The 134,901-nt window shown below is 38.7% G+C and overlaps 2 protein-coding genes, 1 long non-coding RNA gene and 2 other non-coding genes across 9 annotated transcripts; 3 read left to right on the forward strand and 2 right to left on the reverse strand.

Annotated features, from left to right (window-relative positions):
• Window positions 1–8,551: 8,551 nt before the first annotated feature.
• LOC130471771 (uncharacterized) lies at window positions 8,552–9,055 on the reverse strand. The gene has a single exon (XM_056842065.1). The coding sequence runs from the start codon at window positions 9,053–9,055 to the stop codon at window positions 8,552–8,554; it is 504 nt and encodes a 167-aa protein (XP_056698043.1).
• Window positions 9,056–10,540: 1,485 nt separating this feature from the next.
• Window positions 10,541–10,643, forward strand: LOC130460447 (small nucleolar RNA R71). Its single transcript, XR_008920315.1, has one exon. It is a non-coding gene; the product is annotated as a small nucleolar RNA R71 (small nucleolar RNA).
• Window positions 10,644–43,377: 32,734 nt separating this feature from the next.
• Window positions 43,378–43,484, reverse strand: LOC130460389 (small nucleolar RNA R71). Its single transcript, XR_008920266.1, has one exon. It is a non-coding gene; the product is annotated as a small nucleolar RNA R71 (small nucleolar RNA).
• A 16,744-nt stretch (window positions 43,485–60,228) lies between these two features.
• On the forward strand, window positions 60,229–88,840 carry LOC110787809 (3beta-hydroxysteroid-dehydrogenase/decarboxylase). Of its 4 annotated transcripts, none has more exons than XM_021992451.2 (13): window positions 60,229–60,477; window positions 60,875–61,117; window positions 61,246–61,335; window positions 61,447–61,580; window positions 63,275–63,445; window positions 69,933–70,058; window positions 70,804–70,883; window positions 72,766–72,964; window positions 73,184–73,289; window positions 77,495–77,669; window positions 79,895–80,051; window positions 87,948–88,014; window positions 88,138–88,840. In XM_021992451.2, exons 2-13 carry the CDS (start codon window positions 60,886–60,888, stop codon window positions 88,263–88,265), a joined length of 1,665 nt encoding a protein of 554 aa, XP_021848143.1. In that variant the 5' UTR covers window positions 60,229–60,477; window positions 60,875–60,885; the 3' UTR covers window positions 88,266–88,840. The 4 variants fall into 4 exon arrangements, with proteins under 4 accessions (XP_021848143.1, XP_021848144.1, XP_021848145.1 ...); XM_021992452.2 differs by having other exon boundaries at window positions 87,974–88,014; XM_021992453.2 differs by lacking the exons at window positions 87,948–88,014; window positions 88,138–88,840 and having other exon boundaries at window positions 60,231–60,477; window positions 77,495–77,678; window positions 79,895–80,024.
• A 19,924-nt stretch (window positions 88,841–108,764) lies between these two features.
• On the forward strand, window positions 108,765–113,332 carry LOC110787810 (uncharacterized). 2 transcript variants are annotated; one of them, XR_002533175.2, is made up of 5 exons: window positions 108,765–109,055; window positions 110,509–111,008; window positions 111,588–111,664; window positions 111,798–111,881; window positions 112,843–113,332. It is a non-coding gene; the product is annotated as an uncharacterized lncRNA (long non-coding RNA). The 2 variants fall into 2 exon arrangements; XR_008919978.1 differs by having other exon boundaries at window positions 108,765–109,049.
• Window positions 113,333–134,901: the final 21,569 nt, after the last annotated feature.

The following is a 134,901-nucleotide window of genomic DNA, read 5'->3' on the forward strand; positions in this document are numbered from 1 at the left end:
TATTTTTTTGTTAGTGATGATTAATTTCAAACTTTCTTAAAATTTGCTTGAAATTCGCAACCTATAATTCTGAATTTAGTGATTTGTAGCCAATTTCGTCGAGTTTTTTTGTGTTCTAATTTCTAGAGAATTTGGTAAGTTTGGGAACGAATTTATGTAATACGAGTGAATTTTGTTGCCTGATTTAGTTACGCTTGATTTTGGATGTGTTTTTTTAGTGATTTTAGATGAATTTTAGAGCTTGAAAGTGCGATATTTAAGTGTTGCAAGTGAATTTCAAGTTCAGTTTTAGGCCTAATTGATAGGGCGGTTTTCCGTCGTTGAAAGATCAACGCCACAATCAAACATAATTTATAGAACCGCTAGACTAACCAACTATATGAACTATAGTGGCAAGAATAGGGATCGTCCCAAAGAAACGATGGTTCTCGAGTTTAAATGTCAAGCTAGTTCGAACAAGAAGTTTGATTTGAATTATCACTATGAAGCTAAACTAACAATTATACTAGCTTAGATTGAATCAAGGAAGGGAAACGTTAGGGAGTTGGGGATAGTCTAGGGAAATCGGGGGAAATGAACTACCATCTAGTAATCATGAATGATGCAATGACATAGCACATAGGGGAATGAAACTAAATGACGTGCTCGCCACCTCTCGGATGGAGCACGCGAAGCAACCTAGCCTATAGAAGAGCTTTCGCCTAGTCCTAAGCTAGATAAGCTTGCATATAATAGGAACAATCATTCACTTGCATGAATTAAGCTCACAATGTCTTGCCAAACCTAAATCATACATTCCAATCTAATTCAATCAACTAGAATTTGCAGCTAGTACTCAATTGATCATGGAAAATCCTAGCACTAAATCAATTTTATCACATCAATCATTCATCAATCAAATCATCAAGTTCCCCTAATTAAGCCCCTAGATCTCCCCTTTCCCTAACCTAATTCTACTCACTAATCATACTAGAAATCAAGAAATCCATTAGTTCTAGACTAGCAAGCATGAAATTAAAAGATTAGAAAGAGAGAATCAAAGACTAGAACAATCAATTGAACAATCAACAAGAGAATTAAGGATCAAAGTAACTAAAGTAAAATCAAGAAGAATTCAAGAGTTGAAGGAATTAAAGAACAATCATCAATCACAACAAAAGCAAGAATTAAGAAATTGAATTGAATTGCACAAAATTAGAAGAAGAGTTTAAAGAATTACAAATTGATGCTTTAATGGAGGAGAGTTTCTCTCTCTAGAAATGCTGAAAAACTAACTTTGAGAATCTAAAAATGTCAACTAAAATTCTACACTTAACAAAATAAACGAAAAATCTATTTATAAGTTTCCCCAAGTAGAAGCCGAAATTCGAAAAAGAGCAGCCCGCGCAACCATTCGGTCGCACAGACCCTCTGTGCAACCGAACGTAAAAGAACCATTCGAGCAAACACTGAGACCTGTGCGAGCGAAGGCAGCGAAGAACACTTCCTTCGTCATGTGCGACCGAACGAGGAAGCCTGTTCTGTCGAATGGGGTTTGTTTGGCTCATATCTCCTTTGCAGTATGATTCGCTCGAACAGAAGGGCTTGTGTGGGCGCACAACTCTTGTGCGGTCGAGTAGAAACCTGTGCGGTCGCATCCCAAATTTGAGACATTCTGCCTCCAAAAATCCATTCTGTGCGACCGAACAACAGAGCACGTTCGATCGCACAATCCCTGTGTTGTCGAACATAAAGACCGTGCGGTCGCTTTCCAAATTTGAGACATTCTTCCTCCAAAAATCCATTCTGTACGACCGAACAACAGAGCACGTTCGATGGCACAGAACTGGATATTCCTTATGCCCATTTGCATTCCTCTGTTCGGGCGCACAAATCATCACTCGATCGCACAAGCCCTGTTTTGGCTTGATTCTACTTGTTTTTCATCTCTTTTCATCATAATCACCTATAAAGCACAAGATGGAGCGAAACTTATAAAATTCACACAAAAAGTTATAAAAACTATAAAAAAGCATAAAAACTAACATAAAATCCTAAGCTAAGAGCGACATAAATGTCGCTCATCACTAATTGATAAGAACACTAATGGTAAACCTAAATCTCTAGAAAATCAGATGACTTAATAGTTTTGTTGTTGCTTCTAAAGCCTGATGTTGGTAACGCTGTTGTTGGTTACAAAATGAAAATCAAATGTCCTGCTTGCACTCTTAATTGAGGGTGATGTTGTTGGTTACGAAATCAAAGTAACCAAATTGACTAGAAGTAAACTTAATATCTCTAATAGTAAACTCAATCCCTCTCAAAGTAAACAAAACAAATCTCTCATGAAGTATTCTTTTCTCTTATTTTAAAAAGCAGATTGAAACTTGTGAAGGAAATAATGCCCTTGGTCCAAGTATGCATTTAATTCTAAGTATAATAAATGCGGTTCAGTATGAATTATATAAGTTAATAAATCAATGAGATCAAGTGAACTGTATGCCTAGCTAGAGGCCGCTTCAGTTCAAGTGGAATTAATAATATTAATCCACAGCTTACTCTTGACTGAACGCGTAGGGTCACACAAATAGTTTGTGAACGGATCAAGTATTTAAAGGAATTAAATATTCCATTTATGAATATTCGGAATCGACGGATCTCGGTTCCAGTGGGAGCTGAAATCGTGAAAAGGCAAATTATGAATACTCCGGAAACGATGATATTGCCGGAAATGGAAATATGGATCGTATCGGAAATATAAACATTATCCAAGTCGTAGATGTTGCTGGAAACGGAAACATGGTACGTATCGGAAAATATTATCGGAAATGGAAATATTGCCGGAATCGGAAATATTGCCGGAAACGGTAATATTGTCAGAATCGGAAATATTATCGGAATCGGAAAATAATTCCGGAATTGGAAATATTAAATATTTGTTCGAAACGGAAATTAATTCCGGAATCGGAAATGTTAAATATTGTTCGAACCGGAAATGAATTTCGGAATCGGAAAATTAATCGGAAGCGCGTCGTATGAAATAAACATCGGACGAGCTTGCTAGACGCAAGGCCCAGCACGAAGCCAGGCCCACGCCTAGCAAGCCCAAGCGCGCAAAACCCAGCAGCAGCCAAAGGCACGCAAGGCCCAGCGCAAGGTCAGTCCCAGCGCCCATGGGCTGCGAGCAAGACACGGGCTGCGAGCACTCGTGGGCTGCGAGCCATTCGTGGTACTCTCCGCGCGCGCGGGCATGGCCTACACTCTTGTGGGTCGTGCGCGTGTGTGTGTTGAAGTTCGTGCATGCATCGAATCCTTAAGCAATTAGGATTAGATTAAAAATATTAATTTCCTAAAGTTACTAGTTTTAAGTAAAGTCTAATTCTAATAGATTTAGATTACTTGAAACCTAGTAGACTTCTAATTCCATTATTCCTACCCTATAAATATGTGATGGCTTTCACAATTTATGAACACATAATTTCAAGTATTCACCTAGTTTTAAGGATTAAAACTAACGTTAATATTGCCTCAAATAAGGAGTACACACTAACTAATGTCCTAAATCAAGTGAAAGAAAGCGAACTAAGGGTGAACACTAATCAATTCCCCTTCAACCGAGCATACCACGTCAAATCTCTAGATCTTTTCCACCCTTGAGAGTAGCGTCTCGAGACACCGCGATGGCGCCAGAGAAAATAAGATAGGCTCCCCGACATCTTAGCACGACAATCCCATTCCATAAACTTGACCAAATCCTCCCTCCACCGACAATGACTCAACTCTAAAGGGTCAAGAGGACTTTTTAGGGTGTAACGTAGGCTAGGAGTAAGGTGCGGAACAAATTTGGTAATTTGGTGCTCATACCTAAAGTGAAGCGCAATGATAGGACTGAACTCAAGCATATTGAACCAAAAACAAACTCATACCACTTATTTGGGGTACCCCCAAGCTTATTCAACAACAATTCTAAACTACAACTCTTTTTGCACTTTTCTTGATTTGATTTTCTTTTTTTTTTTGTGTTTCAATTGAAACTTTTCTCATGCCTTGTTTTTCTCTATTTTGTTTGGCTTTTTCAAAATTTCCATTTCTCAATTTTTTTTTTTTTTTTTGCTTTTGCATCACTTATTCACTATATACAACACATTTCCCAAACTTTGCCATTCATACCAATAAACATCATTCCTCAAATATGCATAGTCATTCAAAACTATAAAGCATCATAACACAAAGCTTCAATATCACTTCTAAGGGTGAAAATAAAACAAAGGCTATTAGGCTTGTAATGTGCTCATAAGAAATGAAGGGGAAAGGCTCAAATGGCTAGCAAGGGGGCAAATGCAAACAAAAACATATGAGAAAAAATAGAAAATAAAGTCCTAAACTAAAAAGAAAAATAGTCACCGAAAGAAATGCCTCTATCGTCCCCTAAAGTAGTTCGGTCGCGGTCTCGGGAAGGAAATAGTCAAATTCGGGAGATAAGAAAGTCAATGCTAAGGATCCATGCCACTCGATATATGTATATGTGTTTGGGCTAATTTGAACATGAACCTCACATGGTAGCAAATACCACTCTCTTCGGTTTCAAGTCACTAGAGAGATCGATACCATCTTACCACAAGCCAAGGGTTCAAGACGCATGCTACCCAAAGTTCTAACCAACTTCCTTAACACCAAATCCTAAATTCGACCCAAGACATTAAAAACCGTGTAAACATCTACCAATTGGGAATAAAAGCATTCTAGTCTACAAGTTCCAATTTTATTTGCCCAAATCAAGAATATTGCCTAAGAAAACCTAGAAAAACTTGCCTTGACAAAAGGAAAGGAAAAAGAAGAAAAAGAAGGAAAAAAGGAAGAAAATAAGAAAATAAGAAAACACACCAAAAAGGAAACCAAAAAGAAACAAACAAAACAAAGGAAAAGAAAAGAAACTAAAATCAAACTAAAATCAAACTAAAAACAAAGAAACTAATATATACAAGTGCACATAATGGTATGGTTTCCAAGACATGAGCATCACAAATAGGCAACTACACAACAAAACTCCCCCCAAGCTAGTATTCGGCCATGTCCTCAAGGCCTAAAACTAAACAAGGAGGGGCACAACTACCCATCCAACCAAATACCCCATATGCAAGATGCCCGTCCCAAAGAATGCATGTGAGATAGAAGGATATTACTGGAAATGTCGTGGGAGCAAGTCCCGCAAAGAACCGGTAAAACCGAACAAACTCACCAAAATATCGACGAACAAGGCAAAGGGTGCAAGCATGAACCCACATCAACAAAACAATACGAAAAGCATGCAAAGAAGCCGCGGGGTGCCTCCCGGAAGCGCTCGTTTAACGTCGTTAGCTTGACAAATCCCCCCAAATTCATGGGGGGTCCTTGAGGTCCAAGGTAGCAAAAGATCCAATAGAGTCTCCCAAGTAATAGTGTTTGAGCCGATGCCCATTCACTTTGAAGGACCCGGAATCATCATTCCGAATCTCGATAGCACCATGGGGAAAGACCCGAACAACATCGAACGGACCGCTCCACCGGGATTTGAGTTTTCTCGGGAATAACTTCAAGCGAGGGTTATAAAGGAGGACCTTCTCCCCCTCCTTGAACTCTCTCTTCTCAATCTTGGCGTCATGATATTGTTTAGAACGCGCCTTGTAAATGCTCTCCGAGTCATAGGCATTCATGCGGAGCTCTTCTAACTCATGGAGATCGAGCAAGCGCCGCTCACCCGCACTAGTGAGCTCGAAATTCAAAGTTTTGATGGCCCACATGGCCTTGTGCTCAAGCTCCGCCGGCAAGTGGCAATTCTTGCCATAAACAAGTTTGTAGGGAGTCATCCAAATTGGCGTCTTGAAAGCCGTTCTATACGCCCATAAGGCGTCATCAAGTTTGATTGACCAATCCTTGCGGTTCTTGGCAACCGACTTCTCCAAAATAGACTTGATCTCCCTATTGGTGACTTCCACTTGGCCGCTAGTTTGAGGATGATAGCCCACACCAACTTTGTGATGAACACCATACTTCCGCAAGAGAGCCTTGAACTTACCATGGGCAAAATGGGACCCCCCATCACTAATTAATCAAAGCCCTAGGAACCCCAAAACGCGGAAAGATGATCTTCTTGAAGAGGTTGACTACAACTTTGTGATCGTTAGTGGGAGATGCAATGGCTTCCGCCCACTTGGAAACATAGTCAACCGCTACAAGAATGTAGAGGTTTCCATAAGAAGAAGGGAAGGGACCCATGAAGTCGATTCCCCACACATCGAACACCTCCAACTCTATGATAGGATTTTGCGGCATTTCATGTCTCTTGGAAATATTACCCGTTCTTTGACAACGATCACAAGACTTGACAAATGCCCAAGCATCCCGAAAAAGGGTAGGCCACCACAACATGCTTTGAAGAATCTTGGAAGCGGTTCTATCACCTCCCATATGCCCACCACAAGGGGAGGAGTGGCACATACGAAGAACACTAGGGAACTCCTCATCCGGGACACACCGCCTTAAAAGGCTATCCGGGCACCGTCTCAACAATGTGTGCTCATCCCAAATATAGAGCCTAGAATCATACTTCAACTTGCGACGTTCTTGAGTTGTGAGATCTTCGGGGATCGCCCCACAAGCCAAGTAATTTACTATGTCAACAAACCAAGGTAGTTGGGAACTCCCAACCATGTACAAGGTATCATCTCTCAAAGAATCCTCAATTGGAACATCATCCGGAGCCTCACTCCCAAGTTCTAGCCTAGATAGGTGGTCGGCCACCACATTCTCGGCTCCTTTCTTATCTCTAATCTCGATGTCGAATTCTTGAAGGAGTAGCACCCAACGAATGAGTCTCGGTTTGGCCTCTTTTTTCGCCATAAGATAGCGAATAGCCGCATGATCCGTGTACACAATTGTCTTTGACCCTACCAAATAGGTCCTAAACTTTTCAAATGCGTGCACAATGGCGAGAAATTCTTTCTTGGTCGTGGTGTAGTTGGCTTGAGCTTGATTAAGAGTCTTTGACATATAATAGATCACATGGAGCTTTTTGTCCTTTCGTTGACCAAGAACTCCCCCAACCGAGAAATCACTTGCGTCTCACATCAACTCGAAAGGTAGGGACCAATCCGGAGCTTGAACTATAGGAGTAGAAATAATGGAACTCTTGATTGTGTTGAAGGCCTTGAGACATGCGCAATCAAAGTGAAAGTCACACTCCTTTTGGAGGAGGTTAGTGAGAGGTCGAGAAATCAAGGAAAAGTCCTTAATGAATCGCCTATAGAATCCGGCATGCCCAAGAAAGGACCGGATCCCCTTAACATTTACCGGGGGAGGCAACTTCTCTATGACTTTGATTTTTGCTCTATCTACCTAAATCCTATGGTGAGAGACCTTGTGCCCTAGAACAATTCCTTCCTCCACCATGAAGTGGCATTTTTCCCAATTGAGCACCAAGTTGACTTTCTCACACCTCGCAAGGCACTTCCCAAGATTGATGAGGCATTCATCATAGGTGGATCCTCCCACCGAAAAGTCATCCATGAACACCTCCATTTCTTCTTCGAGCATATCACCAAAAATACTCATCATACACCTTTGGAACGTCCCGGGGGCATTGCAAAGCCCGAACGACATCCTCCTATAGGCAAAAGTCCCATAAGGGAAAGTAAATGTAGTTTTCTCTTGGTCTTCCGTGTTTATGGGGATTTGAAAGAACCCGGAATAACCATCAAGAAAGCTAAAATACTTGTGTTTGGTTAGACGTTCAAGCATTTGATCAATAAATGGTAGAGGAAAGTGGTATTTCTTAGTGGAAAGATTGAGTTGGCGATAGTCAATACACATGCGCCACCCGGTTACCGTCCGGGTGGAAATGAGCTCTCCATGTGAATTCTTGACTACCGTCATCCCACCCTTTTTTGGAACCACATGGACCGGGGATACCCATCGACTATTAGAAATAGGATAGATAATCCCGGCCGCCAAAAGCTTCATTATTTCCTTCTTAACCACCTCTCCCATAGGTGGATTAAGTTTTCTTTGCCTTTCACGATGTGGGACGGCATTGTCCTCAAGCTCTATATGATGCATGCAAAGGGTTGGGCTAACACCTTTCAAATCACCAATGGTGTAGCCCAAAGACCTTTGATGACGTTTCAAGACATGAGTGAGCTTGAGCACTTGCTCGTCATCTAAAGAGGAATTGATAATCACAGGGTAAGAAGAGTTTGGACCGAGAAATACGTACCTCAAGCTCGAAGGTAGAGGTTTTAGCTCTACCTTGGAAGCTTCCTTACCGATTCGAGCTTCATCCAAAGCTTCTTTCCCATCAAACACAAGCATGCATTGCTTGGGTGGAGCGCAAGGTGAGTAGGCATCCAAGAGCTCCTCGTAGTTAGCCACTTCAATCCCTAAATTACCTAAGCTATGTCTATTCAAAAGAACAAGCTCAAGTGGATCATTAGTGGTGAGCAAGTGCTCATGCATGTCATTCACTTTGGGATCAAAAGAGTCCACCAAGAAACATTTCTCATTAGTGGAACTAGGATAATGCATGGCCTTATTCAAGTCAAAACAAACTATCCTTCCCAACTTTCAAAGTAATTTTCCGTTGCTTGACATTAATAATGGCCCCCGCCGTAGCCAAGAATGGGCGGCCTAGAATAATAGGGACATGCACGTCCTCATCTATGTCTAGGACTACAAAATCGACGGGGATCACTAATCCACCAACTCTCAAGGGTACATCCTCAACCTTGCCAATAGGGTACTTGACCGAACGGTCGGCAAGTTGCAAGGTTATGTTAGTTGGGACAAGATCACCAACTTTAAGCTTGGCGAACACCGAATAAGGCATTAGACTAACGCTAGCACCCAAATCACACAAGGCATTGCTTATTTCAAGCTCCTTAATAGCACAAGAGATAGAAAAACTACCCGGGACTTTGAGTTTGGGTGGCATTTGGTTAAGAATGATGGCACTACAATTCTTGGTGAGGTTCACCGTCTCCTTTACGTCGCAATCCCGCTTCCCACTCAAGATTTCCTTGAGAAACCTTGAGTAGGTAGGCATTTGTTTCAACGCGTCCGTAAAGGGGAGAGTGATGTGCAATTTTCGAAGAATATCAAGGAATTTTGAGAATTGCACATCTAACTTGTGCCTTATGAATCTTTGGGGATAGGGAAGTTTAGGAGTGGGGAGAGGTAGGAGAGTTGCCTTCTTTGGGGAGTTTCACCTTCATCATTGATGGGAGGCTCCTCTTCTACCACATCATTGTCACTAGACTCAATGACTCCCTCTTGATCCTTCCCATTGGGCTTAGAAACCTTATTAGCTCTAGGAACATCATCTAAAATCCTCCCACTCCTTGTCACTATGGCATTGATTTGCTTTGGAGTATGACTTTGGGTTGGGAGACTAGCATGCGCATGATGTTCCCTAATGGTATTAGCAAGTTGAGCTAATTGGTTTTCAATCATCTTCAATTGAGTGGTGGATTGTTTGAATCCATCCTCAAACTCAACATTCTTCTTGGCTTGCGCCCCCACAAACGACTCCATGAGAGCCTCAAGATTAGACTTGAGAGGCGGGAGTGGTGGAGGTGCATTGCCATAACCACTAAGGTTTGGCTGATATTGGTTGCCAAAGGTCCTAGGTCCATTGAATCCGGGAGGTGTAAATTGAGACACACCATATGGACCTCCCGAGTTCAAAGGATAACCCCCACTATAGGCACCCCTAAATTGTCCATAAGAGTAGTTGTAACCCCCTCCACCTTGATGGTTGGGATTATAACTACCTTGGTTGTATTGGCCTTGATTGCCAAAACCTTGAGGTTGACCATAGGGTGCTTGGCCTTGATAGCCTTGTGCTCTATAGCCACCTCGGTTTTGGCTATCATACCCACTTCCTTGGCCATAGCCTTGGTGGGAACCATACATAGGGGGCCCTCTAGGTTGCCTAGCAAAATTTTGATTGTTAGGGTTATCATTCCTAGACCTCTCATTTAAGGCATGAGCATATTCCACATCAAAATCACCTTCATACGAAGGGCCATAATCCACAAAAGACACATTATGAACCAAGGGGCATGCATTGGGGAAGTGACCATAGTCTTGGAAATTATCGCAAAAAGAAGTGCCCGGAGGCATTGTGTCATAGGAACTAACTTTTCTCTTCCCCTTAGTGAGAAGAGTGGCCGAAGGAGGTGGAATTGTAGATGGTGATGGTGGTTGGCTTGTTGCTCTTCCCGCAAATGGAGATGGTGGTTGGCTTAGCGAGCTTTCAAGTTTATCCAACCTCGAGCTAAGCTTCTCAATGATCTTAGCTTGCTCCATAGCATAGACCGATGCTTTACCATCATCATTCCTTCCCTTGCCGTCATAGTCCCTTGCACCAACGTGCCAAGCTTGATAATTTTGGACCACGTCCTCAATTATCTCTTCAATTTGATCTTGTGTCTTGTTCATGATGGGACCTCCCGCTCCCGCATCTAGACTTGTCTTTGAACTTGGACTCAACCCCAAGTAGAAGGTTTGAAGCAACAACCATTTAGGGATCCCATGGTGAGGGCATTCCCTTTGGTACTCCTTAAAAAGATCCCAAGCTTCAAAAAGTGACTCGTCTCGCCTTTGCTCAAAGGATTGGATCTTGTGGCGATATTCCTCCGTCTTTCCATGCGAGTAAAAATTGCTCAAGAAATCACTAGTCACCTCGTTCCAAGTGCGAAGTGAGTTGGGCTTGACCTCCTTGTCAAGCCAATCACTTGCTCGCCCAAGTAGTGAGAAACGAAATAATGTCAACCTCACGTAATCCGATGTGACACCATTGTGCTTGATTGTGTCACAATAGTGCTTGAATTGTTTGAGATGTTCGTGAGGTGACTCATTGCTCTTCCCACAAAAAGGGTGGCTTTGGACCAAATTGATCAAGGCGGGCTTGATCTCAAAGTTGTTAGCACTTATTGTGGGGGCTTGAATACCGCATGTAGCTTCGAATGCCCCCGGTATTCCCAAGTTCTTAACCGGGAGCGCCATATTCTCACAAAACTTGCTCACTCTCTTGTTGTTCCTCACCAACACTCAACGATTCGAATCTGTTATGGTTTGATGAGGTAGACCGGACACGTCTTAGCCTCCTTAGTGTCCTCTCCAATTCGAGATCAAGAGGATGGAGGATCCTTTGACGAGCACGCCCCCTAACAAGCATACAAACTCAAGAAAACCGTGAGCAATGCCAAAGAAAAGAAAGCTAAGCAAAATTGCAATTTTTTTGTATTTTCTAATGATGAACTAGTCTCAACTTAAACTCAAAAAAACAACCGTTCCCCGGCAACGACGCCATTTTGATAGGGCGTTTTTCCGTCGTTGAAAGATCAACGCCACAATCAAACAAAATTTATAGAACCGCTAGACTAACCAACTATATGAACTATAGTGGCAAGTATAGGAATCGTCCCAAAGAAACGATGGTTCTCGAGTTTAAATGTCAAGCTAGTTCGAACAAGAAATTTGATTTGAATTATCACTATGAAGCTAAACTAACAATTAAACTAGCTTAGATTGAATCAAGGAAGGGAAACGTTAGGGAGTTGGGGATAGTCTAGGGAAATCGGGGGAAATGAACTACCATCTAGTAATCATGAATGTTGCAATGACATAGAACATAGGTGAAACCAAATGACGTGCTCGCCACCTCTCGGATGGAGCACGCGAAGCAACCTAGCCTATAGAAGAGCTTTCGCCTAGTCCTAAGCTAGATAAGCTTGCATGTAATAGGAACAATCATTCACTTGCATGAATTAAGCTCACAATGTCTTGCCAAACCTAAATCATACATTCCAATCTAATTCAATCAACTAGCATTTGCAACTACTACTCAATTGATCATGGAAAATCCTAGCACTAAATCAATTTAATCACATCAATCATTCATCAATCAAATCATCAAGTTCCCCTAATTAAGACCCTAGATTCTCCCCTTTCCCTAACCTAATTGTACTCACTAATCATACTAGAAATCAAGAAATCCATTAATTCTAGACTAGCAAGCATGAAATTGAAAGATTAGAAAGAGAGAATCAAAGACTAGAACAATCAACAAGAGAGTTAAGGATCAAAGTAACTAAAGTAAAATCAAGAAGAATTCAAGAATTGAAGGAATTAAAGAACAATCATCAATCACAACAAAAGGAAGAATTAAGAAATTGAATTGAATTGCACAAAATTAGAAGAACAGTTTAGAGAATTACAAATTGATGCTTCAATGGAGGAGAGTTTCTCTCTCTAGAAATGATGAAAAACTAACTTTGAGAATCTAAAAATGTCAACTAAAATTCTACACTTAACAAAATAAACGAAAAATCTATTTATATATTTCCCCAAATAGAAGCCGAAATTCGAAAAATAGTAGCCCGCGCAGCCATTCGGTCGTACAGACCCTCTGTGCGACCGAACGTAAAAGAACCATTCAAACAAACACTGAGACCTGTGCGAGCGAAGGAAGCGAAGAACACTTCCTTCGTCACGTGCGACCGAACGAGGAACCCTGTTCGGTCAAATGGGGTTTCTTTGGCTCATATCTCCTCTGCAGTATGATTCGCTCGAACAGAAGGGCTTGTGTGGGCGCACAACTCTTGTGCGGTCGAGTAGAAAACCTGTGCGGTCGCATCCCAAATTTGAGACATTCTGCCTCCAAAAATCCATTCTGTGCGACCGAACAACAGAGCACGTTCGATCGCACAACCCCTATGTTGTCGAACATAAAGACCGTGCGATCGCTTTCCAAATTTGAGACATTCTGCCTCCAAAAATCCATTATGTGCGACCGAAAAATAGAGCACGTTTGATGGCACAGAACTGGATATTCCTTTATGCCCATTTGCATTCCTCTGTTCGGGCGCACAAATCATCACTCGATCGCACAAGCCCTGTTTTGGCTTGATTCTACTTGTTTTCCATCTCTTTTCATCATAATCACCTATAAAGCACAAGATGGAACGAAACTTATAAAATTCACACAAAAAGTTATAAAAACTATAAAAAAGCATAAAAACTAACATAAAATCCTAAGCTAAGAGCGACATAAATGTCGCTCATCACTAATTAATAAGAACACTAATGGTAAACCTAAATCTCTAGAAAATCAGATGACTTAATAGTTTTGTTGTTGCTTCTAAAGCCTGTTGTTGGTATTGCTGTTGTTGGTTACAAAATGAAAATCAGATGTCCTTCTTGCACTCTTAATTGAGGGTGATGTTGTTGGTTACAAAATGAAAGTAACCAAATTGACTAGAAGTAAACTTAATATCTCTAATAGTAAACTCAATCCCTCTCAATGTAAACAAAACACATCTCTCATGAAGTATTCTTTTCTCTTATTTTAAAAAGTAGATTGAAACTTGTGAAGGAAATAATGCCCTTGGTCTAAGTATGCATTTAATTCTAAGTCTAATAAATGCGGTTCAGTATTAATTACACAAGTTAATAAATCAGTGAACTGTATGCCTAGCTAGAGGCCGCTTCAGTTCAAGTGGAATTAATAATATTAATCCACAGCTTACTCTTGACTGAAACCGTAGGATCACACAAATAGTACGTGAACGGATAAAGTATTTAAAGGAATTAAATATTCCATTTATCAATATTCGGAATCGACGGATCTCGGTTCCAGTGGGAGCTGAAATCGTCAAAAGGCAAATTATGAATACTCCGGAAACGATGATATTGCCGGAAACGGAAATATGGATCGTATCGGAAATATAAATATTATCCAAGTCGTAGATGTTGCCGGAAACGGAAACATGGTACGTATCGGAAAATATTATCGGAAATGGAAATATTGCCGGAATCGGAAATATTGCCGGAAACGGTAATATTGTCAGAATCGGAAATATTATCGGAATCGGAAAAAAATTCCGGAATCGGAAATATTAAATATTTGTTCGAAACGGAAATTAATTCCGGAATCGGAAATGTTAAATATTGTTCGAATCGGAAATAAATTCCGGAATCGGAAAATTAACCGGAAGCGCGTCGTACGAACTAAACACCGGACGAGCTTGCTAGACGCAAGGCCCACCACGAAGCCAGGCCCACGCCTAGCAAGCCCAAGCGCGCAAAACGCAGCAGCAGCCAAAGGCACGCAAGGCCCAGCGCAAGGTCAGGCCCAGCGCCCATGGGCTGCGAGCACTCGTGGGCTGCGAGCCATTCGTGGGATTCTCAGCGCGCGCGGGCATGGCCTGCACTCTTGTGGGTCATGCGCGTGTGTTGAAGTTCGTGCATGCATCGAATCCTTAAGCAATTAGGATTAGATTAAAAAGATTAATTTCCTAAAGTTACTAGTTTTAAGTAAGGTCTAATTCTAATAGATTTAGATTACTTGAAACCTAGTAGACTTCTAATTCCATTATTCCTACCCTATACATATGTGATGGCTTTCACAATTTATGAACACATAATTTCAAGTATTCACCTAGTTTTAAGGATTAAAACTAACGTTAATATTGCCTCAAATATTCGAATAATTCATAATACCTTAGGTGCAATTCTAGTTAATTAAATCTAAGGCGGATCCGAACGTGCTGTGGACTATCTACGGAGGGACCACATTTGGAGTCCTAAACTTGTTCTTGTTCGATTCGGGAGCAACTAGGGAGGGCACGCTACAAAGAGTATGTATCCTAAATTATGCTAATTGTTACTCCCTCCGTCCCTTAATACTCGATCTGTTTTGACCGGACACGTTTGCCAATGCACAACTTTGACCACCAATTTCTTTAACTACATATTATAAAAACTTATAAAAATATTAATATTTTAACATATATAGTAAGATGATTGTTAACATTTGCTAACATTTGTTTTCATATAATAGAAATAAAATAGGGTCAAAGTGAATTATGTGAATAGTGCAAAAAGTCAAAACGGGTCGAGTATTAAGGGACGGAGGGAGTATGTGGCAATTAATTTGGATTCCTGGCTTTATGGTTTTTCCGCATGAAATATACATGCTTTATATGTATCATAACCTGACAGTGGTAACACGAGCCTCTAATTAATTCCATAATAATTAGTTAACATGGTTAAATTTTATAAATTTGCAATGAATTAAAAGGGGTGATTTAATTTCGAAATTTTCAATTTTTTGTAGTTAATTGCAAATTCGTGCGATTATTTAATTATATGTTCGCAGAATTTTCGGCAGTTTAGTCAATAATGGTCGGAATCGTATAATTTTATAGTGAATTTCGCATGTAAATGGCGTTTTAAAATTTTGATTAAAATCAAAGATTTGATGCCGAACCCAGAATTCCCAAATTCGAAGTCTAACTATGACTTTTCGGAGGTTTTAGTTTTTCGAACGCAAAATTTGTAATTTTTAAGATGTTAAATTAAATATTTGCGATTCTTGTTTGTAAATCTTAAATTTTTGATTGACCTACTGTATATGTTTAACAAATTTAAATGCCTAAGCTTGTTAATTATACAACCTGATTTGTAATTGTAATTAATTTGTTGAAATTCGAATAATTTAGAATTTGATTTGTTTTTCATAATTAATTGACAATTTAATTAGGTATCCATGATTAAAAACCACCATAAAAATTGTTAAATTTGGTAAATTTTAAATTTTTATGACCTAGATTTGAATCCATGATAATCGGAAATTAATTTGAGTAATAAATTTTCGATTTTTCGCCCTAAATTTATGAAATTAATATGATTTATTAATTTGTCTATAAATTTGAATTAAAAAGTTTTGATTTTTATATAATCCGCTCATGAATCTTGCACGCACAAAGCAATGGACGCTACGTGTTACCCTTAAGGGGTGTTGTATAGTGCGGGCATGCGATGACGAGCAAGGGAGCTCGTCGCCCATGCGCTACGAATGCAGCGAGCAGTGGGTCTGCCTAGGCACTGTGTGCTACGAGCATGGGCGGATGGGGCGATGAGGTAAGGCACAAGCGAGACGAGGCATGCGAGCAGGGAGCAAACGCTGCTCGCCCAGCGCGCACTGCCTCGCCCAGCGAGCACGCCAGAACACAACGAGCAAGCAAGTTGCGCGCATGCGTGGCTTGCTGGGCTAGTTGCGTATGCGTGTGGCCTGCTCGTGCCTTGCTGTGCGATCAGTCGAGGGGCGCTGCTGGCGTGTGAACTCGACGGGGCATGGGCGCAAGCCCATGGCCTCGTCTTGATCCGATTGATACGCTTTGAATTTAATTTTAATTTTCAGTCGGAAAACGATTTTAATTAATTTTAAAATTCGTAATTTAATTTTTTCTCGGAATTTAATTTTGAATAATCTAATTATTATAAATTTTATTTATACTAATTATTTTACTAAAATTAAAACCTTGATTAAATTTAAATTAATTAATTTAATAAACTGAAAATAAATTAAAGGATTTAAATTACGGATTTTTCATGAAATACCCCTGAGTTTTTACGAAATTCACCAAATGCCCCTCGACTTTCAGAAATTCACCAAATGCCCCTCACTTTTAACTTAATACCCAAACTACCCTTACACTTAACGGACGTTAAGTCGCCGTTAGCTGCCTTTTACTATTTTACCCTTATTTTTCATGTAGGCGCTATAACCCTTCCCTATCACCTCCTTCCTTTCTACAGTTATAAAAAAAACACTACTCCAACAGTCCAACTACCCCTCTCTCTCTCTCCCCTGTTCTTCCTCATTCATCCACCATAACTGCATCCTTCAATCACCCAAAAGCTTCAGAATTTCGTGTTCTTAGGTTCACGCATCGTGTAAGGTATGTAATGATAATTGCACTGATTTTTTTTTCGATTTTTCAAACATCTGTTGCGCAAATTTTGAGGTTTAGGGTTTCTGGAAATTTGATGTTGGAGATGACTTGTTTGTTTGCATTTTCATGAAATTAAGTATTGCATTTTCATGAAATAAAGTATGAATTAGTTGTTCCTCACGTTGAATTGGATCATCAATTTCCCCATTTCCCCCCAAATGTTTTGTCCTGCCTTCTTCGATTTAATCGCCTTTTTTCCCCTAATTCATCTTTTTCCGCATTGTTAGATTGATCCTCATGTTTTTCTGATCAATTTCTAGTTATAATCGAGGGTTTTGATTATGAGAAAATTGCTTGAATTTTTCAGCATTTGGCAATTTTTTTATTCCATTAAGTTCAAAGATGATGAGTATTGAATTGAACTGAGGAATTAATTGGACTGATAAATTAGGAGTGAGAAATGAGCTCATAGGCAATTGGTGATTGCTCGTGAGTTATTGATTTTCATTTTATTGTTTTTCATTTTCTTAAATTTATTTGAGTTATTGTCCCTTTGAATTCAAGCTCAATCTACCACGGAGAACCATCCTTACAAACTATGCAAGACCTGAAATTGACGCACCTTCAGTGCTTCTTACAACAAGGTAACTGATAGAATATTTATTAATGCCGCATATACCTTGGAACATTACATTAACAAGATACACGTATGGGAAGAGAAAATTTGCGAATGTTACTCAGAAAAAATAAGTATTCCTAGCAATGAATTCATTGAAATGATATTGGTTGATGCTGCATTTATCATTTACCTATTTATGCTGTAGAGTTCTCAATTTTTGTTAATTTTTGTTAGAAGATGATCATATAGGAAACAAGGTAGTAGGACTGTTGTTCTATTTAGAAAGAGTCTTGTAATTACAAGAGAACCAACTCCCTTTCTTTTTTCTGCAAACTCTATACAACGAAGCATTTGGTACATCTTACCCCAATATCACATTCATTGAGGTCGCTAGTATTGTTATAAACAATGGTTTGTTTCCTGGAAGAGAGCCTTCAACTACAACTGTTCTTGATAAAATAACAAGCTCTCCAAAATTAACCATTTCGTCGATATGTTGAGGATCTGTTGTTTACCTTCCAACCTCCGAAGACAAGTTCTGCTTGATTTGTGCAGACTGGTTGCTCTGTAAGAGGTGGTTGTAGGTTGTTTTTGTGCTGTGTGATGCTATTTTGTTCTCTTGCTGGAGTCTGTTGTTGTGGTGTTGTTGTTGGTTGTTTATTGCAGCTTATGTTTATGTTGGTTTGTGTAGTGTGTGGTTGTTACAGCCGTTGTGTATCTCTGCAGGTTGTTTCAAGTACACTGTCTGCTGCCGTGTTTCTTTCTGGCTGTTGGTTCTGTTGTGACATGTGCTGCTGTTTTTATGCTTCCGGCTGCTCCCCCTTGTAGTTGCTAGTTGTGTTTTTTTGGTTTGGGTTGCGGCCTGTGCACCCTTTTCTGTAGGTTGTTGTTTCTTTGTTTGGTTTCAACTGAAAGTAAAACTTCTAAATCTTGCAACATCTGCTTTTTAAAAAATTCTCCCCTAGCTGATGATGCAATTTAACTTTAAGCTATACAGAAATAGAGGCAGCTAGCCATGCAGCAGGCTCCTATTAATACTAAAACATGAATCATTAATCATGAATTAATATCGCTAAACAAGTGTATTAATTTAGCAACTTCCTTAAATAATCTCTAGTTTTTTTCCCCTTCAAGTGCTGCTTACAATCCCTTCATCACTTCCGTTAACCAAGAAAAGCTTGATGGGGTTATGAGTTTTCTTAAATGGGTAAGATGGATGCATCACTATCCCACATTTTCCAGTGAGCTTATGGACGTTATGGCAAAGCCTAATGTATCCCACATTCCCATTTGTATGACAATTTTGAATGAAAGCTCACGACAAAAATGACATGAAACTATAACAAAACAATTTCTAAGCTACAATAAACACTTTGATCATGGTTATTTATAACCCTATAATAAGCAACAACTACTTTTCAAACCCAAAAACTAGCCGTTGGGCTTTTAAATGCTAATTTTCAGTTTTGGGCATTTGGTGAATTATGTTTACATTTAGGGGTATTTGGTGAATTAATTTAAATTTTAGGGGCATTTGGTGAATTTGAAAGTAGGCTAACGGAGGACTAACGGCGCGTCATTAGTAGGGGTAGTTTGGGTATTAAGTTAAAAGTGAGGGGCATTTGGTGAATGTCTGAAAGTCGAGGGGCATTTGTTGAATTTCGTAAAAACTCAGGGGTATTTCATGAAAAATCCGTTTAAATTATAATTTATATGAGCTTTAAATTTTAATTAAATTTGTATGTTTCCGGTTAGACTAGGAAATACAATTTTATGTTTAAAATTAGTAAAGCATATAAATTTCTTGGTTTAAGTGGGAGCGTTTTAGTCATAAACTCTTGATTAGGTCTACATTCCTTTAAGGTTAAAACAACTTGATTAGAATTAATAAGAATTGAATAATTGGTAGGTTATTGGAAGCCTTGATTAATTGCTGCAAATATTTATGTGATGCATAATATGTTCTACTAACCAGCTATGTGGGTCATTCATTGATAAATGAATGGGTGAATGGTATATTGTAAATGTACACTGTTTTGCAGGTTATGGAAAGTGACTAGTGTGGCCCAAATAGGATAGAAAATATGGTCTGTGTACCATTAAGTTGAATGTAAAATTGGTCAAATGCACCAAATTAAGTTTTTAATTTAAATATGGTCTGCGTACCATCAAATAGTTGTAATTAGTTTAAATTATAGCTTATCCTATTTGAAGAAAATGGCGCCTCCCATGGTGAAATTCAAGACGGAGTTTCCAATCCATTTTCAAGACAGAGTTTGAAGTTGAAGCTTCAAGATGAAGTCGGGCCATACTAGATCACATTTATATCTTATGCATGTTTTAAGTTATTTATTGCTTTAAATATGTCTTAATTATGCATGAGATTGTGGCTTGATTATGTTGCATGATTAAGGATTTTAGTTCACTTAAAATCTAACCAACATAGTAAGAGCCTTAAGTTCCAACTTTAAAAATTGAGTTAAAAGGTGCCATGCCAAAATAACACTTACTTGGATAACCTTTACATCAATCTTAGTAATAGTTTTCCGCCTAAGAGAGGTTTTACTTATTGATCCTAAAGGGGTAAGGTACACAAATAATTGTGAGTACATGTTAGTTTTGGTGAAACTCAACGATATAAGTAAATAGTCCTTTTATGTCGTGGCAAATAAGATAGGTTTACCTAATAAGTTCTTAGACGTACCTATCAACCAAGAATAGTTCGTAGACTATTAGCAAAGGCTTTGCTTACCTAAAATATTTTTGAATTGAGTCTAAATACATAATGTGCTTAATTCTTCAATGATTTAAGGATCTTTGAATCATTTTATTCACACCTGCCGGAACACATAACTTGAATAAAATGCTTAATAAATGATAAATTATGCATGTATGCTAGAATTTAAGTTTATTAAGAGAAACTGTGAATGGTTATTTATTTGTTTATTCTTTTTCAATTGTAGTTTTTACTATGGCAAACAACAATTCATTCAACATCCGATCAATTCTCGAAAAGGAGAAGTTGAACGGGAAAAACTTCCTAGACTGGCAAATGAACTTACAAATAGTTCTTATGCAGGAAGAAAAGGAGTATGTCCTGGAAGGGGCGACGCCCGAAGCCGCATGCGACGGGGTCACTCACGCAGCCCTCAATCGTTGGATTGATGCCAACAAGGATGCGAAATGTCTAATGCTTGCAACCATGAGTGCAGATCTACAGAAAACGTTCATCAACTCAGATGCTTTCACAATCATCAGTGAGCTAAAGAACATGTTCCAAGATCTGGCTCGAGTCGAAAGATTCGAGACTCATAGGGAAATTCTTGAGACTAAGCTTAAGAAAGGCAAGCCCGTAAGTCCACATGTTCTCAAAATGATTGGACTCATTGAGAATATGAGTCGGCTGGATCAGAAATTCTCTCAGGAAATGGCTATAGACATCATCCTCCATTCTCTTCATAGCGGGTATGATCAGTTCAAGCCGAAGTACAACATGAATAGTCTGGACAAAACGCTCACTGAGCTTCACGGTATGCTGAAGACCGCTGAAAAGACGTTCAAAAGTGATAAGCAAGATGTGCTTATGGTGCGTGGGGGCAAGTTCAAGAAATCTGGCAAGAAGAGGAATGCTAAGAAAGGTGGCAAGAAGGCCAGCCCGACTAAGCAATATGGCGGCACCAAGTCTGAAAAGAAGAAGGTGAGCCAACCCACTTCTGAATCTGAATGCTTCTAATGCAAGAAGAAGGGGCATTGGAAGAGAGATTGCTTGAAGCTTAAGGAAGATCAGAAGAACGGAACAGTCGTTCCATCTTCAGGTATTTTCATTATAGACTGTATACTTGCTAATTCAACTTCTTGGGTATTAGATACAGGTTGTGGCTCATACTGATGTTCCAATTCGCAGGGACTAAGAAGAAGTAGAAGGTTAAGCAAGGGTGAAGTCAACCTACGAGTGGGAAATGGAGCACGGATTGCTGCATTAGCTGTAGGAACTTATTATTTGTTGTTGCCCTCTGGGCTAGTTTTGGAACTGGAAGAATGTTTCCATGTTCCAAGTCTTACTAAAAACATCATTTCTGTTTCTTGCTTAGATGCTAAGGGATTTTCCTTTTTAATAAATGACAATAGTTGCTCGTTTTATTTTAAAGAGATGTTTTATGGATCTGCTAGATTGGTCAATGGACTTTATTTATTAGATCACGACAAACAAGTTTATAACATAAATACCAAAAAGGCCAAAAAGAATGATTCAGATCTCACCTATCTGTGGCATTGTCGATTAGGCCATATAAACATAAAGCGCATAGAAAGACTTCAAAAGGAAGGAATTCTATAACCATTTGACTTAGAGGATTATGGTAAGTGCGAATCATATTTACTTGGCAAAATGACAGAGCAACCTTTCTCTAAAGTTGGAGAAAGAGCAACTGAACTATTGGGTTTAATCCATACAGATGTGTGTGGACCAATGAGTACAAATGCTAGAGGTGGTTTCAGCTACTTTATCACTTTCACTAATGACTTCAGTAGATATGGTTATGTGTACCTGATGAAGCATAAGTATGAATCCTTTGACAAATTCAAGGAATTTCAGAGTGAAGTAGAGAATCAATTAGGCAAGAAGATTAAGGCACTGCGGTCTGATGGAGGCGGTGATTATCTGAGCTATGAATTTGATGACCATCTGAAAGAATGTGGAATTCTATCAGAATTGACTCCTCCCGGAACACCACAATGGAACAGTGTGTCGGAACGGAGGAATAGAACCTTGCTAGACATGGTTAGATCAATGATGGGTCAGGATGAACTTGCAATAGAATTTTGGGGACATGCACTAAATACAGTTGCACTCACTATAAATAGAGCTCCGTATAAAGCTGTTGAAAAGACTCCATATGAGTTATAGTTTGGAAAGCCTCCAAAAGTGTATTTTCTTAAGATTTGGGCTTGTGAAATATACGTCAAACGATTAATTTCAGACAAACTTCAACCAAAATCTGACAAATGTATCCTTGTAGGCTATCCAAAGGAAACAAAGGGGTATTACTTCTACAATACATCTGATAACAAGGTGTTTGTTGCTCGAGATGGTATCTTTTTGGAAAGAGATCACATTTCCAAAATGACAAGTGGGAGAAAAGTAGACCTCGAAGAAATTCGAGTCGAACAACAAACTCTAGAGAATGCTCAATATGACATTCAGGATGAAACTCAGAGATCTTTAGAAGTATCTGGTGAGAATCAAGGACCATCTAGAAATTTAACCCCGCGTAGATCGCTGAGATATAGTTCTCAACCGGAAAGGTACTTAGGCATTTTGACGAGAGCTATGAAGTTCTATTACTTGAAAGTGATGAACCTGCGACTTACAAACAAGCTATAACGAGCCCTAGCTCTAAGCAATGGCAAGAAGCCATGCAATCTGAATTAGACTCCATGTCTGAAAACCAAGTTTGGGATTTGGTCGATTTTCCAGATGGCTACCAAGCCATAGGAAGAAAATGGGTTTTCAAACTGAAAAAGGACAAGGATGGGAAACTAGAAGTTTTCAAAGCTAGATTGGTTGCAAAAGGTTACAGGCAAATCCACGGTGTGGATTACGATGAAACCTTTTCACCAGTTGCAATGCTAAAGTGTATTCGGATAATGTTAGCAATCGCTGCATATTACGATTACGAAATATGGCAGATGGATGTCAAAACCGCTTTCTTAAACGACGTTTTAATAGAAAATGTGTTTATGACACAGCCTGAGGGTTTTGAGGATCCAAAGAATTCTAAAAAGGTATGCAAGCTTAAGAAATCAATCTACAGATTGAAGCAAGCATCAAGGAGCTGGAATATACGTTTTGATGAAGCAGTCAGTTACTTTGGCTTCGTCAAGAACGCAGACAAATCTTGTGTATACAAGAAGGTCAGTGGGAGCAAAACTTATTTTCTAGTATTATATGTTGACGACATATTACTTATCGGAAATGGCATTCCTATGTTGAACTCTCTCAAGATTTGGCTTGGAAAATGTTTTTCAATGAAGGATCCAGGAGAAGCACAGTACATACTGGGCATCAAGATTTACAGAGATAGATCTAAGAAGATGATTGGACTCAGTTAAAGAACTTATAACAATAAGGTGCTTGAAAGGTTCAATATGGCAGACTCCAAGCGAGGATACCTACCCATGTCTCATGGATGACTCTAAGCAAGACTCGGTGCCCAAAAACACTAGATGAGCGTAGACGAATGAGTGGGATTCCATATGCAGCATTGATTGGTTCAATAATGTATGATATGATATGTACACGCCCGGATATTGCGTACGCACTTAGTGCTACGAGCAGATACCAGTCAGACCCAGGAGAGGCACATTGGACTGCTGCCAAAAATATTCTGAAGTACCTGAAAAGGCACAAAGATGATTTCCTGGTCTATGGTGGAGATGATGAATTAATTGTTAAAGGCTATACGGACGCAAGTTTTCAAACCAACAAAGATGATTACAGGTCATAGTCTGGGTTTGTCTTCTGCCTCACCGGAGGTGCAGTAAGCTGGAAAAGTGCTAAGCAAAGCACCATTGCGGATTCTACAATTGAAGCGGAGTACATTGCTGCACATAAAGCAGCAAAGGAAGCTATTTGGCTAAGGATGTTCAGAGGTGAACTTGGTGTAGTCCCCTCCATTAATGGACCAATAGCTCTGTATTGTGATAATAATGGAGCTATTGCACAGGCAAATGAGCCTAGACACCATCAGAGAGTCAAGCATGTACTTCGTAGATTTCACCTTCTACGAGAGTTCGTTGAAAGAAAAGAAGTCGAGATAAGCAAGATTGGAACTGATGACAACATCTCGGATCCATTAACTAAACCTCTGCCGCAGGCGAAGCACAACTCGCACACTGCAGCTATGGGAATCAAGCATGTTGGAGAATGGCTTTGATGTCCTTATTTAATGTTTTAAAGTTTTAGAGTTTAATACTTTGTAAACGTTATTGGTTAACCATTCGCATTGAATAGAATTCATTTTTCCATTTAATTTGTGGTTTATTAAATGATGAGTTCCTTCAATTTGACGATATATTCAAGATAGATTGTCAGGACCAGTCCTGTGACTAAGAAATGTCTATCAAGTGAACTTGAATGTCAAAAGTTGAAAATGGTCCTTGGTCGGAGTTTTCTATAAAGATGGACGCATAGAAAACGTTAGACGACTAGAATGCAAGATGACTAGTAGTTCTGTTTCTTGAACTATGTGGACATGGCAATGTCATAATCATTTGCATAGATACTTACTTTGGGAACACTAGTATCGAACAGACCTATGAAACTTTACTGTAAGAGATGAAAATATGTCACAAGTAAATTTCATTAAAATTATTAGACACTAAATCCTCAAATACCTGAGTGATTTGAGATTACTTGTTTGAGAACTGCTTACTTTGACGTTGACCAACCGTCGCACCGTAAAAGGAGGCTATAAAGGCAACGCTCAGGTAATCTCCTATCAAACGAAGTCTAATCTCAAGATCGCAAGATTGGGATTGTCCTCCCATAAATTGGGATGAGATGCTGAAAAGTTGTACAAGGCCACTCGGAGAGCTAGAAACTGTAAAATGCATGGCCGTGCTCAGATGAATCATAGGCTATGATTATCTGTTTATTTGATTAGTTGAACTCTGAAATCGAGAAACACCTCTGGACGTAATAAGGATGACTACTCTTACCTTATGTTCAAAAGCAAGCATCGAGCAACAAAGGAATTAGGAAATGCACACTTGTCCCTAAGGACAAGTGGGAGACTGGAGGAAATAATGTCCTTGGTCCAAGTATGCATTTAATGTTAAGTCTAATAAATGCGGTTCAGTATTAATTAACAAGTTAATAATTCAGTGAGATCAAGTGAGCTGAATGCCTAGCTGGAGGCTGCTTCAGTTCAAGTCGAATTAATTATATTAATCCACAGCTTACTCTTGACTAAACCCGTAGGGTCACACAAATAGTACGTGAACGGATCAAGTATTTAATGGAATTAAATACTCAATCTATGGATATTCGGAATCGACGGATCTTGGTTTCAGTGGGAGCTGAAATCGTCAAAGGCAAGAAATGAATACTCCGGAAACGATGATATTGCCGGAAACGGAAATATGGATCGTATCGGAAATATAAATATTATTCAAGTCGTAGATGTTGCCGGAAACGGAAACATGGTACGTGTCGGAAAATATTATCGGAAATGGAAATATTGCCGGAGTTGGAAATATTGCCGGAAACGGAAATATTGTCAGAATCGGAAATATTATCGGAATCGGAAAATAATTCCGGAATCGGAAATATTAAATATTTGTTCGAAAGGGAAATTCTTTCCGGAATCAAAAATATTAAATATTGTTCGAATCGGAAATGAATTCCGGAATCGGAAAATTAATCGGAAGTGCGTCGTACGAAATAAACATCGGACGAGCCTGCTAGACGCAAGGCCCAGCACGAGGTCAGGCCCACGCCTAGCAAGCCCAAGCGCGCAAAACGCAGCAGTAGCTAAAGGCCCGCAAGGCCCAGCGCAAGGCCAGGCCCAACGCGCCCATGGGCTGCGAGCAAGACGCGGGCTGCGACCACTCTTGGGCTGCGAGCCATTCGTGGGCTTCTCTGCGCGCGCGGGCATGGCCTGCACTCTTGTGGGTCGTGCGCGTGTGTGTGTTGAATTTCGTGCATGCATCGAATCCTTAAGCAATTAGGATTAGATTAAAAATATTAATTTCCTAAAGTTACTAGTTTTAAGTAAAGTCTAATTCTAATAGATTTAGATTACTTGAAACCTAGTAGACTTCTAATTCCATTATTCCTACCCTATAAATATGTGATGGCTTTCACAATTTATGAACACATAATTTCAAGTATTCACCTAGTTTTAAGGATTAAAACTAACGTTAATATTGCCTCAAATATTCGAATAATTCATAATACCTTAGGTGCAATTCTAGTTAATTAAATCTAAGTCGGATCCTAACGTGTTGTGGACTATCTACGGAGGGACGATATTTGGAGTCCTAAACTTGTTCTTGTTCGGTTCGGGAGCAGCTAGGGATGGCACGCTACAAAGAGTATGCATCCTAAATTATGCTAATTGTTATATGGAAATTAATTTGGATTCCTGGCTTTATGGTTTTTCCGCATGAAAAAATATGCTTTATATGTATCATAACCTAACAACTATGTATAGTAAATCAATTATGCTCACAAGTAAACTCATGAGGCTGGTTTCCTGGTTTTGAATTCTTATGACGAATAATTATAGAAATGCAATGGTTGATTAATAGAGGAAGTTCTGTTTTGTTATGTGATGTTGTGCTGCTGCAAATCTGCTTCTGTCCGGCCTTTGTTTATGCCGGTCTTTTTTGTGTATATTGCATGGGCTACAGAGCTAAAAAACGTGCAATGTTTAGAGATGTTTATAAGATTTATCTAAGATAGATGTAAGTGCTCGTGGCTAGGAGTTACTTTTTTTTTTTGATGGCTTGTGTTTGGAGTGTAAATTTTGTGAGCTTTGTTTAGCAACAGGCCAACATCAGTGTGACTGAATTTTTTTTAAGTGTTGGTGGATTAGAATCAATCTCAGGACTAGGTTCAGAGTTGTCGGAAGCATCTAGTTGTTGCAGTCGAAGTGGCTTTCTTACAACATTACCCAACACATTTAACCTACCCTTGTAAGACATTCCAATGACAATATTCTCAACCCCAAGATCTGTTGATCTATCAAACATCTCCTTCATACCAGGAATGAGAGTTTCACAACCTTCAAGGCCAAACCTTTTAGCTGTAGTCCACTTAGTTGCTAAGAAACTCTCAAACTGAGTACTCCATATAAGCCTGTCCAGCATCACTAGACGCCTCTCGCTGTTATATTCCATTGGCGTAGAGGTCTCAATTCTTTCTCTCAACACAAAGAAAGAAATTTTCCATTGCTATTGGTTTATCAAGATGTCATCTAGATAATTAGATTATAGAAAAGGCAGGTACTGGTCAGGCTGAAGCTGATTTTTTTGCTGTCTTAGTAGACCAAAGTTGACTCGTTGAATTTGGTGCAAGATTAACCCCTATATCTATCAGGTATAAGCTCTTGATCCTTAATGAATATTGACATGCTAGGCTTTGGAGCATGTTTTAATGTCAATCAATGTGAAGATGTTTTAATATTGTTGCCTTTGGAGCATTAGCTTCTGTTGATGGCCATAGATCTTTCCGATTTGAATATTAAAGTTTCCATGTGTGGCGTGATTTTATTTGGAGTTGAGTGCTTTTTTAGTTGATGTGATTAAACCTATTAGCTCAAATGGTGGAGCACTATGCATATGCATAGGAGATCTAGGTTCGATTCCTACATAGGTTGTCTCGAAAAGTAAAGTAAAAAATAAAAAGTAAATAAAAGAAACTCAAAAGTAAATCATAATAAAGCAAAAGTAAATCAAAATATTCTGAAGTACATGTAAAATTAGTATACGTTAAACTAAAAAGAAAATAATTATAAAGCTTTTTTCAAATGGAAAGCTTAAACTACAAAAGTAAACAAAACAAACATATAAGTAAACAAAATTGTTCCAAAATTAAATTGAAACTATTTTCCATGGCGTATAGGTTCATAGAGATAAGTTGTGTGAAATGGAGTCACTCATTAAGTATTTTGTGAAGGATATGTGTCCTTCACCCAAGGTGCATTAGTCTAATAACCAAGGTTCAGATTAATTACGAACAATTAATTCAGTGAGATCAAGTGATCGGAACAGCTAGCTGGAGCAATGCTTCCGATCAGTGAGTTCTAATCCATATTAGGCTCACATCTTACTCTTGACTGAACCTATAAGGTCACACCAATGGCATATAACAGATCACCGGATTAAATGAATCGGAAATTCATTTAATAGCTTTTCGGGAATTAGTTCGGAAAAACATAATATACGATATGACGTTGGATCGGAATCGTATATCGTATCGCGAATATTCGTAAGCTGGGAGAAACGAATAATCGTATCGTACGACAGTGATTCGTCGTGTACAATACGATAAATAATATTCGTAAGGAGTTCGTCGCGAATACGAGCCGCGACGGAGCTGTCGGCCCATCGAGCCAAGCGCGCATGCGCGCAAGGCACAATGAGCTAGCAACTCGCGTGCAGCAAGCAGCCATCCCGCAGGCACAGCACATGCGCGCACAATGGGCAGCAGCGGAGCGAGCAAAGCAGCGAGGCCCGCGGCCCACTGCTGCGATGCTCGGCTGCCGAGTGCGGGCTTCGGTGAGTGTGGCCTTGTGTGGCCGGTTAGGGCCTTGTGCCTTGGCCGGTTACATAATATAACCTAGGGGTTATATTCCACACTCCCAACTTGTTTTCCAATCTGAAAACCTAATTCTAAATTACGTACGTTCAGTTTTGCTCTCTGCACAAAACTGTTCTTCCAAAAAAGCAAACACTCTTGAGCATTGTCTAAGCTACGAATCTCAAGACGGATCTGAACGTGTCGGTGAACCAAATAGAGGAACGACGATTGGAGTTCTTTGTTCGTGCTCGTGAATCATAAACTCGGGAAAACACGCTTCGAATGTAACTTTGCTTAATCAGTGCTTTATACATGTTTCATGGCTTTGGGGATTGTTCCGCACATGTTATATGTATTTAACTGTATTCCCCTACATTTTTCTTCTCCTATTTGAAAGGTAGATCAAAATTAGATAAAAGTAAATCAATTTTTCTTCGGTAGTAAATTCGTAAAGCTGGTTATGAATTTGTTGTTAGGTTATGATACATATGACAATTCATAAATCATGCGGAAAAACCATAAACCCAGGAAAACATATTATTTACACATAATCATTTAGCATAGATTAGATGCATACTCTTTGTTGCGTGCCTTCCCTAGCTGCGCCCGAACCGAACAAGAACAAGTCTTTAGGACTCCAAGTGTCGTCCCTCCGTAGATAGTCCACAGCACGTCCGGATTCGCCTTAAGATTGACCAACTAGAATCGCCCTTAAGGTACTATTATTTTCGGCACTTTATAGGCAAATGTGTGACTGAATTTTTCTCTCAAAAACTCACTTTGAATACTTTTAAACTTGTGTTATAAATTGTGAGCCCTAGCCTCATATTTATAGCGGTATGGAAAGGGAATCGAAATCCTATTCAGATACAAATTAATTAAACCTAGAATCCTATAAGAACTCTAATTTAATTAATTTATCAAATAGAATTAGGAATTTAATCATTAACCGAACTCTGCATGTTTTAGGAAACGTGCATGAACACAAACACTTGCACACACACGCACGGCAGCCACGATGGGCCCCATGCGTGCGCGCGAGCAGCAGCCCACTCAGCGCCCGCGCGTGCTGTGCGCGCTGTGCGCGCTGTGCGCTGCGCGCGCTGTGCGCGCTGCGCGCTGCGCGCAGCCTGCTGGGCCTGGCCTTGCGCTGGGCCTGGCGTGGCTGTTTGTGCGGCGCGCTTGGCTTGCTGGGCGATGGCCTGGCTTCGTGCTGGGCCTCGTCCGGCAGGCCTCGTCCGATGCTTATTCGTACGATGCGCTTCCGATTAAATTTTCCGATTCCGGAATTCATTTCCGATACGAACAATATTCAATATTTCCGATTCCGGAATTAATTTCCGTTTCGAACAAATATTTAATATTTCCGTTTCCGGAATTATTTTCCGATTCCGGTAATATTTCCGATTCTGACAATATTTCCGTTTCCGGCAATATTTCCGATTCTGGCAATATTTCCATTTCCGATAATATTTTCCGACACGTACCATGTTTCCGTTTCCGGCAACATCTACGACTTGGATAATATTTATATTTCCGATACGATCCATATTTCCGTTTCCGGCAATATCATCGTTTCCGGAGTATTCATTCCTTGCCTGTGACGATCTTAGCTCCCACTGAAACCAAGATCCGTCGGTTCCGAATATTCATAGATGGAGTATTTAATGCTATTAAATACTTGATCCGTTTACGTACTATTTGTGTGACCCTACGGGTTCAGTCAAGAGTAAGCTGTGGATTAATATTATTAATTCCACTTGAACTAAAGCGGCCTCTAGCTAGGCATTCAGCTCACTTGATCTCACTGAATCATTAACTTGTTAATTAATACTGAACCGCATTTATTAGACTTAACATAGAATGCATACTTGGACCAAGGGCATTATTTCCTTCAGTCTCCCACTTGTCCTTAGGGACAAGTGTGCATTTCCTAATTCCTTTGTCACTCGATGCTTGCTCTTGAACATAAGGTAAGAGTTGTCATCCTTATTATGTCCAGAGGTGTTCCTCGGTTTCAGAGTTCAACTGATCAAATAAACAGATAATCATAGCCTATGATTCATCCGAGCACGGCCATGCATTTCACAGTTTCTAGCTCTCCGAGTGGCCTTGTACAACTTTTAAGCATCTCATCCCGATTTATGGGAGGACAATCCCAATCTTGCGATCTTGAGATTAGACTTCGTTTGATAGGTGATTACCTGAGCGTTGCCTTTATAGCCTCCTTTTACGGTGCGACGGTTGGTCAACGTCAAAGCAACCAGTTCTCAAACAAGTAATCTCAAATCACTCAGGTATTGAGGATTTAGTGTCTAATAATTTAATGAAATTTACTTATGACAGACTTTCATCTCTTACAGTAAAGTTTCATAGGTCTCGTCCGATACTAGTCTTCCCAAAGTAAGTATCTATGCAAATGATTATGACATTGCCATGTCCACATAGTTCAAGAAACAGAACTACTAGTCATCTTGCATTCTAATCGTCTAACGTTTTCTATGCGTCCAATTTTATAGAAAACTCCGATTAGGGACCATTTTCAACCTTTGACATTCAAGTTCACTTGATAGACATTTCTTAGTCACAGGACTGGTCCTGACAGTCTATCTTGAATATATCGTCAAATTGAAGGGACTCATCATTTAATAAACCACAAATTAAATGGAAAAATGAATTCTTTTCATTTATTGTGAATGATTAACCAATAATGTTTTACAAAGATTTAAACTCTAAAACTTTAAAACATTAAACAGAGACATCAAAGCCATTCTCCAATATGCTTGATTCCCATAGCTGCAGTGTGCGAGTTGTGCTTCGCCTGCGGCAGAGGTTTAGTTAATGGATCTGATATGTTGTCATCAGTTCCAATTTTGCTTATCTCGACTTCTTTTCTTTCAACGAACTCTCGTAGAAGGTGAAATCTACGAAGTACATGCTTGACTCTCTGGTGGTGTCTAGGCTCTTTTGCCTGTGCAATAGCTCCGTTATTATCACAATACAGGGCTATTGGTCCTTTAATGGAGGGGACTACACCAAGTTCTCCTATGAACTTCCTTAGCCATATAGCTTCCTTTGCTGCTTCATGTGCAGCAATGTACTCCGCTTCAGTTGTAGAATCCGCAATGGTGCTTTGCTTAGCACTTTTCCAGCTTACTGCTCCTCCGTTGAGGCAGAAGACAAACCCAGACTGTGATCTGAAATCATCTTTGTCGGTTTGGAAACTTGCGTCCGTATAGCCTTTAACAATTAATTCATCATCTCCACCATAGACCAGGAAGTCATCTTTGTGCCTTTTCAGGTACTTCAGAATGTTCTTGGCAGCAGTCCAATGCGCCTCTCCTGGGTCTGACTGGTATCTGCTCGTAGCACTGAGTGCGTACGCAACATCCGGGCGTGTACATATCATAGCATACATTATTGAACCAATCAATGATGCATATGGAATCCCATTCATTCGTCTATGCTCATCAAGTGTTTTTGGGCACTGAGTCTTGCTTAGAGTCATTCCATGAGACATGGGCAGGTAGCCTCGCTTGGAGTCCGCCATCTTGAACCTATCAAGCACCTTATTGATATAAGTGCTTTGACTAAGTCCAATCATCTTTTTAGATCTATCTCTGTAAATCTTGATGCCCAATATGTACTGTGCTTCTCCTAGATCCTTCATCGAAAAACATTTCCCAAGCCAAATCTTGACAGAGTTCAACATAGGAATGTCATTTCCGACAAGCAATATGTCGTCGACATATAATACTAGGAAAGCAATTTTGCTCCCACTGACCTTCTTGTATACACAAGATTCGTCCGCGTTCTTGATGAAACCAAAGTCACTGACTGCTTCATCAAAACTTATATTCCAGCTCCTGGATGCCTGCTTCAATCCGTAGATTGACTTCTTTAGCTTGCATACCTTTTTAGCATTCTTTGGATCCTCAAAACCTTCAGGCTGTGTCATAAACACAGTTTCTGTTAAAACGCCGTTTAAGAAAGCAGTTTTGACATCCATCTGCCATATTTCGTAATCGTAATATGCAGCGATTGCTAACATTATTCGAATAGACTTTAGCATTGCAACTGGTGAAAAGGTTTCATCGTAATCCACACCGTGGACTTGCCTGTAACCTTTTGCAACCAATCTAGCTTTGAAAACTTCAAGTTTCCCATCCTTGTCCTTTTTCAGTTTGAAAACCCATTTGCTTCCAATGGCTTGGTAGCCATCTGGCAAATCGACCAAATCCCATACTTGGTTTTCAGACATGGAGTCTAATTCAGATTGCATGGCTTCTTGCCATTGCTTGGAGCTAGGGCTCGTCATAGCTTGCTTGTAAGTCGCAGGTTCATCACTTTCAAGTAATAGAACGTCATAGCTCTCGTTCGTCAAAATACCTAAGTACCTTTCCGGTTGAGATCTATATCTTTGCGATCTACGCGGGGTAACATTTCTAGATTGACCATGATTCTCACCAGATTCTTCTAAAGATCTCTGAGTTTCATCCTGAATGTCATCTTGAGCATTCTCTAGAGTTTGTTGTTCGACTCGAATTTCTTCGAGGTCTACTTTTCTCCCACTTGTCATTTTGGAAATGTGATCTTTCTCCAAAAAGACACCATCTCGAGAAACAAACACTTTGTTCTCAGATGTATTGTAGAAGTAATACCCCTTTGTTTCCTTTGGATAGCCCACAAGGATACATTTGTCAGATTTTGGATGAAGTTTGTCTGAAATTAATCGTTTGACGTATACTTCACATCCCCAAATCTTAAAAAAAGACACATTTGGAGGCTTTCCAAACCATAATTCGTATGGAGTCTTTTCGACAGCTTTAGACGGAGCTCTATTTATAGTGAGTGCAGCTGTATTTAGTGCATGTCCCCAAAATTCTAATGGAAGTTCGGCCTGACCCATCATTGACCTGACCATGTCTAGCAAGGTTCTGTTCCTCCGTTCTGACACACCGTTCCATTGTGGTGTTCCAGGAGGAGTCAATTCTGATAGAATTCCACATTCTTTCAGATGGTCATCAAATTCATAGCTCAGATATTCACCGCCTCTATCAGACCGCAGTGCCTTAATCTTCTTGCCTAATTGATTCTCTACTTCACTCTGAAATTCCTTGAATTTGTCAAAGGATTCAGACTTATGCTTCATTAGGTAGACATAACCATACCTACTGAAGTCATCAGTGAAAGTGATAAAGTAGCTGAAACCACCTCTAGCATTTGTACTCATTGGTCCACATACATCTGTATGGATTAAACCCAATAGTTCATTTGCTCTTTCTCCAACTTTAGAGAAAGGTTGCTTCGTCATTTTGCCAAGTAAACATGATTCGCATTTACCATAATCCTCTAAGTCAAATGGTTCTAGAATTCCTTCTCTTTGAAGTCTTTCTAAGCGTTTCAAGTTTATATGGCCTAATCGACAATGCCACAGATAGGTGAGATCTGAATCATCCTTTTTGGCCTTTTTGGTATTTATGTTATATACTTGTTTGTCGTGATCTAATAAATAAAGTCCATTGACTAATCTAGCAGATCCATAAAACATCTCTTTAAAATAAAACGAACAACTATTGTCTTTTATTATAAAGGAAAATCCCTTAGCATCTAAGCAAGAAACTGAAATGATGTTTTTAGTAAGACTTGGAACATGGAAACATTCTTCCAGTTCCAAAACTAGCCCGGAGGGCAACGACAAATAGTAAGTTCCTACAGCTAATGCAGCAATCCGTGCTCCATTTCCCACTCGTAGGTCGACTTCACCCTTGCTTAACTTTCTACTTCTTCTTAGTCCCTGTGGATTGGAACATAAGTGTGAGCCACAACCTGTATCTAATACCCAAGAAGTTGAATTAGCAAGTATACAGTCTATAACGAAAATACCTGAAGATGGAACGACTGTTCCGCTCTTCTGATCTTCCTTTAGCTTTGGACATTCTCTTTTGTAATGGCCTATTCCATCACAATAAAGACAGCTTGATGTGGACTTGTCCTGCTTTGATTTAGCATTGCCCTTGGACTTTCCACCTTTCTTGAATGGTCTCTTTCTAGCCTTGAGTAAATCTTTGGCTTCACAGTCCAGTACTATTTCAGCCTTTCTGACAAGGTGAATAAATTCTGCAACTGTTTCTTCTCTTGGTTCACTTAGGTATAGTTGCTTGAAGCGACCAAACCCACTGTGTAGTGAATTGAGCAAGACAGAGACTGCCATCCTTTCGCTTATTGGTGTTCCTAGTAGACTTAGGCGATCAAAATATGAACACATAAGATCCACATGGAACCTCAGTGGGACGCCTACCCTTTGTTTAGTGCGAAGGAGCTGAACATGTGTTTCTTGGACCTCCATCCTATAACACCTGTTGGGAGAACTAACCTTTAGACCAGACATTGATTCAATCAACTCATGGACGTTCAGGTCCCTGTCCTCCGTACTTCCACGACAGATATCCCTCAGATTCTTGATGAGCGTAAAAGGTTCATAGGCTACAAACCTTCTAGCCCAATCATCAGGGATATTGTTCAGCATGAGACTCATAACCTTTTTGAGATCCGCATCCCAGGCGTAAAATCTCTCAGGGGTCATGTCTCTGGCATAGTAGCTTGGCATGGGATGTGACAGTACATACTCAAGTCCATTGAGTTTGACTATTTCAACTAGCTTAGCTTCCCATTCAAGAAAATTTGTCAGGTTCAGCTTGACCATAAGCTCAGAACCCATGATGATGTTTTGATTGTTGTTTGCCATATTAAAACTACAATTGAAAAGAATAAACAAATAAATAACCATTCACAGTTTCTCTTAATAAACTTAAATTCTAGCATACATGCATAATTCAATGTTTATTAAGCATTTTATTCAAATTATGTGTTCCGGCAGGTGTGAATAAAATGATTCCAAGATCCTAAAATCATTGAAGAACTAAGCACAGTTTGTCGACTTAATCCTAGAATATCTTAGGTAAGCAAAAGCCTTTTGCTAATAGTCTAGAAACTATTCTTGGTTGATAGGTACGTCTAAGAACTTATTAGGTAAACCTATCGAATTTGCCACGACATAAAAGGACTCCTTACTTATATCGTTGAGTTTCACCAAAACTAACATGTACTCACAATTATTTGTGTACCTTGCCCCTTTAGGACCAATAAGTAACACCTCGCTGAGCGAAAACTATTACTAGATTGATGTAAAGGATATCCAAGCAAGTGTATATTTTGGCATGGCACCTTTTAACTCAATTTTTAAGTTTGGAACTTAAGGCTCTTACTATGTTGGTTAGATTTTAAGTGAACTAAAATCCTTAATCATGCAACATAATCAAGCTTTTGATCTCATGCATTTTAAGACATATTTAAAACAATAAATAACTTAAAACATGCATAAGATATTTGTGATCTAGTATGGCCCGACTTCATCTTGAAGCTTTGACTTCAAAGTCCGTCTTGAAAATCTCCGTGGGAGGCACCATTTTCTTCAAATAGGATAAGCTATAACTAATTACAACTATTTGATGGTTCGCAGACCATATTTGAATTGAAAAATAACTTTGGTACTTTAGACCAATTACATTCAAATTAATGGTACGCAGACCATATTTTCTATCCTATTTGGGCCACACTAGTCACTTCATAACCTGCAAAACAGTACATATACAATATATACCATTCACCCATTCATTATCATGAATGGCCCACATAGCTGGTTAGTAAAACACATTATGCATCACGTAAACATTTGCAGCAATTAATCAAGGGCACCAATAATCTACCAATTATTCAGTCCTTATTAATTCTAATCAAGTTGTTTTAACCTTAAGGATTTGTAGACCTAATCAAGAGTTTATAACTAAAAAGCGCTCCCACTTAAACCAATAAATTCATATGCTTTACCAATTTTAAACGTAAAAATGTATTTCTAGTCTAACCGGAAACATACAAATTTAATTAAAATTTAAAGCTCATATAAATTTATAATTGAATCCAAAAAATTTAATTTAATTTCAGTCGCATTTAAATTAATTCATGATTTTAATTTTAGTAAAATAATTAGAATAAATAACATTTATTATAATTATAATATTCAAAATTAAAATCCAAGAAAATAATTTAAATTATTAATTTTAAAATTAATTAAAATTACGTGAACTGAAATTTTCAAATTAAACATTCAGAACGATCTAATCGTAACGCAAACACCCTACGCGTTGCACGCCCATGGGCCGCACGCACACAGCCATTGCTGGCCATGTGCGCGCAGCCCATGCGCTCGTCGCATAGCTGCTGCATCCCTATCGCAAGCCTCCGCACGCATTGGTGCTCGCTGCGCGCGGCAGCGCTCATCGCACGCGGGCTATTGCTCGCAGTGCGCGCGCGACATCGCTCGCTGGGCGCGCGACATCGCTCGCTGGGCGCGCGAGCCATCGCTCGCTGGGCGCGCGACATCGCTCGCTGGGCGGGCGACATCGCTCGCTGTGCGCGCGAGCAATGCTAGGCGCAGCGCTCGTGGCACGCGAGCTTGCGCTCGCTGCGCGCGAGGCTGCGCGCTCTTGTGCGAGGCAGCGCGCGTTGTGGCGCAGCTCGCTTGCTGCCCACACGCGACTGCCTTGGCTCGCCCTACGCCCATGCCCATTCGTCCATTGGTCGTGGCACACGACACAAGGCAGGGCTGCTGCCTTGTGCTCGTGCACTACGCCCTTGCTCATTGCATTCGTGCCGCACGGGCGACGAGCTCCCTTGCTCGTCGTCGCATGCCCGCATTATACAACACCCCTTAAGGGTAACACGAAGCGTCCATTTCTTCGTGCGTGCAAGTTATATGAACGAATCGCATAAAAATTTAAAATTTATATTTAAAATTAATGACAAATTAATAAATAATATTAATTTCATAATTTTAGGGCGAAAAAATCGAAAATTTATTATCCAATTGATTTCCGATTGTTATGGATTCAAGTCTAGGTCATAAAAATTTAAAATTTATCGTAAATTTACAATTTTTATGGTGGTTTTTAATCATAGGTTTCTAATTAAATTACAATTAATTATGAAAATCAAATTAATTCTAAATTATTCTAATTTTCAACAAATTAATCATAATTACAAATTAGATTGCATAATTAACAAGACTAGGCATTCAAACTTGTTAAACATATGCAGTAGGTCAATCAAAAATTCAAGATTTATCCACAAGAATCGCAAATATTTAATTTAACATCTTAAATTTACGAAATTTTGCATTCGAAAAACTAAAACCTTCGAAAAGTCATAGTTAGGCTTCGAATTTGAGAATTCTGGGTTCGGCAGAAAATTACTATTTTTGTCAAAATTTTAGAATGCCTTTTACATGCGGAATTGACACAAAAATCACTCAATTCGGATGAGTAACGAAGAAACTGCCGAAAAACTGCGTACGTATAATTAAATAAACGCAATTTGCAATTAATTAACAATTACGAAAATTAATCACCCCTTTTAATTCTTGCAAATTTGTAATATTTAACCATGTTCATGCAATTTAGATTATGAAAATAATAAGGGGCTCGTGATACCACTGTTAGGTTATGATACATATGACAATTCATAAATCATGCGGAAAAACCATAAACCCAGGAAAACATATTATTTACACATAATCATTTAGCATAGATTAGATGCATACTCTTTGTTGCGTGCCTTCCCTAGCTGCGCCCGAACCGAACAAGAACAAGTCTTTAGGACTCCAAGTGTCGTCCCTCCGTAGATAGTCCACAGCACGTCCGGATCCGCCTTAAGATTGACCAACTAGAATCGCCCTTAAGGTACTATTATTTTCGGCACTTTATAGGCAAATGTGTGACTGAATTTTTCTCTCAAAAACTCACTTTGAATACTATTAAACTTGTGTTATAAATTGTGAGCCCTAGCCTCATATTTATAGCGGTATGGAAAGGGAATCGAAATCCTATTCAGATACAAATTAATTAAACCTAGAATCCTATAAGAACTCTAATTTAATTAATTTATCAAATAGAATTAGGAATTTAATCATTAACCGAACTCTGCATGTTTTAGGAAACGTGCATGAACACAAACACTTGCACACACACGCACGGCAGCCACGATGGGCCCCATGCGTGCGCGCGAGCAGCAGCCCACTCAGCGCCCGCGCGCGCTGCGCGCCGCGCGTGCTGTGCACGCTGTGCGCGCTGTGCGCTGCGCGTGCTGTGCGTGCTGTGCGCGCTGTGCGCGCTGCGCGCTGCGCGCAGCCTGCTGGGCCTGGCCTTGCGCTGGGCCTGGCGTGGCTGTTTGTGCGGCGCGCTTGGCTTGCTGGGCGATGGCCTGGCTTCGTGCTGGGCCTCGTCCGGCAGGCCTCGTCCGATGCTTATTCGTACGATGCGCTTCCGATTAAATTTTCCGATTCCGGAATTCATTTCCGATACGAACAATATTCAATATTTCCGATTCCGGAATTAATTTCCGTTTCGAACAAATATTTAATATTTCCGTTTCCGGAATTATTTTCCGATTCCGGTAATATTTCCGATTCTGACAATATTTCCGTTTCCGGCAATATTTCCGATTCTGGCAATATTTCCATTTTCGATAATATTTTCCGACACGTACCATGTTTCCGTTTCCGGCAACATCTACGACTTGGATAATATTTATATTTCCGATACGATCCATATTTCCGTTTCCGGCAATATCATCGTTTCCGGAGTATTCATTCCTTGCCTGTGACGATCTTAGCTCCCACTGAAACCAAGATCCGTCGGTTCCGAATATTCATAGATGGAGTATTTAATGCTATTAAATACTTGATCCGTTTACGTACTATTTGTGTGACCCTACGGGTTCAGTCAAGAGTAAGCTGTGGATTAATATTATTAATTCCACTTGAACTAAAGCGGCCTCTAGCTAGGCATTCAGCTCACTTGATCTCACTGAATTATTAACTTGTTAATTAATACTGAACCGCATTTATTAGACTTAACATAGAATGCATACTTGGACCAAGGGCATTATTTCCTTCATTTGTATACGTCTTTGCCATAAATGACGTATTGGCTTCTTAATTGTGATCTAAAACTTCACTTGATATTCCCTTTGTGAGGATATATTTAATCTTTTCGTCTAAAATAGATTACATAAATTTTCTTTTATTCCATCAAAAAGTAGATAGAAACCACGTGAAATTAAAGAGAAGTAATTCAAAAGAAAATAAAAGAGGTAAGTGATATGTGTATTTATATAGAGTTTTTACCCCCGTCCCTTAGTACTTTTCTGCGTCTAATGAGCTCTTAGGAGCCAATTTTAGTACTAATGTGTGTTTTAAGTGTGCCTTGAGTTTCAGTATCGTTTGATGAGAAATTAGCCTTTTTAAGCTCGTTTCGCGATGATATAGGCCACTACACGGTTCCCGAGTAGGTTCGGGATGATTATGGTCGACCCTTGGGAGCCTAGGATGTCTAAGTTCAAGCTCCGAGAGTTAGACTTGGTGCTTTGAGTGAAGGGCAATGCATTTTGTTAATCGCTCTGTGATTGGAGGGCGAAATGAGAAAATCGGCGAAGAAAAAGATAATTTCCAGTTTCAACGCGCGCCCGATCAGGCGGGCTTTGAAGGAAATAATGCCCTTGGTCCAAGTATGCATTTAATGTTAAGTCTAATAAATGCGGTTCAGTATTAATTAACAAGTTAATAATTCAGTGAGATCAAGTGAGCTGAATGTCTAGCTAGAGGCCGCTTCAGTTCAAGTGGAATTAATTATATTAATCCACAGCTTACTCTTGACTGAACCCGTAGGGTCACACAAATAGTACATAAACGGATCAAGTATTTAATGGAATTAAATACTCCACCTATGGATATTCGGAATCGACGGATCTTGGTTTCAGTGGGAGCTGAGATCGTCAAAGGCAAGAAATGAATACTCCGGAAACGATGATATTGCCGGAAACGGAAATATGGATCGTATCGGAAATATAAATATCATCCAAGTCGTAGATGTTGCCGGAAACGGAAACATGGTACGTATCGGAAAATATTATTGGAAATGGAAATATTGCCGGAATCGGAAATATTACCGGAAACGGAAATATTGTCAGAATTGGAAATATTATCGAAATCGAAAATAATTCCGGAAACGGAAATATTAAATATTTGTTCGAAACGGAAATTTATTCCGGAATCGGAAATATTAAATATTGTTCGTATCGGAAATAAATTCCGAAATCGGGAATTTAATCGGAAGCGTATCGTACGAATTAGCATCGGACGAGGCCTGCCAGACGAAGGCCCAGCACGAAGTCGGGCCATCGCCCAGCAAGCCACACGCACCACACGCAACAGCCGAGCCACGCCAGGCCCAGCGCAAAGGCCAGGTCCAGCAGCGGCCTCAGCACGCGGGGCTGCGGCATGGGCTTCGTCGAGAAGGGTTGGTGCTGTGCGTGGGCCGCAAGGCCTGCGTACGGTGCTAGCGTATCACTCGAAGTGTGTTACTCGAATCCTAAGGCTACCGGGATTCGTCATATGATTAAATCCTAATCCTAATAAAGATAGAATTTATTTAATAGAGTTTTAATAAGATTCTAATTAAATAAATTAGTATCCTAATAGGATTCCAAGTCCTTTTCCATAACTCTATAAATAGGTGCCTAGGGTCACATATTTATATAGAGGATTTCAAGTATTCAAACAATAAAAAGCTAAGATTTTTAAGTAGAAAAATCAGCCATATTGTTGCCCTATTAGCCGAAAATATATAGTACCTTAAGGGCGATTCTAGTTGGTCAATCTTAAGGCGGATCCGGACGTGCTGTGGACTATCTACGGAGGGATGACACTTGGAGTCCTAAAGACTTGTTCTTGTTCGCTTCGGGCGCAGCTAGGGAGGGCACGCTACAAAGTGTATGCATCTGAATTATGCTAGATGATTATGTGTAAATAATATGTTTCCTAGCTTTATGGTTTTTCCGCATGAATTATGTTTATTCATATGTATCATAACCTAACAGGCTTTGCCCGATCCGGATCGGGCGGCCATCCTGAAGGCTATATGGATCATTTCTCATCTGCCCGATCGGGCGAAAAGTTTCCCGATCGACCTGTTTGTCGAGCAGAATGCTCGATCGGGCGGCCGTTTGCCCGATCGGACGACGCCAACCTCCATCGCTTTTTCGCGAATTTAATTTCCGATTTTGAGTTGTATTTTGGGCAAACTATAAATACTATAGTAGACATCTTAGTTTTATTCTTAACTTAGTTTTATGCTCTCAAATTGTTAAACACTTAGTTTTATTTTTAATCAAAGCTTCAATTTTTCATTCATTCTTCTGTTCTTCATTAAGGTATTAATTCTTATCTTGCTTTATTATTTTGTTGCAATCATGTTTTCAATAGAATTAATTGTCTTGTTTATTATTAATATGAGTGAGTAGTTTAATTTCTAGGGTTTAGGGGATCCATCAATGTATGATTGGTATTATTGGATTGGATTAAATTATTGATTTTTTATTATAATTTCTATAGCTTGTTTCCATTGTTCGTCAATTATGTTCGGTCGGGCTATTTTGATTTAATTTGATGAATCTTATATAATTCCCGAGAGGTATAAATCTGATGTTCTTGACCGGCCTGTGGCTATTAGATAGGAATTGTTTCTAGTACATAGAGAGAGCCTGCTAGTTGTAATTTCCTAAGGAATTCATAAGATTCGAGAGATGCATGTTTTGCTAATTATGGTTATTGGTTGATTAATGTTGTGGTCTGTTGTCTAATCCTGGTCTGCATTTGTGGTGAACCATTGCCCTAGATTCTCTTAATATTGTTATATTCCGATTTAATTATTGCTTTAGTATTAATTTATAACCCAAACCATTTTCCTTGTTACCAATAGTCTAGAGTAGTTGATTAGTAGTAGAAAGAACACTGTTTCTCTGTGGATACGATCCCTACTTCCCTTGCTATATTTTTTGTTGGTGAACGTTAGGTTTATCTTTTATAGGAGTGCGATTTAGCCTGTCAAATTTTGGCGCCGTTGCCGGGGACACGGTTTTATTTTCTGTTATTAATTATTTGCTCTAGATTATTATTTGTTACTTCTCAAGGAACTCCCGTTCCTTGAGCCCGGATCTCACACTCGTTTGTAGTTTCTTTGTCTATGCCCAGGACTGTAGGTACTAGTAATCTTACTCTGTTTGATCCTGAACCTGAAAGGACCTTCCGTAGACGAAGAAACTTTGTCCTAGAGTGTGGGGATTACTCTAACTCTGGTTTTGATCATATTCTTTGCGATCTTTTTCCTTCAGATACAGATACAGTTTCAGAGATAGAGATGGATGACGAAGTAGTTGAGCCGAAGCTTACAGACTATTATAAGCCCAGTCTGTCTGTGCTACCTAAGGCAATCATGCCTTCTATTGCAGCTGAGACTTTCAAGATTGAGCCTGCATTGATAAACATGATTGAGAGACGCCAGCTCGGTGGGGAGAAAGGTGACGACCCAAATCTTCACATTCAATATTTCATCCAATATTGCTCTACCATTAAGCAGAAGAATGTGACTCCGGAACAAACTATGGAGATGCTTTTCCCTTTCTTTCTTAGTGGAAAGGCAAAGTTGTGGATCAATGGGTTGAATCGGGAAGCAATGAAAATTACTAACTGGGAGTCTTTTGCCCTTGCATTCTATATGAAATATTTCCCACCTGAGAAGACGGCTCGTCTGAGGAGCCAGATCATTGCTATTACTCAACAAGCATATGAGAGTTTGTTCGAGGTCTGGGAAAGGTTCAAGGATTTACAGAGAGAGTGCCCACACCGTGGTTTGAGTGACTGGTTCTTGATTCAACAATTCTATAATGGTCTGGGTAATGAGTCTAGACTTATTCTGGATTAAGCTGCTAGTGGGAGATTCATGCAACTTGTTGTGACTAGAGTTATGGAGGTGATTGAGGAGATGGCCATTCATAATGCCTAGTATGGGAATCCTAGAGGTCTATCTAACAAGGGTGGTAAGCATGACTTGAATTCCATAGAACAACTAATTGCCCAATTGATTGCTCTACATTACATGTTTGATAATATGCAAGCAACAACTGCTCAATCTGCTCAACCTGTTAGTGTAGCTGCAATGAATTCTCAAGCCGTCAATGTCTGTGATAGTTGTGGGATGTCTGGTCACTATGCACAAGAATGTAGGAGCTCCATTGAACAATGTAATGCATTCCAGGCCTACAAACATAATAACCCGTACTCCAATTCTTACAATGAGGGGTATAAGAACAATCCCCTACTATCATACAGGAGTACTAATATTCAGATTAATTTCGTTTTTTTTAATTAATTGCAAATTCGTGCGATTATTTAATTATATGTTCGCAGAATTTTTGGCAGTTTAGTCAATAATGGTCGGAATCATATAATTTTATAGTGAATTTCGCATGTAAACGGCGTTTTAAAATTTTGACTAAAATCCAAGATTTATTGCCGAACCCAGAATTCCCAAATTCGGAGCCTAACTATGACTTTTCGGAGGTTTTAGTTTTTCGAACGCAAAATTTGTAATTTTAAGATGTTAAATTAAAATTTGCGATTCTTGTTTGTAAATCTTGAATGTATGATTGACCTACTGTATATGTTTAACAATTTTAATGCCTAAGCTTGTTAATTATACAACCTAATTTGTAATTGTAATTAATTTGTTGAAATTCGAATAATTTAGAATTAGATTTGTTTTTCATAATTAATTGACAATTTAATTAGGTATCCATGATTAAAAACCACCATAAAATTTGTTAAATTTGGTAAATTTTTAAATTTTATAACCTAGATTTGAATCCATGAAAATAAACTTGATCGGAAATTAATTTGAATGATAAATTTTCGAATTTTCGCCCTAAATTTATGAAATTAATATGATTTATTAATTCGTTTGTAAATTTAAATTAAAAAAGTTTTGATTTTTATGTAATCCGCTCATGAATCTTGCACACACAAAGCAATGGACGCTAAGTGTTACCCTTAAGGGGTGTTGTATAGTGCGGGCATGCGACGACGAGCAAGGGAGCTCGTCGGCCATGCGGTACGAATGCAGCGAGCAAGCATGTGGCACACGAGCACAAGGCAGCAGCCCTGCGTTGCGTCGAGTGCTGCGATGAGGCATGGGCGGATGGGTGAGAGGCAAGGCACAAGCGAGCAAGGTAGGCTGCGCGCGGGCAGCGAGGGATCTCCCGCAGCAGCGAGCGCTGCCTCGCCCAGCGAGGGATGCCTCGCCCACAGCGAGCGCTGCCTTGCCAAGCCAGCTGCTGTTCTACGACACAGCAAGCAAGCTGTTGCGCGCAAGCGTGGCTTGCTTGGCTTGCTGCGTTTGCGCGTGGCTGCTGCTCGTGCCTTGCTGTGCGATCACTCGAGAGGGGCGATGCTGCCTCGTGGACTCGACGGGGCATGGGCGCAAGCCTATGGCCTCGTCTTGACCTGATTGATACACTTTAATTTAATTTTGATTTTCAGTTGGAAAACCGATTTTAATTAATTTTAAAATTCGTAATTTAATTTTTTTTTTCTCGTAATTCAATTTTGAATAATTTAATTATTATAAATTTTATTTATAATAATTATTTTACTAAAATTAAAACCTTGATTAAATTTAAATTAATTAATTTAATAAACTGAAAATAAATTAAAGGATTCAAATAATATTTATATGAGCTTTAAATTTTAATTAAATTTGTATGTTTCCGGTTAGACTAGGAAATACAATTTTATGTTTAAAATTAGTAAAGCATGTAAATTTCTTGGTTTAAGTGGGAGCGTTTTAGTCATAAACTCTTGATTAGGTCTACATTCCTTTAAGGTTAAAACAACTTGATTAGAATTAATAAGGAGCGAATAATTGGTAGATTATTGGAACCCTTGATTAATTGATGCAAATATTTATGTGATGCATAATATGTTCTACTAACTAGCTATGTGGGCCATTCATTGATAAATAAATGGGTGAATGGTATATTGTAAATGTATTGTTTTGCAGGTTATGGAAAGTGACTAGTATGGCCCAAATAGGATAGAAAATATGGTCTGCGTACCATTAATTTGAATGTAATATTGGTCTAAAGTACCAAATTTTATTGCTTTAAATATGGTCTGTGTACCATCAAATTGTTGTAATTAGTTTAAATTATAGCTTATCCTATTTGGAGAAAAATGGCGCCTCCCATGGTGAAATTCAAGACGGAGTTTCCAATCCATTTTGAAGACGGAGTTTGAAGTTGAAGCTTCAAGATGAACACGGGCCATACTAGATCACATTTATATCTTATGCATATTTTAAGCTATTTATTGCTTTAAATATGTCTTAATTATGCATGAGATTGTGGCTTGATTATGTTGCATGTTAAGGATTTTAGTTCACTTAAAATCTAACCAACATAGTAAGAGCCTTAAGTTCCGAACTTTAAAAATTGAGTTAAAAGTTGACATGCCAAAATAACACTTACTTGGATAACCTTTACATCAATCTTAGTAATAGTTTTCCGCCTAAGCGAGGTGTTACTTATTGATCCCAAAGGGGTAAGGTACACAAATAATTGTGAGTACATGTTAGTTTTGGTGAAACTCAACGATATAAGTAAGGAGTCCTTTTATGTCATTGCAAATGAGATAGGTTTACCTAATAAGTTCTTAGACGTACCTATCAACCAAGAGTAGTTTCTAGACTATTAGCAAAGGCTTTGCTTACCTAAAATATTTTAGAATTGAGTCTAAATACATAATGTGCTTAATTCTTCAATGATTTTAGGATCTTGGATTCATTTTATTCACACCGTCCGGAACAATAAATTCGAATAAAATGCCAATGACTTGTTTAAATTGCATGATTGCTTTAATTTCTAAGTTATTACTCATGATAAATGCTTAGACTTTGCATGCTTCAATGTATGTTTTAATTATTGTTTATAATTGAATATCTTGCACTGCAGTAAATCCTTTTAGAAAAGTAACAGTAAATTTCCTCGATTGGCAATGAATCCAACGGAAATGAGAGAAAGTGAGCAATTTAAAATGTACGTTTCTTATAGCGACTTTTATGGTTGTTTTCGAGTATCAAAGTCGAATGGCAAACCGATTGGTGCTTGTGAATTCAAAATACAATGTAGTTTTGGCCTATCGACTGAACCCAGGAGGCAAGCTGGGAGTGCCAATTGAAGGAAATAATGCCCTTGGTCCAAGTATGCATTCAATGATAATTCTAATAAATATGGTTCAGTATTAATTAATTATACAAGTTAATAATTCAGTGAGATCAAGTGAACTGTATGCCTACCTAGAGGCCGCTTCAGTTCAAGTGGAATTAATATTATTAATCCACAGCTTACTCTTGACTGAACCCGTAGGGTCACACAAATAGTACGTGAACGGATCAAGTATTTAAGTGAATTAAATACTCCATTTATGGATATTCGGAATCGACGGATTTCGGTTCCAGTGGGAGCTGAAATCATCAAAAGGCAAATTATGAATACTCTGGAAACGATGATATTGCCGGAAACGGAAATATGGATCGTATCGGAAATTTAAATATTATCCAAGTCGTAGATGTTGCCGGAAACGAAAACATGGTACGTATCGGGAAATATTATTGGAAATGGAAATATTGCCGGAATTGGAAATATTGCCGGAAACGGAAATATTGTCGGAATCGGAAAATATTTCCGGAATCGGAAATATTAAATATTTGTTCGAAACGGAAATTATTTCTGGAATTGGAAATATTAAATATTGTTCGAATCGGAAATGAATTCCGGAACGGAAAATTAATCGGAAGCGCGTCGTACGAAATAAACATCGGACGAGCTTGCTAGACGCAAGGCCCAGCACAAACCAGGCCTGCGCCTAGCAAGCCCATGCGCGCAAGGCAGCACAGCAGCCCGCCAAGGCACGCAGGCCCAGCCAAGCAGCACGCAAGGCCAGGCCCAGCGAGCAAGGCAAGGCTGGCGCACAAAAGCAATGGGCCGCAGCGCTGTGGGCTGAGCTGCTCCGTGCGCACGCGCGTCCAGTGCCCCTCTTGGGTTGTGCGTGCGTGTGTGCGTTGAGTTCGCACATACGTCGAATCCTTAAGCAATTAGGATTAGATTAAAGATTAAATTTCCTAAAGTTACTAGAGTTAGTTGTTCAATTAAACAATAACTTATTAGTTTTAATTAATGTCTAATTCTAATAGGATTAGATTAATTGAAACCTAGTAGACTTCTAATTCTATTATTCCAACCCTATAAATAGGTGATGGCTTTCACAATTTATTAACACACAATTCAAGTATTCACGTAGTTTTAAGGATTAAAACTACGTTAATTTGCCACAAATTATATTCGAATAACTTAAAACCTTAGGTGCAATTCTAGTTAATTAAATCTAAGGCGGATCTGAACGTGCTGTGGACTATCTACGGAGGGACTACACTTGGAGTCCTAAACTTGTTCTTGTTCGGTTCGGGAGCATCTAGGGAGGGCACTCTACATAAGTATGTATCTGTAACGCCCCGACTTTTCGGTACCTTAATTATCGGTAATAAATCGCACTTAATTGATCATTAGCAGCGAAATTAGGCTTAATTAATCCTGGGACCTGTGGGTTATGGGCCCACAAATAAAATAATCCTTAATAAAATTCCATAAATAATACAACTTTCCCAAAAATAAATATAAATCAATATTCTTATAACAACCTTAGTAACAGGATTTCCATAATAAATAATTTCTCATCTCGATATCTCCATAATAAAATATTGACTCCAGTAATAACTTTTCTCTTGAGAAACTCTAGCTCCTTAACCGAACCTGTGCATCATCATAAAAATAGAAAACAGGAAAAACACAGAAAATACAAAAATGAGTGGAAAACTCAGTAATATTACTCCATCCCGTCAAAACGGTTTTATTTTGAAAATCATTTGGCACATATCAATCATTAGCATTTATTGTTCGGAAACAACTAACTTAATCTCGTTATCTTGAAAACTGTGTCGGCAAGGAATCATTTCCTTTACAGCTCATTGGCAAGTACAGGCTTTGGCGGGACTTTTCTTACATCTTTTCAGGGGGGGGAACTGTTTCCCTTTAACTTTAACTTTAACTTGCCTCTACCTGTAACTTGCCCATTTACTAGTTCAGTTCACTTTTCCAGGCCGACAAAAGCAACATCGTATTTCTTTAAAATAACTTAATAAAAAAAATCATAATTATTCCCGAACAACATCATATAATAACGAGATACTTTAAAATATCATCATGGTCATAATCATAAACATATATCATCATTTATCACATAAAACACATAATAAACATATAATCACATAATAGTCACACATTTCATATACGGGCATGTAAGATAAAATGCTAGACATAATAATTACCTCGATCATTCATAATCCTATCTCGAAACCCACAATAATCGACATCCATCATCCAATAAGATCGCATGACCAAGCTCAAATAGAACAAAATCCTTAGTTAGTAATAATTTACTCATCAAAATTTAAATTTATAAACTTTAATTAAATAAGACACTTAGTTGTTACTCCCTAATTACAATTCACGGTTCACCTAACAATCATCCAATACTTGCTCCTTGCTTCCCTTATCCTTACCTCACGTAGCTTCCCTCATGTTTTTGGTCAAAGCCATAGTACTCTTCATAAATAAAACCCATGGCCCACATGTTTTAGAATCTAAAGCAACCTTGTCTACCAAGTACCAACATCAATAACAAGAAGAGTGGAGTAGCAAAAACACTTAGCCGTGGAAGCACATACGATAACCCTCTGCCTTGGAAGCAACGCCGGCACGTCGGAGCACCGGGTATGGGTGGCGGAAGAAAGAATGCGCCGACAGTAGGTGGTGAAAGCGGTGGCCAGGGGGTGGCACCACAGTGGTCGAATGGAGGAGAGAGAAAATGGAGAAAAGCTTATGATTTTCTGGGTAAAATATGAAATTAATGGTGTAATTCAACTTGGAAAATAAATGTCAAAGTGAACAGCAATTTATAGAGCTTAAAGGGATTGATAAACGTAAGCAATGATCTCATAAAAGGCTCCCATTGTTTTGTAATACAATGGTATATGGTAGAGAAGGGGGTAAAATTTGCTGCAAAACTAGTACGTGTAAGAATTGGGTAAAACATGGCAGCATATGGGTGAGCTTGTAAGTCAAAGAAATAGGAAATATCAACATTTGGAAACCAAGAATGGTTGTGAATATCTCCTTCTTACACGTATAAAAGGGAAAGGTGGAAAAATGAGTTTTGCCATGAAATTTGTCATAAAGAAGAAAAGTCAACACAACTTGTGAAACAAGCTCCAAGTACACGTATAAGCAATTGATGATGAATAAGAAAATTGGACTATAGCTTGATAAACAAATAAAAAGTAATCTTACTATGGTTTGAGAAATTAGGTGAGAGATTCGGCTGAAATGGTATTATGTCACAATAAAAAGGTTAAAATAATATCGGAAAAGTTAAGAGTGTAATTACGTTAATAATCGTAATTACCGAATAATAAAACAGGCTTAAAAATACGGGGTGTTACAGTATCCTAAATTATGCTAATTGTTATGTGGCAATTAATTTGGATTCCTGGCTTTATGGTTTTTCCGCATCAAAAATATATATGCTCTATATGTATCATAACCTAACACCCATAACAACTTCCAAGGATTAGAAGATCAACCCGCGCTAATTGTACGATGTGGGGCAAATTGACCGGGAATGATGCACCCCCTAGTATGCAACATTTGCATGCTTCCCATGTTCAACACCCCGTCCCCATTGTGTTTTTCAGGTTCTTTGGATTCACTATTTTTGGGACGGATGAGCCTCAAAATATTAGGAGCACTGAATTAGAAATCCTTTGTAGGTATGTGCTGGAGGGGGAGGAGAGGTACAGAATGAATTTGGCCCACCACATGGCTTCGCACTTCCATTCGGTGGCCATTAGTCCACATAAAACCCGCATTACCATTGGTGGGTTAATCACTCACATTGCCATGGCCACGGTAAACTTTGTTGAGGCCAACCAGACACCGGTTTTGGGTAGTAACTTGCTGAACTTGACTTATTTTGCTAACCTCCGCCGCCTTCAAGGCGAGCATCAGTTACTCTTCCCGGGTTCCATGTACTGGATGTTTGGGGGGAATAGGCCTTTCACCTTACTTGACCCACAGGGCCGCACCCGCTTTAGACCTGGCCAGGCACACTACCTATATGTGGGTGAGCACATAGAGCATCAGCAGGAGCCACAGCCCGAGCCCCATCAATTTGATCCCGAGCCCCGTACCTACTTCCGTAGGGGATATCGTGAGAGAGAGGGGAAGCTACAGGGTGGCCCAGCTCCAGAGGGGGAGCAACGCTCTATTGAGGAGCGTTTGGATAGGCTCGAGATCAAATTTGATCACTTTGAGAGTGACCACCAGCAAGCTATGTTCCCCATATATGACTAGTTCGCCAGGCAGGGCCATGTGCCTCAGGAGGCCCAGCACCCTTCTTGGTTTAGCTATCCCGCGGAGGGATGTGGAGTTCATGGTGCCATGGGAACTTTCACACCCACCCACTACTACGGTTGGTATGGAGAGGGCCCCAGCGGTCATGGTGGACGTGATGGTGATGTGGATGATGATGGCTAGGGCCATCAGTGATGATGATGTTGATGATGATGGTTCGGTACCCCTTAAGCCAATGAGGACAATTGTCTGATTTAGCTTGGAGGGGTATTTCATTTCCTTGTACATATTAGGTGTGTTTTCTTTTTGTATTCTATGTTTTCTCTTATTTTGGTGTGTTTACTGCTTTATAGGTTAGATTTACCGCTTTGAAAAAATAGGAAAAAAATACGTTCCGATGAATACAAAATCATGCTTCCCTGTTCCCCTTGATTTAAAAATTGTTTTGATTCTTGGTATTTGATGACGAGCAATGTTGATATGTTAGCCATGATTTGATATTTGATTACTTTGATGCCTTGACATGAGTCAACTTTGACCAACTATTTATGGACTTGGTGCTTTGCTAGTTGATTTGGTTAGGAATGTATGATAGCTTCCTGGTGTGTTATTGATTTTGAGTATTGGTTTGCAACTATTAGTAATGTTTTATGACTCATATTGTAGACACCTAATTCGTGTCTCCCCTTTGGGATGATGACGATACCATTATCCTTGTTAGGTGATTGGAATAACTCCACGCGGAAATCCCAATTGCTAAGAATGCTTCCAAAATACAAGGTCCAAAATCCAATCCCCGAGGTCGTTCCCCTCCCGAAACTCGGTACAAAATACAACTTCCAAAATCCAATTTCAAAATCCAAGTACAATCTCAACTACTAGACCATCCCATTGGTTTTACTAGGCCTTTTCCACTCAAAATCATATAAGGCAAGTCAAATTCGGGCGCCGACCCACAAAACCGAGCATGCCGGGCCCCGTCCCGTAAAACCGGAATTCAAAAACCCGAGAAAGGCTTGTTTTTAGACGCTAAACGATGCCTTAACCTCCAAGCAAATACAAAACGCCAAACCTAGTACTATTCGTACAACAGGTACAACACTACAAGACGAAACAAGGACGGATTCCCCGTCCTTGCTTTGGCGGCATTCAAGCCACGTCACCAGCGCCCGACGCTGATCCAGCGCCCTGCGCTGACGTGTGCTGGTGCCTTGTACCCCTTCCTTCTATAAATACCCCTCATTTTTAGCATAATGAGGAGGAGAACAACAATACAACGTCGTAATTTCGACATTACGCCTAAAAATACAACTCAAAAACTCCTCAAAAACACATACAAGATTCCTAAATTCAAAAGCAATTAGGAGCTCTTGCCTAAACCTAACTAGGTAAATCCGAATCCCATTCTAATCAACTATGTTGCTTTGATTTCTAAATGATTAGCAAGTTGGTGTTTTTAATCAATAAAAAACACCACTTGCAACAATCACACATGTTTTTCAAAAATACAATCTTTTTCAAAATACAAAATACAATTTTCAAAGATTCAAGGATGTCCAAGTTGTTTACAATCATCACTTGGGCTAGAATCACCATCAAACATGGGGTAATCAAAGATAAACACCTTTTAACATTTAAAGGTTTAGTCTTTGAGATTCAAAACTCCATTTTCAATATACAAGTTCAAATCTTCAATTTTCAAAGATCTTGCCATGTTTAGGGTTATTCATAGTTATTTCCCTAAACTATAATCATTTCAAGTTCAAATTTCAATCATTTCAAGTTCAAACATTTCAATCATTTCAAGTTCAAACATTTCAATGTTCAAGCTTTCAATTTCAAGTTTAATATGCAAAATCTAGGATACTTGGGTTGAGCAACCTCTCCCAAGTTGAGATTTTTGGCTTTGAATTCATGTCGGGCGCACTTATTTTTAAGGAGCCGCTTGGCGTTCGAATCTCATGTGCCCAAGTACAAATTTCAATTATGCACCTTTCAATATTGCAATTTCAATATCGCACCTTTCAATATCGCACTTTCAATATCGCACTTTCAATATCGCACTTCCAATACCGCAATTTCAATCCCGCAATTTCAATTCCGCACTTTCAATTCCGCATCTTTACTTGCCTAGTCCATTTCTAGGCAATGTGGACCTACTCCCTAGTCCTTTTCTAGGGGGTCTTGTATTTACTAATTCCGCACTTAATTTAGTATTGTGATGTTGCTTTATGTGCTTTATCGCTTTCATCACCAACATGCTAAATACAACAAAATACAAAGGTTACATCACGCTTAACAAAGATATTTTTGGACAAACCGGCCTTAGGTTCCTTAAATCAATCTTTAAAGAAAAGTGACCACCGTACAATTAGAAATTCTATTTTGCTCTAAAATTCTAACCCACATAGTCTAATCTAGGGTTATATTTTTGAACTAATGTTGTGCCAACGTACTTGAATATTTCTAAAGCTCGTCGAATAAGCATTTTCGTTCCCGAGCCCGGATCTCACCCATCCGTTTCAAGGATTCAAGGCCTTATCCGAAAATAGAGTCATTTGCGGTCTTTCCAAACAAGACCTTAAATAAAGTTTGGTGGCGACTCCTTCGAGGTGCAAAAATTTCAAAGGGTTCTCTAAACGAGCCGGCTCAAAAGCCCCCCTTGTAGGAAGCGGGAAAAATAACCCCCTACAATTCTGGCGACTCCACTGGGGACTTTTCTAATTTCAATTTCGAAAATGCGAGCAAATTTCGAGCAACTGGCCACTGATCTGCCGAAGTACTGGATGCCAGCATTGGCGCCAGGCGCAGCCCCTGCGCCCAATGCCACTGCCTGCATCCAGGACAGTGGCTCACAGTGGCTTGTCGCCCACTTTTTCTCAACTTTTCGTGTTGGGAGTTAGTCTATTTTTGCATCTGGAAGGACGCTCCCAAGCCTCATGAACGAGTGCCGAAAAACGAGCTTTACAAATACAAATTCAAGTACGATTTCAATTTCAATTTCTAGGCATTTCATGCATTTTTCAAAAACCATATTCTGCAAAATGAATTTCTACCCCTTCCCAAACGGATGTGTTCTACATTCGGGCTAGCCCCGGGGGCAACGAAATGGTGACTCTCCATACGGTTCCTGACCAAAATGTGTGACCATTTCCGCGCCTACCAAAACTTGGCATTTGCTTGACATTCCCGATGTCAAGTATGGAGGTCGTCTGCCAACACACACTTCCCTTAGGCGGAACGTGAACGCTTGTCGCCGGATCTGTCTCTTAGCTAAGTACCTTTTGACACCCAAAGCCGACCACTTGCATCATACAAAACTTAGACCGGCCTTAGGTTGAGAACTTTGCATGTCGCATTCATATTCATGATTAGTGTGACAACGTGCTACTTGTGCATTGTGTGGGCGTCTTTGCACGCGTGAATGGCTAACCTCGAGTTCTAGCTTGCCAAAACCAATTAGCCTCCAACTAGGAAACCAAACCCCTAGGAGCATCATTCAAACCTCATGCATCCAAATCGCCGATTTTAGGGTCTTTAGGAGTGTCACTCCGTTTGATTCAAAACCTTAAACACGCCTCACGCACAAATGCCAAATTCCAAATTCAATCCAACGGCGTCATAATGCCGGATTTTCGAGTCCAAATTCCAAATGCCAAATTCAAAGTTCAATCCAACGGCGTCATAATGCCGGATTTTCGAGTCCAAATTCCAAATGCCAAATTCAAAGTTCAATCCACCGACGTCATAATGCCGGATTTTCGAGTCCAAAATTCCCATTTTCAAATTCAAAATGCAATCCAACGGCGCCATAATGCTAGATTTCCTACTTCAAAAGCTCAAGCTTCTAAGTCAAAGTTCAAATCCAACGGCGTTATAATGCCGGATTTTCCAGTCCAAATTTCAAACTTCAAGTTTCGAGTTCAAATTTTCTAATCCAAAACCTCAATTTTCAAGTCCAAATCCAACGGCGCAATAATGCCGGATTTTCCAAACTCAAGTTTCGATTTTCAAGTCAAATTCAAATCCAACGGCGTCGTAATGCCGAATTTTCTAGTCTTCAAGCTTCAAGTTCAAATTCAAACTTTCTAGTCCAAAACTTCAATTTTCAAATGCAACCCAACGGCGCCATAACGCCGGATCATCTAGTCCAATGTTCGAGTTTCAAGACTCAATCCAACGACGCCTTAATGCCGGATTTTCTAGTCCAAATTTCAAGCTTCAAACTTCAAAGTCAAAAAACACAAATCCAACGGCATAATGCCGTATTTCCTATTTCCAACATTCAAGTCTTCAAGCATCGAAGTCAAGTTGCCAATTGCAAGTCTCAAAACCTCAAAATTCAAATGCCAAAGTTCATGACCGGCGTAATGCCAACTTTTCACCTCCAACTTTCAAACCTCAAACTCCATGTCAACCTTTCGAATTTCAAGTCCTATGCTCAAAAATTCATGCCGTCGTAATGCCGATTTTCCATTCCATATTTCAAACCTCAAGCTCGAAGTTCAAAAATCCAAACCTTCAAATCTCAAATCCTACACTCCAAGTCCACGGCGGCATAATGCCAGACTTTCAAGTTCCCAAATTCAATGTCTCAAATCCATGGCGACATAATGTCGGATTTTCCAAATATGAAGCTTCATGTTCTACATACAAAACGCGTCCTTTTCCATTTCGAAATTCAAACTTCGAGTCAAATTCAAATTCCAACGGGTTGAAAATCCCCTGAAATAATACAAATTCCAATGGGTTGAAATTCCCTTCAAATACTCCAATTCCAATGGGTTGAGATTCCCCTAAAATATTGACGGGTTGAAAATCCCCTAAAATAATACAAACCCCATTCCAAATATTTCCAACGGGTTGAAAATCCCCTGAAATAATACAAGTTCAAATTCTACGGGTTGAAAATCCCCAGAAATAATACAAGTCCAATCTTCCAACGGGTTGAAACTCCCCTGAAATAATTCCAATTCTCAAGCGGGTTGAAATTCCCTTCAAATATTTAAAGTCCAATGGGTTGAAATCCCCCTGAAACATTGACGGGTTGAAATTCCCTTTAAATAATACAAAATCAATTCCCTTTCAATCGGGTTGAAATCCCCTTCAAATATTCAAAGTCCAACGGGTTGAAATCCCCCTGAAACATTGACGGGTTGAAATTCCCTTGAAATAATACAAAATTCAATTTCCTAGTACAAGTCCAATTTCCAAATTCGTGAAGCGGGTTGAAATTCCCTTCAAATAAGTCCAATTTCCAATAGATCGAAATATTCTTTTTCGACATCCCAAGTTCTAGTACAAGAGCCAACTTTCACAAAAGAATGAACGCTCCTCTCAAACATTTCCAACGGGTTGCAAATCCCGAATACAAGTACAAAATCCGAAATCCCGAATCTTCGGAGTGACACTTAGAGTCAAGTATAGGTCTCATTCATTGCATGCATATCATATCATGTGTCGGGAAGTCCAAGTTCTAAAATCGTCTGGTGTGTTCTAACTAGGAGCCCGAAGATCCTGTGAGTTCGTCGAAGAGGAGAAAGGTTGAAAAGAAATCCATCAGCCCTAGCTTCCCTCATAGCCGGCATCGAACGAGCAGCCAGTTCATCTCCTACAAATCAAACTCCCAGTCCCATTCAAGAAACAATCCAAATGTCTGCCTCTGATTAACTCGCTCAGCTCCTAACGGCTTTTGCCAGCCTCAGTGCCAATGTGGAGAGCATAAGCAACCGATTGGGTGTCGTGGAACAGAGCGCGCCGGATGATGACTTAACCAAGAAGATTGAGAGTCTTGTCAGTAAGGTTACCAATCAAGAGAACTACTTTGACACCTCAATGGAGGACAACCTCAAGGGGAAGGCTAATCTGCCAGACAAATTCTCCGCCAATGACATTCCAAAGTTCAAATCAACTGACAATCCCAAGTACCATCTCAAGAATTTCAGAGCTACAATGGCCATCAAAGGGGTCGAACTCGATCTATACCCGGTGGTATTCCCTATGTCTCTGGAACCTGTCTGCCAGAAGTGGTACTATTCACTCAAGGAACATCAAACAAATACATGGGAGGCAGTTGCTCGAGCATTCATGGAGCAATATCAACCCAACATTCAGCTTCAAACCACTCTAAGGGAACTGGAAGTTCTCAGGCAAGGGCCTCAAGAAGGCTTTACTACTTACCTCAACCGATGGAGGGAAATGGCATCCCAGATGGTAACCCGGCCCTCCGAGAGAGAATTAGTCAAGATTTTCATTGCCGGTCTTCTTCCAAAGTACAATTCTCACATGAAGTATCTAGGCTTAGAAATCTTCAAGAGAAGCTACGACATCGGGGTCGACATAGAGGATGACCTAATGAAAGCACCCGCAGCCCCAGCTCCGCAAACTGAGAAATGGAAGGGGAAGAGACTTGAGACAACACACAAAGTTCATGAGGTTAACGCCCTAGAGGCTCCTCAAGGTCCAAAGTCAAACAACTTCAAAAGCAATACTAATCAACGCAACTATCAAGGCAGGCCCCAAAGAGTCTTCACAAACCTCGGGATGTCTTACAGTGAGGCATTCGATCGGCTGGTCGAAAAACAAGTCATAGCACCAATCGGACCAACACCCGATCCTCCAGTTGACAAAAGATCTAAGAGTTGGGATCCGACAACTCATTGCAAATACCATCAAGGGGAGGGTCATGACATCGAAGATTGCTACAAGCTCAAGCACTTGATCCAGAATATGGTCGACAACAAGACCTTACCCTTACCTCCAGGGGCTAGGCAAACCCCCTATGTACAAGCCATCTCCTATGACTGCGAAGATGAAGAAGAGGAGTTTCCATGCAATCTGATCTCCACAATATGCAAGCCAGGTTACGAACTGATGGTTCCAAGATTTTGTCATCTACTTCCAAGTGCTCAAAACTGGGTAATCCCCGAACCTAGGGTAACCACCGACATTCAAGAGAACATCTGTCCACTCGCCACCGTGAAGGCTTTAGGGTTCTCCGAGTACGATCTCATGCTGAGTGCCCAACAAACTGTCAAACTCCAGGGTGTCACATACAAAGTCTTGGGAGTCCTTGAGCTGGTTTTCTCCTTTGACACCTATTACGACAATGCTGAGTTCCTGGTAATCGATGTGCCTACTAACTTCGACCTACTATTCGGAGAGCCTTGGTTCGAGGAAATACTAGACGGCCCTGCCTGCCTCACCCTCAAAGGTTCAAGCTTCCGAGACACTCTCATCAAGCAAAAGCCGGCTGTACGCCAGGAAAAGGATGAGTGCATTCAAGAATACTATCACAGATGGGCAATCTCCGCTCGTACAATGGTGAGAATGTTCATCTTAGGGCTCAACACTTCATGCAAAGGCAGCTTCGCCGCATTTCCTTACAGCACATGGAACCAAGTCTGGGATCAAGTCATGAAAATCTGTGCATGCAGCCCCATCTTCGATGATTATGACGATTATGGCGCAGATGTCTGTGAATACACTTCGAGTGATACGCTAGCACCGCACGCAGGCCTTACGGCCCACGCACAGCGCCAGCCCACTCGTCGCAGCCCATGTCGCAGCTCCGTGCGCGCCAAGGCCATTGATGGGCCTGGCCTTGCGTTGGGCCTGGCGTGGCTTGGCAGCGTGTGTTTGGGCGCTTGGCTTGCTGGGCGTAGGCCTGGCTTCGTGCTGGCCTTCGTCTAGCAAGTCTCATCCGATGCTAATTCGTACGACGCGCTTCCGATTAAATTTCCGATTCCGGAATTCATTTCTGATACGAACAATATTTAATATTTTCGATTCCGAGATTAATTTCCGTTTCGAACAAATATTTAATATTTCCGTTTCCGGAATTATTTTTCGATTCTGATAATAGTCTCGCTAATTAGGAGAGAAATTAGTTATCCGCATCGATCAAAATGTAAGAAGATTATAATTTAAACATTTTTTTCGGATTATCCATCTTTTCGGATTAACCATTTGAAGAATGTAGTTGAAAGTGATGTACGTGTCATATTTTTCGGATGAATTTGTCAAGATCTCCTTATATTTTTAATGTATATAATTTTTGTAATATATAATTTCTATAATGTGTTCCGTATATTATTATTCTATTATCGTTTTTCCTTTTTCTTGCTGAAATCTTGCTTATTATATTCTCCAGATATTGTTGAAATCGCTGAAATTATGATCATATTTATGTGAAGTCATAATTTCAACGATTTTATCAATCTAAATTGACCATTTTAAGGAAAACTGACCTTACTTAAATATATTCTCCAAAGATTGTTATTATCGCTGAAATTATGACCAGAAAGTATGGTCAAATATTAGCAGGTGTACTTATGTTAAGAAATCTATTTATGTATGAGGTCGTACAACGATTTCAGCAATCTAAATTGACCATTTAAGGAAAGTACGACTTTGCTTTAATATATTCTCCAAATATTGCTATTATTGCTGAAATTATGACCCGAATTTATGGTCAAATATTATTTAGTGTACTTATTTTTTTTATCTATTACTATATATGACTTTGCTTTAATATATTCTCCAAATGATAATTTAGGAAGCCGTTTCATTTTTTTAAGTAATAGATTAGTAATTTAAGGGGAAAATAAAGATAGTATTAGATTATTTGCTGAAATTATGACCAGAAATAAGGTCCAATATTATTAAGTGTAATTATTTTTTATTCTCTTATATATACGACTTTACTTTAATAAATTCTCAAACGGTAATTTAGGATACCGTTCAACTTTTCTTCTAAAAAATATGGCATGTCCAAGTCCTCACCAAGGATTTAGGTAAGGTCGGCCCATTATTCTTTAATAATTTTTAGGAACACGTTTTACTTTTTTAAACAATAGATTAATAATTTAAGAAAAAACAAAAGTAAAAAAAAAATAATAAAAAAATTGACGGGAAAAAATCGCATCAGGAATTGACACGTGTCATTCCTGGTGTCTCTTTTAGTATATATTATTAATAGATAGATTAATAGATTAATAGATTAATATATAGATTAATAGATAAATTAGGGTAAATTCGAAGTATAAATCTAGATGCCTGGGTTGCGACTTGATGTTTGACATTCCTCGTCGCTTTATAAGCTCATACAGTCGTACTCTCACGAAGAATCATGATCAGTCGTGAGCACCACGTGAATTATTTTTTAAATCCACAAAATCAAATATCTGATTCCCTTTGAAAAAAAAAAAACAGAACAGCAAATGTACGAGTGTAACTCCAAAGCTTGATTCAAATCGGAGCAACAGTCTTCCTCCATTGACAGAAAAATCAAATTCACCTGTCAAAATCGTTAATTACAGAAAAATGTAAGTGGATATCTTATTTTTTTAGCTTAATTTTCTGTATATTTGTATGATCTTGGTACAATTAAGATTAGGTACAACCCAATCGATGAGTAGTCAAGATAGGAATGTGTCGTTATCAATTAATCTCTATAACAAGAAGCCGATTGAAATTTAAGATTATTGTTGTGTTAAAGTTTAACCGAAAAAGTCAGAAAATGAAGGTTTATTGGGAATTTGAGTAGTTAATGTAATTACTTGTTTGGTTCTTTTTTTTTTTATTTTTTTAATTATTTGATACTCCGTATTTATTAGATTGTAGGTGAATGGTTATTAAGTCGGCAATTTGGTTTGCTAAAGTTGTAATTTTGAGTTGTTTGCATAATGCTAATGGTTTGATGCAATTGGGGAGGGGGTGTAGTTGGGTTTTTGATGGCAAGTCAAGAGAGATGGTGTGTGGTTACCGGAGGAAGAGGGTTTGCGGCGAGGCATTTGGTCGAAATGCTGATTCGTTATGAAATGTTTTGCGTTCGAATAGCAGATTTGGGTTCCTCCATTAAGCTTGATTCGTATGAGGAGGAGGGAACCCTTGGTAAAGCTTTGTCGTCTGGGCGTGCTCAATATGTATCTGCTGATCTTAGAGATAAAGCTCAAATGCTTAAAGGTTTCTTTGCTATCCTTTTCCTTTTGTTTTAGACTTACACATTATCTTTGTTAAGTTGCACTTTGGCTTGAAAATTAGTTCCAGAATGTGTATTTAGCTTATATAAGCCATCATCTATCGTTTTGCAGCCTGTCATGGAGCTGAGGTTGTCTTCCATATGGCAGCTCCTGATTCTTCTATTAACAATTACAATCTTCATCGCTCTGTCAATGTTGAAGGTGAACATGATTCTTTACTAATTAAGTATTGAAATTGGAAGTTGTAGCTGCATACTTGTCAGAGTATCACTAACATAATTTTTACTCCTCCTTCCTTTGTTCGTATTGCAGGAACAAAGAATGTGATCGAGGCATGTGTTGAGATGCAAGTAAAGAGATTAATTTATACTAGCTCTGCTAGTGTGGTCTTTGATGGGGTTCGTGGGGTTCTCAATGCAGATGAATCTTTATCCTACCCAGTCAAGGTATCAATCTCATTGTTTGTCTTTCCATTTAAGTTGTTTTCTATATTACACTCGGCAAAATTTTTAAGGTATATGATATTGGAATTAGTCTGAGATAGAATTGTTGGTGTTTTCTTGTTCCCGCATTTGAAAGTGAAAAGAGAAGGAAACGTCTGGCATTTTCATTGAAAGTTTAATCTATATATATATATATATATATTACTAAAACTCCAAGGTAATCCATGACATCATTCCATGTGTCATCATGACCTGGCAAGTGACATGTGTCGTGCCATGTCATGCGCACGTTCATTATCATTACCCCATTGCCTCAAAGAGGATCCCACTAGAAGCGGGGTAAGGGGGTCGAGTGTACGCAACCTTACCCCTGCAATTGCAGAGAGGTTGTTTTCAATTGACCCCAAAGCGATAACGGGACGACAAGGAGGCGACCATCTTCTACTTCATGGAAAGGAAGCGAAGAGGTTTTAAGAGCTATTTTGATTTAGTTCATTATATCCCACAGCCAAAAGAACAATTGAATCTTTGCCTCCATCATATGTCATGCGCACATATGAGAAAATATTGGTCCCTTACAAAATGTTGTTACTATTGGTGCTTGAACTCTTGATCTCGCATTCATTAGTTTGAAGTTTTAAGCAACACTCCAATGAAACAACTTATGACTCCAAAGCAATAAAAAAAGAGAAAAATGTATGCATTCTTATGAATGTTAAAACTTTATGTCCAACTTTATGTTTGATTAACAATTTATGATAAAATTTTGTTGCTTAATCTTTTTTCTTTTTATCAAATCATATCTTTTTTTGAAAGTTATTCAAAGCATACATAAAACTGTGAAAAATAGCAATTTTTATTCTCTAATTACATTTATATTTTTCACATGTATAAATGAAGAAAGATTAAGCAGAAATTTTTTATCATAGTAATTAAATTTATATTTTAGTGACTTTCTTTTAAAAAAGATCTCAAAATACATTTGAGTATTTGACAATCCGGGGCGTCGCCAAGCCAACAACTAGTGTATATCCGAACATTGCAACCATTTTGTGGCCCTGGGTTAAGAAGTGTTGTCATATTCTACAAAGCATAAGTACCTTGAAGTGAAAGGGGGATTGCTGTTATTTTTTTTTTATAAAAGTCTTCTATTTGTTTCTCTATTAGTGGCCGAGAGAAAGAAAAAAGGCATTCTTATTTAGTAGTAAAACTTGAAAGGATCTGTGAGTTCGTTTACCGTGATTCTTGATAATGTTTTTTCATTCGGGGTGGGGGAGGCATTTTTAACTAGATTAAGAGCTATACGAAATTTTGATGCCAGCTTTTTATATTGCTAGAAGAAAACTTGGATAACTTGGTACTTTTGTCCAAAAGACAATGCGTTTTTAAGCACTTTTTGACGTAGTTTTAGCTCTGCTGTTGAAGTATACTAGTTTGATTCTTGGAAAGGTCACTTACAAATTTGTAGCAAGAAGCTCCGACTCACAGCTTATTTTTATTAATGTTTCTGATGTGATGATAGTGCTGAAAATGGGAATTCATTTTCATGACTGAGTTTCATTTTGTCTGTTGAATTCAATCATGTGTAATTGCTGCTGTTGTCTCTGGTAACATTTTCTTTATCCAGTTCTATGCTACTTTATCCTAGTTTGTATTCTAGTTACTGACTCCTTTACTGCTATGATTGGTTCTCTTAGCATAATGATTTTTATTCAGCCACCAAAGCTGAAGGAGAAGCATTAGTCTTGAAGGCAAATGGTGAAAAGGGGCTTCTTACTTGCTCCTTACGTCCAAGTGGTATCTTTGGCCCTGGTGACAAGCTACTAGTTCCATCTTTAGTTGATGCTGCAAGGGCTGGGAAGTCTAAGGTACGGCCTTATTGTCCTTAATACTCTGATTTGTACTGATTTCTATAATCAAACCATCAAAGGTGGCATGTTCTGAAGATATGTGAAATATTTTTACCTCGTGGCTTTTCTTAACCACTTACAAAGCCAGACATACTTGTAATCTTTCAAAATACAAAACTTTTGATTTGGAACCTTTTTAAAGCAAAGAGAGATAGACTGATAGATGGACAGGGCATATAGACACATTGGCAGACAAATGTTGCATTTACTAAGATTTTTGAGTTCCTATAGGAGTCATTTACTTTATTTGTATAATTTGACCTTCAATAACAATGTGCATCATTTCTAGATCTGAAAGGTTGCTTAGATGCCATGCTATTAAGATTCCACTATTAGTTTTAGGCATGGATATCCAAGTATTAATCTTGGCCATGTTACAAAACGTTGCATTCTTTTGGTCCAAACTGAAGTGTCAAGTGTCTGTATGCATATCAAAATGTCTGAATGTTGGACATGGGTGCTTGAGGTGAAAATTCCAAAATTTCCTTTGTTATTTCCGACAACTGAAAACATAGCTTATGTGACAGGCTCTGTTCTAAATATTTTGTCTAATTTGATATGTAACATGTCGTTATTTGAGCCTAGATAGCCGTCTTTGTATGTTTCACTTAGACGTTTGTCTCGTAAATTTGTTTTGAGTTTAGTGCCTTCTCTTCTCATCAAATCTTCACCTACAGAAAGTTGCTCCTTTCCAAGACTTGCCTTCCATCTTAAAAGTGGTAAGACACAATCTTCTTTTAGCTTCATCATTCATAAGGGGTTTGGAATGGTCCATGAAGATGATCTCATTTCTATGCAACCAGATAGCCCATATAGAGCCCATAGAGGCCACCATTTCAACCACTCTGTCACTCTGTGTACCTTTTTTTGTCCTGTTTAGCTTTGCTACCCTTACTTTAAGGGACTTGTGGGGTGAATTCCCAGGTTTCTCACTTTCCAAATTCTTTTGGAAATTTGCACACTTTGAAAAATTGTCCAGGGAATCAGGAAACCTACCAGACATCCCGCAGTGTATGCTGACATTGTTACTCCTCCTGAGATTTGCCGAAGTCACTAAAGTATTATTTAAAATTTTCCAATGAAAATTTTCCCACTTGGGAAATATTTTCTTTTACCACAGGTTCTTCCAGAATGGCTCCTTGCGTGTTTTTCTTGTAATATAGTTCATGAATAATCAATAGCCATGTTTTATCGAGTACTTGCCTTGCTTGAGGCTCCCAAGAGTCCCAGACTATTTTATTTGCCTGTTCCTCTAGAGAAACATTAGTTGCAAGAATATTCCTCGCACCAGTCTTACTAAAATATTTCCAAATCAACTCTGCATTCTGTTGCCGCTGATAGTTGAAAAATGTGTTCTACACTTGATGAAAGTCATTGGAAGGGGTTTTTGTGGTCGTCTTAATTCTTTCAGCACCAACCCAAACATCTTTTGGAATGTGGATTAATTTTCCATTTCCCACCACCTTCCTTATTCCTCCTTTGAGAAGAGCGTGTTCTTTTGAAGAGTACTAGCTTCCCTAGAGCTTCTTCCTAACCAACTGTCAAAGGATTCCAAGATAGTAGATCAGATTTATACTTAAAAGCATTAGGACCCGTTTGGTATCACTGTTAGTTTTCAGCTTTTGGTTTTAAAAGTGATACAATTTAGATTGAATCATAAAATAAAAAATGGTAATACCTAATTACCTATAGAATGATGTTGAATTTGGAAACTCAACAAAAAATTTGGAAACTACTTTTTGTGGTTTCATATTTTGGTTCTAGTTTTGAAAAAGAACAAATAACGATACCGAACAAGCTCTTAGTGTTTTTTTTTTTGAATTCTCCATGCCTGTTTGAACAAGAGAAGAGATGTGTTCAGAGCTTCTAGATCCTCATTCCACCGCCGATTCAGAGCTTCTAGATCCTAATGCTCATTCCACCGTCAAATTTATGCTTGCACAAGAACTCTTTCTTTCTCCAATAAATTGGTCTTTTGTCCAAGGAATTCAACCACTAGAACTTCAGCAAAACCAAGGTTGCTTTCTTAGATGATATTTTAGGGCAGATGAAAATTGGTAGGATATGTGTGGCCAAAGGCCCAAAGTAGCTATGATATTATTCATGAGAACCAATTTTCCTGCTTTAAAAAGATCCATAAACTTCTAAGATGAGATTTTTGCATTCAGTTTTTCAACAATGAAGTTGAATTTACCCGAAGATTGGCCATCCCCTTCTATAGGGCAACCAAGATAAAATGGCAAGCTTATCCTTCACCCCCTAGAGGCTTTCTCATGAACCTCCTAACTGTCCAAGGTGTATTTGTCATGTTTTACTCGACAAATTGGGAACATTCTTCTTCACCGATGTTTCATTGGAGTTTTGCCATATTTACTAGATTGTACTTGAAAATATATTTTTTAGCACCTTATCATGTTACTTCGTATATTGTAAAGAACCAAGAGTTTCTAAAGCTTGTGGTGTCCGAATATGAGTTTTTCCCCATTAATCATGATTCATGAATTTCAAACTTTTAATAGTATCCGACTATCAGTTACGCATAACATTAATAACGGATTATAACAACAGGTGTAGTAACATAAGTGTTGAATACTCATGTTACCCTTTGATTTCATATTTGGTAACACCGTAAATAACTGATATTCTTGAGCATAACAATAATGGCGGAAAAATATATTAATTTGCGTGATGGATGATGAACACAAACTGGAATACACTACCAATCTCCATGTTTAGTGACTTGAGGTCACCACTCTCCAAAAGCTTACCAAATTCTCAACATGCCCCTCTAAACCTAGTGTGCCTTTATTTATAACATCTCTACTCTAACTACCTAATTTATCTTCTTCCTAAGGACACTAGCATTAATTACTTGCACTATCTATTATCACCTCTACTATTTAGTTCATAACAATACCGACCTCCTAAACTTTCACCTTGTCCTCAAAGTGGGTAGTAATTAGCACCGAATGTCCAACCTCCACAACAATGTTCAGTGACATGTTGAAAACAACTATGCCCGACTTTCATTGGCTTAAGCTCCTCACTAATGAGTCCTAAGAAGAAATGATCATTGAAGTTGTGAAATGTTGGTATAAATCTTGGAGGCAGTGATGCAAAGATTATGTAGGTGTTTTAAGATTAGTAAGTGCTGAATTGGGTTTAGTTGTGGATGAAAAGGTCTCGAATTCGGTTTTGCAATTTGGTGGCAATGTGGGTTTAGGGTAGAGAAGAGGGGTTAAAAAAAAATTGGTGGAGTTATTGGTTTTGACAAATCCGACCGGAGAAATGGGATGGATGATAGCTAGAATTGGGCTTTGATTTGGTAGGCCCATAAGAAGTCAAGTCCTCATTGATTAGACAATAATTCAAATAGATCATATTGAAGGATGAATGTTGAGCACGTGTTACCAGCTTGAATTTAAGATTCTTAAATGTGTCTTCACTGTCTAATTACGGAAATTCCCCTAACAACATATTTCGTATTAACTTCTTAAACCAACCAATAACTCAGCAAAGCTTCTGCCATACACCTTTCTTTCAACCTTGATCTCCTGTTCGTCAGCGCCATGGAATAAAAACTCGGCCGAGTTAACTCGGATTTTCACATTGGCGATACGATACTAGCCGATTTGTCACACCGTTTCCCAAAAGGACGATATTTCGCCCGATACGACCGATACAGACAAAAATCGTCCGAGTCAAGCGAGATACTCGCGAATTTACCAGAAAAACCAACTTGTTAGTTAGGGTTTTGGAAACCCAGATTCGAAAATTGGGATCCAAATCAGGGAGATAGAGAACGAAAGCTTAGGGCTTTTGCTCACTTGAGAAATGCGATCCCAAATTACCAGTCGGCAGAGAAAGCTATGGCTTTTAGTCGTCGGAATCTGCCATATTGGCCACCGGAACCACCTGTTTATTAGACTTTTAGCATTCTTTTTTTTAGGGATCCACGTGAGAAGAGAGTTAGGTGAGGCTTGTGTGGTAGACAGGAGAAAAGTCAAAGATATACTCTGTAATTAATACAAAGATTTACAGCTGTCTGGTTACACTTTTCCATTTTTTTCTGGGAATCTTTCTAAGATATTTATTTTATTTTAAAAGTAAAATAATAAAGGCACTTATCTTTTCCATTAAAGTTACTTTAAAGTTTTAACACTTTGTTTCCTCTGCCATTTAGGTGTTTAACCCACGAGCTTTCTTCTCTTTATTTTTTATTTTTATATATATATTTATTTTCCTCACTAAGATTTTTAGTTACTTTATATTTATATTTCCCCACCAATCGATCCGCGAGCACTACTGTGACCCGATCCGCGACCACCGAGACCATTCCGTTACCGCACCACTGCACCATCCCGTGACCGCGACCGATACCGCATTTTTACACCATGGTCAGCGCGCCACCCTAGTGGTGTTCCACCATTGGGCTACCCCCAAAGAAAATACTGACCGGCAACTGCCAACAACGCTACTTTCGAATCCTTTTCCAGTTGGTATACCTACCAAAACACCAACACCACCACTCACTCTACCTTGTCTAGCTACGCCTGGTCCTTCGCCGGATCCGCTCCCTCTGGAACCACCTCTTTCGAAAACTTCTCCACTATGGTTATTTCCATAGAGGTTTTGACAACCACCATTGCGCTCTCCGATGTAACCCCTAACAGGATCGCCATCTAATTCGCCGACATGACCACTTCGTCCTCCAGCAAAATCACCTTGTCGTTCACCAATTCTGCCACTAGTGTAGCCATACTTGCGGACTTCAGCATTGAAAACATAAGATGCACCACTAGATTTCCCACCAGATTTCCCGCCGACCAAGCCAGAAAATCAAATAGTTAATCCCAGAACTCGCTCTGTTACCAAGGGTAAGGAGCTGATATTCTTGAGCATAAAATTAAAGGCAGAAAATATATTAATTTGCTTGATAGTGATGAACCTGTGTTACCCAGAACGGGGAACGGTGCCCCGTTCCGCAACCTGTGGTCAATCGTTCCGCGTCGCTGCAGTTCGACATTCAGGTCGTAAACCGGTTGGCGATCTGGTTTGGCGAATCCAATTGTAGATCTGAGAGGGAGAAGAGGAGCTATCATGGCTTCAATGTCATGGCGTTGGGTTCACAGGAAGAAGACAAATCATGATTGCTATGTCTACTTCACGTTGTTTCTCCATCTTTTTTCAAAACTATGTTTTTCTCTCTCCTGTTTCTTTCTTTCATGCGGCTGGGACTCTAGAAGTGGGGAGATGACTGAAATTTATTGTCATGCGGGTTTGTCTTCAATGGGGATGTTTGTTAAAAGCCCATGTCGTATTTTTCTATTATTCATTGACTTTGGGCTTCCTCTTTTCTATAAGATGCAGTCTTACACCAATACTCTTTCAAAGTGATTACGCTCACCGCTATAATATAAAGTTACTAAATATAAATAATGATGACTAATAATTAAAAATATTAATTAATTAAATATCTAAATTAATATATTTAATTTAAAAAATTATATTAAATAAAGAACCAACGTTCCGGGAACTTTAGAGGCAGCGTTTCGCGTTCCCGTACCACTTTCCCTCCGCCCTGCATTTCGTGTAACATTGTGATGAACACAAAATGGGATACAAAGGTGGTGACTTGAGGCCATCAATCTCCAGGTTTAGTGACTTGAGGTCACCACTCTCCAAAGCCTAAGATTACGAAATTCTCAACATGCCAATTTAAACCTAGTGTGCCCTTATTTATATTATCTCTACTCTAACTACCTAATTTGTATTATTCCTAAGGATACTGTCAGTAATATTACTTGCACTATCGAGGTCACCACTCTCCAAAGCCTAAGATTACGAAATTCTCAACATGCCCATTTAAACCTAGTGTGCCCTTATTTATATTATCTCTACTCTAACTACCTAATTTGTCTTATTCCTAAGGATACTATCAGTAATATTACTTGCACTATCGATTATAACCTCTACTATTTAGTTCATTACAAACACATAATACAAAATGGTTTTGGCAAAAGTACAAGTTGAGCCTTTCCTAATGGAGTGATCCGATAGAGTTTAGCTCAAGACTGATTGCCACTGAAGTAAAAGTGCGGATCATTTGTAAATTACGCTCTTGTCCCAAAGCGATGCATGTATCCAAAACTGTATTAGAAGTCTACCTTAATTCTCAATGATGAATACTGATGCAATATGGCAGTCCTTTTCCCAAAATCATTACCAGCTTTTTATGAAGAAAGGAGTATGAAAATATGCCTCTGCAATTTGTTGTTGATGTTTATGTTTTGATAAGAAATAATAATAGCAAATTAGTTGTTTATGGTTGCACTGTGCTACCAAGTATTCTTTTCTTTCTTTTCTCGTGTGATCCCCCTTGTATTTTTCTAATGTGAAGCAACAAGACACTGTTGACGTTTTTGTGAATGTTGAACATAAACAGTTTATCATTGGAGATGGAAATAATATATATGACTTCACCTATGTTGAAAATGTCGCTCATGCTCACATATGTGCTGAACGAGCTCTTGCTTCAAAAGGGACAGTTGCAGAAAAAGCTTCAGGGCAGGTATTATCCTCTTTTTTTTTTTTGAGTTCCTTTTACTACCATTTTCGCTTCCACAATTTCACCCATATTCTACTTGAGAAGAGATTGCCCAGAAGATAAACTATTCTTTGCTCTCTCAGTCCCACAGTCAAGTTGTCTTTCGTTTCGGGATTTCCTGAAAACAAGTTAACACCTCTTTTAAGTAAATTTCCTCCCTACTTTTTAAATCTCCAAAGTTGGGATCCACACCACACCCTCCCACTCCAATTTTTTTTTTCCCTCTAATTTCTCTCTCTCCATAATCTCTGAAAGTGGATGTTTACTTAATTATGGGACACAGAAAGTATGTTGGAATTTTATGTTTATGTGAGTATAATTTAAATTCAAAACTGTGAAAATCAAAATTTTTTGACAAAATTGAATATAATATCTATCTCAATATCTAGTTCCCTGCAATTCATCGGCAACATTGTTGTAAGCTGCTATGTTTTCAGTCATGTGCTTGCAATCAAATGTAAATGGGCCGCGCCTTATATGAACATTCCTTTTTAAAAAAACACAGTTTTGATGATTTTGAGGAGGATTTTTAAAACATCGATCCTTTCTGTTCATATCTTTTTATTTTGTTTCTCCCCTCTGTTATTCCATGTTATCAAGGAGCTAACTTTTGTAGTTTTCTACTTTTCTGTTTATAGTAATTAAAGTAGTAAACTCCTTTATAGATGTCCTTGATTTGAAATAGTTTAGTGTTACCATTCTTTTGTAGGCATATTTCATTACAAATATGGAGCCAATCAAATTTTGGGAGTTTATGTCACTCATACTTGAGGGTCTAGGTTATGAAAGGTATCTCTCTTCTTTTTTTATTTTATCTGTTACCTTTGCGCCTCTGTATGTTTTCCATACAAATATAGAGCCAATTAAAATTTTGGGAATTTTTGTCATTCATACTTGAGGGTCTAGTTTATGATGGTATCTCTCTTCTTTTTTATTTTGTCATCTTTTTCTTTTGTGCCTATGTACGTTTTCCACATTTTCACATCTTCCACTATAGGTTTTGGAGGTTAAGCACAAATGCTGGTGTCCAAGCTATGTAGGAGGCTTGTCATTTTTGTTACTGTTAATATTTCCTCATCCTTGCATAATGTTGTGTATTTTTGTTGGAGTTTATTACATAGAATCGTCTGGGAAGGAAATGAGTTCACTTTGTTTGGGGTAACAATGGTGAAAAGAAATGCATATAAAGCACTCTATATTGGCTGAGTGGCATTTTAACTTGTGAAGGTTTGGGCGTTTGAGGGGAAACAAATCGTGGGAAAATTTGTTTGGAGATAGGTGTGTTCTCCATTCTACTTCCCCCTCCCTTCTCTAAAAAAAAAGAAGTTAAAGTCAGATCTATCTTCTTATCGTTCACTGAATAAAACTCTGGGCGACATGCTGCTAGCCCAAGTTGCAGAATACTTTCAGGTTTATTGGAAAATTGCAATTGTAGAATGAGGTATCTAACGACGACTTAGGATCTTAATCTTTATAGTGAGACACTTAAATTTTTGAAGTGAAACACTTCCTCTGGTGGTAATGTGGTATATTTCATGCTGATGGCTGAAGTATGAGGAGATTAGAGTGCAAGGAGGAGCTACAACAACAAAGAAGGGAAGAAGACGAAGAACGCGTTGTGCAGAGATGAGAATCGGAGGCAGAGGATAACAGAAGAGCTTAAGGGGAGGTGGAGCCTGTGGAAAGGCAGAGGATTTGTTTAATTTTCTAGGCTTCATTGTCATTCTAAGATGTTTGATAATTTTCTTTTTTCTTCACATAGTTTGTTCCTGTTTGATGATTTCTGTGATAAGAAAATTAAGAGTACTATTTACTAAATTTTACTAAAGAATATTAATGGTCACTTCTTTTTTTGAAGAATTTTGTTTCTATGTAGCCATTTTCCAGAATTATACAAAATTGCTGTCACCCTCTGCCCATCTTTCATATCTGTTTCATTCCTGTATTTGTTTCCCTTACTGTGAAAGATAGAACTGGCAGAAATTCCCTTTGCTGAGTCTTACTGTACCAGTAAATAAGTAATCATCTATAGTGTGTACTTGGAAAATATTATCTAAAAAGAAGTCGCGGAGCCTTTCTGTTATTGTGCATTTTTGTAAAAGCAAAAGGCCTTGCGGTCTCATGGATGCCCAAGTTCCCAGATTAAATGTGTTATGTTCCCTCCGTCCCTTAAAGATTTCCCCATAGGAGAAATGTTACTTTTTAAAGTTTTGGCTGGGTTGAATTGACGAGAGAGAAAATTGGTGGGACCAAAAGTAAGGCTTATAAGAGTAAAGGTGTGGTCCTTTATGACCATTTATGGTATGGGGAAAACTTAAGGGGACGAACCAAAAAGGAAACTGGGGCAATCTTAAGGGACGGAGGGAGTATTTGGTATCTCTATACGAATCAGGATGGGTAAAACCTGATGCTTCGTATGTTTATTTTACTAGTGTTGAACTGTTGCTATAGTGGAATCAACTCCTTTTTTATTATTGTGAAAAGTTCTGATTGCTGCATTAACAGATTTGACTATTGTTTTTCTGATGCAAGGCGGGAAGAATTGGGCTTTCATATTTATTACATTTCTTGTTACATGATGAATTCTTCCGTGATTATGACATTGTGAAGCTTATATTTCTTTTGTGGAACTGAGATTTGTTGTCTCTTATTCGTTTGAATGCTTTCTCAGGCCAAGAATAAAGATTCCTGCATTCGTTATGATGCCTATTGCACATTTGGTAGAGTTTGTTTACAAGTTATTGGCTCCTTATGGCATGAAAGTTCCACAGCTGACACCTTCAAGAATCAGACTCCTTTCTTGCAACAGAACTTTTAATAGCTCTAAAGCGAAGGATCAACTTGGCTACACACCAATTGTGTCACTTCAGGTTCTCTATTTCCCTTAGTAATGTAATTTTCATTCCTCAATTTTCCTTGGATCAACTGCGGACTCTCCAACTCTTGTGTGATTGATACCGATAAAAGCATCAGTTCCTTCGTGATTTTTGAACGCATGTATGATTTGATACCAGTAGATGCTTAAGTTTCTTTAGTGATTCTTTAACAATATAGCAGTTGGGTGATCTTGCTGGTTTTTGATGTCACAGGAGGGTCTTGAGAGAACAATTGAGTCCTACTCGCACTTGAGAGCAGAACACCAGCCTAAAAGGGTTGGACCATCTAAAGTGCATAAATATCTTGGAGGTGGAAGAGGTAATAAACTGTTAGTTCCTATAATGTTTGTGTATATTATTCTGTGTTTCTGTGCATCTTCTATTACATTTTATTCCGTGCAAAACATTGTTTTCTCAGAAGTAATTCTAAAAAATGTTGCACTTTTAGATGTTAAGGACATGGGCAATTAGGTAAAAGAACTTTTAATTGGATATGTCAATACCTGAATACATCCACAGAATAACAATGAAAAACTACAAGCAGTGAAATTTTGGTGGAGACTTGTTCTTTGCAGATGAGCTTAGGTGCTACTGTGCTACTACCGAAAAAGAGTACAAAAACCTAGACTAAAAAACAGGTCCATTCACCACTGTAAGGTAGAAAAGTTTCAGCGACTAATTGGTTATGGGATTTTGAGTTTGTCGCTTAGCCAATAGCCAGTCTGGTATAATAATTAACAGCCACAAATGGGTTTTTGGGTCAAATAGATCTATTTGTTTTTGAGAAATCACGAAAATTCGTATGTGCTTGTTACAATATTATTTAATATGGATTTGCTTGGAAAGTGGTTGTAGTGTATACCTCGTGATTGTGAGTCTTTGTGGCATCGAGTCATAAAGAGAAAATATGGTTTGCAAATTGCAACCAAATGGGTGGGATCCTCAAAGTGCTCTTGCCGTACACATGGTTGTCCTTGGTAGTTTGTTTCCCGAGTTTTCTATTCTTTCCTTCAGTGAAGTTCAAGGGAAAATTAGTGAATAGTTATCGTGTTCGTTTTTCGGAAGATGTCTGCAGGGGAGAGCAGCCTTTAGTTCCCTCGGCTGTTTGAGCTTCACTGGCACACCTAAGGCCACTACATGATAGGAGTTAGGGGGCGTTTGTTTTAGGGGTTTCAAAAAAGGGAAAGACAATCAACTACATTCACTCCCTTTCTTGTTGTTTGTTAGACCAATTCAATCATTCCCTTTACCCAGGGATTTACCCACTTCCTTCTACCATGATTCTTCACAATCCCCCAAGGAATCACCATAAGCCCTAAACTCTTTACCCAACCAACTTAACTACCACTGGCACACCTAAGGCCACTACATGATAGGAGTTAGGGGGCGTTTGTTTTAGGGGTTTCAAGAAAGGGAAAGACAATCAACTACATTCACTCCCTTTCGTCTTGTTTGTTAGACCAATTCAATCATTCGCTTTACCCAGGGATTTCCCCACTTCCTTCTACCATGATTCTTCACAATCCCCCAAGGAATCACCATTAGCCCTAAACTCTTCACCCAACCAACTTAACTACCACTTTGACCATCCTTGACCACCATACCACCCTTGTCCGACATCCCTACCACCAGCGCTGCCCCACCAAAACCCGCTGAACCTTCTTGAAACCACCTAACACCACTCTACAACCATCGAAACAACCGTACAACCACCGAACCACCGCCCAACACCATCTTACAACCACCATAACTACCCTCCCACAGCCAAAACAACTCTACTACCAGTGAAATCATCGTACCCACCACGAAAACCAAGTATCCAACCCTCGAAATCCACCCCAACTACCCAAAGCAAGCCCTATGCTCGCCGGAAAACACCCACTCTCTCCAAAATAAACTCTAACCTCGTCGGCTTATACCCGATGCATTATAAGTTTGAGCTAAGAGAAATCCTTCCGCAACATGCCAATCAGGTTAGAGACACAACGAGAAAAGGAACACCCAGCTTCATAGAAATCATCGTGCATCTCCTTGACTCCATCAACGGTCATCTCTGCAATACTTCACGCTGTCTTTTGTTATAAATTGAAGCCGTCAAAGCATTTTGCATCCTTTTACACCATGCACAATATTCATTACAAGATTGCATTTTATCTTAAAAAATGTTCCAGTTTCACTTTTCTAAGAAGCTGATTTCTACTCCCTCCGCCTCTTAATGTTTGCCCCACTGGATTTTTTTGGGTCAAATTTTAAAAAGTCTGACCAAGAATTCTCGCTAACCTATAAAAAATTATATAGTCATGTGGGGTCTTATTATACTCGGTTCAACGTATATTTTTAGAATATCAACTTATAATTTTTACGTGTGTAGAATGGGAGTAATTTACGTTTTAAGTCGCGCCTTGGAGAGTGTGGAAAGTCAAAGGGACAAAACAATAAGGGACGGAGGGATACTGAATTAGATCTTTCGGATGCTTGCATAATTTCTAGATTCAACTTGCAATTAAACTAATCTGCTAAGATGATATAGTCCAAGGTCTTTTTTGGAAGAGCAAGTTGTAGATTATTAGTATTTTTTGATGGTTGACAATCAGTTATGACAGGGATAGAGCCATAGAGGAGGGTAAAGTGGTGAAAGTGTGGAAGATAGTTTCTTTTTGGTCTTTGTTGGAGCCTCGTTGGGGGGAGGATGGTGGATAAAATAATAAGAGATACGAAGGGTTTTCCTAAGGGCTCTTCTAGAGAAGTAATAAAAGTTGCAGAAATAATCACATGCCACATTTTTCTATTGTGTTAAACATCTTATTTGGGAGGTCTAAGATCTAAATGTACAAAGCCATACTCTTAACTAGTAAAAGAATGATTAGCAAGGATGTTAAAACTTACTCCGCATAAAAGAGGAGGGTCGTTTGACTTAAAGCGTACTTTTTCGTATTAGTATGTCGCAAGTGTGTTTTGCTTTCTTTTTCTCTGTTATTAAAATGTGGCAAATTAGAGTACTTTTATTAAATAAATATGGCTAACTGTATCTGCTAAATTTTGTGGGTCTATTTTTGCATTAGTAACAACAAACGGAGGCATGTGTTGTATATTACCTATTTGATAGTTAGCTTTTCAGTAATCAAATTACATAACTTAAATGCTTGATAAACATCTATATTTTACGAATATTTTGTGATCCTGTTCACCCCTCCGCTCTCATCCACACCCACACCCACACCCACACCCACACCATCATTTGCCCCCTTCTGTTTAAAACTAAGGAAATGTTAAGAGCAAAGTGACAATTTAGTTCATAAAAATCAAAACAGAGAGGTGAGGGGGGCGGGGGTTTGAGGTAATCTGTCGTTTTCTACATCCCAACTCACTAGTCACGACTAAAGAAAACATAGAAGTAGAGAATAAACATTGAAGATAAAAAACAAACTTTGATTTCAATGAATTTATTGAAAAAAATCCAATTTGGAAGACACTAATTAGAATTGATCAACAATAAACCTTGGCTTGTGTTCTTTCTATTCTAAACTCATCTCCGTAATCCATTTTTTTGTTTCAAAAGGTACACAAGAAGAGAAGGGGCTTTTACGTGAGAATTTCGTGATGGAGAAAGCTAAAGAGACTTAGAGGACGGGGAGAAAGAAGAAAATGAAGATGAAGATAAAGGAGGGGTTGTTTGGGGGTTGGGGGGGGGGGGTATCAAAATGTTAGTTTGATTTTTATTGAAGGCCCATGTGACATAAGGTCTATATTTAACTCCATTTTTTTAGTACCAGAAGGTATTATTGGCCACTCAGAGGAGAATGAACATATGACCACGCTTCAGTTTGTTTCTTTTATTGGCAGTGTTTAAACTTGCACAATAGATATTATTCATGTTCAGTGGAAACTGTTTGGACTATTGTTGATTGGCTGATATACAAGTGTCTTAGCCTTTGTTTACGAGGTGTAACTATCGTTCTTAAAGTATTTTCCCTTTTCAATGCACCGTTTGTTTAGTATGTGTTATTATGAAGTTAGAAGTAAGAAGCAATTCCATATAAATGCTTATTATTCAGCCAGAATTCCCAAGGAAGAAGGCCATGTTTGTATTTTAGATGCTTTATTTTGTAATGTACTATATCAGAGGCCTATTCCAGCCCCAACAACATTGTTGTTACTAGTCAATGGAAAGTACTATTCCCATTGATAGAAGACAGCATCGCTGGATGTAATCTTTGTCCTTCAGTGATCAACTTCCCCTCCTATTACTCAATAGATATTTTTAATTCTATAAGAACAGATCGTTCTTCCTTGATATTGGAAAAAATGAAAAAAGGGAGAAGCAATCCTCCGATTATATTTCTATTGAAAAACTGTTTGTGTGTACATTTCTATTTATGTTCTGGTAATATTGTTTTGAAACGTTACTCTGATATACATACTTGTCTGGCATTCTTATCTGATTAAATATTGTCTTATTAGTATCCAACCCTTTTGACTGTTTACATTGTTGACAAAAATATATTGGTACTTGGTCTGCTGCAGTTGCAGATACACTCTTATGGAAGGACAAAAAGCAAAGCCTAGCCACGATGCTTATTTTCCTTGCATTCTATTACAACTTTGTTGCATCTGGATTCACCATTGTTACAACAATATTCAAGATCATCTTATTGACAGCAGTTTTTCTCTACATTCATGCCAATTTGCCTGAAAGAATGTACGCTTGGTTTGTTCTCTCTATCTCTTCTCCATCCTTCCTCCTCCTCCCCCTCCCTTCTTCCCAGCCTTTAAAAGGAAAATAATGAAAGAAAAAAATAAAATGAAAATTGAAACTTCCTGTTCATACTTGTGAAAATGGCTCTAGGGGTGTAAATTTGACGATTTGTTAAAATTGAATCTAAATTCAAACTGAATTAAAAAGAGTTCAAATCGAATTGCTAATCTGGGTTTTAGACTTTGGAATAGGCATGAATAACTTACATCCTATTCACGAGTAAAAGAATACATGGTTTAAACCAGTCAGGAAACAGAACATGACCAAACCACTAATTACAGGTAACCGATTTACTTGACTTACTCTTTCAGCCATTTATTGAAAGGTCAAATCTTCCGTAATGTGTTGCTCCATCTTAAACTGCAGCATCCATCAAATCTCATTTAGTATGTTTGTTAGATGTGATTGAATCCATTGCAAGATCTGCAAACTAGTCAGACCCAATTTGTATTTATCAATTAACTTATAGACTCTACTGCTTGAAGATGCATTGAGTATTCTGTTGAATTCTAACTTAGTCCATTTATATGCTGTTACCTTCTAAATGTCATCTTTTTGAAAGAGTCAAAGAGCAAGGCTATGCCCGTCTCTTACCCCTTCTCATGTTCTCTAGTTCCCTCCATTTTGGCTAACAAAGTATTTTGAGAGTGATAAGATATTTTAATTTAAAGGATACATTTTATGGATTAAAAAGCATATGGGTGATCTTTGTGGGTGGATCAGGCTTCCTTGTGGGCTAGGCTAAGGATGAGAGGTTTCTTGGTTTTGGGTAGGGGAGGGGAAGATGGATCATCTTTTGGATGGAAGTTCTTTTGGAGAAAGGTAGTCTGCGGTTTGGTAAATGGTGTCTAAAAACGTCACTTTAGTGGGGAAGTGGTTTGGCATTGACTGCTAGAGCCTGGTTTTCTTTGGCACAGTGATAGGGAGTGGGTATAAATTCAGCGGAAGGGATGGATGTACTGACAGGGTCTAGGTTCCCTTCCATTCCTTAGAAGCTTGTTTCACCGGTTTTATCTCTCCTTTTTCCCTTTTTACAAGGTGAGCAATGGAAAATGCATTGTTTTTTGGGAGGATTCTTGGGTACAGAACTACAGAAGCAGCCATTTAGTTATTTTCCCTCTCCATCGACTGTCCTCAGTTCATCTTTCTCCTAATTCTTTCTTTCTTTTCAGTGAGGGAAGATGATAACGAAAATAGTGCAAGAGTGTTTTTCTTCTTAGTTTGTCTCACATAAAGCAATAATGGTGGCGTCATTTTAGGAGGAAGCCTCGTGATTAGGGGGTTGGGGGGAGCTTACCATCTTGTTGGATATCATTGGTTCTGTCTTTTTCCTAATCCGCTGGATACGAGGTTGTGGTTGGAGATTCTTCGTATCATTTTTGCTGCTGCTCCTATTACCACCTTCTAGAAATGCCATCATCTTTTCAGTCTTTCTACTTTCATTTGGAAGGCTAAGCTTCTGATTTCTGAAGTGGGTGAAAGTCTAGGTTGCTAATTTGAGGAAGCTCAGTACTTGTGATAATCTATAGGTTCAGAGCCCTTGTAAAGTTCTTTCTCCTCGTGTATGCTCTCTTTGTCTTGATAGTGAAGAGACAATAGACGATCTGATATTGTAATAGTAGTTGTTGTTTTGGCAGAGGGTAATTGGTACTGTTGAAATTTATTAGATTGCTTTTCATCTAGCTCGCGTGGTGGTTCAAATGTTAAATGTATGAAGTATGGGCTGAAAATTCGGCAGGGTGCTTTTTGGCTATTTTTTTTTCTTCAGACAATTGGTTGGAGAAATGGAGAGGAACGACAGAATTTTCTGTGGTTGGAAATCTTCACTGAATACTTTATGGGGTGAGTGGTATAATTTGTCTTCTTTTCAACACACGCTTATGAGGCTTTCCCATACGTGTCCCTCTCTGATGTTTTGTGAGATAGGAGTTCTTTTTTACGCGTGTGTTGGTCATTTGGTTTCTATTTTGTATCTTCACTTATGCTATCAAATGAATATCGTTTTATATTATCACAAAAAGTAAGTAAAAGAAGAGTATTATCTTCATTTATGCTATCCAATGAATATGGTTTTATATTGTCACAAAAAATAAGTAACAGAAGAGTGCTGTCCAATGAAATGAAGAACGTTTAGTTGGAGTTCTAAAAGGAAAAAATCTTCTGTGCAGATTTGGATGCAATGTTGAGAAAGTTCCTGTATCAGCTTTCCACTGCTCCGAGGAGAAATCACGAAGAGCGGCTCTTTCAGTTGCTTCTCAGTGGAATTCTGCAGTTAGAGTCTTAAAATCACTTTGTAGGGGCAGTGACTGGATGTTGTTTCTTAAGGTAATGTTTCTTCTCTATGGTCTCATGCTTAGCTCATAGTTATTCTTCTTGCTGGAATTGAAGGTATTATTTGTTGCTTTTTCTTTAATTTCCTTTAGTGTATGCTATGTACATGAAACTGAGGGTAGTGATCACTACTGACTCTTGATCTACATTTACAACCTTTGTTTGGACTTTTGTTTTTTTTTTTTTTTTTGATTTATCAACAAACAACAAATTCAGAGACTTAAATCCCCATAAGAATTGGGGGAGAAGAATGTGGATTGGTAAAATGAATTTATTTATCTTTGAACTCTACTGTAGGAGATACTGTACAGAACGAGAGAGACAATGTGGCTCAATATGTGCTTGGTATTATATAAGTCATATCTGTTAGCAGCGTGCCTGTGGCTAATTGATACCAGTTTAGATAAAATCCAGCCCAATATTTGCTTACAATATACCTTAAAAGAGAGATATGGTTGATCTGCAAAAGAAGAAAAATGTTTTAAGTAATAAAGAGAAGCTTTTTACATTATATATTAAGAGAGATACAGTATGAAAATCCCTTGTAAGAGCCTGAAGAAAGAAACAGAATATTCAAGATGCCTCTATACTTCAGAAATATAAATTTTCTTGACAAACACATTAATACGTTTTATTACAGAGTATATTTTATCTTTTAATATTCAGAAGGTGCTCAAATCTTGACAGAAAAGGACCTTGTACTCTGGCTTAGCAATTTACCTTGCTGTATTCAACTATTCATCTTGAACATGCTTTCTTGCTTCGGCACCCTAAATGTGGGTGTGGTCCTTTAAAATGGGTAGACAAATGTAGAAGGGTTTTCTCTGTCCATGCTAGATACTTCTAGCTAATCAAGGTTTTCCGAAGTGTTGGGGCTATACGGAAAGGATTGTTAATTAATAAGTGGGATTTCCCATATAGTTTTGACTTTTTAGTGATGAGGTTGCACATAAGGTTTTGCAAAATGTTCATTTTACCAAAAGCGTTTGGGTTATTATGTACCCCCAGATACATGTCATTGATGCAGAAATACCATGTACAAAATTCAATATGAAAAAGTAAACTGAAGAAAAAGAGACAGGTAGCCAGCTCAAGTACCCCTGGGTGATGGAAATTATGCTCCCATCTTGGTCTCATAACTTAATTTAGCCATCAATTTAGAGATCTAGCTTTCTCGTATTTACCTAGGTTGTCTATAATTACTGATCAAGGCCTCTCATATTTTCATAGTGAAGTTGAACTGTTGTATATGTAAAAGAAGGAATGTGTGCAGTGTTGCTTCTCTAATACACCAAACAACAGTTGGAATACTCTATTCTTAGGTTAAGTACTTTATACTTTCTTCTCTACATCTGCCATCTATGGATTTAAAGATTTATGGTCAGTTATTTGGCTAGGAATTTACAAAGTGACTTAAGGATTGAATATGTGGAGAAGGATAGGGCAAATTGTGGTCGACAGAAGCAGGTTTAACCATAAAATCTATTTGAGAGTTGAGATGTGCTAGTGTTTCTTCTTATAACGAGAATATATTTTAAGAGAAATTAAGGTACTACGTAGTACGAAAATGCAATACGAATACGGAATACGAGAGGTGGTCGTATTACAAATACGTTTTGAGTAATTTTAAATACGGTTTTCGATAACATAATACGGTAGTACATACTTCGTATTTAAGTTTAATTAATCAAACTCAAAAGTACATATTTAAGTTTAATAATAATAAAAAAGGTACACTAAGTACGATTAATTTGTCGTGAAACTAAAAAAATGATACTCCCTCCTTTCTCAAATATTAGTCCTATTTTGACTTTTCAACTCATTTCATCTCAATGTTTAAACGTAAATATCTCCAAATACGTATGTTAGAAAAATATAAAAAATTGATATTGTTAAACTACACATTAAGACGAACAAAATAAGATCTCATATGAATATGTTTTGAAGTAAGTATTGGAAAGAAATGAGAAGATTCTCTTCAATTGTGAATAGTGGCAAGATTCCAAAAGGGACTAATATCCGAGAACAGAGGAAGTATGAAATTGACAATAGAAAAAAAGAAGTTATTGACTACTGAAGAATAGTAAAGATTACTATATATAAAAAAAGAATAGTAAAGATTCCATCCAAATAATGAAACAATATTATAAGACAAAAGGATAAAATAATAGTTTGTAATTGCAATTCCATTATCATACACTATTTATAAAAGAGAATTGAAGGTTTTAGTGAAAAGGTCATTGCTACAGTGTTGTCTTTTCTATAAATGCCTTCAATGTCCTTTTTTTTTACCCCCTTCTTATCCGGTTACTCCGTATTTTGCAACTGCAGGCCAACATCATTTGGCAATATTATGGCCATCTGTCAAAAATATTATACCCCTTTTCATGATCCCATCTTTTTAATAATAAACTTTATTATAATTTCAAATAATCTTTTACTCCTTTTTTTAAAATATTAGTCTCCTTTTGATTTTTTTCACCGTTTCAACTAATATTTAATTGTAATTATCTCCAAATATGTACGTTAAAAACGTTAAAAAAATTGATATTATTAAACTACACATTGAGACGAACAAAACAAGATCTCACATGAATATATTTTGAAATACGTATTTGAAAAAAATTACTCCCTCCGTCCCATAATATAGTGCCCGTTTGACCAAAATCACGGTTATTAAGGTAAAGGATAACATTGATAATAAAAATAATAATTATTTGTACTTTCAAGATAAAGTACATGTTAGTTGGCTTTTATGGAGAGAGAAATTAGAGATTAAAGGTGTGTACATAATAAATAGGCCTAAAAAAGACAAAAATCAAGCACATGGGTTGAATAAAAATCAAAAAGTACAATTTTCAAAGTAAAAATTAATGGTTTAAAATAGAAATAGGCACATCATTTAGTGACACCATTTTAGGAAAACAGGCGCTATATTATGGGACGGAGGGAGTAAAAGATTTTCTTCAGTTGTGAATAGTGGCAAGATTCCAAAAATGACTAATATTCGAGAACCAAGAGAGTATTTAAATAATTAGAATGATTTAATAATAATAAATATAGAATCCTCAAGCTTTTATGACGACAAAAATATTAGTTTAATGTAAACTTGTACATATTTTTCATTACTCTCTGATTCGACGTCATCAAGTCCAAGTATTTGTATAAACTATAAGTTGACCATCAAATGAATTATTATTGAGATAATTTCTTTGGTAAACAGTGGAGAAACTAAGACCATTAATTAATCTGTTTTGAATTACTGTTTATAAGATACTTTGTCATGAGTCATGAGGCCACGATACCATGTAAATGTTGCGACACCGAATAAAGATATGTACTGTTTAGTTTTTTTTTTTTTTTTTGACGGGAGTGTATAGTTAACTACTCGTATCCAATTTTAATTTAAAAGTACCTATAGTATAGATAGATAATGAGATCAAAAAGTATAGTACTCTGTATCTTGAAAGCAGTAAATACATACAAAAAGTGTAAGAACCTATACCAACAATAGAAATGGTGTAATTAATATGTATTGTAAAGCAAATGAATTACTGATTCAAACCTTTAAAAAACGAAGTACTCCCCCTATATTTTAATAGTATGAGTTATGTTACAATGTGACCGGTATGGAGTTTTAGGAGGGTGAGTTGGTTTTATTAAAGTAAGATGCAAGTGGGGATATTGACAATATAATAAACAATTGTAAGAAAAGATAATGAGGTTCTTAAATTATTCAAAGAAAATGACGTGAGAGGAGATAATGGGCACCATAAGAGGAGAGAAATATATTATTAAATGTAAAATCATAACAACAATATAATGGTTATTCTTACTCTATATTAAAGTACGAGCGCCTAGGATGCTCGGACTCGGGTACGGGTGTCCGGCTCGGGTACGGGTCCAAGAGTCTGACACGAAATATTCTAAAATGAAGGACTCGGGGACACGTTTTAGAAGTGTCCAAAATTCGGATATGGACTCGGGGACACGACATATATAATTTATTTATTGTATAAATATTCGTAAATATTTTATTCCTGTCATTATTTTTTATTATCCCAAAATAATTATACTTTGCATTTAAATGGCAGAGGAATCGAAAAAAGAGTTAAAGATGTTATAGTAACTTTATGGGAAAGATAAGTCATTTACTAATTTAGCTTAAAATAAAATAGATGTCCTTTATGGGGAAGATAAGTCCTTTATTATTTTAATGTACAGCTGTAAACCTTTTAAATATATTTGACTTTTCTCCCTGCTTACCCAAGCCCCACCTCTTCCCATGTGAATCTCTTATTTTAAAAAAATGGAAGGCTGACAAAATCAGGATTTAGAGTATCAAACTACTCTTGTGCTCTCTCGTTAGCAAAATCTTTATCATCTTTTGCCTAGGGAAATTTTAGAATTTTGTTTTCCGTCCCTGAAAATGTTTCGTAAACTATGACAGTTTTGTGCGATTAATGGTTTATTTTTTATATTCTTTTTGTTAAGTAGGGTAATTCTCATTAGTTTAAGGCTAATACTTCGTTTGATTTTCATTTTTCATTTATGAAGTTGACTTCATAACTGAATTGTTATCAATAACGTTTGGCCTGTGATCTTGGTTGGGTAGGGTTGATTTTACCCTCCACATCCAAATATTTGCCTACAACATTATTTTCCATCTTGGTGTCATTCTTAACAACCGAACACTTATGAGTATGTCCTCCTTCCTTCTTTTGTCCCCTTCTTTCCTTCCTTTCTTTTTTCCTCCTTCTTCTCATTTTGGACACTACCCTTAAACAACTCCTACGCTTGAACTACTTCAAGTGCGTCTTCCACAAATTCTGGAGACCAATCCAATAAACAAGTCACCTCCTTAAGCTTCGGCTAAAATTCTCGATTTTGATGGTCACTTTTAAGTGCGTGTGCATGATCCCTGAAAGCTAACTTGAGTTTTTAAGCTCCATAGCTCCAACCGCCCTCCTAAAGAAGGATTTCACATTAATAGGATCATAACACAATACCTCTGTGCATAACTGACCTACTTTATTAAAGTCGATCTTTCTCCTTAATAAAACAAGCACCCAAGTTCAGATTAAGGGACACAACAAGACCCATAAAAACTGACTTATCCTCATCATTACTCACCAATACAAATGACAAGATCTTGATAGCAAAAGAGTATTTTGAAATAGCCAAAGCAGTAACATTATTTTTGTAGAAATGGTTGCCCTTATCATTCAAACTTCTTACAAAACTAAGAATACCAGTAGGATTTATCAACTGACTAACTATTTGTTCCAAATTGTTAGAACAGACATCATATACCCCAAAATCCGAAAAACATAAATCCCCCCTAAGCGACAAAATGCGAAAAGCATAAATCCCATAATGGAGGCAATATTAGTACTATGTATTGTGTATGAGAGATAATTAAAAATGGGGTATGTATAAAGTAAATGAGAGGGATTTGAGACCATTAGTCAAGACAATGGAAGAAAAAGGAGTTCGACAAAGATGTATGTCAAGTCAATGGAAGAGGTGGAAGAAAGAAAAATGTCCAAGAGAAGTTGTATTATATGTACTTGATCAAAGGTCAAGAATGTAAATGGTCTAACACAAAGTAGACATTATTTTATACACGAGTTAATAATATTGTAGGTTATCATCATCAAACTCACAATTTCATCACATCTATATAGTTGGACGGGGGAGGGGAGGAGGGATGGAGGGTTGTCTTTCAGCTCTTTCCTCCAAGACTATGCATGTAGTTAAGGTTATAAGTACGAAAACAACTTTAATTAAATAAATCTAGATTTACTCAATATTTTTGAAAAAAGTACATTCAAATATATTCATATACAATTATTTTATCAGATTAGTTATTTGTTTTATTAGTGATATGAAGTATATTTTGATTGTTAATATTATATTCTTGTCTGTATATACTTGATTTTGATAATAGAGTAAAGTACTTTTACATACGTTGATAAAATGTAATAAACCTTAACCTTAAAAAAAGTTAACTTCAAATTGGGACTAGAAATAATTCAAGTTTTATTCCTACAGATCACTACAAATTGAAAAAAAGAAAGTACAACCAACTCTAAGGAACATGAAAAAAAAATTCTACTAAAAAATAGAAGAAATATACGTAGTATATTGTTCTCATAAAACACCAAGTTGACTACTTCCGCACGCGGTTGTTCAACTAGTATAAGAAAAAGTAAATAAATAAAAACCAGCCTTGGAATTTGGAAATAAGTTTCCGTCATCCTTATTCTCTTCACCAACTTCTTTCTTTCTTCCTCATTCTCTTCACCTTCCTCTTTCTTTCTCTCTCAATTTTCACGCACAACTGCAGAAACTCACCTCCCTCTTTCTTTCTCCCTCCTCCATTTTCACGCACAACTACAGAAACTCGAGATTGGATCAACAATGGCGATTCGGCGAAGAAGACTAGAAATCGATCCCCTCGATTATTGGGTCGAATTAGATCGATTTCGTACTCGTATTAGTACGAATTGTACTAAATTGGAGTACGAACAAGCACCAACCGTATTATGTGGCCCTATTAAGGAGCACCCTCTCTGACTTCACTCTTTTCTCTACATCTTGTAATTTTCCATTATCTTTTTTACTCGAAATGGAGGCCTAATAAGGAACCAATCTATTTAAAAAGAGGAAATTAGAGAGTAGGTGGTATTTAAGAAAACAAGCAAAAGGCTGGGATACCTAGTATCCCAGACTGAGGATAGAGGGGTGTGGAATTATAACCCCCCCCCCCCCCCCCCCCCCGCGCCCCCTATCACCAAAAGTTATCAAAATCCTGCCATATTCAAAATACTCCCTTCCCCGATGATGACTACCACACTTCAAAATTTTGGGTGTCTTAATTTGACTGCTTACGAGAAAAACTTTTTGCACTCTATGATATATGTGCTAGAGATCGACATCCTCTAACATATGTACAAAAATAAACTGAGTCACTGCAGGGCATTAGGTGTATTAGAGTATTCTTTAACTCCCTACAATCCAGCCTTCTTACTTTATTCTTGGTTTATCACTCACAAAAGATGCTAGGATCTCATACCTAGTTACTTGGGTGCGAGCATGGTGATGATGACAATCCTTATGAATAGGTTATATTCCGAATAATTATCTTTGCATATCAGTGGAGTAATTACTGTAGATTGGTATTGTGATAGTTTCCTGTTGTTGAAATTTGCAAAGAATCCTATAGGCTTTTGTAGAAGTATTGGAATGGTGTTCAAGTGTGCCCTTTCTTGTTGTTTCTATTGGAGTTTGCTGATTTCTATTGGAGTTTGCTGATTTGCAAAGAATCCTATAGGCTCTTGTTGTTTCTACAAGAATCCTATAGGCTTTAAATGTCTTATTTTCCCCCTTTTTCCGTATGTTTAAACATGTTTACTCTACTTACTGTCCCGTGATAACAGGTCATATATGATTCTTTTAACATCTTTTACCACAAAATTTGAGCATTTAAATTTAAATTACAAAAGGTAAATATCTTAAAGATATTTCAACAGGCTCATTTTGACATTGTAGATCAATGTATATTTCTCTAACAAATTATTGGTTGAAGCTTTGAATTTTTTGCCACAACTTTACTGTTGCGTTTGATGTATAATTTCTACACCCTTAATCTCAATCCAGTAGTCGTCACAGCTAATGAAGATCTATATATTGAAATGGCTACAAGTAGATTGTAGCCGTTATGAAAACCTTATAAAAGCCTTTGTAAAAGCTTCTAGAGTTAAAAGAAGGGTTAATAGCGTAATTCCTTGATGAGTTATTTTGCTGCTAAATTCAATACTCCGTATGAAAGAACTTGGATTTTCTATGAATGTAAGGCTTTTTCAATCGTTGTTATGAATGAAACAGGTTGTAATGATGCTTCTTATTGTCAGTTTATTGGGATTCATCTCTTTTCAGCGGTTATATTTGGCTGGTACGCTTCCTTTCAAACTCTCATTTCTTTTTGTCCCTGTCTATTGTGTTCCTATATGTTATTATGTTGTTTTATCATGTTCTGGTAGAGCTCACTTGTAGTTATCTTTGATTTTCATTGCAGGAATGCTAATAATCTTTGTACCATTATACATCTATGATAAGAAAGAAGAAGAAGTTGATCACCTAATTTCAAGGGTTACCAAATTCGGTAGTAAGTCGAAATCCTACATGAAGAAAAAAGATCTGTAGTCAAGAATCAAGGTGACTGATTGTTGGTGTGCTTGCTTTGAGTCTGAGATGACATGATACATGAAGGATGTGGCTGGTCCCTTATCTTCATATGTTCCAGTCTTTGCGTTGAGGTAGGTCAAGGATCATTTTTGTGCCGGTTCTTTCCAACCCTACACATGTACAGCTTCTTTTGTTCTTTTTACCGAGTTAGTAGGACGGTAATACTCCTGGGCCTTGAAACTTGTTTTTTTTTTCCCTTCATATTACTGGTGCTTAAAAATCGAGTGAAATTTATGATTTGTGTGTGTGTGTGTTGGGGGTGGGGAGAGGACTTGAGCATTTTGCAATCATCAACATGTTATTTTTTTGTTTCCCGTCAGGAATTGCTGAGAATCGATGTTCTTAAGTCCTGTCTGATATGTAATAGTTTTTGAAATGATAAGTTGTTTGCTCATCTTTGATATAATTTTGGGGGAGCGCTTCAGGCGTGATATGATTTTCAATTCTGATGCACCTTGGTTGCATTTGTTACCAAGAAAGAAAACGAGTGTTTTTTTTACTGTTGAAGATTTGTGAATTACCTTAAAATGTCATCTATTGTCAAGTTGTCACTATAACTGTATTCGACCAATCTGTCTGTAGAGAAATCTGGTCACTCGACTACATAAGATGCTATGCACTAATATTACTTACTCCTGTCATCACGCTAGCTCTTTTTCCTAATGTGAACATTGTACCTGTATTTATGTTTGCTTCAATTTAAAGATGAATGAAATTGGTGATGACTTTGAACAGAGCCTTGATAGTGTAGCACACATACTGAAAATAAGAGAAAAGAAGGGACTTTGAACAAATATATATACATGTAAGATTAGTAGACACAATCTGAAATAGCTACATGGATCTTCCTGCCATCTTTCATTTTGAGAGCACATCAGATATTTTGGTTATCGAATCTGGGTAATTTAATTTTTTTTCCTGCTTGTGTTAATTATACGATTATGGATAGTAAGGACTCTTTTTCTTGCAAGCTCATTTTGACTAAATAGCTTCTCCAAAATGGAAAATTATCCAAAGGAAACTATGGTTTCATGTAATAGCTGAAAGGTTAACCTTCACCAGTGAGGGTTACAATTAACCTTTGCATGAGATTATTTCGCTTGCTTCAAGAAGATACGCCAAACACATTTTTCGTTTCAGAACTGTATATTGTTATGCCATAGCCAGGATAGTCAACATGGTATTCAGACTACTCAATTCTTCTGAGGGTTTTTAGGTTACCAGAAATGTCCTGGTCTTTAGGAGAGAATAGAGCAAATCTAAAATTTTTTTTTTTCTTTTCCCAAATTGACCTTTCTTCAGAGTTCAGGAAGACTTGATAGCCTCGTTCTGTCTGATTGAGACTATCAATTATTACTTAGATTGTTAGAGATTTTGTCAATTACTACCTATATTGTTAAAAATTGTCAATTATTACCTACCTTTCTAAATATTGACGTCAACTGTTATCTGAATCCATATTCCGACCAGTTAGTTCACTCTCATTATAAACCCTTAATTACAATTTAATCATTTTAATTAATTAATAAAATTAAAATCCCAAAAAAAATTCCAAATAACCTGAAATTACCCATTTTTGCTTATAGCAGTATGGCGAAAATTGAAATTAAGCTTTACAAATCTAAGGGAAGTTAAGACCCCTAGGTTCATTATATCCAATTCTTTCTTTTCAACTTGCTCAAAGAGCTAAGCAATTCATTCATGGTATTCAAAATTTTGAGACGTTTTGAAGAAAGAAACGAGAAGCAGCAGAGGGGAACCGAATGAGATTTTGAGACACTCTATTTATACAACAATCATCATCTACGAGGTTGTACCAAACAGCAGGTCCTGCGCCTAGCTTTGCCTCTGCAAAACAGGGACGATTGCAATCTTTGGCCTTTAAGGCTTACAACTTTACAAGGGTCTATGATCAATACCGAGTACTACATACTTCAGTGCAATTGTTCGTCCAAATCGAGACGGAATTTTCGAAAGCCGCAAGCTGCGTACCAGCAATTTCAAAAGCATCCATGTCAATTTCAGGTTTTATTTTCAAAGCCATGCATGGGTCAAAATTCAAAATTAAAGTCCTAGATCGGCGTCCTAAGACGAGTTAGCATTTGCATAAGCAAAAGTTGAATATACTTTGACTTGTGCTTTTTCTATACCAAAAAGCCTCAGTCAAAGTTGGGGCTTATAGTGGGTATGTGCACCCAAAAAATTGGGTAAAATTATTCATTTTCATGCATACATTTAGCCTAAAATTTCAACTCACACACAACGCATACCGATTCAATGCAAATCCTGCAAGCAAATACAAAAATAAAAAACGCATAAAACAAATATCTGATGAATCATACTTGTATAGGGTATTTTTAGGCGCATTTAGTTTGCATTTTTAGGCATTCGTCTCATTTTAGTTGCATTTAGGGTCACATTTGCATAAGTTGTCGTTATCGTACACTATTACGCCTTGTTTGTGTTTTCGTTAATATTTCAGGTGATTTTACGGTCATTTGGAAGTTTTCGGAATGTCTAGAGGTGATGTGAATGGTTATCGGATGTTTCGTGTTGAATACTACGTGTTTTATCTAAGAATGGAGTTTCCGGGAATGATTTGCGGCGACAAGCCATGAGAATACATCGATAATGCCCAGCAAGCGGGAACGCTGACCCATCTCTCTTTCCCTTGCGCGTAGGCCCAACTCCTCTACTAGTGTGTGAAAGCCAGTGCACTCCCAGCGTGCACGCTGATCTGGGAAACCTCCCCACGTAGTGCTGTTGTATCATCCGCTGGCAATCCAGCTAGCCCGCAACAGTCCCAGCGAGGGATCAGTCGCCTCTAGCAAGGGATGTCCCTTGCACTAATCCCCTTGCTGCCCGCACCAACTCGTTGCGCCCAGCCCCAGCGAGAGATCACTCACACCCAACGAGGGATCTCGCTGCCATTCGCCATCCGTTGTGCGCGATTCCCAGCTTGCCCAGCGAGGGATCTCTCGCCTACAACGAGAGATGTGCCTGCGCCAATCTTCGTCGCCCATAGCGCTGCCCCATTCTGTGTGCACAACCCAGCGAGAGATGACTCGCAGCCAGCGAGGGATCCTTTGACATGCGAGGTACCTGCGCCCACAACACGCCCTTGTGTGTCGTTTGGTTGACTTAGTCACGCTCGAGTTTGATTGCCAAGTCATCGTCCATCGACCAATCTTTGACAACTTATATTTTTATTTTATTTTTATTTTTTTAGCTTAGAAAATTGTAACTATAAATACTCCAAGGGATTTAATTTATTTCCCTCATGTTTTAATTCCTAGAATTCTCTTTGACGTTAGTTTGTTTTCTCTCTCTTCATTGCTGAACCCTAACTTTTTTCCTTTCTTCAACTCATCAATCTAGAGGTAAATTAATAATTGTTTTTTCTTTAATTCATTATTCTTGTTTTCGTTCCTTAGATTAATTTGTCATTTGATTATGAAATTCATGTTTATGATTTCTTTCATGTTTGTTAATTCAATTATGAGCGATGAGTCGTTTTCTAGGGCTAAGTAAGGGAAGCAATGTTTATATCATGATTGTAATGCATTAAAGTTTGTAATTTATAGATTTTGTTTAAGTAATTCTAATTGATTTGTTTTTAATTGTTGATTCATGTAATTGACCAATAACGTGGATTGATTATCTAGCTAATAGGAATTAGAATTGAAAGATAATATTCTTAGAGGCTTGGTGCAATTGGCAATTCTGATTATGTTAGCGACCGTACTGTATATGTTGGATTGAAAGTGTTATGACCCGACCATAGGATTAATGTATACTTTAATTACTCGGCCTAGTTATTCATTATCAGATTGATTTGCGTTCTTGGATTTATATAAGCATGGTGAAACGAACAGATGCCATAGAGTTTTAATTTATTCATAATTATATATTTATATTATTGTTTTAGTTTCATTAGTTTGTAAACCAAAATTTACACTTCTCTTATTGAAATAGTTTATAATAATTGGAAAAAAACTAATAGAACTTGTCTCCCTATGGGATCGACCCGTATTTGGTAAATATCTGCTAACAACAGACACCGTGCACTTGCGGTATCACTTTTTAATTCATCAAGTTTTGGCGTCGTTGCTGTATCCATTACGTGAAATTTATAAATCTAGGCTAACAAATATTAAAATTTAATGAACGATCAATATCAACAAAAATTTGAATAGCTTTGATAATCCAATCTAAACATTTAAATCGTTGAAAACATTTAAATTACAGATTTTTTTAATCAAATTTGGTTTAGGTGAACGATTAAAATTAACGAATTCAATCAAAATTTTAATCCATGAATTTTTAAATATTCAATTTAAACATGAAATCATATTCCCCTTCTCACCTAAATAAATTTTCAGATCTAACCAATTAATAAAATTAATTTTAGATATAAAATCCATTAATCTAGGTTAAATTAAAATTAGGATTTTTAATCAATATTCATGAACCAAAAAATTACCATATGTTCATAATATTATTATTGACAGTAGGAAAAAATTTCAATTAATTACGAGTTGACTTGGTCGAATAATTAATTGAACAACATACCAAATTAATGTTTTCATTCATTAATTAACAAAACACCCAAAAAGTCATACTTCGACGCCTGTTTTTTAGATTATATTCACATAAGTTGATTTTAAAACCCGCTGTTTTCAATCAGATTATGGTCAGAAAAGTCGAATTTCCAACACTTAATGAATTCAGAATTACTTCCTACGACTTATCCAATATTCCAGAAACAACTCGAAAAAATTCTGAATAAATTCGACAATACAAACATGCTAAAAAATACTTTGAATACATGAAGCTCATGATACCACTGTAGGGGTTTCCAGTTAAATGCATAACATGATAGTGGAATAACCCCAAAGCCAGGAAGCATGTATAAAGTACATATTAAGCTTAACTTACATGTGAAGCGTGTTTTCTCCTTTAGCTCAACGAACACGAATAAGAACTCCAAATGTCGTTCCTCTACTTGGTTCACCGACATGTTCAGATCCGTCTTGAGATTGATGGCTTATATCTCCTTCAAGATTGTTTAGCTTTTGGGATGAACACTCTAATGGAGGCAGAAAGAGAATTAGGATTTTCTCTTTCCTTAGGTTAGAATATGATATTAGGTTAGATTAGAAAACGTGTGGAATAGGTTAATAAATAACCTATTGAGCAACAAGCCAACCGGCCAAAGCAATAGGCTTCGACCGGCCAGCTGGCCCACGACCACACACACACACACACACAACGCAACCAGCAGTTGGGCCGTGGGCCGTAGCTGCTGCTGCTATTCCTTGCGCGCGCGCCAAGGCAGCCAAGGCCATGGGCCAACACTGCGCGCATTCTCGCTGCGCCCATGGGCCTTGCGCCTTGTGTGCTTGGCTCGTGGGTTTGCTTTCATGTTTTCTATTAAATTATCATTCGATAATTTATTTATTGTTTCGTACTTGACGATCCATTGTCGTACGATATGATTATTTGTTTCGTAGCTTACGAATATACGCAACACGATATACAATTTTACGATCCAATATTAAATCGTATAATTACGTTATTCGAACTAATATCCCGAAAAGGTATTAAATGAATTTCCTATTCATTTAATCCAATGATCTGTTACATGCCAATGGTGTGACCTTATATGTTTAGTCAAGAGTAAGCTGTGAGCCTAATTAGGATTAGAACTCAGTGATCGGAAGCATTGCTCCAGCCAGCTGTTCTGGCCACTTGATCTCACTGAATTTCGTAATTAATCTGAACCATTGGTATTAGACTAATGCAGATTGGGTGAAGGACACATTTCCTTTAGTCCCCCACTTGTCCTTTAGACAAGTGTGCATGTCACTTAGTGTTACTTGCTGAACATAAGGTAAGATCCAAGCCATCCTTATTAGGTCTAGAAGTGTCTCTCGAATTATCGAGTTCAACTGTCAAACTTTTACAGAAGGTTAAGCCTTAACCATTCTGAGCACGTCCATGAATTTTCACAGTATCTAACTATTCGAGAGGCCTTGTTACACAACAACACCATATCCTATCAAATATAGGAGGACAATCCAATCTTATAATTTATTAATACTCACTTTGATTCATAGTACGCCCAATAACCGCTTTTATAGTCTCCTTTTACGGTACGACGTTTAGCGAGCATCAAAGCGAACTAATCTTTAAACGAGCAATCATAATTACTCATGTTTTGAGGAATGGTTCTAATCACCATTAATGAGAACTACTTATGATATGACTTTAATCTCTTAAAGTGTTCTCATGGTCAATCCGATACAAGATCCAATAAGTATCTATGTAAATGATCTCTGACATAACAAGTCCATGTAGTTCAAGAATTTGAACTATAAATCTACTTGCAATCTAATCTTCATTAGTCATTGGTCGTCCAATCTTTCAATGAACTGGATTAGGGATCCTTTTTTGACTTCAATATTCAAGTTCACTTATGGGTGTTTCTTTGTCAAATAATCCATCTTGACATCCCATTTGAATGTTTTGAATCACTTGGACATTATCATTTAATACTAAACCAAAATTAAATGAATAATGAAATAAAGAATTTCATAAATATGAAATGGTAAAATCAATTGTTATAAACACAAATCTAATAAATGTTTAAAACAAAACTTAGAAAATCAAAGCCATTATTCAACATGCTTGATTCCCATGGTTTCTACATGTGCATTGTGCTTCACTTGTGGCAACGGTTTTGTCAATGGATCCACGACGTTGTCGTCAGTTTGGCAAAATTCTTGGCTTGTTGCAGCGTACAAATAGATGTACCCTGCAACAGGTTGGGTCTTTTGCAGCGTACAACAATTTGTACGCTGCAACAAGTCCAGAATTTTGTAAAATTTTTATGTACGCTGCAAAAAAGCACTTTTCGCAGCGAACATTGTACGCTGCAACAAGTTCAGACTTGTTGCAGGCCCCCCAGTTGCAGCAGTTTGCTAGTGGGAGGGACCCAATGCCGTTTGTGATTGGCGAAACATTGTTGGGCCTTGACATGCTGAAGTCGGACCCCTCTTCCATGCCATCGGGAAGTCCGGTATTACTCCAAGTAAGGATCTAGAGCTCTCTTGTATTTTGAAAATGGTACTTGTATTTGAATGTTGAATTTTGAATATCTTTTCTTGTATCTTCCCCAAGGTCTGGCTTATGGAGAGACTCATGTTGGTGGCACCATCGGAGAACATGGAAAGCTATAATAGGAAAGGATTCACTGTGCGGCCCATGATATATGGTCGGCTTTCATTGGATGAGTGGCGCTGCGCACTCTCGGGGGTTGAATCTTGTATCAGGTGGGTAGTTCCTTGGTGGGGAATTGCTGCTCTGAGGCATGCACCTGGCTCTACTAATTTTAGGGCGCCGAGCCTTACAATGTTAGTCTTCTACTCTCCTGCTCCAGTGATGAGACAATATGGCTTGAAGCAAGAAATCCAGGACTGTGTTGAGGAGCATCTGAAACCTGTTGTACTGAATGCTAATCGGCTTGAAGTTTGGAGGAGGTATTGGGTTGCCAAACCATTTTTGAATATTCAATTCCCACCTGAGCCTGTTACTCTGTCTTTGGGGTATATTGTATGGATGAAAGGTCTAAGCCAAAGGGACATTTCTCCCTCCGGGCCAGCAGGAGCCCGAGGTTCTAGAGCTAAACGCCTTGCATCAATTAATCATGAAGAAGGTGACCGGAGTGTGGCCCGTCTGGTGCTTGACCGTTCTGGGTCCAAAGGACGTTCGTCATCCTCCCGTCTTGGAAGACTAGCAAGTTCCTTCTCCTGCCGCTTGGGCAAGGGGAAGATTGATGAATGATTGCGGGAAGAGCCAGGGGATAGTACTCAAGGTGCCAATACTGTTTGAATTAGGTCGAACATAGTTCTAACCTACAAAACTTTTTGAATTTGACTTTCAATCTTGAATCTAGAACTTAGACATTGAACTTCTTGAGCTGATCGAGGTTCGTCAAAGAACGGAACTCAGTCCCATCGACATATGTTAATTCGACTGCTCCCCCGGAGAGGATTTTCTTGACAATGTATGGTCCTGCCCAGTTAGGTCAGAATTTTCCCCTTGGGTCCATGACGCTCTTGCGAAGGGCTTTCAAGACAAGCTCGTCTTCCTTGATGTTTCGGGTTCTGACCATCTTATTAAAATTCCTGGCCACTCGGCGCTGATAGACTTGTACATGGTGAGCGGCTTGAAGCCGACGCTCATCGAGCATGATTAGCTCGTCATATCTTGCTTGTATCCATGAAGCTTCTGGGATTTTGCTTTCGAGGACTATCGTTAGGGAAGGCATCTCCAACTCAATACGTTGTATCGCTTCCATTCCATAGACCAATGAAAATGAGGTTGCGCCCGTTGAAGTGCGGATTGAAGTTTGATACCCCCACAATGCAACGTGTAACTTTTGGGGCCAGTCTTTGTAAGTGGTTGCCATTTTCATGATGATAGCTTTGACATTCTTGTTTGCTGCTTCGATTGCCCCACTGGTTTTGGAGCGATAAGGCGAAGAACTTCACACTCTCCTTGAAAATGAGTTCCCTGGTCAATAGATCTTCACACTCTCCTAGAAAATGAGTTCCCTGGTCAATAATAAACTCGTGAGGAACATCGTATATGCATTTGGTGTTTTCTTGTATGAACTGGGCCACTTGCTTAGAACCCAACACTTTGAAGGATCTTGCTTCGACCCACTTAGTGAAATAATCGATTACGACTAGTAAAAATTCATGACCCCCGGTGCCTGTTGGAGTAACTTTGCCGATGACGTTGATACCCCAAGTTGAGAATGGCCATGGTGACGATTGAGAATATAGCAAGGATGGGGGAATGTGCTTCAGGTTCGCACACTTTTGGCAGGTAGGACATTTCTTGACGAAGAAGTAACAATCCCGTTCGAGGGTGGTCCAGTAATACCGAGCCCTGATGACTTTGAGGGCCAACATCTTCCCATTCATGTTAGTACCACAGACCCTGGCATGCACGGTATCCATGACTCTTTGTGCTTCGTGCTTGTCAACACATATAAGATTGGGGCCACTAGGGGACCTCTTGTATAGAACACCGCCTTCTATGACGAAGTTGGCTTCTGGCAGGCGTAAAGCTATTTGACTCTTGCTTGAAAGTGCGGGGGATACTCAGAATTTTGTAGGTATCTTTGAATGTCTGTAAACCAAAGCTCATCTTTGTCAGGCTCGACATCATCAATAGCATGGACATATGTTGTTTCTTGACGCGTCTCAATTGTAAGTGGGATTTCAGCCATGCCATTTGGAATGTTGATCATTGATGCCAGCTTCGCCAGTGCGTCGGCGAATAAGTTCTCTTCTCTTGGGAGGTATGTGTAACGAAGCTCTTCTACTTGCTCGGACAGCTTCTCAAGATAGGACTGGTATTGGGCAAAGATTTCGCTTCTACCTTTCCACTTGCCAGAAATTTGATTGACGATTAGGGAGAAATCCCCGTACACTCGAAGTTTCTGGACACCCAATGCTAAGGAGGCTTCCAGGCCCATAGTGCATGCTTCATACTCTCCCGCATTCTTTGTAACATTGAATTGCAACTTTGCTGACATGGGAATTGTAGACACCTAAATCGTGTCTCCCCATTGGGATGATGACAATACCATTATCTTTTTTAGGTGGTTGGAACAACTCCGTGCGGAAGTACCAATTTCTAAGAACACTTCCCAAGATCCAAGAGCCAAAGTCCAATCCCCGAGGCCGTTCCCATTTCGGAACTCGGTACAAAATACAAATTCCAAAAATCAATTTCAAAATCCAAGTACAATCTCGCCCAATGGACTATCCCATTGGTTTTACAAGGACTTTTCCAGTCAAAATGACATTAAGCAATCCTAATTCAGGCGCCGACCAACAAGACCGAGCAAGCCGGTCCTCGTCCCGTAAAACCGAATTCAAAAACCCGAAACGACTCTTTTTTAGACGCAAACCAAGCCTTAATATTCAAGCAAACACTATGTGCCAACTTTGTACAATTCGTACAAAGGTACACCATTACAAGCCAAAATACAAGGACAGCACATTCGTCCTTGTTTGGCAGTTTCTGCGCCACGTTAGCAGCGTTTGGCGCTGGTAGCTGCGCTGGACGCTAGCGTCAGCTGGCGTTTAGCTACAAATCTTCCAATTTATATCCCCTAATTCTGAGCTTTTAGGGAGGGCAAATCGAAAACACAACGTCGTAATACAAAAATTGCCACTCAAATCAAAATACAAACTTTTCTCCAAAAATCTCACACAATTTCAAAGTTCTAAGCAATTGGGAGCTCTAAAATGAATTCTAGCCTAAACCTAACTAGGTATTTCCGAATCACAACCTAATATACAATGTTTTAATGATTATTAAAGTTGACTCTTTTATTATTAAAAGTATCACTTACAACAATCATAAACTTTTGCAAAATCCTCACTTTATGTGATTCAAGTTTCAAAATATCAAGATTCAATGATGTTTAAGGTTGTTTGTAATCACTTCCTTAAACTAGAATCATCTTCAAAATATGGAGCAATCAAGTTGAGGCCTTTCTAATGTTTAAAGGTCCAAGCTTTGAGATTCAAAACTCCATTTTTCAATATACAAGTTCAAGTTTCCAATATTCAAGATTCAATGATGTTTAGGGTTGTTTGTAATCACTTCCCTAAACTAGGATCATTTCAAAATATGGAGTAATTAAAGATGAAGACTTTTCAACATTAAAATGTCCAATCTTTGAGATTCAAGACTCCATTTTTCAATATAGAAGTTCAACATTTCAAGTTCAACATTTCAAGTTCAAACATTTCAAGTTCAACATTTCAAGTTCTATATTTCAAGTTCAATGTTTCTATATTCAAAATCCAAGACACTTTAGGTAGAGCAACTTGACCTAAAGTAGAGATTTTTCCTTTGAATCCGTGTCGGGCGCACTTATTTTAAGGAGTCGCTTGGCGTTCGAATCTCATGTGCTAAAGTTCAAGTTCAATATAGCACTTCAATATTTCAATTTCAATAATGCCTTTCAATTCCGTACTTTGAATTATGCAATTTTAATTCCACACTTTCAATTATGCAATTTCAATTCCGCACTTTCAATTACGCAACTTTACTTGCCTAGTCCTTCTAGGCAATGTGGTTTCACCTCCTAGTCCATTTCTAGGTGGTCTTGTACTTTACTAATTTTGCACCTATTTTCTATTGTGATGTTGCTCTACTTGTTTATTGCTTTCATCACCTCACATTCTAAATACAAAATACAAGGTTACATCACGCTTAACGAAGATAATTTCTTGGACAAACTGATCTTAGGTTCCCTTAAATTAACTTTAAAGCAAAGTGACCACGATACAAAGTAGAAATTCTATTTGTTCTAAATTCAAACCCACATAGTATAAACTAGGGTATTTTCGAAAATGTTGTGCCACGCATTTAAATTATTTCCAAAGCTCGCGGAATAAGCATCTCATTCCCTTGCCCGAATCTCACCCATCTGTTTCTAAGATTCAATGCCTTATCCTAATCGAGTCACTTTTTGGTCTTTCCAAACGGGACCCTTAAAAATGTTTGGTGGCGACTCCTACAAAATCCAAAAATACAAAGGTTTCTAAAAACCGCCCTTGTAGGGGAATACACTACGAAACGTACGAAAAAACCCCCTACAATTCTGGCGACTCTGCTGGGAAGTTCCTGATTTCAACTTCGGAAATACAAGCACACTTTGAGAAGCAAGCCACTGATCTGCTTAAGTTCTAGATGCCATCACTAGCGCCAGGCCCAGGCCCCTACGCCAAACGCCACTGCCTGCATCCAGCACAGTGGCTCATAGTGGCTCGTTGCCCATGTTTCTCAAGTTTCAAGTGGGAGTCATTCTGTTTTTGGAATTTTGAAGGACGCTTCCAAACCTTGAGAACGAATGTCGAAAAATGAGCTTTTCAAATACAATATTCAAATGCGATATTCAATTTTCAATTTCTAGGCATTTCATGCTTATTTCGTAAACCATATTTGTGCAAAACGAATTTCTACCTTGCCCAATACAAATGTGTTCTACATTTGGGCTAGCCCCGGGGGCAACGAAATGGTGACTCTCCATATGGTTCCTGACCAAAGTGTACGACCATTTCCGCGTCTACCGAAACTTGGCATTTGCTTGACATTCCTGATGTCAAGTATGGAGGTCGTCTGCCGACACACACGTCCCTTAGGTAGATGTGCAAGTTGTTGCCGGATCCGCCTCTTAGTCGAGTACCTTTTGACACCCAAAGCCGACCACTTTCATCATACAAAACTTAGACTGACCTTAGGTTGAGAACTTTTCATGTCGCATTTCATATCCATGTTAGTGTGACAACATGCTATTTGTGCATTGTGTGGGCGTCTTTGCACGCGTGAATGGCTAACCTCGCGTTCTAGCTTTGCCAAAACCATTAGCCTCCAACTAGGAAACCAAACCCCTAGGAGCATCATTCAAACCTCATGCATCTAAAAATCGCCTATTTAAGGTCTTTTAGGAGTGCCACTCCATTTGATTCAAAACCCTTAAACACGCATCACGCACAAATGCCATACTCAAAATTGAATCCAACGGCGTCATAATGCCGGATTTTCTAATCCAAAATTCAAATCCCCATACTCAAAGTTCAATCCAACGGCGTCATAGTGCCGGATTTTCTAGTCCAAATTTCAAATTCAAATTCAAAGTTCAATCCAACGGCGTCGTAATGCCGGATTTTAATTCTAGTTCAAACATTCAATTTCCAAGTTCAAAAATTTGATTTCAAGCATTCAAATGTTCAATTCCATCTTTCCAACCTCAATTTCAAGTTACCATTTCCAATCTCAAAACCTCAAGTTCAAATTTCCAAAGTCATGCCGTCGTAATGCCGACTTTTTCATTCCATAGTTCAAAAAATTCGAAGTTCCAAATTCAAACTTTCAAATTTCAAGTCTTATATTCAAGAGCTTCAAATTCCAAATCCATGATGGCGTAATGCCGGAATTTTCCTCATTCAATTTCAAATTCAAACTTCCATGACCAAACACTTCAAAATTCCAAGTCCACGGTGGCATGATGTCGGACATTCAAAGTTCCAAATCCAATGTCTCAAATCCATGGCGGCGTAATGCCGGGATTTTTAAAATTCAAAATCTCATACTCTATAAAAAAAATGCGTCTTTTCCATTTCAAAGTTCAAACTCCGAGTCAAATTCAAATCTCAAATTCATCTTCAAGCTACAAAAAATCCTTGCCTTCCATTACTCCGAAATACGAAATTCGAAAATACTTCCAACGGGTTGAAAATCCCTTGAAATAGTACAAATTCAAGTTCTAGCGCGGGTTGAAAATCCCTTGAAATAGTACAAATTCAAGTTCTAGCGCGGGTTTAAAATCCCTTGAAATAGTACAAATTCAAGTTCTACCGCGGGTTGAAAATCCCTTGAAATAGTACAAATTCAAGTTCTAGCACGGGTTGAAGATCCCCTGAAACAATACAAGTCCAATTTTCAAATTCCAATGGGTTGAAAATCCCCTAAAATAGTACAAGATCCGATTTCCTTTCTATTGGGTTGAAACTCCCCTAAAATACTCCAATTTCTACTTCGGGTTGAAATTCCCTTGAAATATTCCAAAATCCAATGGGTTGAAATCCCCCTAAAATATTCCCAAATTCTATTGACGGGTTGAAATCCCCATGAAATAATACAAAATCCAATCTCCTAAAATATTTCCAATGGGTTGAAAATCTCTTGAAAGAATACAAGTCCAATTTTCAAATGGGTTGAAATGCCCTAAAATAGTCCAAGTTCCATTAGATCGAGATCTTCTTTTTTCGATAGTTCAAGTCCTAGTACAAGGAGATAACTTCCACAAAAGAATGAAGCTCCTTTCAAATATTTCCAACGGTTCGCAAATCCCGAATACAAAAAAAAAAACCAAAATCCCAAGTCTTCGGAGTGGCACTTAGAGTCAAGTCTAGGTCTCATTCATTGCATGCATATCATATCATGTGTCGGGAAGTTCAAAGTTCTAAAATCATGTCATGTGTCTAACTAGGAGTCCAAAGATCCTGTGGGTTCGCCGAAGAGGAGAAAGGTTCAAGAGAACTCCATCAGCCCTAGCCTCCCTTATAGCCGGCATTGAGCGAGCAACCAACTCACCTTCTACAAATCAAGCTTCAAGTCCTTTTCAAGAAGCAATCCAAATGGCCGTCGTTGATCAAATCACCCAGCTTATGGCCGCTGTAGCCAGCCTCAACACCAACCTGGATAACGTAAGCAACTGATTGGGTATTGTGGAGCAGGCCGCACCCGCGGATGACCTAACCAAAAAGATCTCTGCTCCAAATGGCAAAATGTTCAAGATAACTGTGGGCGAAGGATCTATGATGAGCGAGTCCGAGTCATAGGATGAATCTGGATCAGAGTCTAGTGATGAGTCTAAGAGTCTAGGGCTAGAGTATTGCATCAATTAAGAGCCTCTAAAGGTCGAACTTCAAGTTAAAGTTGTCGATGTAATGATTGCCAATTTCAATAATACTTCAATTTCCTCCTACTATTCAAGTCCAATTACAAAACACACCTCTAATCCAAACAACTTTGCTTCACAAGAAACTGACACTGAAATACTAAAATCTATTGAAAATCATGAAAACAGAATGCCCATAATTGAGGAAACATAAAAAGTTAACCTTTCTAACAATAGTGATCCAAAACTAGTTCAGATCGGTCTAACTCTATATCAAGTAGAGCGGGATGATCTTATCAAGCTACTTTCAGAGTACATAGACATCTTCGCAAGGTCATATGATGACATGTCAGGGGTTGATCCAAGCATCGATCATCATACAATTCCCCTCATCCCAGGTTCAAAACCCATCAAGCAGAAACTCCGTCGCATTAAACCGGATGTTTCCCTCAAAATTAAAGAAGAAGTCTCTAAGCAACTAGACGCTCGGTTTATTCGAGAGTCCAAGTATCCAGATCTTTCAAAGTATTGGGTTTCAAGCAAGTGTCCCAGTTCATTCAAGAAAACATCATATTCATATACGGTGTTCCTCACAAGTTCATCAGTGATCAGGGAACCCATTTCCAAGGAGAATGTGAAGACCCATTCAACAAGTACAAGATTCAAAATACAAAGATTCAAAATTTAAGTTCTATAATCTCTAACCGAGCAAGGTTGTGCCAAGCAAGGCATCTACAATTCCAAAGTACAAAATTCAAGTTGCAAGCTCCAAAGGTTCAAGTTCTAAAAACATCTACGAGCTTAAATAGTTCAAACTTCAAAAGGGGATACCGTACAATCTTCAATACAACAATCACAACGGACCCATGCTCCGGGAAATTCAGCATCACCGTTCTTCGCCTTACCGCCCGCAATGAGGAAGTCGAAGCAGCCAACAAGAATGTCAAAACCATCATCATGAAAATGACAACCAATTACAAAGACTGGCCCCAGAAGCTGCACTTTGCATTGTGGGGGTATCAAACTTCAATTCGCACTGCAACTGGTGCAACCTCATTTTCATTAGTCTATGGAATGAAGGCAATACAACCTATCGAGCTGGAGATACCTTCTCTAAGAATAGTCCTCAAAAGAAAAATCCCAGAAGCTGCATAGGTACAAGCAAGATATGATGAGCAAATCATGATCGATGAGTGTCGACTTCAAGCCGCTCATCACGTACAAGTCTATCAGCGCCGAGTGGCCAGACATTTCAACAAGAGGGTCAGAACCCTAAACATCAAGGAAGGCGAGCTTGTCCTGAAAGCCCTTCGCAAAAGCGTCATGGACACAAGGGGAAAATTCAAACCCAACTGGGCAGGCCCATACATTGTCAAGAAAATCCTCTCCGGGGGAGCAGTCGAATTATCAGATGTCGATGGGACAGAGTTCCGATCCCTTACAAACCTCGATCAGCTCAAGAAGTTCTATGTCTAAATTCTATGTTCAAAATTCAAAAGCCAATTCAAAGAGTTCTGTAAGTTAGAACTACGTTCGGCCTGATTCCTTAACGGGACACGTAGGCATTCTCATTCCGAGGTCCGGCCACTTTAATACCAAAAAAAATTCAAAATTTCCTCAATTAAGGGCATCCTAAAAATCAAATCAAAATTCAAAATTCAATTGTTGTTGTTGTCTTTATTCCAAATGCGCCAATTCAAAACAAAGCATGTTCAAGCGGAATTTAACACAATAACCTTTTTTATTTGGCTCTAAGGCCTTCAAAGCTAATTCAAGAACAAGGTTGGAATCAAGTGAAGCAAAGTTCAAAGCCTTTTCACATTTTCCAAACACATTTTCTAAACACATCTTCTAAACACACTCCAAAACACACTTCCTACTAATACAACTTCAAACACATTTATCCTACAAAGATCTAGGGTCGGGCGACTATGGTCTTGAGTCTTGGCACCTTGAGTACTATCCCCTGGCTCTTCCTGCAATCAATCATCAATCTTCCCCTTGCTCAAGCGGCGGGAGAAGAAAATTGCTAGTCTTCCAAGACGGGAGGATGACGAACCTCCTTTGGACTCAGATCGGTCAAGCACCGGACGAGCCACACTCCCGTCACCTTCCTTATAATCAGTTGATGCAGGGCGTCTAGCTCCAGAACCTCGGACTCTAGCTGGTCCGAAGAAAGAAATTTCCCTCTGGCTTGGGCCTTTCATCCATAAAATATAACCCGCAGATAGAGTAACTGGCTCAGGTGGGTACTGAATATTCAAGAATGGTTTGGCAACCCAATACCGCCTCCAAACTTCAAGTCGATCTACATTCAGCACAACAGGTCTCGGGCTCTCTTCAGCACAATCCGGGATTTCTTGTTTCAAGCCATACTGTCTCATCACTCTAGCACGCGAGTAGAAGACCAACATTGTGAGGCTTAGCACCCTCAAAACAGTAGAACCTGGGGCTGTCTCATAGAAAAAATCCCCCACCAAGGAACTACCCATCTTATACACGATTCAACTCCAGAAAGTGCGCATCGCCACTCATCCAATGAAAGTCGGCCATACACAATGGGCCGCACAGTGAACCCCTTTCTATTATAGCTTTCTATGTTCTCCGGTGGTGCCACCAACATGAGTCTCTCCATAAGCCAGACCTTGGGGAGTATACAAGAAAAGCATTTCTAAATTCAACATTCAAAATACAAGTACAATTTCAATATACAAGAAAGCTCCAAATCCTTACTTGGAGTAATACCGGACTTCCCGACGGCAAAAAGAGGGGTCCAACTTCAACATATCAAGGCCCATCAATGTTTTGCCAATCACAAGCGGCATCGGGTCCCGGCCACTAGCAAACTGCTCTACAATCTCTATCAGGGAGGCATCACCATTGCCAAACACCTGCTTCGAAAAGAGGAATCGAGCAAAGATACAAAAACTCAAGGCCCTCAAGCGGAAAGCCTTGGGGATATCAAGCCCAACAAAGTAAGTAGCAAGGAGGGACAAATACACCCCTCTGCCATATACAACAACACTCAAAAGTGGGGGCTTCAAGCCCAAATATCTTCCAAGGCCCAAGAAAAAGTGTTCTTCATCACTAGGCATGCGTGGCTCCGGCATAATGGGCCACCTTAATATGACACTAAAATCTTCAGGTAGGGGACATACCTCAGTATTTCCGAAGCGAAAGACATGATGATTTGGATCCCCGGCCTCCAGAGCAGCAAGAATGAAGTGCATATAAGGCTTTACAAACCGAAAGGAGGCGAGCACCCCAAAATGCATGCCATCAAGCTCCCTTTTCTCCATCTTGCCTAACAAACCAAGACAAGAGTTCAAGGCATTTTCAAAAGACATGGCCATTTTATCTTTCTTTTTGTAAGGAAGCAGTATACAAAGAAAAGCAGGGAAGGACTGATGTAAAGTATGATCCGGAAAGCTCCCTATTTATACAAAAACCAGCCCCCATGGTAGTACACCAGCGCCGGACGCTGGAGCCTGCGCTTGGCGCAGGGGTCTGCAACAAAGGACGAGGCCACCGTCCCCGTTATTATTCCGAGTACGCACTCTTTTTGCTTTGGACAGCAAAGTGCAGCCTCAATGATTGAAGATTCCAAAGCCGCAAGCCGCGCAATTTCAAGCAGTCCCAATCAGCGCTTCGGGCCGATTTTGGGTCAATCTGTTCAAAATTCAAGCATTCTAGTCCTAGATCGGCGTCCTAAGTCGAGGTTGCATATGCATAGGAAAAAGTTGAATATACTTTGACTTGTGCTTTTTCTAACCTAAAAACCTCAGTCAAAGTGGGGGCTTATAGTGGGTATGTACACCCGAAATAATGGGCAATTTTTTTTCAAGATCATGAGTCTGCATATGCATGAGAAAAAGTTGAATATATACTTTCACTTGCGCTTTTTCTAACCAAAAAACCTCAGTCAAAGTGGGGGCTTATAGTGGGTATGTACACCCGAAAAAATGGGCAAATATTTGCAAAATTTTCACGCATGCATATAGCTACAAATTTCAAAGGCACACACAACGCATACGAAATACAAATTTTCAGCCATACAAGATTCAAAACAAAACCATACAAAAATCCAATTTCCAAACCGTACAATCCATACAAAAATAATCCATATAAAACCCAACCAAGGCAAGCTGGAACTCGCTACCATGCAGGATCAGCCCGAGTCATCATCAGCCGTAATGTCAACCACATGCTCCTTTTTCCTGTTTCGGCTCCAATATTGCTCCAGATCCCGATCCAGCTCTGTCCCAGGGGTACCAGGATCTTGCTCCGAAATGCAAAGAGTATCGGGAGAACAATAAGTTCCCTGTTGAGGGGAAGGATACTGGTAAGGCTGTGGCATCGCCAAGAACTGGCGCTGCGCCTCAAAATTCTGGGCCTGACGCCCAGTCCATCTCCTACCAGTAAGCCCAAGAATCTGCACTCCAAGGCTGAGAGCTGCTCGCTCCGAAGAAAGAACCAGGGGGTGACGCAAAAGGCATCGAACTGCCCTGACCTCCGAAAGAATGCCTGATGGGATCAACATATACAAAGGGAACAACTCCCCTGTCAACATTAGAATGCCTCTGATGAGTACTAGTACCAAGACCTAAGCTCGGTCCTTCCTGCCCTCTCGAAGTCTCCGCCTGGGGCTCCCTGTCAACAGAACCTCTGCGACCGTGACAACGCTCCTATACAAAATTCAACATCCAAGAATCAGTCATCCACATTCAAGTTTCAAGAATACAATTTTTCCAGTCAGTGAACGCACCTCTCTGCCCCGGCCAGTAAGCTTCTGGGTCAGCTTGACACAATGCCTCTTCAAGGAATCAATCACAAGCATCCAACAACGCACTTTCACCCGAGGCGCCTGCATACAAAATTCAACATCAATTTCCAAATACAAGATTACAAACAGTTTCAAGAAAATACAACGGTACTTACAGCTGCATAGTGCTTCGGTACAGCATCATACGACCTCCAATGTGCAGGAGAAGCTACAGGAATGGTCACCTCCACCTGATCCCCATCCGAGTTCTCATAGCGGATAACCTTGTCAGCATAGGGAATATCCTCGGGGTCGATCTCCTCCTCCTACAAGCACTCATACAATGATCCAAATATACAAGAATACAATTATACAAGAATACAAGAATACAAGATACAAAATTCAAAAGCTCACCGGCAGTACGAAGCGTACAGGTGGAGCCAGCCTCTCCAAAAGGTCCTTATGGCGGCCTCTCCTATTTCCAAAGTTCTCCCAAGGGAGACAAACAACATAACTCCCAGCATTCACATAGAATTGGATGAGTACCTCATCCGGCGCTAACATGGTCTCCGGCGGGTACTTAGGGACAAGCCTGCCCCTTGTACTATGCTGAGGGGACACTCGTTCCCCCAAATACCACATATAGCGGTACACCCCCGGGAGCAACACCCAGCGCTGAGACAAGAAGTGAGCATGCATGGCCTGAACGGGTGTAGGCGCATCGACAAAGGGACGCCAAACCACCTACAGAGCAGACAACTGAGGAAACTATACAAATACAAGTACAAAAGGACAGAACAGTACAAAACATACCTCCTCAATAGGCAAAACCCGCAAAGCTCTGCAGGAACTCGCCAAGGACATCCTCCTGCGCGCTGCTCCTATCTAAGAGGCAGCATACGGGTAAGCCGCATCCCTAGTACGAGCCGGCGCCAAGGTCGGGAAATGCTCGTACATCCAAATCTTCAAAATATACAAGCAAAGCATTGGTCAAATCCTATATGTACAAAATTCAAGATATAAACATACAAGTACAAGATACAAAGTACAAGGAGTCCCAAATACCTCCAGCACGCTCCACAAGGAAGCAATGTTAGCCTTGCTCTCCGGTGAAGTCCGGGAGGCGAACTTTATGTCATACAAAAGGTGGCTATACACTACTACAAAATGCGTGTAATGTCGACGCGGTAGCCTCGACGCCAAGGGCTGAGCGTTAGAGCTAATTTTTGGCCGCGTGGGTTTTCGACGCCTTTCCTTGTCTAAAACATTTGTAGACCTGATAAGGCGTCGAGATATTAGTTTAACCGCAGATGACCCGCACGTGATTCGCCAATGTCACCGCTTCATATTTCTAAGAAAAGTAAACCGCCCCACTTCTCTCACACATTCACCCTAACTCCGACGATGAACTCCTTCACTCCATCTGCATTTTGCTGGAAAAATTCCTCATTTCTTCCAGATCCACTCTCAAATGTTAATGGAGGTGCAGGTTCTTTCATCTTCTCATTCGGTTGCCCTTTCGTTTGTAATTATTCCTCTCTCCTCCCATATGTTTCAATTTTTTTTTTCTCTCAACTCATAGATCTTGTTCGTCCATTATTATTGGAATTTGCATCTTTTTTTTTTAATTTCTTCATATTATGCGTTTATATTTATGTAATTTGGGGTTTAGGTTTTCATTTGGGTAAATTGGCAGCTCAAGAAATTTAAATAAGGAGAATTCGGCTATCAATTTGCATATAGGTTATATATATTTATGCTTTCCTTTTATGAAATTAGGCTTTGTATATGAAATTAGGTTGAAGGTAGGATGTAGAAAACTATACCCAATCGATTTTGTCTGTCTGTAGTTCGTCTTGAAATTGATGGTTATTGAACTTTTGATAAACTCAACTATTAGACAAAATGATAATCAATAACCGGTAGTCAAAAAACTAGAGTAGCTTTTTCAATGAAATATTCCTTTCAAAAAGACACATTTATTGTTTTGATTATTTTGGTTGTGTTTACAGACTCTGAATTCGTGCTTTGTTTTGATGGAAAGGGCATGGAATGGGTAGGAAAAAGCTTAACCTCCTTTAAATGTCCTTTACTTTGGCGATCCGTTTTGGTATGAGGCTTTAGCTTGGGGAATTGGTTAATTGATTTTGTGTGTGATTTAAAAAACTGCTTTGTGGGTGTTTTTGCATCTGTATGCATATATCCGTTTTTAATGGAGAGACTTCACCCTTTCCTATTAATATAGTTTCTGTTTTTGAATTTTCTCTAGGCAGCTTCACTATTTGCATCAGAAATTCAGAATCCTTAAGCAGCTCTTAGCCTCTCTGTCTGACTGTCCTGGTGTTTTTTCTTTTTTCGTCATTGATACTTCGTATTAGGTTCAACATTAATGTATCTTGCTATATGGTGTCTTCCTTCTGATTGTGACAATCTAAACCAACAGTATAGTTACTATAGTATGAGCTTGAATAGGTACAATTCTGATGCGTGTGAACCAACATATAGAATCGGAGATGCATTATTCAATTAATAACAAAACAAAATCAAAACAGTTTTAAGTTTTATTAAAACTAGAGACTAAAACTGGAAATAATACCAAACACACCCTAAAAGAATAATTTCCATTAATTACGGAGTGAAATTCATAGTCAATAATCAATTAATTACGAGTGATATTTATACAACAATCCTATAAGTCACAAACTTCTGATCATCACAAACTTTCAGATCGTACTGGCTATAATCTTAATAGATATCCCAGATTAATAAGTTTGTGTTAGTTTGCTGGGAGCTTACTCTGATACTTGGGGGATTCAAGGTACCAGACTTTCAAAAAAAAAAAAAAAAGGCAAAAGCAAACAGCAGGAATGAAATTTTCTTATTCCAACCTGTTTCAGAGATTTTCATCGATCTTTGTTTGAATTTGGTTGATTTTTTTGCAGGTCGAAGTTGTAGGATGATTCTGTTATATTTTTTGAGAGAATATCACGTGAGGAATCAGAAAAAGTTGAGGCGATTAGCTTCGAGAAGAGTAGTGATATGACGCCCTGTCAACTCATCGCTCGATGCTTATGGTTTTTGTTGTTGCTCAATACCATGAGATGAATGCTAAGACAGCAGCAGAACACTAAAAACAGAAGAAAACAGCAGCACATGCACTTCTGAATTCTGATATGTTCAAATTGGTTCTTCTGATAGACTAACCATCTTTCTAAGCAAGCCCCCAAGCTTTCCCATGTCTACCATCCTGCAAAAACAAACCCCAAATACCTCAGTAATCAAAACAGAAAAACACGACGACAAAAAACATAAATAAGACATGCAATTCAGGTCTATATTACTACACAATAAAGTGAATTTCAGGCCTCATCCAAATGAATGCTCTGGAAGTGATTGGTAGGTTATTCCTGGTGAAAACTCCATAACCCACATGCGAATTCAGGTAATTTTTTGAAAAAAATTCATTACTCCTTTTTCATGAACTTTAATTGTTCTGTTTATTTGTTTCCATTCTAATTCTTAAGGTTTTTAGTTAGTTTTTAGCCTGTTATTTGTTTCCACATTGGATATACGGTTTTGGTGTGCCTGTTTTTTGTATTGATGAGGGTATGGTTATGACATGACTTTCCTAACCTGTCGTTGGTTTCTTTTGACTGAATCCTGTGAATTTGATTCACTCTATTGTTTATAGGATCATAAAGGCATATCCAATGCAGCTCCTGCTGATATTCCATTTTGTTCTTACCTATCATTACTACAAAATACATGTTTTGTCGACGCTTATGGCTCGACGCCAGAGGTAGAGCGTTGGCCTAAAATTATAGTTCTGCGTTTTCTCGATGACGATAGCCGCCTAAATAATTGTCGTCCCTTTTTGGCGTCGAACTTCCTCTTTAGTTTAGGGTTGTCATTGCAAAAATTTGGCATTTTGTTTGGTAGAAACCTGAAATTGAACTTCCTCTTTAGTTTAGGGTTATCATTGCTGTTAGATGTGACCTAATCAAGATTAATTATGACGAAGGATTATTAAAAGATTTTGGAAGTTGAAGACGATGCAACAGACGGGATATAAGATTAAGTTATCGAAAGCTCGCTTTGGTGAGTATTCTACATGTTTTAGGAATTAAGATGGTTGTTCTTAATAGCCTATTGGCATTGCTCAATTATGAAATTTTGTTTTCCAATTTGAAGTTTTCTGTTGTGCTCACATCTCTTGACATTGATTTCGTAGAAATGGCATCCGGATAAACGCAAGGACGATAGTGTTGTTGTAGACTTGCAGCCAAATTTCAAAATATTAATGAAGCTTATAGAGGTATAAGGTATTCTTAATCCTATTGATGAAGCTTATAGAGGTATAAGGTATTCTTAATCCTAATTACTTACAAGGGACTTGGAAGTAAATCCAGCGAATCATATGTGCATTTCCCTGTGAAATTAAGCCCAATCTTACTGTTTGTGTGGGAGATGTATCTCTTCTTCAGTCATTTTGATATCCTCTAATAGTGCAACTTCTGTAATTAATCTCTTTTTAATAAATTTGGCTAAGAGAAGCTGTAAAATCTAGCAGATCTCATTTTGTCATCACCAGTAACTTTATTCCGTTGATATTATTGACTGCTCCACTTCAGTCTTTCTGGTATTTTTGTTATTGTTCTTTATAGAAGGAAAATTTCCTTCCAATCAGTGAGATGATATATGTCTGTTGTCATTCACAATTCTTGTCAAAACCAAACTTCATAGTATGTGTATGTTTTTTCTTCATTCACTCTTTTACCTGTAATCTGCATAAAAAAAATTTAAAAAATTTCATCAGTTGACCCTATTCACTAGATTTCCATCTTGATACATCAATGATAACCTGTTAATCATGAAACAAGAACTTTAAAACACGAGAGTGCATTGGTTCTGAAAAGAACTTTCATATGTACTCGCCCATATCTTTTCCCATGATCTCTTCACTCTCTATATTTTCTGCTGACTTATGCATACTTGGCTTGGGCAATAACCCATAACTACTTGGAGATCTAGGAAGGCTTCTCAGTTTTAATTATTTGTTTTATTTTTATGTTGTCTTTTTTTTTTGAGGGAATGTTCTTTTTAAAATTCTTGCATAATCGTATGATATTATATATTTCTTTCCCGTCCAATCGTCCATTGATTGTCTTTACCATTACTCAGTATGTGGTACTGGTGTTATGTGTTTCATAATGAAAAAATGCTAGTTTTATTATTTCGAGAACTGTGATACTTATGTGATATTTGGATATTTGCAGAGAAATGTGAAAGATAGCCATGAAGATTCTTTTATAAGAGAAAAGAGGATCATCGGCCAATCAGCCCCACTGTTTACTCTGCAGAAATTCAAATCAGCTGAAAAGATAAGACAATTGCAGACATCGTCTTCAAGGTGATACGAGTAGGATTTCTGCTAGATCTGAGAATCGTGTTTTAAGCACCAAGCCAAATCCTCTGCTTGCTGAAAATTATCATTCACCCTCTCTGGTGCCGAACACGTATGAAAAGCTTGTACGAACCGAAATGCATAACTTACATGCATAAAGCTGAGGTTGCTAGAGAGGAGACAGAGTTGGGATTCTATATTGATTTGACGCCCTGTTGTTATCCATTGATTGTATTCTTTGTTAGATAATTTTTTGCAAAGTATTAGGTTTTATATTTGAGGGAGTTTTGATGTAAGCATACCCATGTAACTGATATTTTTTTTATTCATATTTTTTGAAATATAACAAGTTAACGTGAAAATATTCCCTATTGCTGCTATGAAAGCTGCTGAAGCTGGCTTGTTATAGCAGCGTTTTTTTAGTATTAGAGTTGTCTATTTCTCGACACCTTTTTACGTAGGGATCTTGGCTTAAATATAAGGTAATAATTTTCGACGCTATAAAGGGCCTATAAATTAAACATGGACAGCAAATCCCGTCGAGCTGTTCTGACACATAAAGGCGTCGCCATTATCGACGCTGAACTACACAGAAGACGTTGTAAGGCGTAGCAATTCTGGACGCCTTATTCATGACCTGGACAACGGACAGCGCCCCCTTTACCGACGCCTAAAGGCGTCGCGATATCTCGACTAAAGATTCCTCGACGCAAATGGCAGGCGTCGAGGCCTTTTTTCTCGACGCCTTTAGGCGTCGCTAATCAGCTCAAAAGGCGTCGCCATAACACGGAAATTATAGTAGTGATATGCTAGTCCACCCCAGTTGAAGCTCGAGACAGCCCTCAAATCCCTCAAATCTTCCACGAAGCCAACATGCACCCGGCTATATATTCCTGCTCGGGGCCATCAATCTACTCACAAGAGCCAAGAGGAAGAGCCGAACCCTCTGCTCCGGAGATATGTCTGCACCTCGGATCGCAGCCATGATCACCGTCCCAGACGCATGGGTGTCATCATCCGCCAAGTCAACAACAAGGCCGAGCAAATCCCTGACACCATCCGAATGCCACTTCATACCCTCATCAAAAATCACGTTCCTCTCAGAGGTGGGAAGGCCCGTGATCATAGAAAACTCCAAGGGGGTAATGGTGATCTCCCCCCATGCCATGTGAAAAGTGTTGGTGGTATCCCACCACCACTCCAGCAAAGCTTGTAGTTTGGCTTTGACGCCCGTCCTCCTCTGAGTATCTCCCATGGCACGCCAAAAATCGACCAGGCCCATCTGCAACCAGATCTCCCTAGCCTCCGCGTCAGCATGGATAACCGGAAAAACTTTGTGAAGGTCCGCCAAGGACCAAATAGTGCGTAACGGCTCTCCATCAGCCTACAGACGAGTGAATCAGTTCAAAACCTATACAAGTTCAAAAGACAAAATCACAGTACAAGACTCTCCAAACCAGCGCGAGGCCGCTGAGACAAATGAAACTCAGGTCGGAAAACAAGGTCGGAAGGCCTCCAGCCAGTGCCAACGAAGGCGGGTGCTCTCCGTGGTACCATGCCCGCCTCCGGCATGTCGGTCGCAGCCGCTTCATCATCTGAAGCATCCTCCATGGCAGCTCGAACCACCGAACATTCAGCAAGCTTTCTCCGAGTGTGACGAGGCATACTAAGCCATTCGAAATACAAAATATCAAAATTATTGGGGGCTATCTTATACTAGCCCGTACAAAATATCAAAATTCAAGATTGGTGGCTATCCTATACCAGCCCGTACAAAAGTCAAAGTTCAAAACAAAAATTCAAAAAAATCCCCAGTGGCGGTACCGACTCAGCCAGGGACCTCTACTCCAACATACGAGTTCTACACCAACGCCTAGGCTATCCATGCCAAAGCAGGAATACAAGTTCTACACCAACGCCCAGGCTATCCATGCCGAAGCAGGAATGCAAGTCCTACAAACAACATCTAGACCTACTCTCCTACAAGACCCAACAAGGTCACCAGTGAGGCCACTATCTATAAGTGCCAAGTACAAAGTTCGAGAAAAAATTTAAAAGTTCGAGATTCCACAGAAATTCAAAATCTACAAAGTTCCAACAGTTCAAGTTCAAGTGTCTATCAAACAATTTTCTACAAGATTCAAGAAGCCTACTATCATACAAGCCTCATATCAACAAACATTTCAAGGTACAAAAATCAAAACTACATGCAATCCTAGAGTTTATAGCAAAACATGAAATACTTACATGGACAAGGCAAGAACAACAAGATCAAGGGAGAGTATCCAAACTTTGAGAGAAAAAGCAAGAGAATACAAGTTCTAGAACTCTTCAAATAGGCACGGCAAGGGGGGCTTTTATAGCCCAGCCCCGCGCCGAACGCCGAGCACTGCGTTGGATGCAGCTCTGCTGCATGCGCGGAATCTTCAGCGCACAGTCCTCCGTGTTGATTGCACATCCTTTGCTGCAACGGTTTTCTGCACCAGGCATCAAACATCAAGTCATACTACATTCAGAAATTACGGGTATACACCTGTTTCTCCAAGCGCCAACAGATGAATATTTCGAGAATACAGAGTCTAAAAAATACAACAATTCAGGCATTTGACTCCAAACAGACCCAAGCTCCAGGAAAGTCAGTCGAAAATTCAAAATCTTAAGGGCCAACAAAAAGCTCTTCTCCCCAGTGAAGCACATCCCCAGTGGATCAATTTCGGGTAATCAAAATTCGAAATTCAAGATTCAAAAAATACAAGATTCATAATTTTCGATGCCAAGCTCTGTCCTAAACCAATGTCGGAAGTGCAGTACAAGTACAAATCAGAGTCGTCATAACCGCACGGAGATAGACTCTATCCTTTTTTTCTAGCACCTGTTTTGTGCAGGTACCGGCGTACAAAGAATGGTCTTGATTGCAGAACATCTTGGTCATTCTCCGTCCCGAGTCAAAAACTTTGACTTGCGCTTTCCTAACCGGATGCTCAGTCAAAGTGGGGGCTTCTGTAGACACCTAAATCGTGTCTCCCCATTGGGATGATGACGATACCATTATTCTTGTTAGGTGGTTGGAACAACTCCATGCGGAAGTACCAATTGCTAAGAACACTTTCCATGATCCAAGAGCTAAAGTCCAATCCCCGAGACCGTTCCCATTCCGGAACTCGGTACAAAATACAAATTCCAAAAATCAATTTCAAAATCCAAGTACAATCTCGCCCAATGGACTATCCCATTGGTTTTACAAGGCCTTTTACAGTCAAAATGACACTAAGCAATCCCAATTCGGGCGCCGACCCACAAAACCGAGCAAGTCAGGCCTCATCCCGTAAAACCGAATTCAAAAACCCAAAACGGCTTATTTTTAGACGCAAGCCAAGACTTAATCATCAAGAAAACACTACGTGCCAACTTCGTACAATTCGTACAAAGGTACACCATTACAAGACAAAATACAAGGACGGCATATTCGTCCTTGTTTGGCAGCTTCTGCGCCACGTCAGCAGCGCTTGGTGCTGCTAGCTGGGTTTGACGCTGGCGTCAGCTAGCGTTTACCTATAAATCTTCCTATTTATACCCCCTAATTCTGAGCATTTAGGGAGGGAAAATCGAAAACACAACGTCGTAATACAAAAATTGCCACTCAAATCACAATACAAACTTCTCTCCAAAAATCTCGCACAATTTCAAAGTTCTAAGCAATTGGGAGCTCTAAAAAGAATTCTAGCCTAAACCTAACTAGGTATTTCCGAATCCCGACCTAATATACAATGTTTTCATGATTTTTATTTCAAAATGATTATTAAAGTTGACACTTTTATTATTAAAAGTGTCACTTACAACAATCATAAACTTTTGCAAAATCCTCACTTTATGTGATTCAAGTTTCAAAATTTCAAGATTCAATGATGTTTAAGGTTGTTTGTAATCACTTCCTTAAACTAGAATCATCTTCAAAATATGGAGTAATCAAGGTGAGGCCATTCTAATGTTTTAAGGTCCAAGCTTTTAGATTCAAACCTCCATTTTTCAATATACAAGTTCAAGTTTCCAAATTTCAAGATTCAATGATGTTTAGGGTTGTTTGTAATCACTTCCCTAAACTAGGATCATTTCAAAATATGGAGTAATTAAAGATGAAGCCTTTTCAACATTAAAAGGTCCAATCTTTGAGATTCAAGACTCCATTTTTTAATATACAAGTTCAACATTTCAAGTTCAAACATTTCAAGTTCAACATTTCAAGTTCTATATTTCAAGTTCAATGTTTCTATATTCAAAATCCAAGACACTTTAGGTAGAGCAACTTGACCTAAAGTAGAGATTTTTGCTTTGAATCCGTGTCGGGCGCACTTATTCTTAAGGAGTCGCTTGGCGTTAGGATCTCATGTGCTAAAGTTCAAGTTCAATATCGCACTTTAATATTGCAATTCCAATAATGCCTTTTAATTTCGCGCTTTCTGTAGGGGAATACAGTTAAACATAATAACATGTGCGGAAACAATCCCCAAAGCCAAGAAACATGTATAAAGCACAGATTAAGCAAACTTATATTCGAAGCGTGTTTTCCACAATAATCTGTAAACGAACACGAACAAAGAACTCCACTTGTCGTTCCTCTACTTGGTTCACCGACACGATCAGATCCCTCTTGATTATTGTAGCTTAGACAATCGATCAAGAGTTTGTGCTTTTCGGAAGAACTCACTTTGGAGGCACAGAGAGAATTATGGTTCTCTGTGTCTAGGTTTTGAGTAATGAATTGTGTGTGTTGGAATAATACAATTGACCTATTGTATTAATGATGTAACCGGCCAAGACTAAATATCCTTGACCGGCCACATACACAAGCACACGGACCACACAGCCCGCCTCCCAGCAACATGCACTACAGGCCGAAGCCCACAGCGCGCGCGCCGAGCAGCTGGGCCATGGGCCTGCTCGCTCGTCGCTGCGTTGCTGCTGTTCCGTACTGTTGTGTGCTCGCGCCGAATGGGCTGGCCTTGCTCGCCTTTGCTCGCGAGCTTGCTGGCTCGTTGGGCCTTGCACGCTTACGTTCTTGGCTCGACGGGCCGGCAACTCCGATGCCCTTCGTATTCGCGATTTAATATATTTCCCATATATTATTTATCGTTTCGTATACGACGAATTACCGTCATACGATACGATTTATTCGTGTCTCCCAGCTTACGAATATTCGCGATGCGATATACGATTCTGATGCAAGGTCGTATCGTATAATACGTTTTCTAACTAATTCCCGAAAAGCTATTAAATGAATTTCCGATTCATTTAATCCGGTGATCTGTTACGTGTCATTGGTGTGACCTTGTAGGTTTAGTCAAGAGTAAGTTGTGAGTTCAATATCCATTAGAACTCACTGATTGGAAGCATTGCTCCAGCTAGCTGTTCCGATCACTTGATCTCACTGAATTAATTGTTCGCAATTAATCTGAACCTTGGTATTAGACTTAATGCACCTTGGGTGAAGGACATATTTCCTTAATTCTCTCACTTGTCATTCAGACAAGTATGCATCTACATTCCTTTGTCACTAAGTGTTACTTACTGAACATAAGGTAAGATCCAAGCCATCCTTATTAGGTCCAGAAGTGTTTCTCGGATTACAGAGTTCAACTGTCAAACTTTTGCAGAAGGTTAAGCCTAACCATTCCGAGCACGGCCATGCATTTTACAGTATCTAACTCTCCGAGAGGCCTTGTTACACAACAACACCATATCCTATCAAAGATAGGAGGACAATCCATTCTTGCAATCTATGAACACTCACTTTGATTCATAGTACGCCCAATAACTGCTTTTATAGCCTCCTTTTACGTTGCGACATTTAGCTAGTATCAAAGCGAACTAATTCTCAAACGAGCAGACATAATCGCTCATGTTCTGAGGAACGGTTTGTAATCACCATTAATGAGAACTACCTATGACATGACTTTAATCTCTTAAAGTGTTCTCATGGTCAATCCGATACAAGATCCAAAAAGTATCTATTCAAAAGATTCTGACATCCAGTCACTCTAGTTCAAGAAACAGAACTAAGTAATCTACTTGCAATCTAATCTTCATTAGTCATTGGTCGTCCGCCTTTCAATGACCTGGATTAGGGATCCTTTGTGACTTCAATATTCAAGTTCACTTATGGGTGTTTCTTTGTCGAAGAATCCATCTTGACATCCCATTTGAATGATTTGAATCACATGGACTTATCATTTAATTCTAAACCATAATTAAATGAATATGAAATAATAAATTGGAAAATTTGGTATTTACTACCTTAAAAATACACCACTTTTGTATTTACTACCTTATGAAATTTTTATTTTAAATTACTACCTTAAAGTTCCAATTTTTTTTCATTTACTACCACTTTACAGTTTTCTCATTTTAAAACTGGGATATTTCTTTCGTTTCTTAACCGTTTAAAGTGATTCAAAGTTCATTATTTTCCTTTTTCTATAAGGATTTAATTGAGAACGACATTTCAAAATAATTCGTTTGGTGATTCATAAATATTTTAAAGTTTTAAAGATAATATTTAATATGTTTAACCTTTTACAAAATGTTAAAAGCAAGATCCCTATGGAATCGTTACACATAAACGAGAAGAATGGTCTTTGAATCACTTAAAATGATTAAGAAACGAATGAGATATCTCAATTTTAAAATGAGAAACCCGTAAAGTGGTAGTGATTGCAAAAAAAATCATACTTTAAGGTAGTAATTTATAATAAAAATTTCATAAGGTAGTAAATACAAAAGTGGTGTATTTTTAAGGTAGTAAATACAAAAAAATCCTAATAAATTTCATAAATATGAAATGGTTAAACCAATTGTTTTAAACATAGATCTAACAGATGTTCTAAAACAATACTTAGAAAATCAAAGCCATTCTCCAACATGCTTGATTCCCATGGTTGCTACATGTGTGTTGTGTTTCACTTGTGGCAACGGTTTAGTCAATGGATCAGCGACGTTGTCGTCAGTTCCAACCTTGCAAATCTTTATTTCTTTTTTTTCAACGATCTCTCGAAGTATATGAAATCTCCGCAGTACGTTCTTGGACTTCTGGTGGCTCCTAGGCTCCTGTGCCTGGGCAATGGCTCCGCTATTGTCACAATACAAAGCCACTGGTCCTTTAATGGAGGGGACAACACCAAGTTCTTCGATGAACTTTTGAATCCAAACAGCTTCCTTTGCTGCTTCTGAGGCAGCAATGTACTCGGCTTCAGTTGTAGAATCCGCAATAGTGCTTTGCTTAGCACTTTTCCAGCTTACTGCTCCGCCGTTGAGGCAGAACACTAACCCAGACTGTGATCTGAAATAATCTCTATCGGTTTGAAAGCTTGCGTTCGTATAGCCCTTAACAATCAACTCATCTGTACCACCATAAACCAGAAACTGATCCTTAGTCCTTTTTAGGTACTTTAGGATGTTCTTGGCCGCAGTCCAATGCGCCTCACCTGGTTCTGACTGGTACCTGCTCGTTGCACTGAGTGCGAATGAAATATCCGGCCTTGTACAAATCATAGCATACATGATGGATCCAATAGCCGAAGCGTATGGAATTGCACTCAACTTTCTACGCTCATCAGATGTTTTGGGACACTGATTCTTGCTTAGATATATGCCATGTGACATGGGTAGATGGACTCTCTTGGCTTCCATCATATTGAACCTAGCTAGCACTTTGTCAATGTAAGTTCTTTGGCTTAGTCCAATAATCCTCTTAGATCTATCCCTATAGATCTTGATTCCCAATATGTACTGTGCCTCTCCTAAGTCCTTCATTGAGAAACACTTCCCGAGCCAAGTCTTTACAGACTCCAACATAGGAATGTCGTTTCCAATAAGCAGTATGTCGTCAACATGCAAGACTAGGAATTCAATTTTACTCCCACTGACCTTCTTGTATACACAAGATTCGTCCTGATTCTTGATGAAGCCAAACTTATTGGCTGCTTCATCAAATCGTTTATTCCAACTCCTTGATGCCTGCTTTAGTCCGTAGATGGACTTCTTAAGCTTGCATACCTTTCCTTGGTTCTTTTGATCGACAAAACCCTTCGGCTGTGTCATGAACGTAGTCTCTTCAAGAACACCATTCAAGAAGGCAGTTTTGACATCCATTTGCCATATTTCATAGTCATGAAAAGCGGCAATCGCAAGGATTATCCGAATAGACTTAAGCATCGCGACTGGAGAAAAGGTTTCATCGTAGTCAACGCCGTGAACTTGCCTTTAAACTTTTGCTACCAATCTAGCCTTGTATATCTATACAATTCCATCTTTGTATTTCTTCAACTTGAATACCCATTTGCATCCGATAGGTGTGAACCCATCCGGCAAATCAACCAAATCCCAGACTTGATTTTCAGACATGAAGTCTATTTCAGATTGCATGGCCTCTAACCATTTAGTGGAGCTTGGGCTCGTCATAGCTTGCTTGTAAGTCATAGGTTCATCACTATCCAATATGAGAACGTCTAAGTTTTCAGTCAAGAGGACGCCTGTCCATCTATCCGGCTGAAAAATAGTTCTATTTGACCTACGAGGGGCACCAACGTTTTGAGGAACTACTCCCACTGGATCTTCTAAAGACCTTGGAGGTTCATCAACCTGAACTGCTTCTAAAGAGTTCTAAGTTCGTTTTTCGTCTCGAATCTCTTCGAGGTCTATTATTCTCCCACTTGTCAATTTGAAAATATGATTTCTTTCCAAAAAGACACCGTCACGAGCAACGAAAATCTTGTTGTATGACTTGTTGTAGAAATAATACCCCATAGTTTCTTTTGGGTATCCAAAGAAGAAACATTTGTAAGATTTAGGTTATGTCTTGTCCAAAATTAATAGCTTGACATATGCTTCGCAACCCCAAATCTTCAGAAAAGACAACTTTGGAAGTTTCCCAGTCCATAATTCGTATGGAGTCTTTTCAACAGCTTTTGACGGAGCACGATTCATTGTGAGTGCTGCAGTTTGCAACGCATGTCCCCATAACTCTAAAGAAAGTTCGTCCTGACCCATCATTGACCTGACCATATCGAGTAAGGTCCTGCTCCGTTCCGACACTCCATTCCATTGAGGTGTCCCTGGAGCAGTCAATTCAGAAAGAATACCGCATTCTTTTAGATGGTCATCAAACTCGTTGCTAAGATATTCACCTCCTCGATCCGATCTTAGAGCTTTGATTTTCTTGCCATGTTGATTCTCTACTTCATTTTGAAATTCTCAGAATTTCTCAAACGATTCAGACTTGTGCTTCATTAAGTAAATATAGCCATATCTACTGAAGTCGTCCGTAAACGTTATGAAATAGCTGAACTCACCTCTAGCTTTCGTACTCATAGGCCCACATACGTCCGTATATATTAGCCCTAGTAGTTCCCTTGCTCTTTCTCCCACCTTTGATAAAGGTTGCTTTGTCATTTTGCCAAGTAAACAAGATTCGCATTGATCAATCTTCCTTAAGTCGAATGATTCTAGAATTCCTTTCCGTTGAAGTAATTCCATGCGCTTTATGTTTATATGGCCTAATCGACAATTCCACAGAAAGGTGAGATCCGAATCACCAGTTTTATCCTTTTTGGTATTTATGTTATAAATGTGTTTGCTCGTATCTAGCACATAAAGACCGTTTTATTGTAGTGCTGAACCATAAAACATTCCATTCAAAGAAAAAGAACAACTATTGTCTGTAAATTGAAAATTAAAACCTTTAGAATCCAAACTTGAAACGGAAATGATGTTTCTGGTGATACTAGGAACATAGTAACTGTTTTCTAGTTCCAAAACAAACCAACTAGGCAAAGAAATAAAATAAGATCCTATGGCTAATGCAGCAATCCGTGCTCCATTTCCCACGCGTAGATCCATCTCGCCTTTATCAAGCTTTCTACTTCTCCTTAGTCCCTGCGAATTGGAACGTAAGTGTGAGCCACAACCAGTATCTAATACCCCAGAAGTAGAATTAGCAAGATTACAATGTATAACATATATACCTGAAGTAGAAGCAACGTTCCTGTTCTTCTCATCTTCCTTCTTCTTCAAGCAATCCCTCTTCCGATGCCCCTTGTTCTTGCAGTAGAAGCATTCAGAGTCGGCAGGAGAACGAGTCACCCTTTTCTGTTTACCAGAACTGGTGCCGTTGGACTTGGATGAGGGCGTAGCCTTGCCCTTACCCTTCTTTCCCTTATTCTTGCCTTATTTCTTGAAGTTCTTGCCCTTACGCACCATAAGCATATTGTGCTTGTTCTCTTGCTTGAGCGTCTTTTCAGCGGTTTTCAGCATACCGTAAAGCTCAGTAAGAGATTTCTCCATGTTGTTCATGTTGTAATTCAACTTGAACTAATCATAACCATTATGAAGCGAATGGAGAATGATATCAATAGCCATTTCATTTTAGACGTCGGAATCTAGAGCTCTCATGTTCTCAAAGAGTCTAATCATTTTAAGAACATGTGGGCTCACTAGTTCCCCTTTCTTGAGCTTAGTCTCAAGGATCAACCTCTGAGTCTCGAATCTTTTGATTCTGGCTTGGTCCTGAAACATGTTCTTCAACTCCGAGATGATTTGGTAAGCATCCGAGTTAATGAACGTATTCTCAAGTTCAGGACTCATTGATGCAAGCATCACACATTTGACATCCCTGTTGGCCTTAATCCAACGATTAAGGGCAGCTTGAGTTACCTCCGGCCCAGCCTCTTCCGGTAACTCTTCCTCAAGGACATATTCCTTTTCCTCATTCATAAGAACTATTTGTAAGTTCCTTTGCCAGTCGAGGAAATTGTTGCCATTCAACTTCTCTTTGTCGAGAATTGAACGCAGATTGAAAGTGTTATTGTTTGCGGCCATTTGATTACTACAATCGAAAAGAATTTGCAATAAATAACCATTCATAAACTTCAATAACTTTGAAATAAAAGCAAACATGCAATCATTAAAGCTATTAAAACATTTCATTCATGCAAAAAGCAAAAACATGGTCCAAAAATGAATGAAACGATTCCAAGACCCCAAAAGTCCTAAATCCTTAAGCAGCTTTAGCATGTCTTAAGTAGTTTAAGATTTTAGGTAAGCAAAACCTATTGCTAGTAATCTCAAAATTACTCTTGGTTAATAAATTAATGCCATAATTTATCCCATTGCCACAACATAATGCCATTGTTGTTTGAGTTGTAACCACAATCAACGTGCTCCTTTAAGACGCCTTACCACCTAAGTCAACTAAAATAGCACCTCGCTTTAGCGAAAACCTACTACCTTAGATCCTTAGATTTTTGTAAGTGCTTGATTTGGAAGGCAATTTTTAAACTCAATATTACTTGGACCTAGTTGTTTCTATGTTGGTTCGATTACTTAGTGAACTTAATCTAATCGAGTCATACGAAACAACCTGTTCATGCAAAGCATACATACATTCATACATTCACGCATAATATATATATTAAATTGCATAAATAAATGGTGATCTAGTATGGCCCAAAACATCTTGTCTTGAAGCATCCAATCTTCAACACCTCCTTGTTAGCTTGGCATCGTCTTGAATCTTCGTTCAAATGCTAACTTAAAGTTCTAAACTTAGAAATACTTGAAAATAATAAAATTACATCAAAATTTCCATGGTACGCAGACCATATTTAAAACTTTACATTCAAAGATAGAACGGTACGCAGACCGTATTTAACTATCCTAGATTGGCCATACTAGTCACTTGGAGTACCTGCATTACATAAAATATATATTATATGCATTCACCCATTCGTGTGCTAAAACGAATGGCCCATGTAAATATGCAAGTATTTACGTGAATTAATTAAAATTCACGTTCACATAAACGCGTCCTAAAGATTAATCAATTTCCAAATTATTAATCCTTAGACTTTATTCTAATTAAAATTGAATTTAATTAAAATAATGCGAACTACGAAAATAATTAAAATAATTATTTCATTTTAATTTCATTTAGTGACTCCCACTCAAACCAATAATTATTCCGGATAATTAATTATGAAATATTAAATTAAAACTCGCGGCGCAGTTCAAGCAAATAAAATATTAAATTAAATATCCCGTTAGCCCAAATTAATGCAAATATGCGAAGCCCAACGAAATAAACAATTTTTCAACGGAAAACGTTCAATTACGTAGTTGGGCTAGGCTTGCCCCCAGCCCGTCGTTCTTTAGATTTGACGATCATGTCGTTGACATATACCTCAATTTCTCTGTGAATCATGTCGCTCATAATGGTTGTGGCTTTTCTTTGATACGTACGTAGCCCCTGCGTTCTTCAGTCCGAACGGCATAACTGTGTAGCAATATGTACCCCACTTAGTGATGAAGGTTGTCTTCTCCATACCTTCCTCTGTCATAGGAATCTGATTGTAGCCTGCGTACCTGTCCATAAAAGAGACTAAGGCATGATTTGCGGTGTTGTCGACCAAGATGTCGATGTGGGGCAATGGAAAATCGTCTTTAGGGCTAGCCCTTTTAAGATCTCTGTAATCAACGCACATTCGTACTTTTCCGTCTTTCTTTGAAACCGGGACGACATTTGCAATCCATTCTGGATACTTGGGTTCTCGAATAAACCCGGGCTCTAGCTGCTTAGAGACTTCTTCTTGAATTTTGAGGGAAACATCCGGTTTCATGCGACGGAGTTTCTGCTTGATGGGCTTTGAACCTGGAATAAGGGGAATTGTATGCTGCCCGACGTTTGGATCAACCCCTGGAATATCATGATAGGACCATGCAAAGACGTCTATGTACTCTTAAAGTAGCTTAATAAGATCATCCCGCTCAGCTTGAGATAGAGTCAAACCAATCTGAACTAGTTTTGGATCACTTCAGTTAGAAAGGTTAACTTTTTTTGTTTTACTTTCTTAATTATGTGCGTCCTGTTTTCATGATTTTTGATAACTTTTAAGATTTCAAGGTCAGTTTCTTGTGAAGCAAAGTTGTTTGGATTAGGAGTGTGTTTTGAATTTGGACTTGAAGAGTAGGAGGAAATTGAAGTATTATTGAAATTAGCAATCATTACATCGACAACTTTAACTTGATGTTCGGCCTTTACAGGCTCTTGATTGATGCAAGACTCTAGCCCTAGACTCTTAGAATCATCACTAGAATCGAAAATTGAAAGACAGACTCTGGACTTGAACATAAGACACTAATCATAGAGATAGTTCTCGGGGTACTCCCAAACGTCTTCATCACCATCGTAATCATAGACAAGGATACATCCATAGATCTGTAAGACTTGATACCAGACTTGATTCCAGGTGCTGTAGGGAAATGCAGCCAAGCGACTCTTGCATTGAGTATTGAGGCCTATGAGAAACATTCTCACCATCTTCCCTTCTGGTAGCTCCGGCTGGACTACGCGAGCAGAGGCATTCCACATGTGGTTGTACTCTTGAATACATTCGTTCCTCTCTTGGCGCAAGGCCGGTGTATGCTTGATAGAAGTGTCATGGAAGCTAGAACCCTTGGGTGTGAGACATGCAGGGCCATCCAACGGCTCCTCAAACCAAGGTTCCCCAAATAGAAGGTCAAAGTCGGCAGGCATATCGATAACAAGGAATTCAGCGTTCTTGTAGAAAGTCTCAAAAGAAAAAAACCAGATCGAGGACCCCTAGGATCTTATATGTAATGCCCTGGAAGTTGATGGTCTGTTTTGTGGTTAGCATCAGGTCGTACTCGGAGAAGCCCAAAGCTTTCAGGGTGGCTAGGGGACAGATGCTTTCTTGAATGTTAGTGGTTATCCTGGGTTCGGGGATCACCCAGTCTTGAGTATGAGGAGTGAAATGGTAAAAGCTTGGAACCATCATTTCGAAGCCTGGCTTGTACATTGTAGGGATTAAGTTTCATGGAAAATCCTCTTCTTCATCTTCATAGTCATAGGAGATAGCTTGCACTGAAGGACACTGCCTGGCTCCTGGAGGTAGGGGTAATGTCTTGTTGTCGACCATATTCTGGATTAGATGCTTGAGCTTGAAGAAGTTTTCGATGTCATGTCCGTTCCCTTGATGGAACTTGCAATATGCCTTGGGATCCCAACTTTTGGACCTTTTATCAGTTGGAGGATCTGGTGTAGAACCAATGGGAGTGATGACATGCTTCTCGGCCAATCGGTCAAAAGCATCACTATTGGACATCCAGAGGTTGGCAAGGACCCTTTGAGGCCTACTTTGGAAATTACGCTGATTGGTGTTGTTCTTGAAGTTGCTTGGCTTCAGACCTTGAGGAGCTTCTAAGGCGTTGACGTGGACCTTATGTGTTGTGTCAGCCTTCTTGCCCTTCCACTTTTCAGCTTGTGGAGTTGGTGTCATTGGTGCTTTCATCAGGTCATCTTCTATGTCAACGCAGATGTCATATGTTCTCTTGAAACTTTCCAGGCCTAGGTACTTCATATGAGTGTTGTACTTTCGAAGGAGCCCAACAATAAAGATCTTGACCAATTCTATCTCATAGGGACGAGCTACCATATGGGCTTCCATTACCCTCCACCGGTTGAGGTAGTTAGTGAAACCTTCCTGGCGTCCTTGCCTGAGAACCTCCAATTCTCGAAGAGTGTTTTGAAGTTGAATGTTGGGTTTATACTGCTACATAAATGCTTGAGCTACCGCCTCCCAACTGCTGGTTTGATGCTCTTTGAGCGAGTAATACCACTTCTGACAGATCGGTTCTAAGGACATTGGGAACACCATGGGGTACAACTCAGGTTCAACCCCCTTAATGGCCATATATTGTGGCTCTAAAGTTCTTGAGAGGATACTTGGGATTGTCAGTCGACTTGAATTTTGGAATATCATTGTAAGAGAATTTTTCTGGCAAGTTTGCCTTCCCCTTGAGATTATCTTCCATCGAAGTATCGAAATAGTTCTCTTGATTGGTAACCTTGTTAACCATGCTTTCGATCTTTTTGGTCAGATGGACTGGAGGTGCAGCGTTCTCTACCACACCCAGACGATTGCTCACATTCTCTAGGTTGGTGTTAAGGTTGGCTACAACGGCCATGAGCCGAGTGATTTGATCGAGGGTGGCCATTTGAATTAATTCTTGAAAGGGACTAGAAACTTGATTTGTAGAAGGTGAACTTGCTGCCCGTTCGATGCCGGCTATACGAGAGGCTAGGGCTGAGGGAGTTCTCTTCAACCCTTCTCCTCTTCGGCGAACCCACAAGATTTTTGGACTCCTAGTTAGGACACATGACATGATTTTAGTACTTGGACTTCTCGACACATGATATGATATGCATGCAATAAATGATACCTAGATTTGACTCTAAGTGCCACTTCGAAGATTCGGGATTTTGGATCTTGTATTTGTATTCGAGATTTGCAACCCGTTGGAAATACTTGAAAGGAGCTTCATTCTTTTGTGGAGGTCTCCTCCCTTTACTAGAACCTGGGATATCGAAAGGGGATTTCTCCCATTGGATTTTGTATAGAATATTGAATATTTTAGGGAAATTTCAACCCGATGAGAATGTAAATATTGAATTTGTATTATTTCAAGGGACTTTCAACCCGGGATCGAAATTTGGGGATATTTTAGGGGACTTTCAACCAATGGAATTTGGAATGTTTCGGGGGGAATTCAACCCATGATAGAATTTGGAAATTGGACTTGTATTATTTAAAGGGATTTTCAACCCGTCAATAGGACTTGGAATATTTTACGGGAATTTCAACCCATTGGAACTTGGAATATTTTAAGGGAATTTCAACCCATTGGAACTTGGAATATTTCAAGAGAATTTCAACCAATTGGAACTTGGAATATTTCATGGGAATTTCAACCCATGAGAAAGGGAATTGGACTTTGCACTATTTCAAGAGAATTTCAACCCGTGATGGAATTTGGAAATATTTTAGGGGAATTTCAACCCATGATGGAATTTGGAAATATATTAGGGGAATTTCAACCCATTATGGAATTTGGAAATATTTTAGGGGAATTTCAACCCATGGCGGAATTTGGAAATATTTTACGGGAATTTCAACCTATGATGGAATTCGGAAATATTTTAGGGGAATTTCAACCCATGATGGAATTTGGAAATATTTTAGGGGAATTTCAACCCATGATGGAACTTGAAAATATTTTAGGGGAATTTCAACTTATTGGAACTTGGAAATATGTTAGGGGAATTTCAACCCATTAGAAATGTTTTTGAATTTTGTATTTGGGAACAATGGAAAGCAAGAATTTTTGTAGTTTGAAAGTGACTTTGAAATTTGAATTTGATTTGAAATTTGAAATTGGAAAAGAGGCGTTTTGTATAAAATATTAGGCTTTGAATTTGGAATGTTGGACTTGAAAATCCGTCATTACACAGCCATGGATTGGATTTGGAACTTTGATTCTTGAAGGGGGGGATTTCAATAGGAACTTAAAAGTTGAAAGTCCGGCCTTAGGCCGCCGTGGACTTAGAATTTCGAGGTATTGGTCATAGCATTTTGAAATTAAATTGAATGGGAAATCCGGCATTACGCCATCATGGATTTGGAATTTGAGATTTGGAATATAGAACTTGAAACTTGAAAGTTTGAATCGAAGAAAATGGATTTGGAAACTCGAACTTGAGGTTTGAAAGGTTGAATGGAAAATTCTGCATTATGCCATCATGAGTTTGGACATTTGAACTTGTGGTTTTGAACATGGAATTGGAGGTGTGAATGATTGAATTGAAAATCCGACATTATGACGCCGTTGGATTGAGTTTTGAATTTGAAATAGGACTAGAAAATTTGGCATTATGACGTCGTTGGATTGAATTCGAATTTGGAACTTGAAATTTGGACTAGAAAATCCGGCACTATGACGCCGTTGGATTGAATTTTGAATTTGGGACTTGAAATTTGGACTACAAAATCCGGCATTATGACGCAGTTTGATTGAATTTTGAATTTTGGAACTTGAAATTTGGACTAGAAAATCCGGCATTATGACGCTGTTGGATTGAATTTTGAATTTTGGAACTTGAAATTCGGACTCGAAAATCCGGCATTATGACGCCGTTGGATTCACTTTTGAACTTGGAATTTTTGCGTGAGGCGTGTTTAGGGGTTTTGAATCAAATGAAGTGGCACTCCTAAAAGACCCTAAATTGGCGATTTTAGATGAATGAAGTTTGAATGATACTCCTAGGGGTTAGATTTCCTAGTTGGAGGCTAATGGTTTTGGCAAAGCTATAAATCGAGGTTAGTCATTCACGCGTGCAAAGACGCCCAGAAAATGCACAAATAGCATGTTGTCACACTAACATGGATATGAATGCGACATGCAAAGTTCTCAACCTAAGGTCGGTCTAAGTTTTGTATGATGCAAGTGGTCGGCTTTAGGTGTCAAAAGGTTGCTTGACTAAGAGGCGGATCCGGCAACAACTATTCACCTCCTCAAAGTGAAGGTGTTGGTTGGCGGACGACCTCCATACTTGACATCGGGAATGTCAAGCAAATGTCAAGTTACGGTAGGCACGGAAATGGTCACACACTTTGGTCAGGAACCGTATGGAGAGTCACCATTTCGTTGCCCCCGGGGTTAACCCGGATGTAAAACACATTCATGTTGGGCAAGGTAGAAATTCATTTTGACAAATATGGTTTTCAAAATGTGCATGACATGCCTAAAAATTGGAAATTGAAAATCGTATTCGAATGTTGTATTTGAAAAGCTCATTTTTCGACATTCGTTCTCAAGGTTTGGAAGTGTCCTTCGAAATTCAAAACCAGAACTGACTCCCACTCAAACTTTTGTGCAGCATGGGCAACCAGCCACTGGAAGCCACTGTGTTAGATGCAGGCAGCAGCGTCTGGCGTAGGGGCCTGCGCCTGGCGCTTGAGCTGGCATCCAGAACTTGAGCATGGCAGTGCTTGTTGCTCAAAGCATGCTCGTGTAATCGAATTTTAAATCATAACTCCCCAGCAGAGTCGCCAGAATTGTAGGGGTTTTTTTGGTGTCGTTGTGCTCTTTCCCCTACGAAAAAGAAGGCTTTGTATATTTTTGGATTTCGAAGGAGTCGCCATCAAACAATTTTAAGGGTCCCGTTTGGAAAGACCAAAGTTGACTCTTTAGTGGATAAGGCATTGAATCTTAGAAACGGATGGGTGAGATCCGGGTAAGGGAACGAGATGCTTATTCCGCGAGCTTTAAAAATTGAATTCGAATACATGGCAAAGAGCAATTTCGAATAACCCTAGTCATGACACTATGTGGGTTTGAAGTTTTGACTTAGCACATAGAATTTCTACTTGTATTGTGACCACTTCGCTTTAAAGTTAATTTGAAGGAACCTAAGGCGGGTTTGTCCAAGAAATTATCTTTGTTATGCGTGATGAAACTTTGTATTTTGTTGGATTTAGCATGTGAGGTGATGAAAGCAATAAACAAGTAAAGCAACATCACAATAGAATAAAGGAATTATTGAAAGTGTGTACAAAATCAAATCATCTCAAAATGAGATGAGTAAAGAAAAGCGGAATTGAAAAAGCAATAGTAAAGGTGCAAAATTGAAATGCGATATTGAAAGGTGCGATATTGAAATGCGTTATTGAAAGGTGTGATATTAAAATGCGTTATTCAACGGTGCGATATTGAAATTGCGGTATTGAAATTGAACTATTGTATTTGAGATCTGAACGCCAAACGACTACTTAATAATAAGTGCTTCCGACACGGATTCAAGTCTAAAAATCTCAACTTTAGGACAAGTTGCTCATCCAAAAGTGTCTTAATTAGATTTTGGTTATAGAAATTGAACTTGAAACATTGAATCTTGAATATTGAACTTAGGAGTCTTAAATCTCAAAGATCAGACCTTTTAATGTTAAAAAGGTTTCACCTTTGATATTCTCCATAACTTGAAGATGATTCTAGTTTAAGGAAAAGATTACAAACAACCTTAAACATCATAGAATCTTGAAAATGAAACTTGTATTTGAACATTGAAATGTGGAGTCTTGGATCTCAAATATTAGACCTTTAAATGTAAAAAGGCTTCACCTTTGACTTGCTCCATGACTTAAAAATGATTCTAGTTTAAGGAAGTGATTACAAACAACCTTAAAAATCATGGAATCCATAACTTTGTACTTGAATCATAGAAAGTGTTGGTTTTGTAAAAAAATGTGATTGTTGTAAGTAACAATTTGAAAGTGTCAACTTTACTAATAATTTTGGAAGAAAAATTGAATCTTGCATGGTTTAATTGAAATGGTGTCTTTAGACAATCATTTGAAGAGGGTTTCAAGTATGAAACCTCCCCAAAGATGACAGCTTTGTATGATTTTTCTAGTTACCAAAAGGTATGAACCCTAAATGGTAACATCATAGGATTTTTGTATTAGATACACTACATAGTAGATTTAGGAAGGGAATCAGAATTACCTATTTAGGGTTAGGTTATAATTCCTTTTGGAGCTCCCAATAGCTTGAACACTTGAAATTGTATAGGGATTTGAAGATTGAAAGTTGATTTTTGTATTTGATTTTTGAGATTGAATATCAGAATTACGCATTCTGATTATAATTTGGTGCCCTAAAATGCTCGGAAATAAGGGTTTAAATAGAAAATAGGATGGCTAAAAGCCAAGTGTCAGCTGCGCCCAGCGCAGAGGCTGGCGTCTGGCGCCGCTAACGTGGAACAGGAAACGCCAAAGCAACAACGATGACACCGTCCTTGCATTTGGCTTTTGTGAATGTACCTTTGTACGAAATGTACAAACTTTGGCACGTAGAATTTTCTTAATGATTAAGGCTTTGGTTTTGCGACTAAAAACTAGTCGTTTTTGGGTTTTTGAATTCCGTTTTACGGGACGAGGCCAGGCTTGCTCGGTTTTATGGGTCAGGGCCTGTATTTGGATTTCTTATTGTCATTTTGACTGGAAAAGGCCTTGTAAAACCAATGGATAGGTCCATTGGTTGGGATTGTGTTTGGATTTTGAAATTGGTTTTTGGAAATTGAATTTTGTACCGAGTTCCGTAATGGGAATGGGCTCGAGAATAGGACTTTGGATCTTGGACTTTGGAATCATGTTTTAGCAATCGGGACTTCCGCACGAAGTTTCACCAACCACCTAACAAGGATAATAATATCGTCATCATCCCATACGGGAGACACGATTTAGGTGTCTACACCCGCTATTTTAAATGACGGGTCTTTTGTTATTTTACATTATTTTTTACGAGGCTGTGGTGGGTCCCTTGATACATAAGAGATCCTTAAGTAAAATAAAGGGTTTGTTTCTTCTTTTATTTTATTTTGCACGACATTTAAATGGCCCATTTTATATACGACCCGTTAAATTAGATAACATGTCTCTTATTTTTATCCCTCTAATTTTAAATGGGCCATTTACCTCATAAGAGAGCCGTTATCTATAATATTAGATCTCTTATATATATTAAAGAGACCCGTTATGTCGACCAACGAGTCATTTCTAAAGAGTCTCTTTGCCCATTTTTGTAGTAGTGAAACTTCTTGACACTAATCAAGAAAGAAAAACCTCAAACCTCGATCTTTATATTAAAGTAATTCCTTGATTACAATAACACTACAACGCGAGTTCCTCTCTCATCGAGTTTTGAACAGTAATCTACTCTAATTACAGTACTCTTCTTCCTCTCTTTCTCTCAGACTTAACTCTAAGCCTTTACAAGGATCACTCAATCCTTTCAGACTCAAAAATACAATTCAGTTTATATGAGGACACTTGGTATTAATAAAGCCTAGATATATTAGGAACTTAGGAACTTTAAATTAACTAGGAAACAAACGGGTTTTTTAAAAACTCTTTAAAGCGTTCTTAGGAAATAAAATACTATTTGGATTGTTTGGTAATTTCAATAGAAAACGCACAACCATTTAATAGAGATTAGTCATTAGAGTTTGCTCCCCTCAAATCTGAAGTGCCAACAACAACATTCCTTGGTCTCCACGTCCCTTGTCTTGAGGAACAAGGGAAGACCACTTCCTACGTAAGTCCACATTTGCTGGACGTGGCTTAGACCAGCTCAAACACTCAAAAGATTTTCTTTAAAATAGTTTTACTAATTTACAAACTCTGTAGGAAAAATTTTAGGAAATCTAAAACAACTTTTACTTGGGAATAAGATTTAAGAAATATCTGGTTTTATTTAAAACGTAAAAACTTATATTTATTTATGTAAATAACTTCCATAAAATTCGCTACCACATATTTTGATAAATATTCCAATGAATCTAAGTTCCTCGGGTTCCTAATATACCATTTAGCAATATTAATATTTTACGCAAATTCTAAGTACAGTAGACTACCTAGACTTTATGTCTTCCCTTTTCTGGAGCTTGCAACTGAGAAACTTCAGTTGTTCCAGCTCTGGAACATATTAATATTGCATGGAGGAACTCAGGACTAGGAACTTCATCATCCCTTGCATAATTTGTGAACCATTCGATTGCAATAGTTGTTCCTTTGATCTTTATTTTTTTTGATTCCCTTGATTTGCTACTTCCAACTCAGGTAATCCAGCAGCTATCCCTAGTTCCTAATAGGAACTTGAGCACTTAACGGTAACCATCAATCATCAACTATAGGAAGTTTGCTTTCATTACATTATTTGACACTAATAAACTTAAAAATATTCACAAAGGATACTATTACAACCTTATAAATAAAATCCAGCTAGCACAGATCTATTTTATCATTCATGATCCTTGATTCAACTTTGAGCATTCATTAAACCTGTAAAATCACTGAATAGGTTCTTATACATAGTCAGGGAAAGTCAGGGAAACAGAGTACACACTGTCCAACCTAAAATTCATTTTGGTGGCTTAAAACATTGATTTATGATTATGTTCATTTTTGTAAGACAGTTTGATTCACAACAAATAAAACATGTTTCATATCAAATGTAGTAAATAAAGCTT

Source organism: Spinacia oleracea, chromosome 4 (assembly GCF_020520425.1).
Source record: "Spinacia oleracea cultivar Varoflay chromosome 4, BTI_SOV_V1, whole genome shotgun sequence".
NCBI classification, from domain to species: domain Eukaryota; kingdom Viridiplantae; phylum Streptophyta; class Magnoliopsida; order Caryophyllales; family Amaranthaceae; genus Spinacia; species Spinacia oleracea.

Bases quoted from the DNA above. Each gene is read 5' to 3' on its own strand.
- LOC130471771 (XM_056842065.1), bottom strand. From the start codon at position 9,055: ATGCCTACCTACTCAAGGTTTCTCAAGGAAATCTTGAGTGGGAAGCGG.
- LOC110787809 (XM_021992451.2), top strand. From the start codon at position 60,886: ATGGCAAGTCAAGAGAGATGGTGTGTGGTTACCGGAGGAAGAGGGTTT. The intron at 63,446-69,932 runs GTACGGCCTTAT...GAACATAAACAG, and splicing joins CAAGGGCTGGGAAGTCTAAG to TTTATCATTGGAGATGGAAA. The intron at 73,290-77,494 runs GTAATAAACTGT...GGTCTGCTGCAG, and splicing joins ATATCTTGGAGGTGGAAGAG to TTGCAGATACACTCTTATGG.